At 37.0% G+C, this 127,613-nt stretch overlaps 19 protein-coding genes across 32 annotated transcripts; 10 read left to right on the top strand and 9 right to left on the bottom strand.

Moving 5' to 3' along the window:
- Window positions 1–15,848: 15,848 nt before the first annotated feature.
- On the bottom strand, window positions 15,849–22,225 carry LOC6649331 (serine-rich adhesin for platelets). 2 transcript variants are annotated; one of them, XM_023179162.2, is made up of 9 exons: window positions 22,116–22,225; window positions 20,367–20,837; window positions 17,787–20,292; window positions 17,551–17,714; window positions 17,312–17,480; window positions 17,143–17,233; window positions 16,951–17,058; window positions 16,747–16,879; window positions 15,849–16,674 (listed from the first exon to the last, which is right to left on the bottom strand). In XM_023179162.2, exons 2-9 carry the CDS (start codon window positions 20,730–20,732, stop codon window positions 16,651–16,653), a joined length of 3,561 nt encoding a protein of 1,186 aa, XP_023034930.1. In that variant the 5' UTR covers window positions 20,733–20,837; window positions 22,116–22,225; the 3' UTR covers window positions 15,849–16,650. The 2 variants fall into 2 exon arrangements, with proteins under 2 accessions (XP_023034930.1, XP_023034931.1); XM_023179163.2 differs by having other exon boundaries at window positions 17,551–17,711.
- A 3,642-nt stretch (window positions 22,226–25,867) lies between these two features.
- Window positions 25,868–36,567, top strand: LOC6649330. The gene is made up of 5 exons (XM_002071065.4): window positions 25,868–26,616; window positions 35,022–35,151; window positions 35,217–35,557; window positions 35,621–35,786; window positions 35,858–36,567. Exons 1-5 carry the CDS (start codon window positions 26,491–26,493, stop codon window positions 35,965–35,967), a joined length of 873 nt encoding a protein of 290 aa, XP_002071101.1. The 5' UTR covers window positions 25,868–26,490; the 3' UTR covers window positions 35,968–36,567.
- Window positions 36,568–37,666: 1,099 nt separating this feature from the next.
- Window positions 37,667–38,680, top strand: LOC6649329 (transcription initiation factor TFIID subunit 9). Its single transcript, XM_002071064.4, has 2 exons — window positions 37,667–37,867; window positions 37,927–38,680. The coding sequence occupies exons 1-2, from the start codon at window positions 37,726–37,728 to the stop codon at window positions 38,595–38,597; spliced, it is 813 nt and encodes a 270-aa protein (XP_002071100.1). The 5' UTR covers window positions 37,667–37,725; the 3' UTR covers window positions 38,598–38,680.
- Window positions 38,594–39,917, bottom strand: LOC6649328 (replication factor C subunit 4). The gene is made up of 2 exons (XM_002071063.4): window positions 39,721–39,917; window positions 38,594–39,652 (listed from the first exon to the last, which is right to left on the bottom strand). Exons 1-2 carry the CDS (start codon window positions 39,828–39,830, stop codon window positions 38,695–38,697), a joined length of 1,068 nt encoding a protein of 355 aa, XP_002071099.1. The 5' UTR covers window positions 39,831–39,917; the 3' UTR covers window positions 38,594–38,694.
- Window positions 39,918–40,021: 104 nt separating this feature from the next.
- On the top strand, window positions 40,022–41,244 carry LOC6648649 (3-hydroxyacyl-CoA dehydrogenase type-2). Its single transcript, XM_002071062.4, has 2 exons — window positions 40,022–40,119; window positions 40,351–41,244. Exons 1-2 carry the CDS (start codon window positions 40,111–40,113, stop codon window positions 41,107–41,109), a joined length of 768 nt encoding a protein of 255 aa, XP_002071098.1. The 5' UTR covers window positions 40,022–40,110; the 3' UTR covers window positions 41,110–41,244.
- A 160-nt stretch (window positions 41,245–41,404) lies between these two features.
- On the bottom strand, window positions 41,405–44,185 carry LOC6648648 (septin-1). Of its 2 annotated transcripts, none has more exons than XM_002071061.4 (4): window positions 44,096–44,185; window positions 43,319–43,511; window positions 42,631–43,255; window positions 41,405–42,562 (listed from the first exon to the last, which is right to left on the bottom strand). In XM_002071061.4, exons 1-4 carry the CDS (start codon window positions 44,111–44,113, stop codon window positions 42,304–42,306), a joined length of 1,095 nt encoding a protein of 364 aa, XP_002071097.1. In that variant the 5' UTR covers window positions 44,114–44,185; the 3' UTR covers window positions 41,405–42,303. The 2 variants fall into 2 exon arrangements, with proteins under 2 accessions (XP_002071097.1, XP_046867377.1); XM_047011421.1 differs by lacking the exon at window positions 44,096–44,185 and adding an exon at window positions 43,701–43,721.
- Window positions 44,186–44,380: 195 nt separating this feature from the next.
- Window positions 44,381–48,534, bottom strand: LOC6648646 (apyrase). 2 transcript variants are annotated; one of them, XM_015177202.3, is made up of 8 exons: window positions 48,268–48,534; window positions 47,657–47,882; window positions 47,101–47,298; window positions 46,641–47,043; window positions 45,191–45,348; window positions 45,033–45,129; window positions 44,614–44,971; window positions 44,381–44,558 (listed from the first exon to the last, which is right to left on the bottom strand). In XM_015177202.3, exons 1-8 carry the CDS (start codon window positions 48,375–48,377, stop codon window positions 44,465–44,467), a joined length of 1,644 nt encoding a protein of 547 aa, XP_015032688.1. In that variant the 5' UTR covers window positions 48,378–48,534; the 3' UTR covers window positions 44,381–44,464. The 2 variants fall into 2 exon arrangements, with proteins under 2 accessions (XP_015032688.1, XP_002071095.2); XM_002071059.4 differs by lacking the exons at window positions 44,381–44,558; window positions 44,614–44,971; window positions 45,033–45,129; window positions 45,191–45,348 and adding exons at window positions 45,515–45,742; window positions 45,803–46,157; window positions 46,232–46,328; window positions 46,399–46,556 and having other exon boundaries at window positions 48,268–48,494.
- An 864-nt stretch (window positions 48,535–49,398) lies between these two features.
- Window positions 49,399–51,553, bottom strand: LOC6648645 (lanC-like protein 3 homolog). The gene is made up of 2 exons (XM_002071058.4): window positions 51,334–51,553; window positions 49,399–51,231 (listed from the first exon to the last, which is right to left on the bottom strand). The coding sequence occupies exon 2, from the start codon at window positions 51,131–51,133 to the stop codon at window positions 49,874–49,876; it is 1,260 nt and encodes a 419-aa protein (XP_002071094.1). The 5' UTR covers window positions 51,134–51,231; window positions 51,334–51,553; the 3' UTR covers window positions 49,399–49,873.
- Window positions 51,554–51,943: 390 nt separating this feature from the next.
- LOC6648644 (translation machinery-associated protein 7 homolog) lies at window positions 51,944–52,492 on the top strand. Of its 2 annotated transcripts, none has more exons than XM_047011258.1 (2): window positions 51,944–51,974; window positions 52,042–52,492. In XM_047011258.1, the coding sequence occupies exon 2, from the start codon at window positions 52,064–52,066 to the stop codon at window positions 52,256–52,258; it is 195 nt and encodes a 64-aa protein (XP_046867214.1). In that variant the 5' UTR covers window positions 51,944–51,974; window positions 52,042–52,063; the 3' UTR covers window positions 52,259–52,492. The 2 variants fall into 2 exon arrangements, with proteins under 2 accessions (XP_046867214.1, XP_023034818.1); XM_023179050.2 differs by having other exon boundaries at window positions 51,958–51,974; window positions 52,039–52,492.
- Window positions 52,493–52,677: 185 nt separating this feature from the next.
- Window positions 52,678–54,316, bottom strand: LOC6648643 (ribokinase). Its single transcript, XM_002071056.4, has 3 exons — window positions 53,781–54,316; window positions 53,169–53,720; window positions 52,678–53,114 (listed from the first exon to the last, which is right to left on the bottom strand). Exons 1-3 carry the CDS (start codon window positions 53,837–53,839, stop codon window positions 52,793–52,795), a joined length of 933 nt encoding a protein of 310 aa, XP_002071092.1. The 5' UTR covers window positions 53,840–54,316; the 3' UTR covers window positions 52,678–52,792.
- A 1,633-nt stretch (window positions 54,317–55,949) lies between these two features.
- Window positions 55,950–66,099, bottom strand: LOC6648642 (WW domain-containing adapter protein with coiled-coil homolog). 3 transcript variants are annotated; one of them, XM_023179112.2, is made up of 15 exons: window positions 65,874–66,099; window positions 64,988–65,535; window positions 64,005–64,041; window positions 60,595–61,015; window positions 60,243–60,518; window positions 60,104–60,178; window positions 59,950–60,025; window positions 59,617–59,702; window positions 59,449–59,544; window positions 58,907–59,382; window positions 58,463–58,833; window positions 57,819–58,396; window positions 57,568–57,749; window positions 57,172–57,299; window positions 55,950–57,102 (listed from the first exon to the last, which is right to left on the bottom strand). In XM_023179112.2, the coding sequence occupies exons 2-15, from the start codon at window positions 65,026–65,028 to the stop codon at window positions 57,024–57,026; spliced, it is 2,922 nt and encodes a 973-aa protein (XP_023034880.1). In that variant the 5' UTR covers window positions 65,029–65,535; window positions 65,874–66,099; the 3' UTR covers window positions 55,950–57,023. The 3 variants fall into 3 exon arrangements, with proteins under 3 accessions (XP_023034880.1, XP_023034881.1, XP_023034882.1); XM_023179113.2 differs by having other exon boundaries at window positions 64,988–65,532; XM_023179114.2 differs by having other exon boundaries at window positions 57,580–57,749; window positions 65,874–66,097.
- A 3,589-nt stretch (window positions 66,100–69,688) lies between these two features.
- Window positions 69,689–73,979, top strand: LOC6648641. The gene is made up of 8 exons (XM_047011138.1): window positions 69,689–70,188; window positions 70,796–70,971; window positions 71,064–71,159; window positions 71,460–71,600; window positions 71,656–71,873; window positions 71,987–72,378; window positions 72,431–72,984; window positions 73,064–73,979. The coding sequence occupies exons 1-8, from the start codon at window positions 69,689–69,691 to the stop codon at window positions 73,786–73,788; spliced, it is 2,802 nt and encodes a 933-aa protein (XP_046867094.1). The 3' UTR covers window positions 73,789–73,979.
- A 5,772-nt stretch (window positions 73,980–79,751) lies between these two features.
- LOC6648639 (blood vessel epicardial substance) lies at window positions 79,752–114,627 on the bottom strand. Of its 4 annotated transcripts, XM_023178952.2 has the most exons (8): window positions 114,199–114,627; window positions 109,409–110,306; window positions 89,228–89,385; window positions 89,056–89,158; window positions 88,834–88,983; window positions 88,400–88,541; window positions 81,356–81,388; window positions 79,752–79,835 (listed from the first exon to the last, which is right to left on the bottom strand). In XM_023178952.2, the coding sequence occupies exons 2-8, from the start codon at window positions 109,982–109,984 to the stop codon at window positions 79,771–79,773; spliced, it is 1,227 nt and encodes a 408-aa protein (XP_023034720.1). In that variant the 5' UTR covers window positions 109,985–110,306; window positions 114,199–114,627; the 3' UTR covers window positions 79,752–79,770. The 4 variants fall into 4 exon arrangements, with proteins under 4 accessions (XP_023034720.1, XP_002071088.2, XP_023034721.1 ...); XM_002071052.4 differs by lacking the exon at window positions 81,356–81,388 and having other exon boundaries at window positions 114,199–114,626; XM_023178953.2 differs by lacking the exons at window positions 79,752–79,835; window positions 81,356–81,388 and adding an exon at window positions 83,229–83,333.
- On the top strand, window positions 101,894–106,334 carry LOC6648640 (uncharacterized protein DDB_G0289357). Its single transcript, XM_002071053.4, has 3 exons — window positions 101,894–102,981; window positions 105,215–105,492; window positions 105,571–106,334. The coding sequence occupies exons 1-3, from the start codon at window positions 102,194–102,196 to the stop codon at window positions 106,017–106,019; spliced, it is 1,515 nt and encodes a 504-aa protein (XP_002071089.3). The 5' UTR covers window positions 101,894–102,193; the 3' UTR covers window positions 106,020–106,334.
- Window positions 114,628–115,479: 852 nt separating the features above from the next.
- Window positions 115,480–116,164, top strand: LOC6648638 (uncharacterized protein C1orf131). Its single transcript, XM_002071051.3, has one exon. It carries the CDS (start codon window positions 115,579–115,581, stop codon window positions 116,143–116,145), a length of 567 nt encoding a protein of 188 aa, XP_002071087.1. The 5' UTR covers window positions 115,480–115,578; the 3' UTR covers window positions 116,146–116,164.
- Window positions 116,165–116,239: 75 nt separating this feature from the next.
- LOC6648637 lies at window positions 116,240–116,684 on the top strand. Its single transcript, XM_002071050.4, has one exon. The coding sequence runs from the start codon at window positions 116,319–116,321 to the stop codon at window positions 116,619–116,621; it is 303 nt and encodes a 100-aa protein (XP_002071086.1). The 5' UTR covers window positions 116,240–116,318; the 3' UTR covers window positions 116,622–116,684.
- Window positions 116,685–116,839: 155 nt separating this feature from the next.
- Window positions 116,840–121,680, top strand: LOC6648636. 4 transcript variants are annotated; one of them, XM_023178974.2, is made up of 3 exons: window positions 116,840–116,917; window positions 118,225–120,616; window positions 120,705–121,680. In XM_023178974.2, the coding sequence occupies exons 2-3, from the start codon at window positions 118,238–118,240 to the stop codon at window positions 121,395–121,397; spliced, it is 3,072 nt and encodes a 1,023-aa protein (XP_023034742.1). In that variant the 5' UTR covers window positions 116,840–116,917; window positions 118,225–118,237; the 3' UTR covers window positions 121,398–121,680. The 4 variants fall into 4 exon arrangements, with proteins under 4 accessions (XP_023034742.1, XP_023034744.1, XP_023034743.1 ...); XM_023178976.2 differs by lacking the exon at window positions 116,840–116,917 and adding an exon at window positions 116,936–116,993; XM_023178975.2 differs by lacking the exon at window positions 116,840–116,917 and adding an exon at window positions 117,508–117,572.
- Window positions 121,681–122,986: 1,306 nt separating this feature from the next.
- LOC6648635 (segment polarity protein dishevelled) lies at window positions 122,987–125,604 on the bottom strand. Its single transcript, XM_002071048.4, has one exon. It carries the CDS (start codon window positions 125,097–125,099, stop codon window positions 123,219–123,221), a length of 1,881 nt encoding a protein of 626 aa, XP_002071084.2. The 5' UTR covers window positions 125,100–125,604; the 3' UTR covers window positions 122,987–123,218.
- Window positions 125,605–125,700: 96 nt separating this feature from the next.
- On the top strand, window positions 125,701–127,238 carry LOC6648634 (PAXIP1-associated glutamate-rich protein 1). 2 transcript variants are annotated; one of them, XR_002724305.2, is made up of 3 exons: window positions 125,959–126,208; window positions 126,289–126,501; window positions 126,763–127,238. XR_002724305.2 is itself a non-coding variant. In XM_002071047.4 (2 exons), the coding sequence occupies exons 1-2, from the start codon at window positions 126,000–126,002 to the stop codon at window positions 126,446–126,448; spliced, it is 369 nt and encodes a 122-aa protein (XP_002071083.1). In that variant the 5' UTR covers window positions 125,701–125,999; the 3' UTR covers window positions 126,449–126,731. The 2 variants fall into 2 exon arrangements, 1 of the variants encoding a protein (XP_002071083.1); XM_002071047.4 differs by lacking the exon at window positions 126,763–127,238 and having other exon boundaries at window positions 125,701–126,208; window positions 126,289–126,731.
- The last annotated feature ends 375 nt before the right edge of the window (window positions 127,239–127,613 follow it).

Genomic DNA, 127,613 nt, shown 5'->3' with positions numbered 1-127,613 from the left:
TTTTGGCTTGTGGCTTCTGGCTTTTTGGCACCCCTCTTAACAATGGGTGGTGTCCTTGTTGTTATTTGGTTTGGCGGCAAATAAATTACATTGTAATTTGTGTGAGTGTGGGTTGGCGTCGATATCCCCACCCGCCTCTCATCATCATCATCACCGCTTCAGTTTTTGCTTTTGGTTCAATCTCTGGCTAGACCGGCTGAGGGCCAACCCTCAGCTGGCAGCTTTTGTTATGGGCTCGTAATTTGATTTCGAGTGGCTTTTCTTTTTGTTGGCCCACCGCTCTACGCCCACCGTTTTGGTCGGTCCTTACCCTCTACCTCTACCTCTGCCCCCCAACCCCTTGCCAACCAACCACCCACCCACCCAGTCTGTCTGTCTGTCTGTCTGTCTCTAGGCCAGGCAGCTAGCTAGCTCATTTAAAGTTGATGGTGTGTGAAAAAATGTGAACAGATTGTTATGTAATTGAGTTTTTAGGCAGCCGTTTTGAGGTCGCCTTTTGTGGCCGCCAAACATCTCACATCCACGCCTCCCCTCCCCTCCCCTCCCCTGCCCATTTCCTCACGACTCTGTGGCAATTCCAGTGGGCATGTCCTTGCCAAAATTTCAGTTGTTGTCGCATTTTGTTACATTTATTTGTCGCTTGATTTGATTTCCTTCCTTCTTTTTTTTTGCCCTCGTCTCTTTTGTGGTTTCTATTTGCCATATGAATTCCATTGCCAAGAAGGGGGAGGTTGGGCCAGTGGGAGTGGCAATAAGTTGGCCGATTTGTGTGGTTCACCATGTTAGCAAGGTTATGAGGTTGAGGCTGCTCAATGGTGGTGAGTTTGCCAAGGATCATTGATTTAATATGTTGTAATTAAGGTAATCAAAACCGAAAGTCAAATGTTGACCAGGATAAATCCTACAGCTAGAGAGAGAGAGAGAGAAAGAGAGGGAGATGTAATGGGATGGGATGGGTTGGAGATATGTAGATCATCTAAAGATAAAGTCAAAGTCATATTGGAATATCATTTCACTACCTCGAAAATTCTTTGGAGGAGAACAACATGAGTACACAAAAAATTTGAGTACATTTTTTTTTGACCTTAAATTCTGATTTCATTCGATTGTTACTTAATGTTGGTGAAAAGTTTTGATATGTTAATTTATAACGTTCAATTGGTTATTCTATTGAGATGATGTTCTGTAAATTTCGTGGGCATATCTCTAATGGGTTTTTTTTTAAATGGGTTTTGATAAAAAGCCCCCAAATTCGGACCCGGCAAAAAAAAGACACATATTCAAAATTCGTAAAATTGATCGTACACCTTTGGACTCAAAAAAAAAAGTTTTAGATCTAGTAAAACTAAGATAAACTGCATACTACAAATTTTCAATTTGGCCCCAGGGTCCATTTTGGAGCCAATTGAAAAATTAAATTTTGTATGGAATTTTTTGGTCTCTCTGCTTGACGTCACTTTACGCCACTAACACACACTAAAGTATAACTACACTTGAACTATGAAAGATAGTGAATTAAATTTCCCGTCGAATGAGATATTGTTCATCAAAATCGGATTAAAAGTAGATAGACTTCGTTGCCCTGCAAAAAAGGTGTTTTTTTCTTAAAGAGGTGTTTTTAACAGCCTAACTATTTCCCTCTCTTTCTTTTGGTAAAAGAGGGAAATAGTTAGGCTCTTAAAAACACCTCTTTGTATATCTGTATATCTTATTATCTTATGATCTAGTTACTTTGATGTTTTTAGAATGTTTTTTTAAAAGGGAGTTCCCCTTCTTTAGCCCTGCGTTTTGGTATATGCTTAACTATTGTCCGGCTAATATCATTTGTTCAGAGAGCTGTCCTTGTTAAGCCCTGGAATTTGAGTATGAAATTTCTTCTTTTTTAATACCCTTGCAAAAAGGGTATATTAATTATGGTCAGAAGTGTGCAACGCATAGAAGGAAGCGTCTCCGACCATATAAACTATATATATTCTTGAACAGAATGACGAGACGAGTTCAAATAGCCATGTCCGTCCGTCCGTCCGTCCGTCCGTCCGTCTGTCCGTCCGTCTGGATCAGCGCAAACTCCTCCTAGACCGTAAGAGCTACAGAGCTGAAATTTAGTGCACAGGTTGTATATCTCGGATTCAGCCAGATCGGACCACTATATCATATAGCTTCCATTTAAACGACAAAGTCACGAACAGTGACTTTTCTCAATAACTTCGTTATTTTTTGAGCTATTGTCGTGAAATTTAATATGGGTGAGTTTATTACACATAAAAACGACTATACTTAATTTGATCAAGATTGGGTGACTATATCATATAGCTCCCATAGGAACGATCGGTCGATTACAGTGACTTTTGTCATTAACTTCGTTACTTTTGACGCGATTGCTTTCAGATTAAACATTTGTTAGTTAAATATATTTATTAATGACCGCGCCGAAATTGACCAAGATCGGGTGACTATATCATATAGCTCCCATAGGAACGGTCGGTGGAAAACAGTGACTTTGATCAATATCTTCGTTCTTTCCTATGCTAAGATTGTAGGCCGTTCTTTCGCAAACATTAGACTTTTTAGATAAAACGTTTTTCCAATCGAAGTTAGCCCCGGCCCTCTGGTTATCTTAGAAGTTATAAATTTCAATAAGTCCATGAAGTGTATTAAAAATTTGCGTCATTTTTATTAAATCTAAACGTTATTTCTTTTCGGTTTTAACTAGATCTCTCTTTAGTTTGCGCTCATGCAGTTGTAATTCTCAACTAGTTTTTGCCTTTGAGTTAGGTAGTGATTCTGCTCACTCTTCTTCTTCTTCTTCTTTGGAAACCCACATTGATATTAAAGATTTTATTAAGGATATATTCTGCTTAAGAACCTTTCAGATTATAAGCATTGTTTCTTCTATTTGTTTTCTTTGTGTTACTTTTTGTTTAAGAAAATTAATTGTAGACACATTTGATTGTGATTTAAGTTGATGATGAGATGCAGTTTTGATTTTTTGATTTTTTATTTGGCCAAATCATTGAGATCATCGATGTGTGAACCAAGCCGACTGGTTGTGCCACATTGGCTACGCCTTTTCGTTGAACTGAGAGTTGATGTACGGTTCTGTTTTTTTTTGTTGGTTACAAACTCTGAGTTTGGTAATCCTCCATCCACGTTCTTGACTTGTACTGCTTCTTATTAGGCTTGCATTAAAACCCAGCAGGGTTTTCACACCTTTTGCGCCCCACTGGGCTGCGTCTACCTCTGTGGAAATGCCGACAGAATGGAGAGATGCACGCAGAAGGAGGTAAAGTAGAGTCACTGTCAGAAACAGAAACAGAGTCAGAGTCGGATTCAGAGTCATGGTCGGAGTTGGAGTCGGAGTTGAAGTCAGCGCACGCGCGGCGCAATCAAATTCAAATCACTTTGCATCTTTGAGATCTCAATAAAAATATCTCTTACCTACACAATTCCCTTACCGTTTCTTTACTTCCATTCCATGGGCCTGAATGGTTGGTTGCCGTTGACTTTAATTGTTGCCGCAGGAGCATTGCTCAAATATTAATTGGTTTTTGTCTGGAGAATTGAGGAGCAGAAAGAGAGAGAGGGAGAGAGAGCATTCAGGATAACACGGAACGAACGTTGTTGAGTGTTTTGTTGTTGTTGTTGGTGCTGCAAAAATTAATTACGATATCATGATTTACAAAATTAGCCGCAAATGGCGCGCGGCCTTTTTTTACCTTCTCGTTTGGGTCCGTTTTTTGTTTTTGGTTTTTTTTTTGCGTAGGGGCTTAGGCGTGGCAACAGCCCACATATTATTTTCCTTTCCTTTGTTTGTTTCCAAATTCTCTTCTTATTCGTTTACTGATTAAGTCGACAAATGGGCGTGACTTAGGCACAGACACAGGAAGGACACAAAATCAAACAACAAAACAAAAAAAAGTGAACCAGACCCAATTTCGTCTCTGGTTGCAATTAGGATCACAGTAGCTAGAACAGAAAGGGAGGTTCAGTTCAGCTCTCTGACCTCATTAGGATGCAACAGGGCAATCGACTGACTCTGACCCCAACAATTCTCATAAAAATCTCATCTGGAGCTGGCAATTAATGCCACCTGATCGGCCTTGGGGCATCATGCGTTTCCGTACTCACAATCAGATGCTCCACATGCAACAACAGTAGTTGAATTCCACATTGTCCACTGCCACGCCCACAGTGGAGGCTGCAGGCATTATTGCCACTGTTATAATTTTTGTCGCTTTTGTCGGTTTCGGTTTGTTTCTGTTTCTGTTTCTGTCGGGGGGTAATTAACTTGGTTTGGTTTGGTTTGGCTCTTATTTTTTTCTTCTCTTTCTGTTTTTGCATATGTATGTTTGTTGGGTCTTTGTATTACGTTTATTAATGTCATCAACGCCCTAACCCCCCCAGCCAGAGTACCAGGCACGCCCCCTGACTCCCTTAAGCTTGGCCACATGGAGGTTGACAACTCAATTCGTCGTCGTCGTCGTCTTCTTCTTCTTCGTTGCTCGTCATCAGCGACATCAATTAAAACGATTTTGTTTTTCTGTCCCCACCTAACAGTAAGCAAGCAAAAGAAGAAGCAAATTCCATTTAATAAATCGAGGTGACGACATTGTGATATCCTGGATCCTGTATATTACCAGCTCCTCTGTATCCTGTAACTCCAAGCTTAAGATTGATCTCAAAGGAATATAACCATTAAATGAGTTTCAAAATATAGGAAAATGGTTTGAATATTTTAAATAATTTTGTTTCTTACAATCTCTGCAAGTTTCACATGGATTTTCGGGATCTAAATAGGAAATTTTCATTTTATGAAATTTGATTCGGTTTTTTAAGTACTTTGAGTTAGTCGAGATCTTTGAAAAGGTTAAGCGATATTTATGAAATGTATCGAAATGTCTCTATATAATGAGTTCTAAAGAAAGGAATTGGCTTTCTGTTTCTAAATTTTTTTTTAAGAAAAGAAGATGGGAAAATGAATCAACTTTTACACATTTCCTCCTTAAGTTTAGACTCGAGATTTGGAATCGGTAATAAGATATCCTTCCTATGGCAAAGGGGATCTATATTTTCGAAAGGTCTAATGATATTAGCCATCTATCTCTCCATCTATCTCTTTCAATTATTATTCTTCATAAACTTTTGACAATGAATACAAAAATACTGTTTAGCCCTTGACCAACCCCCCCGTTTGAGTATAGATACTTACAGGGTATACAAATTGGAGCTAATTTGATTAATAAGCTTAAGCAAAGATAGTATTAGCGTAAAGCGAGGAAGTTAATGGAGTTGGGAGGAGGGAGGAAGGGATGCAGATGAAGATGCTACCTAATGATGGGAAATGCAAAACGCATTTTGGCTCTCAAGATGGCCAACGGAATTTCGCACGAACAATACACAAGTGTAATTGCAAAAGTAATTAGTGCAAAATGACAAAAAGTGCCAGAAAGAAAATGTAACAAACAACAACAACAACAACAAAAAAACAATGTAAGTACATATATAACAATAAATACATATATTTTTATAAATGTAGATAATAATATAATCTGCTACCTATTGAAGCCTCTGGGTAACCTCTGATGATCTTCAGAAAACTAAGCATAAGGGGATAAAAGTGAACGAAATTTACGAATGTTTTTGATTCATAAACGATCAAAATCATACTTTTTTGAGGTTATGTGCACTTGAATTGAATGAAATAACTCAGTTAAAGTTAAACTTTATAAAGCAAAGTGAGGAACTAAAGTCCTAGTGAAGTCTAAAGTTATCCTTTTGATCTTCTTGTTTGAAGTGGATAGACAGATTAGTCGTTTTCCAGGCTGGCCCCTTGAAGTATGCAAAAGTATGCATTTGAATAACTTGCTGCTTAAAACAACAAAAATTATAATATCAATGATGTATGTATTGCTAACGGAATAGTTTGTAACTATTAAACTATTTGACAACACTTCTTGCCTACTTTAAGGGGCCAAATTACCCCCATTTCACATACATACTTAGATCTCATCTTTACTACTCATTGGCCTTGCATCTCTTTGGCATCATCAATTTTGCTTTGCATCTGATCTGATTAGCGGGTATCTAGGATGTACTCCTGCTCCAGTAATCCGTCTTCCCACGCTCTTACCAAACAAGGACCAACTATTAGCCGGCCACTTTACAAGCAACAGAAATTGTAGCCGCTGCTCGTGCCCTAATCCTTGACGATTGCTCACTTTAATGCCCTCTCTCTCTCTCTCTCTCTCTCTCTTAGTATTTATGTCATGTTGTACAATGTTAAGCCGACAAATCGGTTGCGATTGATTAAAGTGCGTCCACGTTCCAGGCTTGCGTTTGCCTTTCTCTGTGTCATCCCTTCATCCCTGCTGATGGCTATCAAGAAGTTCATTTCCGAATTTGGTATTTGTTTTCGTTTTTTCTCTTGAAATTTTGAAATCTGCCAAAAGGTAAGCCGCTGACGGCGTTCACCTTGACTACAAACGACTCCAGAAGCTTCTGCTGCTGCTGCTCCTCCTCCTGCCAATAATTTTGGTTGGTTGCTTGTCCTTACAAGCTAAGCGCGTGAAATTTGTCATATCCTTATCTGGCTGGCGTTGCCTTCTCATTGTGGTGGTTAGTTTTACCAAAAACCAAAAAAAGGAGGCGTGAAATATGCTTCAGCATACGGCATACGCTCGCGCCTGGCGAGGATTTACACTCCCAGCGGACTCGTTCTCTCTGGTGTGGTTAAGTTTTGCCAGCCTGGCCATGAAATCGATGCAGACGCCCAGGGATTAAAGTCCTGTGGCACAGCGAATTGGCCACACAGGATTGACTAAGCTTTGGTTTCTTTTTACCAGATAGAACCAAATATAACGAACTCATAAATTATATATAATAAAAATTCTTGATCAGCATCTAGAGAGGAAAGGAAATTTCATAAAAGTTGGATAGGAATTTCTAGGATAGAATTGGATTTCTATAAATGTTTGGTTTCTGACCGCCAGGTGCGCTAGTGCGCTATAAATCTCTCAATTCAATCCAATTTTTGACTGTCTTCCCATATATTATTGTTCTGTTGTTCTGTGACAAATAGGATGATAGTATAACAATTTATAAAGCGCTAATCGGATAATGGTTATAAAAGGAAGCATAGAGAACGAGAGAGAGAGGGAGAGCTCTCTCTCTCTCTCTCTCTGTCAAGTCACCCTTGTCTGTCTGTCGTTTGTTTTGAGACCCTTGACAATGGCTCTATTTTTGATGAGATTTACTTGTTTTGATAAACCATTCGACATTCTGACAGTCAAATGACACCCAGACAAAAAATTCCCCTCAGGCCGCAAAAGCAAAAGCTATACTAGCTGCTGGAAATAATTTGAAAATTACTTTCAAGTAAGGGCGGAGGGGAGTTGCAAGGGTCAGCCAAATATTTTTATGAAGGTCGCGTGCGGTTTGATCGCTGCGATAGAGCCAACAAAATATAAATCATAGACAAAGGGAGAGAAAGAGTCGAAAATCTACATAAGGCTTGGGATTTCCCCAGTTTCTAGTTGTTATTTTATTGTTTGATAAGTATTTCGATAATATTTACAAGAGACACACACAAAGGGGATGATGCTTCTTGGTCTTGATTTTTGGGTTTAGAGTGAGGGCTGCTGTTCATCATTAAATTGAGATTTATGCAAAAGTTAACAACATTCTCGGTTTCTTCTTGCTTCTTTAGGCATTGTAAAATGTTTTACTTCCTGGCAACAGAATCAGGAATCAGAAACCAGAGAGAGAGCAAGAAAGAGAGAGAGAGAAAGAGACAGGGAACCTACCTGCCTACCTTTTGGAATGTCAAATGCAAATGACAACTTGCTGCCCCTCCCTCCCAAGAAAAAAAAACCTCTGAGCAAATTGGATTACTTCATTTTTAGTCGGCTGGCGGTTAACATCTAAAAGCCAGAAAGACCAAAGCTTTAGCCGACTTTGATATACCCTTTGAATTGGCTCATATTTCTGACCTAAACTTTGGCCAAATTTTCTAACCTAAAGTCTAAAAAGTTGTAGTTAATGCAAATAAAATGGTTTTAATGAGAAAATTAAGTTATGAATTTTGAAAATTCACTTAAAAGTGAGATTGATTGTTAGAAGTTTTTTGAGATTTTTGTTTAGATGTTTTAGCAGAAATAACAAATAAAAACAAAGTTTTGCGATTTCAATGCAAACATAAGAAATTTATTGAGTAGACTGAAAAACAGTTTAAAAAGTGTCAAAGTTAAAGATTGTTGAGAATTTTTGGAGAATTTATTAAATAAATGTTTTGTTAATCTGCCTATTTTCCCTATTAATTTTTAACCGATTTTGAATTTTAAAACGGTATTCAAAACTTTTAAAATTCGAAATTTGTGGTTGAAAAATTAATCGTGATGGCGAAAATTGGACAAAAATTAATTTCTTAAGATTTGAATGCAGATTGAAAGACATAATTCTAGTGTCAAAATAAAGCCATGAATTTTGAAAAATATCTCAAAAATTGAAATTAGATTTATTTGCAAAATTTTGCAGTTCTTTTGCATTTCTTATCCTCGCTTGAAGAGACAACTTGATAAATAGTAAGACTAATAATTAGTAATTTAAAATTCAAAAGAGACATTACTTTCGAAAATCGTTTGAAATTTGACAAAGTTACAGAGATTCGCAAAGTTGAAAGTTTTTGAGAATTCGTCATAAAGCAGAGAACTAAATGAAACCAATAAGCAAAGTCTTCTGAAATTTGCTAAAGCTGCTAATACTTATTGCCATATATATGTACATATAGTATAAATATTTTATATATACTTATTTATGTTTCCGCTTTAATGATTTATTTTGTGCAACAGACCAAAAAATGTTATAAACTTGGTCAACTTTGTCAAGGTTAAAATGATTAACTAAAACTGGATCACATGGCTTTATTATCTGAAAACTTCCTAAAAAGTCAATGCTTTGGAATTAATCCTGAGTGTAGAAGAAGAAAATTAGAATCCTGTTTCTGAGAGATCAATGTGGGAAGCAAACAATCAATTAGACATATCCTTATCAAGGTTGAAATAAAACTAAAAAGGATATATGAAACACTAATTTACAAGAGTTTTGAATTTAAAAGAGAAAATCGTTTAGGATACGAAAGATAAGATGATTTTCAACTCAAAAAACGTTTTTAAAATCAGCTTCAAATTATGAGCTCCCAAAATTGAAGATTCGAGAAAGTTTGAATTCATTTGAAATTCCTCTTTCCTTTCTGTCTGTTACATGGATATCAAAGTATTGCGTATACCCGATATTTTGTCGAGATTTTGTAATTTGATTGAGGCATTTTGGTCGATTGATTTCTCTCTGGATCTGGATCTGAATCTGTAAATAGAGTGCTTTCTGTGGTCTCCGGGCCAACCAAATTGCTGCATATTTGTTGAGTAATTACGCCTTTAACTTGTAATAAAGAAGACAAACAATAAAATGAGTTGGCCAGCCAGTCAGCCAGAATAACAACAACAACAACAAGCAAACCATTGAATCCTTTTATCCACACCTAACCGTCCTCACACCCCCCTTCCCTCCCCTCCCCGCCCCTCCACACAATCTCTGACTGATGCTGAATGCTGCCCGCAGGAGGAATCTCCTTCACATGGTCAAAAGTGTGGGACCATCTGGCGGCGCGTTCTCAATTGAAAAGCGTGAATAACAACAAACGTGAAAACCGGGAACGGAACCACAAACGCGCAAATTGGCTAAAGAAACGAGTCAAACTTAAAAAATACAAAAAACGAAAAAAAAATGAAGTAAGTAAGTCGTCTCGCCGACTTGGGTATACCATACACCAGGTGAAACAAATATTTAAAATTTCGAAAACCAAATGTATGTCTACTAAATTGTTTTAATATGCCTCATACCATTTGCTATCTCGCTCACTCTACAAACACACAAGCACTCTAGCGCCGCCACTAGCCAACGGCCAATTCTGCCCTTATGGATCACGTAGCAAAATACGTTCATACGTATATTTTGTATGTTTCTAGTCCGATTTCAATCAAATTTGGTAGTTTGATAGAAATAGATAAGATTTATTAGTCTGCCAAATTTGATCGCGATGGTCAAAAAATTGCAAGAGCTAATCGGTTTTTTCTAAATTATGGAGGGGGAAGTGGGCGTGGCAACATATTAAAATATATGTATTCTGCGCGCATACTAAGCCAATATACATACTAAATTTGGTGAGTTTAGCTTTGTTAGTTTTCGAGAAAATCAGTTTTGTTTAATTTTCGGGGGCGGAAATGGGCGTGGCAAAATTTTTAAACAGTCAATATCTGCGCGTCTATTAAGCTAACTTACATACCAAATTTAATGTCGGTAGCTTTCATAGTTTTTAAGAAAATCAGAGTTATGTAAATTCCGGGGGCGGCAGGGGGCGTGGCAAAAAGTTGGAACAATTATTTTCTGCCCGCTAACTAAAAGAGTATATAAACCAAATTTGATGTTTCTATCTGCTATACTTTTTAAGAAAAACAGTTTTATGTAAATTCTGGGGGCGGAAGGGGGCGTGGCAAAAATTTGAAACAAACTCGATAAGCGTACATACTACACGAGACTGCATACCAAATTTGGTGGCTCTAGCTCTTATAGTCTCCGAGATCTAGGTGTTCATACGGACGGACGGACGGACGGACGGACGGACGGACGGACGGACGGACGGACGGACGGACGGACGGACGGACAGACGGACATGGCTAGATCGACTCGGTTTTTGATCCTGATCAAGAATATATATACTTTGTGGGGTCGGAGATGCTTCCTTCTGCCTGTTACATACATTTTGGCGACTTTAATATACCATTTCACCCTATGGGTGTATGGTATAAAAATACTCTAATATGAATTTGAAGTTTATGCGAATTGTAAATTGGTCTTTAAACAACTGCCTTCTCGATTACTCTTAACATTCGATGTTCTAGCACTTTAGCGCACCTAGCGGACAATTCTGCAAAGCATTTCTCGACCATTCTGAGGGTTATAGCGACTTAGTACTAGTTACTTGATTAACTTTTCTTGTAGAAGTTGAAGAGAATCTTTTCTAAAAGTCACTTGGGATCTAATTTTAGCCCAATTCGAGAATAGTTTTATCGTATAAACGTTAAACCTGTACGAAAAGCGATTTACTCTTAGTGCCAGGTTTCCGATTCGTTGACTTATTTGTCTCTCTCTCTCTCTGTTTCTTTGTCTTTTTGTCTCTCGAAGTTAACCATAAAACAAATCTTTGCACTAAGCAGCCCCAGTCAAGCCGCAGAGTTTAATTTACGCGAAAAGCGCAAACAAAAAAGTCGAGAGAGAGAGAGATAGAGACAACTTTGAGGATATATAAGAGGTATAGTAGCGATGATGCTCGAATGGTCGAATCCGAGTTGAAGTTGGAGTCAGAGTCGCAGTCAAAGTCACTCGACTCTGGCTAAAACCATAAAATGCATTATTATGCTAAATGACTATAAAAATCACGTTTACAATCCATTTATGCCTGGGATAATAACCCATCTCTTTTGAACTGCGGCTTTTGGCAGGCGGCGCAACCAAGAAGCTGCAAACGGCCTCAAGCGGGTAGCGGGTTAAAGGAGGAAACACGAATGAACATAGAGAGAGAGAGAGAGAGAAAGGATGGGGAGTGGGAATAGGAGGTTTGCGCTGCCTGAAAGGCAGCATTTGTTTACGCCGCGAATAATTGAGTTATCTGATCCTCAAGCTAGCCACAAGACAAGAGCCAATGCCACGACGACTTCTTAGAGCTCCGATTCCGAATCGAGTTGCAAGCCATTGTGGTATGGCGTGTGTAAACGAGGCTGAGCAGAGCAGCAGCCTAGGGGAGGCAGCAGTCGCAGCAGCACCGGCACAGGTAGGTGTGGTCACTACAGCCTACATAGTAAATTGTTTGACGGGGCTGGAACCTCTCCTCAGTGGAGCACACTGAACGAAAATTCTCGATTGACAGCAAACCATTTGCAAGGCATCTCATATTATCTTTTGCAGTGTAAGAGACATGAACATGACCACATCCAAGTCCATGTCCATGTCCATGTCTATTGGTAATGACTTTATTTGGTTGCCACGTTAATGGGGTGTAGTCTTCATTTTCTCTTCCCCCCGCACAGGCAATTCAGCTGCTTTTCGTTCTCGTTCTCGTTCTCATTCGCCCCTCACTTATACCAACTCCTTTGGCACTTCATCTTCTTAGGCAGCGCAAATTGAAAGCGCATTTCAAAATTTTTCACACCTGAAAATTGTTTCGTTGTTATTCAAGAAGGTTGACTGACTGACTGACTGACGCACTCACGACGGGGGGTGGGCCAAGGGAGTGGGAGAAGGAGAGGGGGAATGATGTGTCGGCGGCAAGTGCAGCAAATTCCAATTCCACTTTTCACGTAGCGCCGCCGCCGCAGCCGCCGCTTCTGCTGCTGCTGCTGCTGTCCTCGTCTCTCTATATCCTCACATCATTTGAGGCAAACAACAAAAAAAAAAAAAAAGAAGGTGCCGACCGGCGGCTGCAATTAATCAAAATTTAATTTCAAAAAACGACGTTGACGTCGGCTGCATTACCATTACCAGCCAACATGGCCAGCAAAAGCCACAGAAATTGAAAACGAAAGAAAGAAAAAAATAAAAATAAAATATAAAGGCTAAAGAGAAAACTGGCAAAAGAAAATGTAATTAATCACAAGACGGTTTTCGGTTTTTGGTTTTCGGGAAACAAACACACACACACACACAGCCAATAAAAAAATGAAAAGCCACTAAACCAATAGCAACAAACAAAGGAAAATATGAAACACACACACACACACAAACACACAAAAGCGGCGTCAAAACTCGTCCAAAGACATCTCAATCTTGCCTAGCGCCCCTTCTCCAACCCCTCCCCTCCCACCAACCAACCATTATGTCGTTTAACACCAACTTAACCGTTACAATTTCGAATAAATCGCATCTTAAAATAATGCCACAAACTATGTGATCAAATTTCCATTAAAAAGGAAAATGATATTATATCCAATTATACAATCCCCAATCCCCAATCCCAACCCAATCAAAAATCCCCAACCCAACCAAAATGAGAATAATGTTCATTTTAAATTTAGAAATTGGCGAGAGAGCGAAGCGAGAATTTGGTAGTGCTAAAATTTTGAAATTCACATCTGCAAGTGGAAATTTTGTTCAACAGGTTCTCCAAAACACACAAGTTAATATTCAATTTCCATCTTCAGGAGTAAATGCTAACACTTTTCGGAGATTTTAAGAATTTTTTTCAAAAAAATAATAAATTTTTTTTTGCAAGGTTTAACTTTGAACTGGTCGTTATCTAACCAAATTGTTATTGTAAAACCTGGAAAATATAAAAACATATTACTAAATTTTTCATAAAAAAAGAAATATTGAAAAAATTTGCTGCCTACATATAAAGAAAAATCAATTCCTCTACTTCTGTCAAAAATAACTGAAGTTTTTCCAAATTGGAATCTTTCAAACATGTCGAAAATTAGCAAAGGCTTTCGAAAATCAATTTTTTGCCTGAACAAAAAAAATTTGAAAAGACGAAAAGAAAACAAATCTCTTCACTTCTATAAGAACAACAATTGCTCAAACCTTAAAAAAAATTTGGTTTTTTTTGAATATTGAAGTTTACCAAAAATAAGTTTAAAATAATAATATTGGATGCTAATAAAAATGATTTTCATAAAGAAAATTTTAAATAAAAACTAATTTTGAGGCAAACAAACGGACAGTTTCCAAACCATTTAAAGAATGATTTCGAATTGTGAATAGTGGGAAAAAACAGGTAAAAGTATCCCTAAGTATAACTTTGACTTATTCTGCACTTTAGTTCGCTACAACAAACTATTCGTATGAGCATATATACCCACATATATAATATGCGTACAGGGAACAGCGTGGCATAATGATAATGATTAACTTACTAAATCTTGTTGTTCATTCAGTTGACAAAGCCCTCTGAGCAGCTAATGAATGGGTTCGTCTCCCATGGCTACGTCTACATACATACATGCATACACACATACATATATAATTTACCTATTTTAATATGTGCTTTTAAAGTTCAACTTTAATCACTACTCTAAATAATAGACAGGGAAACAATGTATGTATTGTTGTTTTTTTCTACAAGATGTTCAAAAAAAAAAAGAAGAAAAAGGAGGAGGAGAAGATTTCTCCCCGTTTGATGAATCGAAACAATAGTTTCGTAACAAACTTTTGTATCAATTGTATTTTTAATTTGTTGTAAAGGATTTTTCCCCAAAATTTTGAAACTGATCTTTGTCCATCGGTTGTCAATTTGTTTTCAAGCATAGAGGACAGCAACAAAATTGTCCAGTGGCTCCATCAATTGTTCAAATAACACAACGAAGGAGCCGATAAGTAAAAATGTCCTTTTACACCGGTGGCCATTTCAAAAAGGAACTTGACTGAAATCAGGGTATTTTAGATTGGGAAATAATATGCTTTCTATGCTTGACTTTAACTTTCCATATATCCATATGGAATACCCCATATGGGATAAGTTTCATTCCACGCATCAAGTTTATATCTGCATATTCAATAGGTAAATAGTATAAGTATTTCCATCCTATACATATTCCTGATCAATCAATCTTCACAGAAACCGTAGATCTGTAGATGTTTCAAAGCTAAGCCCACCTTTAGCTCCCGTTAATAAAAGATTCAAAAATAGTAAAGGAATTAAATAAGCTAACCTAATACTTCCTATTAATATCTATCGAACAACCAACAATTTCCTAAAGAAAAGAATGGAAAATAACCAAGTTATGTCTATAAAGGTGAGCCAAAAGCATGTGTTTTTAAAAGTAAGCGAGATGGCCTAAATGGCATATGAAAAGAATCTAAAATAGTTATGAACTTAAGTTAGTCGGGTGCAAGGCAACTTATTTCATTTTGCTGAAAGTAAAACATTAAATTTGAATGAAAACATCAAGGAGACATTCTTTAATTTCTGTTTTATTATTAAAAATGTACTGTATATTGCCATTTTGAGTGTTTTTCATTTGCGCTTTTTGACCAGTTTCGTCGTTTTGTTTTTGTTTTTGCATTCGCATCTGCTCTCTCTCTCTCTCTCTGTTTTATATGTTTTTCTTTTGTTATTAGGTTTGTTTTATTGCTAATAATTTTATAGACAAATATTGTTTGTTTCTTTTGCTTTGTTATTGATGGTTTTCTGTTCTTATTCTTTCCGGTTAATTGGCTGAGAAAGAAACATTTGGCCAGGTTGGCCAAATTGGTTAAGGGATTTCTTTTGTTTGTTGAGATATAGTATAATATCGTATACATATAACACATTTTCATTCATATATATATGAAAAACTAATCAAAAAAATAAATACATTTAATAATAGTACAAATTAAAAAACAAACTGGAATATACAGATATACCTATATATATATATATATATATAAAAAAAAAAGATTACACAAAATAAAAGGTAAACTAATTTCGGGACACCGAAATTTTAAATATCCTTGCAGTGACTTTTGTTATTCGCATTTCCAAAAGAGAAGCCAAGTTCTATGGTTAACAAATATTCAACTTTTAATAGGATTATAAAATAATTATCGTAGATACTGCAAAGATATGGAAAAATCTATATATATACACATACATATATATATGTAGCTTAAAACATAGAAACAAATATGACAAAGAAAAAAAATATATGAAAACAAAAAAATTGGTCAACAATTCAAATGGATTTAGAGATATCTTTCGGATAACTCTAGACTTCAACTCATTTCTCCTAAGTTGCTTTAGGTGCATAAGTACAATTAAATGATACATTAATCATAATACTCTAATCTCTAATTATATAATAAATTACACATTTTTTTCATCATTTATAATTGCTGCCAAAAAAATTGGGTTGCTGGATGGGTAATTGTCATCGTTTGTTTAAATATCCTCCGGGAGTCCTTTTGGGCACGTCGTTGAAACATCGGGAAATGTCGGGATCTCTAAATTGATGTTCGTTTCTTTTCTTTCTTCCACTCTCTCTCTCTTCCCTTGGCTTTCACAATATCAATCACAGTTAAAAAGGCAAGCATGAAAAATGTCTTACAGAACTTCGTGCCCAAAATATGTTTGATCATGTGTTCGGAATTGTGGTTTTGGTTTTACTCTCTTTTCTCGTGGAACTGGCTCAAACAGGCGGCATGCGGCATGCGTTATGTACAATGTTATGTTTGTTATTTACTTGACTACGCATAATTAATTTACGGTTTATATAATAATAATCATAATAATATTTATTTGTTTGCTTTGCTTTGCTTTGCTCTCTCCTTTCCCTGCCTTGCCACTCCACTGCTAGCTTCTTCTCGTCCACCTCGTTCTCCTCTTATTTTCTATCTTCTTTTTCATTAAGTAGTCAATATTTATAGTATAGCACCGAGTACAAAAATCAATCAATAAACAGAGTTTTTTTTCGAATTTTCGCTTTTTGTTTTTCGTTTAGGCGTTTACGCGTTTACGTTTTGCTTATTTTCTTATCGTTTTGTTTTTTGTTTTTTTTTTCGTTAAATTCTACTACTTATTTAAGGTAATAATTTCTGTTGCTTTCGTTTTCCGTTGCTGCATGTTTTTTACATCGAGCCATCGCCCGAAATCTATAAAATGATGAGAAATGATTAGTAATTAGTTTGAAACACTTTTCAAGGATGAGATCCTCCGTCACAAACCTGCGAGTGGGAACTATCGCTCTCAACCTGCTCGGAATAGCAATGCTTATAGTTAAGATAGTCTAAAAGTCTTCTTGGTAATGGCAATGTCTGTATTAGATCCTTTCGTATAACCGCCTTTAGTATAACAAATCTAGAAAAAACAAAACGTGTTGATAGTTGTAGAAACTAAAATGAAACTTGAGTTTAAATTGTGTGACTAACCTGCACATATGCTGCAGACTTTGTACATGCTTAAATCTAGATACTGGATTGGTTAATTGCACACGCATTGGTCCATGTTCCGGCCGACGATGCAGAAAGAATAAATATCTATAGAATCAAAGAGTACAATGGATAATAGATATATCTGGTAAGTCCTATAAGTGACACGGATAAGTTTCATCCGTTGCATACCTGCCGCTACGTGAATGTTCAACAGCCTTCTCAATGAACTCGGTTATAGTTTGGGATTTGAATTTGGCATATGAACCAAACGAGAATGTGCCTGAAAAAACAGCATCAGATTTTTATTGTAATTCTCTCACTTTCTTTATCTATGTATTTGCAGTTCAACTGAACTCACCCTGATCTTGTTCAATGCGCACATGACGCACACAATTGTTTAGCTTGAAGCTCAACGAGAATATATAATGATCATCGGAGCTATCGCGTACTATAAATGAGCCATCTGGTTCATTCGAGAGCACTTTCTCGGCTGCCTCACTGGACAAGGGTCCCCAGTACCAGCCATACTAGAGATATATGTATATAGTGTTAAATGATGAAAGGGGGATTTCTAGGACGGGGGCAAGTAGAACTTACGTCTTTGACCTTCTCAATGCTTGAGGTAAATTGCAATGCCCTTGGCTCTTGTAGACTACTACTAGCAGGCATATTCCCACTGGTATTAGCACTGGAATTTGTGTTTTTCTTTAGCTGATCCTGCTCTGACTCGGTTGAGATAGCATCTATAGCATAGGCTGCTGCTGTTAAATGAAATGAAATTAAATGAAATGTCTAAGGTGAGTTGATCAAATGAAATAAAATTTTTTCTTTACCTTTCTTTGGTAGGGGCGGCAAGGCACGCGACTGAAACTTTTTACGCAAATCTGCATTCAGTTCTCCGCCGTTGACGCCGCGATTTAGGCAATTGTGGGTGGCCTCCTCTGTGGCGTCCAAGATGCTATTGGAGGAGTTTATGCCGCCGCCGTTGCCGCCATTGATGGCTATATTTGTTGCTGCTGCTGCTGCTGATGATGATGATGATGTTTGCTGCAATTGTCCGGCGACTCCAACATTGCCGCCATTATTACTGGCAGTAGAAGAAGCCTGGAGAATTGTGCCTGTGGTGGCTGCAGATGATGATGTTGTTGTTGTTGTTGATCCGGCTGAAGCTGCTGCTGCTGCTGCCGCCGATGCTGCTGCTGTTGTTGCTGCTGCTGCTGCCGCTGTTGCTGCCGCTGCAGCTGCTGCGGCACGATAACGATGATTGTTGCGACGAAAACGAAAAATGCTACAAAATTTCTGTTTTAAATTTAAAGTAAATTGTGATTTCTTTTCCGTATGCAGGACATGTTTATTATTTGGCAGATGCTGTAAGTGATGCTCTTGTTGTTGCTGTTGTTGTTGCTGCTGCTGCGGCGTTAAGCTTGTTGCTGTTGTTGTTGTCATTTGTTGCTGCTGCTGCTGCTGGGGTGTTGCATTATTAATGCTATTATTGTTATTATTGAGCTTATCATTATCCAAATTATGTTTGCTCTGTTTGCTTAAATATTTGCCCTCTGACCCACCAGCAGAACCAGATCCAGATCCTGGAGTACCAGCTAGCCGATTATTGCTATTACGCATACGAGTTGTTGTCACACTGGTAGCATTGGTGGATACACTCCAAATGGTCTCATTACTCGATTTGGTTACCTTTCCAGATGCAGCTCCAGCTCCCCCACCTCCACCACCGCCATGCATTGAGGGTGCCGAGGATGAGCCAGACTTATGACCCGCATCCGAATAGAGTGTATGATATAATTGTTTCACCTCATCCAGGGTCATGTGAAGAGGTTCTGTTTCGACAATGGGCAAACGATATTTACCATGCTTCCCCTCATCGCTGGTACTTGTCATCGTTGTGGTGTTGGTGGTTGTCGTATCTGTGGCATTATATCGTTGCTGTTTGCGTTTATTTCGTTTATTTCTACGCCCACTTTTATGATATGTGGGATTGCTGCTGCTTGTGGTGGTGTTGGTGGTTGTGTTGTTGGCGGTTGTGTTTGTGGTTGTGCTTGCGGTGCTGGTGGCGGTGGCCACCGGCTGCTCAATCATATCAACCGGAAATGCATATATATCCGAATCGATTGGCACATTATAGAAATCCGAAATTTCACGTGTGAATAGTGCATCATGGGACATGGCCTGCGTTATGAATATGGAATCATCTGGCTTATTCGACGATGATACATTGAGGGAATTGTGTGAGCTGCTTAGACGGCTATTTAGCGAATTTCTGGAATTGGGTCGCTGATACGCATGATGATTGCCATGATGATGATGGTGATGATGATGAGGATGATGATAATGATGATGCGGATGATGGTGATGATTGTGGTGGGGTGGAGGAGGATGATGATAATGACAATGACTGGTATGACCCAATGGACTGTACAACATCTGTCTACGCTGAAGGCTGCTGCTGTTATTATCCGTTGTGGTGGTGGTCGTGGTCGTCATTTGTCTTCTGGCTCCATAATATAGATCATAGTCATGAATCTCCGAGAGGCCGGCCACATTGAAACGTTGTTGAGCCACAGCTGCTGCTGCCTTAGCACTGGCTATGGTATCCTGCTCTGTGGGTATGGCCTTAAAATAACGCGTATGATCCTGATAATAGGGGCATAGGGTTTGTTTTATCTTAATTAGCGAAACTGGCGGCGGCGGTGACGGCAAGGGTGAGCAACTGCTTTGACTCTGATCGGAGGAGGCTGCCCGGCACTGTTCCTCATCATCTTCATCCAGCTCATCCATTAGGTCAACGCTATTGCCCAGGGAGCTGCTTATTATATTATTTGGCTCATCATAGATATTATCCGTATGGCTATTCAATATGGAATCACTTGAATATAGATGCTTATTGGTGGCATATGACTCCTTGAGGGTTAATCCACCCAATCCCGTCAGACCGGACAGTGTTTGCATGTCCAATGCATTCGAATCAATTGATACAGCAGCTGCCACGCCCATGCCCATGCCCACGCCCACAGGAGCTCCCGTTGCTGTTGTTGTTGTCGTTGTCGCTGGCAATGCCGTCGTTGTTGTAAGTGTGATGGTGTTATCATCTTTAAGATGCTCAAACGATGACTGCGATGAGGTCCAACGTCGCAGACTATTGACAATATTCTTCGATATGGAACGCACTAAAGTTGTCTGAGGGGAATCTTGAAATTCCGGTGGCGGATCTATCGGAGCCAATGGACCCTTTTTCAATGTATTGAAATTCTCGGCACTCATCCCACCCTCCGAGCAGTTGTCAAGTGAATCGAATTGTGATACCTCGCCATCGCTTTCAACCATCTGAAATGTAAAATGATTAATTATGGGTCTCAGTTGGATTGGGGACGGACAGCGGCGGGAAGGGGGGGACTCACCTCAATTTCGAATTTACACATGCCAATGCGATAGGAATCTCCGCTAGATATGGAGCTATTCGTGGTCAATGGCACTCCACTGTCATCGCTAAGGGATGCAGCCGCATTTAGTTCAATGCTATTCGCACTGACCAATTCGTGACCACCATGTGGAGGTGGCATAATACTGAAACTATCGCTGCTACAGATGCTACTCGATATGCCACCACCACCACCTCCTCCTCCTCCAATGCCAACTCCAATTCCTCCCACTCCTCCTCCTACAACACCAACAGATGCAGCATTATTATTGTTGGAATTTGTATTGTTATTGGGTATGATGATGGTGGTATCCTTTAGCTTAATGCCACCAGAGGATGAGTCCATGTTGCGTGCCAGAAAGGATTAGTAGGTGCCCGGTTGCCGTTGCCGGCGCCGATGCAGGAAGATTAAGAGTAGCAATTGGCGGCGGCAATGCACCAAAAAAAAGCTCTGTGAAATAGAAGACAAGTGAAAAAAATGGTTTATGTATTTAATTCTTTATCGTCACACTTGAATTGAAATTTCTTCTGTGATCGGGATTAGGGATAACTAATGGATTAGATATACATATGACACACATCTGCAATCTGCCGCGCGCGAAATTTGCAATCAGATCCAACCTATGACCTTTGGGTGCGGCGGCGTCGTCATCGTCGTTGGCTTGCAGCTTGCAACCGAATGCAATTGAAGGTCAATGACAGTTGCGTGCGCCGTTTGCCACCCAAAAGCACCACCCACTCCCTGTCTCCTATCGTCACCCTCACCCACACCACCCACCCACACCCATTTCATCATCCCACCTTCTCTTTGCTTACTGTTAACACCTTTTTCTCGATTTTTTTTAATTTTTTTTTTTTGCTTCTTCTCATCGGATTCTACTTGTGCGCAGAAATCGAAGAATTTTCATTTGTTTTTGAAATGTGCAGATTTATGTTGTTGTTTTTTTGTCGAGTGTGTGTTGTGTGTAACTGTTTCCACAAATTTAATTATAGTTTTATAGTTGTTGTTGTCTCTGTTTTCTTTTTATTTTTGTAAAGTGCGTAAAAACAAAAAACGTTGATGCGCCGTATAGTACGCATACACACACGCCCACCACCGCCCTAGCCGGAAAAATCCACTCAGTGAGCCATCATCATCATTCGCCCCCCAACCCACCCGCACCTTCACACCCCCTCATCCTACCTCAACGCCTCTGCACCACTTGGTTTAGAGTCTCTTCTCTCTCTCTCTCTCTATCTTGCTCACTCTCTCCTATACATCTAGTGCTTCTTGTGTCCTGGTCGTCGTTTTTGTCGTCGTTTCTCGTAGTACGTCGTGAGCGTTCTCTAGTATTTTTTTTTTTTTGTGAACTTTTTCATGGTTATTTCGTTCCTGGAGTTTTCTTCTTTTAAGGATACTGGTCAAAATGTCACTATGTGTCGCCTATGGTAAAGGGGGAGAGGTAATGCATATGACCAGGCAGCGATAACAAAAAATTCTTATAAGAATTTTTGTCACTTTGTATACACACAACTCGCATACAAAAATACACACACACACATACGCACGCACACTCACTCACTCACATGCATGCAATCACTCACTCACTCATACACACACAAACGTAAATGCATTTAGCATTCATTTACAATACAATTCCCTTGGCCAAGGTGTGGGAGTGAAGGGATATAGAAGAAATCATCTTTTGCTTTAACATTTTTAACACATCATTCCTTGTTAGTTACGCACTTTTAATTTCTGCACATTGCGGCGGCTTGATTTATTTTAACAATTTTTTAAAATGATTTCAGTTTTTTTCCCATTTACAAACGGCGAAATCAACATTTACTTAACATTTTCCGCTTTTTTGAGTCCGCTATTAACATTTACTCGTCTGTTAATTAACAGTGGTACAAGAGCGAGTCTGTTAAACAGCACATACTCGATTAACAGTGGGGATCACAATTTTACTATCGATAACAACACGAGTAATTGGCGCTTTAATTTAAATGGACCTTAAAAGTGAATAATATATGTGGTTTGCTATTTAATGCTACTGAAAGATTTGCATGTAGTTTTTGCTTTTTTACATGTGTACTAATTCTTGTGTCATTAGCGTTTTTCTTTTTTTCTTGAGCATCATTAATTGATAAAATCATTGGTAAATGCTGAAAGCAGATTAACTTTAACATCATTCACACGCTCTCTGCAGGTCTTTCATATTTCTCCAACTACTGTGTAGGTCAATACCGAAAAGCAATGCGACACGACGTTTTCGGCTTTTGACCGTCGCAGTCATCACCTGGTACTTTCACTTGAAACACGTTTTCTTTTGCCATCCAAAGAGAGACAAACAAACAAGACAATGCAAAGTTTTTATTAAGAGGGCTCACAAGCTCGGGGTCCGGGGCTTGGGGTTTGGGTATGGGTTTTGGGCTTGGGCTTGGGCCCCGTCGCTTACCAATAATCGCATAAATTAGCAATTCCGTGTGCTGCAGTCGTCGTCGTCGTCGTTGTTGTTGTTGTTGTTGTTGTCAGTATTTCTATATGTAGTAGTCCAACGGAAGTCTTTCTTTTCCTTTCCTTTAAACATTTCACTTGACGTGCCACAGCTCTCACTTTCATTTAACGGCTGTCAAATATTTAATAATTTGTGCTAAAATGTTGAATTAAATGCTATATGTATGTAATACATACATATGTGTATGGCATACATGATGAAAAATACATTGTTGTAGATTGGAATGTCGATTTGGTATGCGAAAATCTGGAAATATGTACCTACCTACCAAACCAAAGCAAACCAAACCGAACCACACCATATGTTTATTTGTATGCATAAATGTTCAAGTTGTTTTTTTTTTTTTTTTTTTTTTTTTTTTTTGACAATTTCGCCTTGATCTGACCCAATCGGATACGATACAGCAATCCGATCATATTACATAGGAGGCCAATTCTACTTATTTCCACATAAGCCTAGCCACTTAGAAGGAAAATGAAAATATATATGTATGTATGTATGTATGTATGTTTGTAGGTACGCCTGTGCATATAATGCAATTGAGAAAAACCCACGCCTGGCCAGGCCTGGCCATAAACCAAACAAAACAAACAGATAAACAAGAAAACCCAAAAATAGACAAAAACTCAAAACGGATGGAATGGAAAATCAACTGCAGCCAACAATCCACAACAAAGTCGACACAAAACAAGATGCCAATGCCGCGCGCACACACACACACACAGAAATATGTTTGTGTGTATGCCACTTGCTGATTTACCTGCAACCACCGCGCAGCATCTCCCTAACACGCATCGAGTTGCAGTCCATACACTCAAAAAAATCTTCCATGGAGTTTGAGTTGATATACAGAATCAATTGGAATCAATTTTAAATATACGTATGTATATATCTTGTTCTTAAGAGATTTCTTATCATTTGCTGCTCCTTCAATTTTCATTCAATCAGAAATTTAAGCCAATTTCCAATTCATTTGAATCAATTTGCTTATCAACTTACTTCTACCTCAATAAACAAATTTCAATAAACTATCATATAACAATTAACTTCTGTTTCAACAGACATTTAAGTGGAACTTTGTTGATTCACAATAAATAAAGTAACTAATCCAGAGAGTAAATGGCAAATTACATAAGAAACATTTTAATAATAGTCTTCAGTCTGAAAATCAGTCAGATAATACAAGTTTTTAAGGCGCATCTAGAAAACATAGCTTCAGAAGATATAAAATTACGACTAAATCCTAAGAAAGACAAGTTAATGTTGTATTTTATATTTGCTTGTCTTTTAATCTTTAAATTTCGCCCGAGGATTTGACAAATTTTGAAAACGCTTTCTAATTTTATTCATATTTATGCATAGAATCATGGTACAAAGTTTAAAAATTATCGGTTTGGAAGATATTGAACTAGAGTGTACACCAAAAAGTTGACTTTTGGCTTAAACAATTGAACTTTTAAAGGTTAGTCGATTTGTTAGTTTAACTTTGATTTAGTTGAAATTTTTAAGCAACATACTCCAAGCTTATTTTTAATAGATCTAGAAAATTAAGTCTCGCAAAACACCAAATTTTACCTGATTTTACCTGATGATTTATTCAAATCATTCATTTTTTTTTGTGTATATAAATACATACAAATCTATGTAGAGCATGAATTTGAACTGTTGAGTTGAATCTAGGCCTACAAGACGACGGAAGAAGGATCCTAAAGGAATTGTAAAAGGCATAGAACAAACTTTAAAACAGTCATTATCTTTGAAACCTGGGCTTTATCTATGATTCTACCCCAAGATGGCAAAACTTCCTTCCTCCCTCCCCCCCATCAATTGCCAGCCTGCCTTCCTTGTTTGTTCCATTACCATCATCATACTGCGCATTCCAAACAACCAGCCCAGCGCAAAACAAGAAAAATATTAACTGGCTTTGAGAAAACAACAACAAAAAGCGACACCGACTACACAATGCCCTCGATCAAATAGTAGAGAGAAACCATCAGCACTTTCAATCTAAACACACAATTAAATAAATATGTTGTTTCGCTCACATTTCATTTCTTTATACTGATCTTCGAACGATAAAAGGACATCAATTGTCGGGCATTTGCCTTGAGTGATTTTTGTTTACTTGGCCAGCGAACCAAACTCTCCAGCCCAGTTTCAGTCTCAGTCGGAGACAAAGTCACACTGGTACAAAGCGATTTGTTTACTCTGTAATTCCATAATCTGTTGGCAGCAGGCTCTCTTCTATACCTTTTAAGCGAAAAGTTTTGCTTCAAGAGTAATTCTTTAAAAAAATTTGGTAAAATTGAAAACATTTCAAAAACTACACACGTTTTTCTTGAAATTCTTAAAGTTGTATTTGTTCCAAATATTTTTTATACATTTATTTAACTTTAAATTTGAATCCTTTGACTATTTTTTAAGAAATATTGTGCTGGATTAGCTAGACAGTAGATTCTTAATGACGGAACCTCGGAACCTCGACATCAATGATTGATCTTTCCCCCAAAATATAACCGTTTTACCCCGCAAATTCTAAATATATGAATTTTGAATACTTGAAGTAGAAACCATCTATATAGAATTTAGATATATTTACTGTGATTTTACTAACTTTTTTTAAGTTTGGAAAACAACCATCGAATGGGCCATTCATTTATTTAGACGAAGAACACATAAACTGGTTGGGAATTACTACTAAGTGAAGTGAAAAATAGATAAATATTGAAATATAAGCGAGAGGTTTTAAACAATTAAATTTATTGGATCAGTTTACTGAGGTCCAGTGTGCATTAAGCCGCAGACTTGACTCTGATGTTTAGTTGCATTTTGTTTTTGTTGTTTTGTTATTTTCGTTAACTGAGAGCCAAAGCCGAAACCGAAAGACAGGCAGTCCCAAGATTTTGACTTCGATTTCGAGCTCGACTCGGGCCAGGCCGGGCCGGGCCGGGCCGTGCTAGACCGGGTCCGATTCGGGGCTCAATGTGGATTTGGTTTTCAGTCCGCAAACGAACGTTGTCTTGAGCACAACAACGTCTTGAACGTCTCTCGAGTTAGCGTCTCTGTTTCTGCCTCTGTAACCGATCGCGTCGTGCTGTTCTCTCTCACTCACTCGCTCTCTGTCTGTCTCGTTCTCTGTCTACCGCACATGAGTGTGTGTGTGTGTGTTAGTGTGTTACCTGTGCTGCTGCTGCTGCTGCTGTTGGCCCGTTGCTAAATTATTATTCTTCTTGATTTTTTTTTTCTGTGCCGTTGCCACTGCAAACTGGTTGGCTCTAACTGTGTGTGTGTGCGTGTATTTTTCTGTTTGTGTGCGTGTGTGTATCTGTGTGCAGCAGCAACAGAAGCTAGCTGAAAAAGCAGACGAAGAAAAAGAAGAAGAAGAAGAAGAGGAAAAGGAAGAAGAAGCAGTCAATACAGAACAAGAAACTACGAAACGGAACAACAGTTTCTAACTTCCCCCCCTTAACCCAAAACTGAACACTTTTTACCCCCTCTCTCTCTCTCTCTCTCTTACACTCATCATCATCATCAATCTCTCGTTCATTTCGTGAGATTTTCAACCTTAATTCAAGTCCAATATAAAATCTTATTCTTAACAAAATGCCCTGTTCGGCCGTTACATTGTCAATAGCCACAATTTGTGCAATTATAGCCACAGCCTTACTGGCAATTGCCTTCTCCACAGACAATTGGCTTCACTATGATGTCAGACGCAATCAGATTCAGGTGAGTACTCTCTAAACTATCTATTGGAATAACAACAACAACATACATACATAACATAATAAAGAGCATTCATTATACAATCATCAAGAATTGTTACAACCTTTAATACCCACATAACTACAATGCAATACAATACAGAATAAAAGGAAGGTGTAGAAATTCATTATTTTGAAATTTAAGGTTTTGTTTAATAACTTTCAGCCATTTCATTACACTAGTAAAATTCTTTTCCATTGACAGATTAAAGGGTTTATTAGTAATCATATAATTATATTGGTTAGATGTATTAGAACCTCTTAACTGGACAAACGAAACTTTTGGTCACCAACTGAACGTCTTGTGGTAAAACCAATAACGATCTTCCTCAAAAGATCTGCCCCTGTAGTTCTAACTATAAGATAATGGTCAGATTTCTTAGCTTAATGACAAAATATAGTCTATATTCAAACCAAAAGCCAAGGTAGCTAATTTGTTTTTATTTATTGAGCTTCTTCTTTTTAATAATAACAATATTAGAAACCATATTCATAACATAATATAACAAGGAATTTCCGTTTAATGTTTTCGTCAACAAGTTTCTAAAAAATGTCAACAGACTTTTTAAAAGATTCAATTTAAGATCCATTAGCCGGATCCAATATCCATTAAGTGCCATTATCTCCCACTTTGAATTAAAAATTTCTTTCGCATTAGCTAAATTTTCTTATCAATGTCACTTACCTTACATTACTACCTTACACCTTAAAAACTGAAGATCTGGCAAAACAATTTCAAATATATTTTTGCACGTCGTTTCCCTAATTTGAATTAGACTTTTTCCCGAATCCTTTCTAAGTTTTGAATTACATATTATAAGAATTTCCCAATATTTTCCTAATGTTTTTCAATCCCAAGTGTTTTGAATTACATTTCATATTCTCTTTCCTAGCAATTTATGGGGGATCTACAGTGATATAGAGAGTGAGAGAGACAGAGACTAGTAAGAGAGACAGGTACTACAGGGTACCGTCAGTTTGGTACCCAGAGTCCAGTGTACTAACGAAAAATAAAATAATAAGGGCATGCCTTCTCTCAATGTGTGTGTGTGAGGCGACGGCGACGGCGGCGGCGGCGGAGAAGAAAGGTCGAAAGCAAACGAACAACAACAACAAAAGCAACAGGTAGATAGGCAAGCAGAATGATGAAGGAGGCGTGGAGGGAGGTGGGAGGGGCCTCTGAAGAGGCCATGGCAAGGTAGCGGGAGAGATGGGTATGGGCAAATGGCCGTTAACGTTAAAACTTTCTACACCAGCGAGCAGCTCACAGCTTAACCAAGCCAAACGCATAGACAGCAGCAACAACAACAACAACAGCAACATCGCAGCGAAGAAGCAACTGTAGATTGAGTAGAAAAGGTAGAAAAAGAAGAAGAAGAAACGACAGCTACATACATATGTATGTATGTATATATACCGACTTTGCTGCTGCCTGGCATTATCACCGACAACAAATTTGAAATTTTCCTATTTTTGCATGTAATACATATATGTACATACTTCTGTGTGTGTGTGTGTGTGTGCGTGTGAGGTATGTGGCTGTAATTGTTGCTGTAGTAGGTGCAACAACTCAACTGGAATGCCAATTGAGCGAAAAGACACATTCCACGCGCCCAGTTGGCTCTCTCTCTCTCTCTCTGTCTCAGGTGCGACCCCAAAAATAAAAGATTTGCTTTTTGGCACGTTTTGGCTTTAATCTAGAAAATCTTTGGCAACGACTTGGCACATATCCTGTATTAACTGTTTGTTACAAAGTTACATGACATGCATATGGACTTTAATCTAAGGCTAAAGGGTAACAAACACAAAGTTTAGATGAGGCCAAAAGTTGCTGATGATGAGCATTTATAAAGCCATTAGAACCGATTAAATTACCTTGGCCTATCATTTTGTATCTGTGTGTGTGTGTTTGGGTCAGATAAAAAGTCGAAGGAAAGACAACTTATCGAATCGATTATTTCCACTTGAAAATTACTTTCTATATGAGTTGAGGGTAATTAGTGTTCTAGGGTCCATAGCTGATGCAAGTGCCTACCTGGCATCTCCTGTCGGTCCTTTAAGGAGTTCATCTACCTGTTGGCAGGAAGTGTTAGCAGCAGAAGTAAAATGATTGAAGAGAAGATCTAACTAGGCCCTTTTAAGGCCGAAATGTGTGGAAAATAACTTTATTTCAGATTAATGAGTTTTGAATTTTCACTAAATTAAACTAAATAACAATCAAGAGTAATACAGGGTGACAAAAAGGATAACCATATCAATTACAGAATCGAAATGGATATCTGTTCTGGCGTCTGAACGTACCTTTCGAATCGTTTGTCCTTTCAGACAAATCTGTTTAAAATTCAAACGATTTTTGATTGAAAACATAGAAAACTGAGAAGTAGAAAAGTTAATCTGAAAATATTTTAAATTTTGCCTAAAATTCGTTTGAATGAAAATTAATAATAATTTGGAAATTATTTTGAGTTGAAACCTTTGATAGAATGTAATCTCCTTTTTGGTCTTCTCCGTTTCTTTCTCGCTCTCTTTGTCTTATGCAGTTCTTGATTCTCTGGTAAGCTCTGGCTTAAACGCAAAAGTTCAAGCGATTTTCCAACTAAAGCCAAAGCCAACTAAACACGCCTATGTACACACACACACACACACACACACACACATACACTTCCACATTGCCTGGCTTAAAACAGGTTTTTGAGTTTTCACTCGTTTCACGTTTTCATTTTTGTCGTTGTTGTTGTTGTTCGAGGAGCTCGAAAAAAAAAACACAAAATTGGTATGCGGCTTGGGGCAACAACTGGCAACTGGTGTCGGGCCCTAAGTTTTCGTCGTCGTTGCCATATGTATTGAGATTCAGTGACAGCTAAGATATGTGCAGGGGAGGTGGATAGGGGATCCTAAGGGGCTGCAGCAACTCTATGACGAAAATATCCTTAAAGAACCTTCACTAATAGAATAAAACTAACCATAAGAACAAATTTGCCATGGCTTAAAAATAGAAACCTTATCAAAAAATTATTTATTTTGGTTTAAAGAAGAAATAATTGTCACTTAATCTCTCGAATTGCATCCTCTTGACTGGGCCTCTGGCTAAATTTTCTGTGTCTTGGCTATAAAGCCAGTAATGCTAAAAGCCAAGCCGGGCCAAGTCCAAGCCACGACAAGTCAAGTCAAGTCGAGACTGCAAGTCCGAGATGTGATCCAAAGCCAAAAACCGATCACCCAAGTGCCAATTGAAGTCAAGTTGAAACAAAATAACAAAAACAAAAAAAAAGAAAACCCTTCCTGGCATTTATTTATTTATTTTCTGTAGTTTTTCCTTTTTCTTATATTTTCTTTTCATACCCCTAGCCCCTCTTCATCCTACACTTTTTTTTTTTTTTTGGGCAATGAAATGCCATAGCCGCTTTTTCTCATTTCTCTTGATACGAAAAATGTTGGCTTTACCTTTTCCATTTTTTGTTGTTTTTTTCTTTTTTTTTTTGGTTTGTTTTCAATGAATGAATTTCGTGTTGTAGTTTTACGCTTAGTAAGCGCTTTGATTTGTCAAGGGGGGGTGGGGTCTTTGAAGGAAGGGGAGAGGAGGAGGCCATGTAAGCTGAAACACATGTTAATTTGCAATGTGAAAATTAATTAAGCTTTAGCTTTAAATTACTTGACTCCAGCGGGCTAAGCAAAAAGAAAATAAATAAAAAAAAATATAAATAAAAGTTTTCTTTTTATTTTATTTTTTTTAATGAAATTTTCTTCATATTTTTGTATATTGAAAACATTTTGTTTACCCCACCCCCGTCTCAAGACCAAGTTACCATGACTTTTCTGTGATTTGCTGTTTTGTATTTTTGTTGTCGCCTCATGTTTCTTTCATTGTGTCTGATTATTGTTTTGTGTGTTTTTTTTTTGTTTTCATCATTTTGCAATTATAGATATTGACGCTTCAGTCAACTCACATCACGATTAGGTAGCTTATTTTCATATTTATTCGTTTTTTGTCGTTAGCTGACATCATGTGAAATTCCAAATCTGTAAATCACTTGCTATATAAGCAAGTATTCTCTATAGAGAAAAGAAGAGGGAGGCAGACAGACAGCGAGAGAGTGAGAGAGAGGTGACATTCCCCCACTGAAAAACACTTAAAAAACAAGCAAGACGAGAACCCTTTGTGAAATTAGATATTTTAGTGAAACTGAAACTTAAATTCCTTCACTTATAAAAGTCCTTAAATGGCATTTCACCCAGACCAGATTTTGAATGAAATCCAGACCCGATTGTAAGAATTCAACTATCTATATGCGATATATGTATATATATAAATATTTGTATGTCTGTTCATTTCCAAGTTTGCACAAAGACTTAACGTATTTATCAATAGAATGTCTAAAAATTTGCATAAAGTGAATTGCATTGACTAATGGCAAAAATGTGCCAAGAATTAAGGTTGGTCCAAAGAATAGATAGAATGTTAACTGACTTGATTTCAATAGATTATATAATTAGATAAAGCATTCAAAACACTTTGAGGACTTTTTTTGAACAGTGAAGTCGTCTATTTGGCCATGGATTTTTAGGGCTGAAATGGCATTGTACTTGAGGAAGAACACTTGTCCTAATACTGCCTTCCTAGAGTCATTCCTTCGTCTTGAAGTGACTTTTGTGCTCGATGAAGGACAACAAAAATCAAATTCCCACACTTATATCTTTCTGTTGGAACCTGTTATGATTCAAATGCTTCGATTGAATGATGACGAATGAATTCTAAAGAAATTGTTGTCGCATTCTTGCTTATACTCTATATAAAAAGGGGGAATATCCAATAAGAGGTTAAATGGGGAACTATTTTACTCAACTTGATGTCCCCTTTGCTTAGATTTAACTAGCTCTAAGTTGTTTCCTAATTATGACATTAAAATAGAAAGAGAGATATATGAGGGCATTGGTAATTCGTTAACTTAAAATTCATTTGATTGTTCCGCATGTGGGCATAGGCATCTCCGAATTTGATATAAGTAATTTCCGTAACTACTTATCCCTCCATTTTAAACACACTCACACACACATTCACAACCATTGAGGCTTAACGATCTGATCATCATCATCAGATATATCAGACGCACCGCTCACCTTACAACATACGCAATTAGTAATATTTAAGGTAGAAACAGAAATAAATAATAATGAAAAAAAAAAATAAAATTTAAAGTTGGCATATGAACACGTTTCATGGTTTTGTTTTGATGAGTCTTAACTTGGCTAGCTGAGTTGAGCTTATTTACAAACTCAAGGTTCTTTGCTTGGGAAATACTTACAATTGACATCTTTTTGGCGAGCTAGAGAGAGAGAGAGAGAGAGAGAGAGATAGACATAGATATTAAATTGCCTTGAACTTACGCCCATATCATATGGTAAATAAATTAATTCTGCGAATCTATTTTTAGAGTTTAACCAATTGAAGGTGACTTAGCTGACTTACTTAAGATTACTTAAATATTTACTTACTTACATTTGATATTTGTCATCGAATTAATCAAAAATAATCTCTTAATGAAATGGAAAGCCACGTAAAGTTGCCCATTTTTTGATGTTTTTCTTTTGGGAAATTTCACACTTCCAAATGATATCACGTTCCACACGTTCTTTCTTTCTTTCTGCTTTTCTTCTTCTTGTGGGAAGAGAGAGAGAGAGACAGAGAGAGAGAGAGAGAGAGAGGGGAAATGTTAATCACCTTTTTGCAATAAAGTGAAGAGTTTTTCTTTCAATTCTTATGATTTTCGTTTCGAGTTTTTCCTCACAAGGTGTCATTTCTGAAACGTGTTCCATTTGATCCGTCCCAGTGCGTTAAAAGTGTGTGTGAGGGTAGAGGGAGGGGTTGTGGGCAGGGAAGGGGTAAATGCATACCATTTTTAATGGCTAGTATTGTTTTTTCTTTTTTTTGTCGATATCGGAACCTTTCAGTTCAGTTGGCTTGGTTTTTGGCTTATGTAAATTTGACTACTTCCCCATTCCCCATTTTATTACATAACGCCCAACAAATTGGGAAGGAGTGGGGAGTCGAGGGGGCTACTCCACCGATTAAGGGATTGGGAGAGAAGCAGACAGTGGCACTGTGTTCCCAACTAGTTGTCTTATGAAATGGTTTCAGCTTCGCTGGGTTCAACTTGTTTCGTTTGGGTCTTTGTCTTTGTTTTGTTTTTTTTTTTTTTAGGGCTTAATTTTGTAACTTTCTTATGAAAGTTTGTCGGTAGTTAAGGGCCTCTTCGCCCCACTCCATACGATCCCCTTCCCATCTCACTCTCTCTCTCTCTCTCTCTCCCTTTCTTTTCCATTCATTTGTTTGATTCATATAATCAATGAATTGCATTGAACTATGAAATTTCATCAAATTAGCTTAAACTCTGCTCTCTAGTGCATCGTTTAATAAGTAGCTATGATTAATATAGTAAGTTAGTGGAGAATTACGCATGATTAACTAGTAATCATGGCTTGAGGCATTGAGTTTGCCCTCAGACATTAGCTAAGCCAAAGATTGATTTATTCCATCCATCCATTGGGTGGATTTTCCTGTTTGCTGCTATCAAAACTTGGTTTCCAAGGAGGTTGAGGTGGGGAAAGCTGCAACGGAATCAAAGAAATATAGATACCTATATATATATATGTTTATACACATTTTTTGTATTAAGTAAACCACAAATATTTTTATGACAAAGCGCAAAACAAACGAGTTTATCAAGCATGTTGCTAGTTTTCTACCCTCCCCTCTTTCGAATCCAATCCCAAAGCCCCCTTTTCCCTCTACTGTCTAGACTCTTGAGTATGTTTATGATTAGCCAATCGAACAAACTGGATCTCAGGTTCTGCTATATGTATGTATATGTATGTGTGTGTCTCTGTCTTTCTATCTTTGATCTCTCTGTGCGTGTGAGGAGGATGTCAAGCAAGCTCCAAGCCAAGCTCCAAGGCCGTATCAAAGGTCCGCACCCAAAATTATAATTAAATTAGGCTATAAAATACCCTTTTCTATGCAGTTGGCTTATTTTTGAAGCGAAGCAAAGGGAAGATATTGAAAAAACTTCAACTTTCCTGAACTTCAAACCTTGTGCTCCTCTTAACTTGAAATATCCCCATATTATATATCCAGTGGCGCAGGAACGTTTTTCTGACCCCCCAAAACTAAGACCTAGATCCGGTTCTGATTCCTTTCCCATCAAGTGGTTGATTAAAACAAATATCCGTTGTGTCTTCCTCTTCAGGAATTTTTCTACTTAACTACAGTTAATGAATAATTCATTTCATTTCAAATGCACATAAAAAACCAAAAAAACAAAAAACAAAAACAAAAATAAGAACTGATGTCAATTTAATTCATAGTTTCTCGTCGTGGGAGCGCGACATTGAAATTGTCAATGTCTTGATGACTTCGAGTTCGATTTTGATATGGAAAATGTGTTTGTTTTGTTTGGATTTGAAATACTCGCAATGTTGGTTATTATTATTGTTATTATTATAGGCAAAAACTATTTTGACATACACGGAAGTCGCATTGATATGTGAATGAAAAAATGAAATAAACGTACAAACTTTAATCTTGAGAGCAATGAAGAGAATCGACTTGGAATTTAATAACGAAAACAACAATTGGCCATACAATTTGTTGTATGTATATGTATTTATTTTTCGATTTGTGTAGGAAGCGAAAGCGTTTCAATTGAACGCTCAAATGGTCAAGAGAAGCGTCTAAGCGAAATTCCACTAAGATCCATCACAAGATTCATCATCATCCATCCATCCATCCAACCATATGTACTTATATGTATAGACTTACTATACTAAGGTAGATAGTTGGGTCTATGGCGTGCAGTTAATTAGTTAAATAAATGGGAAACAGGGCATTAAGTAGAACTTCAATTAAATGAAAATGAAGTAAGAAGATTGTAGAGCATCGCATGAAAAAATATAGATACTAAATTAAAACAAATGTATATCAATTTCTCATCGTATAACCTTTAATTGAAAGTTTCTTCTTGTAACTCGCTTAAAGTGTTTACGATTTTCAAGAAGTTTCAGAAACTGATAGATTGATTATATTAGACTAGGAAAAGTTTCAGGAAACATATCTTTAGAATTTAGAATCGAAGTAAAGTTTAACACAGTTTGGCAACTTAATTTTGGAGAGAGTTAGATCTTGATTCCAGTTACACGTTTAGACATAATTGTTTTGGGAATCTATATAATTTATAGACTCTTAAGTAGGTAATTCTTTTCACTTTAAAAAAAATTGTATTGTATGAAATGTATGTAAAATAAACTAAACCATCAGAAATTTTCAAAAATAATTACAAATTTGAATTGTTTGTTTATTCTGTTCTGTTTTTCTAGGCCTTTGCTGCCAAGCATTCGGATGCCGAATCTCTACTCCATAATATGAATGTAAAGTATTATTATTATACAAGGACTCGTGGTCTATTCCGCATCTGTTATCCAAAAGAGAGACCGCCAGCAACAGCAGGTAAAGTTAATGAATTGAAATGGAATTTTTGGGAAATTAATTGTGTTTACTTGTATTTATTACAGTGCCCACATATTTGTCGCCAATTGAGACACACTGTTCGAATATTGATTATTTCCCTCAAGTGGAGGATGACAAGATTTCTAATGAGGATGCCACTTCCCGTTTGCATTTGGCCCGCTCATGCATTGCCCTGTTCATTATCAGTTTTGTGACCATATTCTGTGCATTCTGGACAGGTTTATCGGGTTGCTGGAAACGTTCATCGGGCGCCATAACGGCCACATCGATATTATTGCTGGTCACCTGTCTATTGGCAGCTGGAGCCATGGGTCTTTGGCATACAGTGGAGTTCTTTGAAAAGGAGAAAGTTGTGGGCGAAGACTATTTCCAGCAATGGAATACGGTATGAGGAAATTTGAAATTTCTATACGTTTTCTACATACTAAATGTGGCATTTAATTTGTAGGTTCTACGAGATAACACGAAAATCGTCTACGATTGGTCCTATATTGTTGCATGGGCTGGCATCGGAACATGTCTTTTGTCTGCCATTTTACTATCAGGAGCTGCTGTCTGCTTGCGTAATGAGCGCGAAAAGGAGGAACAATTGAATCTGCAATATTTGATGCCTGGTAAGAAATTCGAAGGGAATTCTTTCAACCATTGAGACTAATTTTCGGTTTGTCTATGTGTTCTCTTTTAGTGTACTCACAAAAGCAGCCACCTTATCCTCCCTATGCCAATTATGCTCAACCTCAAATCTATCCAGGACCCTATTATCATGGCTCTCAATATGGACCCTACAACTACTAACAAAGGAGCTCCCAAAAGACCCAGAAGAAGCAAATGGAGGTGTTCCCCCAGTTAAAGAAACAAGAGAAAAGAAAAAGAGAAACAAATTAAAAACAAAAAAGACATTTAGAAACATATTTTCCTCTTTTTTTTGCGTCGTATCAGAGTTTAGTTAATAGGCATAAATAGATATATAGTATCTATTATATATCGATTTTCGAAAGGGACTTGAGTCAAATATAAAAATATTTAAAAAGAGGAAATAAAATTGAAAGTTGCGTCAATTTGGGTGCAACTTGCTTCTCTACGTATCACTATATTATATATATATATATATATATATTTATATACATATAGCATGTGTATGTGAACAAAAGAAAAGACAATAAAGATTTAATTTATTGTAGCATATTACGTACATATAGCCTTATTTTTATTACAATATATAATTAATAATTACGTATGTAGTCATTAAGCTCTGTCAATTCGTTCTTTTTTTTTTTTGTATAATATAAAATGATGAGAATTTTTGTCTTCCACGTTTTGTATGTAGTCGATTTGCATATATGATTGTATGTTTAAATAAATAACAAATAAAACAGTTTTCACATTAAAGAAAAATACATTAAAAATATTTGGAATATTAATCTAATTTAAAAGGTAATTAATAATAAAGGTAGTAAATGGGATTTACCTAAATATTTCTTTCAGCCCTTAAAAGAAATGAATATAAAACACAAAACTTCTTAAGCAATAGATTTTAGCCCATGGAATGGAATCTTTTCTTTAAGATGATGTTTTCCCACAGATCTTAAACTATAACCAGTAGGGAATATTTCTCTACATTGAAGAGATTTGATGCTTAAATATTTTACTCTAATAATGTTTATAAATTTTACATGAAACATTCTACATACATGTATATACATAACAACTTTGAAATATGAAGAAAAGAAAACCCAAAGACAATACGAATAAAATTCTATTACTACCAATTGGGACATAATTTATTTACAAAGATTTAAACAAATTTACGTACCGATTAATATATATAAATCTCAAAATGTATTAGACGATTTTGTTGATATAAAAAGTGAAAAATTCGAGTCCAAACTACATTACTATACATTATAGAGAAGTTCTACTGTATTATTACTGTGCACATTTTGTGGAAATTTAGATGAAGGAGAACAATATTTGCAACTGTCATTAAGAGTTAGTTAGTTACTTTATTAATAGGGTCAATTATTTTTGATGGAAGCTTTTAACATGGGCTTTGGGTGCAACCATAGATCTCGCCCTTCGGGGGCATTAGAGGTCACGTATTTTGACCAAGCCGTTGATGTTGAACTATGTATGTGTTGGCATTTCAATAACCATTGACCGCATAGTTAAAGCTCAGCCTTAGTTCAAGCCCTTGTGGAACTAAAATTTAAAGCGCTAAATTTTCAAACGACATTGTCATAATTTATTGAATATTAGTGTTTTGCTTATTACAAAAGCATTAAATGCAATATAATGCAATTTTTTATACACATTGCTGGAAAATCTAGGTTTCCAATGATCCACGGATTATTAGTTAAAATATGTTTCGTTAAAATTCAAATTTAAAAATATAGAGAGCAAACTAAAATACTGGGGACTGCCAAGAAACAGAGTGTTGGCAAATTTTCTTCTTGCCAATAAAAATCGACCTTATGCAACACTGAGATGTCTATGAAATTCTGGCAACCCTAATGCAGTAAGCAACAAAATAATTAAATGTTTTTTTTATGAAAAATGAATAGTGAAAAATCTAAAATTAATGCACAAGTGAAACATGTGCCCAAGGATGCCCAGGTGATAATGTCCATACTGAAGGAGCTGAATATACAAGAGTATGAGCCGCGCGTGGTCAATCAAATGCTGGAATTCACTTTTCGTAAGATGCAAACCAAACAATGAGAAAGAGAAAAAACATCCAAACGTATTTTATTTTAGGGTACGTTACTTGCATACTGGACGATGCCAAAGTCTATGCAAATCATGCACGGAAAAAGACCATTGATCTGGAAGATGTACGCCTGGCCACTGAAATGACATTGGATAAGAGTTTTACCGGGCCGCCATCGCGTCACATTCTGGCCAAAGTGGCTGAGATACGCAATGCCATGCCCTTGCCGCCTATTAAGCCCCAATGCGGTCTACGTTTGCCGCCAGATCGTTATTGCCTGACCGGTGTCAACTATAAGCTGAGGGCCACAAATCAGCCAAAGAAAATGACCAAATCCGCTCTAGAGGGAGGACGCACACTGAAAACTGTGGTCAAGCCGGTCTCCAGTGCCAATGGGCCGAAACGTCCACATTCGGTTGTGTCCAAGCAACAGGTGGTGACCATACCCAAGCCCGTGATCAAGTTTACCACCACAACCAGCAGTAAATCCAATGCGGCATCCTCCTCAGTATCCTCTGCATCCGCATCAGCAGCCGCCGCCGCTGCTGTAGAAGTGAAACATGAAATCTCCTCGGTGGGCGACATGAAAATGGAGGTGGATACCGATGCAGTGGCTGTGGGGAGTATCGCAAGCTCAGTTGGTGGTGCTAATTCTGGAGGTGGTACGGCAGTTAAACGGGAACGCGAAGAGGAAGAATTTGATTTTGCAGCGAATTGAGATGAGACATTTTTTGTTTATTATAAATGGAAAAAAAAACAGCAGAAATTTAAATAAATATCTCCAACTTTTTAACGCAAGAAGGAATGATAGTGTTCTATTTAAGAGCCAATATGGCCTCACAGCCTAGATCCATTATTTGCAGATATTCTGAGCCTCCATCCTGGAGACGATAACAACATTCGCCAAGCTTGTCACAAATCCTGGCCTTTTGCGGATCTGTCAGGTTCTCATTCAGCACAATAAACTCAACAAATTGCTCCAACATTTGTCCGACACTGTAGGCCGAATAACCGATTTCCCTTACGAAATCCTCGAGACGTTTATAATTCCCTGAACGGCAAACTTCCAAATAGTCATCCAGATAGTAATCGGGTATTATGCCAGACATTTCAAACAAATCTTGCGTATTGATGATATGCTCCGGACCCTTGAGGCGATAGCAAGACTGGAGAGTGGTTATGGCACGTCGCATATCACCGCCAGAGATGCGCACAATCGATTTATATGATTCCTCACCGTCCATCTGGACACCTTCGGCTTGGCAGATGAGTTTCAGTCGTTCAATAATCTGATCCTCACCCAAACTTTTGAAGCGGAATTTGGTGCAACGCGAAGTAATTGGCACTATAATGCGCGAAACGTAATTACAAATCAAACAGAATCTTGTACTTCGGCTCTCCTTCTCCATGGTGCGACGCAAAGCAGCTTGGGCTGCATGTGTCATCGAGTCGGCTTCGTCCAGAATGATAATCTTGAATGGTGGACATGGCCGCCCATCGGGACGGACATTGCTGGCGGAAAGTTGGGCAAAATTCTTGATTTTAGTTCGCACCACATTAATACCACGCTCATCGGATGCATTGAGTTCCAGTATCCGATCCCGATACATGTCGCCAAAAATCTGTCGGCCAGCGGCAAGAATTGTGCTCGTTTTGCCGGTACCGGGTGGGCCATAGAGCAGCATATTTGGTAGATCGGCGCCTTCTACGCATTTCTTAAGCACGGCCACCACCTCGGATTGCTCCACGACATCTTCGACACTTCGTGGTCGACTGGAAATCAGGAGAAACAATAACAAATTAGTGGCGTGGGGGTGATGTGCGTCCAGTTGTTTGCTTACTATTTCTCAACCCAGGGCGCAGGTGGCTTTCGGCGCTCTACTGGTGCAGCTGTTGCCTTATCCTGATTTGTGGAGGCTGACGATTTGCCGGTTTTGAGAAATGCCTGCATTATTTCCTTCTAATTAGGATCAAATTAATTTCCTAAATTTTTGGCGGCAATATTTACGCTGCCGAAGCGATAACAACCTGCGATAACGATAACTTTGTTCCGATAATGTCGATAGCGATAGGGTTTGCTCCGATAATGTCGATAACATTATATCGTTGTAACTATCAATGTATCGTATCGATATTTCTACCATCACCACAAGCAACCGGTGTTTTTTTTTTGTTGCACTCTTGAGTTCATCTGATCAGTCCGCTATTACACTTTCTCAAACTAAATCGAAATGATTAAGGTAGGTGGAAGTGATTAAGAAAAAGAGTAATAAACCGAGATTTGGACTTTTGCTGGGTTGTGACGTTGATGGCAAAGCTGGGGGCAAAGTCCAATTGGAGACCAGACTCCCAATCGTACAGTCTAAGAATAACTGTATTCCTGCCCTTTGTACCCATTGTCTTTCTCTGTCTCTCTGCTTACGAAGTGAATCTTATCTAACATAAATTAATTTTTGTTTTACTTAATATAGAACGTTGTTTCTCTTGTTACTGGTGGAGCCTCTGGCCTGGGTCGTGCAACAGTTGAGCGCTTGGCTAAACAAGGAGCCAGCGTTGTCCTTGCCGATTTGCCTTCCTCCCAGGGCAACGAAGTGGCCAAAGAGCTGGGCGACAAAGTTGTCTTTGTTCCCGTCGATGTTAGCTCTGAGAAGGATGTGACTGCAGCTGTTCAGACGGCCAAGGATAAGTTTGGTCGCCTGGACTTGACTGTGAACTGTGCAGGTACTGCGACCGCTGTAAAGACCTACAATTTCAACAAGAATGTGGCTCACAGGCTGGAGGATTTCCAGCGTGTCATTAATGTGAACACTGTGGGCACCTTCAATGTGATTCGCCTGTCGGCTGGCCTGATGGGCGCCAACGAGCCCAACCAGGATGGTCAACGTGGCGTCATTGTGAACACCGCCTCGGTGGCTGCCTTCGATGGCCAAATCGGTCAGGCCGCCTACTCCGCCTCAAAGGCCGCGGTTGTGGGCATGACTCTGCCGATTGCCCGCGACTTGAGCACTCAGGGTATTCGCATTTGCACCATTGCGCCCGGTCTCTTCAATACCCCCATGTTGGCTGCTTTGCCCGAAAAGGTGCGCACCTTCCTGGCCAAATCCATACCGTTCCCCCAGCGTCTGGGTGAGCCCAGCGAATATGCTCAACTGGTGCAGGCAATTTATGAGAACCCATTGCTCAATGGAGAAGTTATTCGTCTGGATGGTGCTCTCCGCATGATGCCCTAAGCAAGGAAGGGAATCAAATTCCACCCAATCAGTTCAGTGCATTTACACAAGTTGTTTCCAATCTTCCAGGCAAATAGTAATTAAGTTAAAAAGTGTTGAAATTATGTTATTCAAAAAAAAAAAAAAAACAATATTTTTGCTAAATAAATTATCATAAACTTTTAAAGTAATTTTTTGTTGCATAACATCATAAAAAGCATCTAATCGTTCATTCTGGTGATCCTTAAAAGACCTTACTTAAATTGTCCCAATTTTTCTCCTTTATGTGATGAAAAAAATATAATTGAAACTAGAATTTTGCAAAAATGTATCAAAAGCATATATATAATATGATGTTATTATTTATAGGAGGATAAAAAAATACATTCATTTTTCACATTTTGTTTTTTTTTGTCTTCTGTTTTTTCGCTGAATTCTCTGTTTCTGGTTGTCTATAATTATTATTCTTCTTTTGCTTTCTTTTTGTGGAGGAAGAGATGCTTGAGCAATAGGCAGCAGCATGTAGAGGGCTCGGCTGGGCGGCAGTAGCTCAACTAGTCAACATTATTAAACAAGAAAAAAAACAAGCCATAAAATACAAAAATCTTACGAATTAATCAGCGGTGAATACGAGCGACAAGATAATCAGAGTTAAAAATGGAATTATAACATACAATACATAATGATTGGGCTGTGGATATTAGATAAACATATATCTATATACGTTCATAGATATAGATAGATAATAGCTTTAGTTTTTACTTAAATAACTAGATACAAAAGTGTACTTAATATCGATTTTGAGTTGAATTGAGTTACATATATATGTATGTGTGTATATATAATAGGAATACAGTTGTTCTTATTTGTTGGTTTTTCTTCGAGGAGTGAGTAAAGAATTTATGATATGAATTGAGTTTGTATGTGTGTGTGTGTGGGGGGGTGTGTGGGAGCAATTGAATTGCCTGATACATAATATATATATATGTGTGTGTATATATAAGTGTATATAAGTTTATGCATATGGAGAACAAAATCAAGTAGTTTATCAGTTTTAGCGCCCTTCGATTTCTAAATGAGAGATTAAAGTGTGCCAATTTGAATGAAAATACAAATCGGCATATAAAGTATAATATATATATATATATGTGTGTGTGTGTGTGTGAATATATCTATTGCACAAATAAGTGCTGGTTTTTTTCGAGTGCTTCTCTTTTATTTCTGTGCCTGCATGCGTGCCTGCATTTGGGCCAACATTTCCTGCATGCGTCTTAATTCGGCTTCCTTTTCCTGCAGTATGCGATCCTTTTCAGTTAGCACACTATTGACACCCACTTGACTGGGCACATGGCTATCACGTTCGGGTTTCACGCCATTCTCTTTGCCACCCTTGATGCCCTTGCCCAAGTGTTCGCTGCGATAGTTTTCATAGTGCACTTCATGGGTGACCTCCTGCAAATCTTGCATGTGGGTTCTGTAATAGAAGAGACGCAATATGTTTAGCCCAATGTTTAGGGTTTTTTCGTCATTTTGGAAACTTACATCAACATGGTACGCAGCTTAATGAAATCACAATGATCTGGATTCTCTACTTCGACCACACCCCATGGATATAAACGGCCGCGGACTTTCTTGCCCTTGACCTCGAGCAGGGTATTGGCGCCGCAAACGGCAAAAGGCACAGCTTCCTTCAATTGTTTCACTTGCTCTTTATATTCCTCATCCTCATCGGAATCACAGTCGGGCAATGGATATATTTTAATACCATGGAATTCAATCTCCTGCATTATCCGGCATTTCAAACGTAAGATTTCCTTCTTTGTCAGACAATCGGCCTTGGCTATCACAGGCACAATATTGATTTTTGAATGCAATTTCTTCATAAATTCCAAATCTAATGGTTTGAGTCCATGGCCAAATGGTGATATGAAGTAGAAACAACAGTGTATACGATTATCAACAATATTGCGGCGATTCAAACCACTTTCGTCATGAAGAAATCGTTCATATTGCTGATCGATGTACTCTAGAATAGCACCAAAACTATTGGAATTATCAATGGCATCCCCGAATCCGGGTGTATCGACAACAGTTAAACGCAACTTTACGCCACGTTCTTCAATTTCCACTGTGGATGCATCCAGTTTAACTGTTTGCTTTTGTTTCTCTAAAAATAGAATAATTCTCAAATATTACTGGGCATATATAATGTGATACCATTTATGCATACCAATGGCATCGGGTATAATGCGTTCAGGGTATAGATCGGTTAAAAAGAGACTATTAACTAATGTTGATTTGCCCAATCCGGATTCGCCGACAACCATTAGAGTGAATTCGAAACCCTTTTTCACCGATTTTCGATGAACTTGATTTGGTAAATTTGCAAATCCCACATATCCGGGGGTCTCAACGCTGGAAAACTGCAAAAAAGAAAGAAATAAAGAAAATGATCATTGTGGAAATGAAAGTGTTGTTGTTGTTTTTGCAATTGTTTTGATTATCTTTTGGGGTTAATTAAATATCTAGTGTGTACATGATGATGATGGCTTTTGCATGCGAGTCACGTTCGTTTGAAGAAAAAATTTCACTGGCTTAAAGAAAAGACTTACATACATATTTTCTGCATTCCGACTTAACATACACACCCATATAAATACTATACATGTTCATGTATAAATGTGTGTGTCTGTGTGGGGGTATGGGTATGGATTAATGTAGGTCAAAGGAAACAGACAAAAGAGAGAGCGATAGGAGCATAATGATAGCAAAGACCCAGCCCAACAAAAGAAACAAGAACATCCTAAACAAAGGAGAATGGCCGCCGCTGCCGCCACTGCAGACTGCAACAGCGACGCCGCGCCGGCATGTGTTGTACAATTCATGATGATTCACTTGCCCACGCCCCGACACTCCCGCACTCCTTTACATTTTCTAATTGGTGCAGGTGCAGCGCGTTTGTTTAATTAGTTCATCTTATTAGTAATTGTTTAGTTTAGCTACTTACGCCCCGAGTATCAGCCATAGTTGTTTTCAGTTAAAATAAACGACAACGAACACAAACACAAATGCAAAAATGATTGCTTTTGCTAGGGATGGGGGTTAAAGTGGAAATGGTAACTCGTAATCGACACATTTTAGCATCGGGCTAGAGGGCGCCACATAGCAATCAAAGGCAAAAAGAAGCGCAAGGGGGCGCCTAGACCATTAGAATGGAAAATTTGAAATTTAAGAAAGAAAGAGGCAAAAGAAACTTTCTTCAACATAGGCTTGAGTTTATTAATGCGATTATTTAGAGATCAAAACTGATATTATATTAACTAGCTGATTATCGAAGATTTTGTAGAAACTAGACTTGAAGAAATCAAGAACGGTGTTAAATAAACTGAAATCTTTGCTCCAGTCCAGTAGTTATTGGTCCCATTATGTTCATATAGTCCATAAGTGCATCCAAATCGAGAGGACCCAATCTGCGTTTGGAAAATAAAGTAATATAAAGATTGAAGTCAAAAATAGAATACAAACTCAAGATCCTCGGCATTGTCGCTTATCAAACTGTGACTATTCTTGCCATTGGCCAAATAATCCATAACAACCAGACGATAATTCTTGTTGAGATCCAAAGAAAAATACCGCGGCACTTGACAATCGGAACATCTAGCTTCAACACTAACCACTCGTTGGCCAATATTTAAATTTATATCGTACTTAATGCGTAATCCCGATACTTGCAATAAACGTGAAGATCTAGGCGCCAAGGCACTTGCATTCATGGGAGCCACACAATCCTCCAAAAGATCCCATAAATACTGACCCCGCAATGTTAAGGCAATCAAACGATTCTCCCAAGGACACATGGCCACCAGTTGATTGTATGTAATATCTAATAATTGAAGAATTATTAATATTAAACTGAATGGAAAGCAATTAAAAGAAAAACTTACTACCAACTGGTATGGGTACACGGAAATTACCCTGAGTGGTCAAGGCAATGGTGACATTACTCCAATTGTTTGCCCCACTCGATGCATACTTTATAAACTATGAGCAGAATTAAATATGGAAATAAAATTATTTTCGATTATTTGTATCCTTAACTTACTGCATATAGCATGGCATCCGTGTAAAAGTTACCCAAATTGCATTCACCTCGTGAGCATTCAGCTTGCTGCAAATACACACGACTCTCACCCACAGGACGATTGGCAATGTCCTTAAGTTCATCTTGCCAGGGCTTAAGTGCATTGAGTATCTCCTCATCTTGAATAACAAAAAGAAATTGTGGCAATTAGTAAATATTTCAACTGGTTTCCTGTTTAATCACAAGACAAACCCCTTGAACTAGCGACTAATCGTTATCATTAACTTGTCGACTAAATACACTAATATTTATTAAATTTTTCCTTATAGAAAGAAAACAATTATGTTATGTGGTTGAATACAAATTTTATTTTAAAAACTGGATTCTCGACAAACTAAGTAAAAATCTGTGTTTTTACTAAATTTGATTTGTCTTCCCTTTTAGAATTACATAAATTTTAAAAATCTCTCTCAATCTCAATTCAATACAGTGATACGTCCATCCAGACCCGTGTAGATGGGATTAATGTTGGCCGTATACGAGATTAGAGCATCAATATCGGTAACAGAAGATCTAAAAAAAATTGATTATCGTATTTTTCTAGATAAAAAACTAATTGATTCTATCACTTACTCGACGTCGGTGCCCTCGGCCAGCATGGTGAAACCATCGCCACCTTGTTGCAGGAAATTTGGTGAGGCAATGCGATATAATTTATCATTCTCCAGAGCCTCATAGATGGGGACCTCGCAGTCGGCGCAACGGACACGAACCGAAATAACGCGCGAATTGACCGGCTTGGTGAAGTCATAGTTAACCCTTATGCCAGCTACTTGTAGGTTGTAGTAGGAACTGCTCACTCCGTTTTCCAGATCCACTTTGCTAACACCATATTCCAGAGCCTCCACAATTTTGCTACCCGGCAAATTGTAGGCCACCAATGTGTTCTCAAACGGTGACATGCTGATCATGTGGGCATAGGTAAGTTCTGCAAGTTAGCCAAGAAAGAAGTCACAGATTGGAAGCGACAGAGAGAGAGAGGAGGAGGAGGGTGAAACTTACCTCCTCGATTGAGGGGCACACGCAGAGCTCCGACATTGATGAGACCAATGGAGACATTTGTCCAAGGCTTCTCATCAAATGGCGCTAGGCCAGTAAACTTCGAAGGAAAAGCAAGAGAAGAGAGTAAAGGACATGTGTGTGTGTGTGTGTGTAAGAGATTCACTTACAGAATGGACCATGGCATCGCAAAAGAAATTACCCAAATTACATTCACCGGCACTGCAATCATCCTTGGTCAGATCAACCTTGGTGTTACCAATAACAACCTTGCCCTGTTCATCGATCACTTCCTTCCAGGGCTGCAAAGCTGCCACCACTTCCTCATCTAGGATGAGAGCACACAAAACGCACGTAAGCATAGATAAACGATCACGATTCGACGAATCCAACTACAAAAATGGCAACTTACCCTCTGGCACATCCACGCCCATATAGAGTGGGGCTCCCTCAAAGTCCAACACATCGCCGTTATCATCGAAATAGACCGTTATATTGCCCACATATCTGGCATAGGCTGAGGCCTGAACAATGAGCACACGATGTCCGGAACTGTGTATAACCTCGGTGGGATAATCACCGGCTGGTGTTTCTGGTCCTGGTGCTTCTCCCGTATAAAGGAAGGTATGCGAATGTGAGCCAACTATCACATCAATCCATTCCCCAGCATTGGCAGCAATCACTTTATCGACATCGTAGCCACAATGCGAGATAACGATTATGATATTGGCTCCTTGAGCTTTTAGCAATTGTGCCTCCTCCTTAATCGCATCGCTTTCGTTGCGGAATATCAGTTTGCCCGTATTGGCCAAATCCTGTTAACGCAACTTAAAGTTAGTTTCTTTAATTGGTTTCGGGTTCCTTCAACTTACATATGTTGTCTCCAGGATAACACCGATTAATCCAATTTTGCGACCATCTCGCTCAATGATTGTTGACTTCTCGTATAGACCATCCATGGTGGGCTCCAAACTACAATCCATATTGGCCACCAACATGGTGGTATTGATATGTTCCAAAAACGGAACAACACCAGCCACACCATGATCGAACTCATGATTGCCCAAAGTCTGTAGAAAATTGAAAATATATGTAAGTAAGTCGGCTGAGTTCTCAAATTTCTATATAATAATGTTTTATTCTGTTCCGTCGAGAAGTTCATAAATCGCACACTTTAAAGCTTACAAAGATTTGTAAGAAAACACTTTTCCACTATTACTTGGACATTTTTAATCCCATTCTCTTGAAATTTGTCCTGTCAATAGATATTGATAGCAAATATTGATAAGGGGTCTCTCTAGTTTTGCAAACTTAAACTGCGTACATATCAAACGAATTTCATGGATCTGACTGCGATCTCGATAGATCAACAGATGGATCGCCTAGGCGATGAGAACCGGATGTTATGATGAGTGGAATACTACTTGCCATAGCGTCCGCTGGGAGCAGATTAAGAAACTCCTGAGTAACATTCCATCGTCCAATATTGTACCAGAGTGTGCCCTGAAAGCTATCGCCGGCATTTATGAAAATCGGATTGTAGTCCTTTTGTTCATTTAGCAAACGCTTCACCGTATAAACAGTTCGGGCATATCCGCCAATGCATTGATCTTCAGTGCCACAGGTACCGCCGCTGGTGTCCGTGGCCTCGAATCTGAATCGAAATGAAAGATGGCAATCTAATCAGAAGTCAAATCAAATGGTAGTCATCGACGACGTGGTCTGCAAAGCCCTCCCAGCCTTTCCCTCCCACCCACCTGCTCCCACTCTCGGCGAGAAGTACATGTGTTTTTCAGCGCACGGGTATAAACAAGTGTGTAGAATATGTATGTACAGGTAAGTTGAATGAATAGGTAGGTAGGCAGGTGGTGGGCGGTGGGTAGTTAGGCCAGATAAGAACCATGATTTTGATTGCGTTTATGACCATGGTTTGGCCCATCATAAACATAAGCTTGATAACTGAACAATGTTTTAATAATAACGATCACTACCGAATCATTGATCATTGATCATCTAATCCCCCTCCCCAGCCCACCTACCTGGCATGGAAATCATTGATATGTATTATGCTCAAAGGAAATCCATTATCGGCAGCTGTCGTTATACCGATCAGTATTCCTAATGCTATCAGACACTTAATGACCATCATGACTTTCAATGAATCTTATAGACAAGCACCGCCACTTGAGGGCCAATGAAAACGCAACACAACACAACCCACAACAACAAAAAATAAAACAATATAAAATTCGAATTATTTTTTGTTCTTTGTTTCCTGCGCCTAATCCGCGCACCGACGATAAAGCAACTGAACTAAATGGTTTTTGGGGCCCCAGCAAGTTTTGGCCAGCCTAAAAGCTATCGAATATATAGTATCAAAAAAAAAATATATATATACATATATACGTATATATAGGTAGGAGAGTATAAAGAGAGTGTGCACATATAAACCGCTCTGATAACTAAATGCAAACAAAAAAGGTACTTACAGATACAATTGCCGATACAGTTACAGATACAGATACAGTTGCAATAATTCATACAAAAATACACGAAACGTTCTCTAACGCTCCCCATCCCCCTCTGCCATAACTAACTGAACGGGTTTAGTTATTTATGGTCCCAATAGTATTCATTTTAAGCTATATATTAGATATGCATCTAAGTTTTACATGGTCTAGTCATACATATCCGTATCCGTAGCGTGTTATCTGATAGGCTGACTTTAGCTTTTTTCATTATTATTATAAACTATTTCCACTTGCAGATAGTTTCTACATGCAATTATCATAGGATCATATCATAATCTCTCCAGATAGGGGATAATTCTCAGCTAGATTTTGACTTATAACAAATTTTGTTTTAAAAATAGTGAACAACATGTCGTATGCGTGATATTAGCAAACTCAAGATGTGATCCTTGCTTTGAAAAATAAAGAAATTTAACCCACCCACTAACCATTGGAAATTAGGATTTGTTTTTGAGCATTTGGTTTGAGCAATTCTTTTTATTTGATTGCAGTTTTATTGACAATAGAATTTAGAGCTCGGATTTTATCGGATTACCGTAGGTATAAAGCACACTATGTATGTATGTGTATATTGTATATATATGTATGTGAATGTCTCGCAAGTATATATTGTATATAAATATAATGTATATATATATGTATATTATGTATATATATATGTATAAGATGTATGCAAGTATGTTAATTGCTTAGCTTAAAGCACATAGAATTTTGATATGAGAATGGTATCAAGAACGAATTCTACATTCAATCTGAGATCTGAGATCGTAATATGGGTATGGGCGATGTCCTAATTGTGGTGGTGGACCAAGGAGGTGGCAAGGATAGAGGGGGTTAGGTTTGGTTTTTGGGATTTCAACATAATATGTGAGGCAACAATGTGATGCAAATGCAAACGATAAAAACGAGGCAAAAATCACACACACAAATGACTAGAAAATATATATATGTTATGTATATATATGTGTATGTATGTATGTATGTATGTATGTATATGATGACATTGAGCCGGAACTCCCTGATCGTTGAGCTTGTTGAGTAGTGGAGGTCACACAGTAACATAATCAAATATGTATAATGTAGAATGGTCTTAGATTGTTCACGATGGATTCTGTTAATGGAACACATCCATAAATGGGAAATACGCCTGCTCAGGTTCGAGAAGATCCACCAGATAGCAAACTGTGCCGGCCACACCCTCGTACAGGCTGTGTGGACGATCTGGGACACGTGCCCGTTGCTTGAACTCCGAATTGGTTAAAAGCTCCATGAATTTATGTGCCCTATACAGGTACTTCATTTCGTTGGTCAGTCGGAATAGAAGGAGAAACACATAACCATTGCCAGCCACACCATGACAGATGCCCGGCCCCTTTCGTAGGAATCCACGCTTCCATACCAAGTCAGCGCAACGACGCAAGGACAATAGATATTTATCCTCTTTGAAAATTAAATACGCTTTGGCCAGCATGTAGACAGCGCCGGGTGCTCCATGGCACCAGTGTACCAATCGTTTGTCCCGTCCCGAACGTAAATCCTCTAGAGCGACAGGAAAATTACCCTCACTATCCTGCAGTTCGAGAAAATAATCAATAGATCGCTTTATGTCACGTAATTCGGCAGCTGGCGCTGATATGGGTACTGTACGGAACCAGGGACTATCCAGCAGCATGTGGAGAATGGCGCATAGCCCATGGGCAGCACCTAGATACTCAGTTCCATGGTATTGATACATCAGCGGCAACGGTGAGTTATTCATTTTGCTATATTCTCGTCCACTGGTCACAATTAGCTGGCAAATGGATACCAGATCGTCGTCAGTAATTTTTTTCTCCGGCAGGATATCGTTTAGCCAATAGCAACCCGATAGATAACCAGCACGGCCAACTAGAATCTCATCGCATCCGTATTTGGTGTGCATGAACTCTTTGCTGGATGGTATGCCCGATTTGAAGTTGGCCAAATCATTGGACAGCTCTTCGGTATCTTTGACAGCTTGAGAGATGGCAGCGGAGACGGCATAGATGCCAGCATTGCCGCAGAGAAACGAATATCTTTCGGCAGAGCGTTTCTTATAGCGCTTGGCATTGGCCTTGGCATTGCGTATGAAGGCCGAACCGTGCTCCAATGCCGGATAAAGATCACGTGTCTGTTCGCAGCTGGCCAGTTTCCAAAACATGAAGGCAATACCTGCATTGCCCACGTACAAATCACCTCGACTGTCCTCCTCATCGTTGTTGGAATGACAGTGCTCCAATATGGCATCAACATAGGTGCAAATTAGATTCTTGATGTGTTCTTCATCGCTGGCAAATGGAGTGTTCTCGCCCCCAGTGAAATCCGGAAACGGATTCTTTAAGTACCGCCGCTCCATGTCGTCGTCTCTGTTGTTGTTGCTGTCTTCGTCTGTCTGGGGCGACAACGAACCCTTTTGTGCCACGCTTCTTGTGGCAAGATTGTGCGCAATGGTGCCTGGCCAATAATAAAGCAGATAAGGAAGTCGATTATATTATTAAGTCCAGCCGGCTTTTGGAAATATTTTTTTTTTTTGGGTGCGGCCTCTTATTTGCTTACCTGTTTCAGGTGTAAGCGACGGCGGCGGCGAATTGGCCCCTGTTGAATATGTCCTTTCGATTGTCCTGCGAGTTTGCAATGCGTTTACCAGTTTCAAATTTATTCTTAATCAATTCCAAATATTATTACTGCATCGGCTATCAGTGTATATTAAATATACAATTTCCTACCGCCCGACAAAAATTCAATTCAAATAAAACAACAAAATAATTGACAACTAAGGTAAAGGGATAGCTGTAGTGCTGCGACACGGCAGTGATGCCAGAACCAGAAAACGCTAGAATGGGGAGAAAAAATGCTAAAAGTATGTAAATTAAATACCAACTCCTATATAATTTAATGAATTCAAAACTAAACTCTTTTTATATATTAGCCGCTCCTCACAAAAAATATTTGAAAAAAATTAAAAACAGATTTGTGGCTAAAGCATTATGAAAAACGTTCCAGATTCTTGAAAAGTAGCTAGATCTAGCAATTTCATTGCTAAGCTGACACAACTGTCTTTCACGACTGCATGAAAAATCGAGCAAAAGGGCGCAAAATCGAGCAAAGATCAAAATATCGAGCAAAAGTTGAAAAAAAATTCAGAAAGAGAGAGAGACGGAAAGAAAGGTATAAAAAAAAACGTGATAAAACGAAAGGTACGTCACGGGCATGCTGTATATTTTCTTCTATTTCAACTAAATAATGATTTTTCCGCTTCAGCAGTAGAAGGACAACACTTGCAATCATGTCTGGTCGTGAGGGAGGCAAAAAGAAGCCACTAAAGGCGCCCAAAAAGGACGCCAAGGATTTGGACGACGATGATATGGCATTTAAGCAAAAACAAAAGGAACAGCAGAAAGCACTCGAAGCTGCCAAGGCGAATGCCTCCAAAAAGGGTCCACTTGTCGGTGGCGGCATCAAGAAATCGGGCAAGAAATGATCAGGCACACCCAATCATTATACCACACTCACATCCATGGACTGCGTACAATTGATCAGAGTTTTGGAGATTTTGTAATTTTCACAAAAACAGACAAAACACACTCAAACCCACACACATACATACAAATTCGTACGGAAGTGAGCCACATACATTTATAGTTTTTCTGTTTTTTACTTACGATTTATAAATAAATATAAAAAGAATTATCAACAGGTAATTCCCTTAAAGGTATTAAGCTTGTTAGTTGGCTAGATGAAATATACATATGTATGTATGTACTTGACATACTTTATTCTTAAGCTGAAACTAAGTAGGATAAATACTTAGTTGAACCCTTCGAGGGAAGTCCAAGAAAGGGGCGTAGTCGCACGTTTTTACAACATTTTGCACGTATGTAACGAAAAATACAAAAATTGTTTACTTTAAGTAGATATGGTTTAATAATCGCCATTGATAATGCCGCGTTGTCGTATGCGTATGTGCTTAACGGAGGTAAGATACGTGGGCGTATGAGTGGTTGCTGGATGCTGTTTACGACGTCGTGGCATATGGAAAACTAGCTTGGGTTCCAGGCAATTGAACCGATTGGGAGGCCACGGCACTGGCAGCGGCAATATGCTCGCCCAGCGAGCGTTCCGAATATCTTGCTAAGTTATGGGCCAGAGCACCGATGAAGGCATCACCAGCGCCCGTAGTGTCTACTACTTTACAGGGAGGTACATGTGGGGCAGGAACATGTTCAAATTTCGTTGGCGTTTCTTTGTGCCCAAAGACGGCACCCAATTTACCCAAGGTAATGATTACCGTATTGGCACCCATCTCAAAGAGACGAGCTATAGCTGCTTCTGCTTGCCTGTAAGAACGAATCGATAGAAAAGTTGTTCCATCTACTAGGCGAGATACCTACTTAATACCAACGATACTGTCAACTTGCGTCATAAGGGCCGCTTCGGTTTCGTTGACGCAAAATATAGTGGCCAATTCTAAAAGCTCTTTGGGCGTCTGATCCATGGCAGGAGCTGCATTCACTATAGACACACCATGCCGGAAGGCCTTAAGGGCTGTGACTGTAGCTTCCAGCGGTGTCTCCAACTGACAGACCAGCACCTTGGCCTCCTTGAACACATTCTTTGCAAGCGACACATCATCAGAGCCAAGCTTATTGTTGGCACCCACAACAATGATGATATTATTTTCACCTCCATCAGAGACGGCGATCTGGGCAACGCCCGTGGTATGGTTTGCAAGCAGATTCACATGGTTCACATTGATGCCTTCCTTCCGTAATTGCTGAAGGTAATCAGTGCCGAAGGTGTCATCGCCCAGTTTGGCTATCAATGCAGTACGAGAGCCTTGGCGGGCGGCGGCAACACATTGGTTGGCTCCTTTGCCACCGTAGCCTTTTTGGAATTTATGGCCATGTAGCGTCTCACCAGGTCGCGGAAGTCGCGGAGTGTAGCTGAGGGAAACAGAAAATACAATAGAAGATTTGCTTCATCCAAATCTGTGAGAAACTTACCATATGAAATCAATTATGGCAGAACCAAATACCAGAACTTCTATTGTGGAATCACTCATTGTTTATTGATTTCTTATGCTTTTTTTTTTGTTCCTTGTTCTTGGTAGATTTACTGGTTTTGCATTTGCTTTGCACTCGGTCGTACTTTGTTATTGAATGACATTTATGTACGTACATATGTATGTATTTTCTTATCGTTTTATGGCAAATAAATGAAATGAGTTTGAAATTTTGCCATAGTGTGGGCGTCAGAGAGAAAGAGAGAGGGGAAGTGCTTGCCTTATCAGTTTTGATTTTCAGCTGTTTCGGAGATCTATTCGCATTTGGGGTACTCGTTGGCAATTTAATTCAAAAATACCCTAACGCGTTTCAAAGTTTTTTTGCACAACCGCAACGGTTCATTAACGATAATCAGCATGGAAACGCGCCTCTTGCGGCCAATTTCTCAATTATGAAAAATGTTTTAACGCATAACTTGTCTATTTCGAATCCGATTTTAAATAAGGCTATTGAACAATAATATATGTATACTGTATGGGGGGTTCGGAAAATATTTCAAAAAACTATACGAATTTCTACTTACATTACAAAGAATTTTTATTTAAAACAGAATTTGACATGGACGAAACGAGAAGATATTTTCGGAGAGGGTTTGATCAAAAAATCCAGATTTTCGCCTCAGTAATTTTGGAAATTTTCTATAGACATTTTGTGAAGGATTCTCAAAATCGCACGACCACTTGAAAGACATACTCGTTGAGGGTATAAGCTGGTGGGTACTCAGATCAGGGGATCAGATTCTAGGGGAATGTTTGACGAAATCATATATGTAGGTACATATATTCCAACGAAACTGTTAACCCCTTAAAAAGACATCTAGAACAACCATGAAATCCGTTGCTCCACATTTTGTTTAAATCACACCGTTACAATTAAAAATCAAAGTTGGTTGATGTTTGTTTGTAATTAATTCATAATAAAAGTTTCTATTTTTCGGTTCTGACGCTTAGCTAATATATATTTATTATTCATATATATAAATATATATATACGTATATATATCTACAGTAGTTATTAGCATTATCATTATTAAACTGTTTTGTTTTAGCATTTGCTGTTTTTTTTTTTTCTCTTAACTTTTTTGTTTTCTGTTTTTTGTTTTTTTTTTGTTTAGACATATTAAAATTAAAAACTCAAAATTACACTTAAATATGCGTGTTAGGTTTTTCCTTCGTCCTCAATTTTTCTTTATCGTTTCTTTCATTCATTGCAATTGGCATTTGCAAATTTGTTTTAGTTTTATTTCTTTGTTTTATACTTCGCTGCTTAAATAACAGAAAAAAATTAATTCATATACATTATTTTGTATATTTATGTAAGATGTAAATTATGCGTAAAAAAAAACAAGTGTATGCAATTTGAAATTTTCGAAAAAATAAATACAAAATTTTGTTGTATAGACTAACAAAAAAAAAAAAAAAATTATAATAATATATAATAATAAAAACAAAAGTAAGGACAATTAACTAAAGCGGCCAAATAAATAGAACAATTTAATGAATAAATGAGACAATTTCTTTTGTTTGATTTGTTTGGCTGACACTTGATACAATAAAAGAGAGAAGGAGCGGATCGTAAGAAAATAAAATCAATGTAACAATCAATTAATTTCCTTCATTAATTGCCAACCCGTTTAAATATGCCTCGTAAACTCTCTTTGGAGGCTTGAAGCGTGTTCAAATTAGTTAGAAATTGTTAATATTTTCTTAACATCTGCTACAGAGAGAGGGAGAGAGCTATTTAACTATATCGATTTATGCCATTTCTGAATGACTGAACAATTAGAGGTGCACTGTGTCTAAACTTCGGCTAGGCCGTAGTTTTTGTTTATTTCATTGCGAATTTGTATGTTGTTCCCTATATGATATGATCTGCATTAGATAGACCAAATTTACTGTAGTCGGATGAAGTTTGTTAACCAATAAAACGTCTCCACAGGCAATAGATTCGGATAGACCTCAAAATTCTATTAATTTAGCCAAGGTTGTTTAAAATAAACCAAGTTAATTCTTGAAATATCTTCAATTAGCTTAACAGTCGTTGATGATTGATATTATTCTAATAATTTGTTCAAAAAATTAAGAACTCATAAAATCGACAGAAGAAAAATGAAGTATTTCATTGTATAACATCGAAATTGATTCGAAATCAACAACATTCTAGTATTGTAAAAAATAAATGAGGACAATATATTCGCTGCTATTACATTATCCACTTGGATCGATTAACCAATTCAATGGTTAATCTCTCCTTCTCAATTTGTAAATATACAATTTGTCTTCACATATACACTATATGTCTATATAGCATTTACTTTCCCATTTTGAGTATACTATGTTGACTTGACTTTGTGTGTGTGTTAGTTTTTATTTTTGTTTTTTTTGTTTTTGTTTTTGTCGATTCGTTATGATGAGGCATTATCCATATTGCTTCTGTGTTTTGTATTGGTTTCTCTCTTGTTTGCGATTTATCTATATATTCAATTGGGATATTAGCTTGTTCTTTTATTGATTTGTTTTTGGTGTTTTTCTCATTTTTCTTCTCATTTTGCTGTATTTGTATTTGCCGCTTTTGCTTCTTGCTTATGTTTTAGTTGTTATTTTGTAGTGTTTTTGTTTTTCTGTGATTTCTTTTTTTGTTTTTGTTTTGTTTTTATGTTGAATTATGCTTTGCTAATTATTATAAATTATGTTTTTAGTTTCTCCCTTTTGTTTTTTCGTTTTCCTTTCACTCCGATTTTGTTGAACATCCGAGTATGTATTTGTATACATATATATGTATGTGTATTGGTGTATGTGTGTGTGTATTTGTATTGTATTTTTAGTCGTTGCATCCTGTTGTCTAATCATTGGCCTCATTTTTAAGGATTGAACAGTGCCAAATATATATCCAAAAAGGGGCCAAGCAGGGACAAGAACATGAACATTGAATGCAACCCGATGAAGCTGGAGGAGCAGGCGCAGAGTTGTGTCGGAACGAGTGCAAGTTGAATGAGCAGCAGGTCACATGCCGCACATTTATGTTGCTGCTTGATCGATCGATCGATTGATTTCATTTGCTAGCTGATCAATCAACCAATCAATCAATCACTCAACATTATCATCATCAGCTGCGCCAGAATATGCTCTTTTTGAGCCTAACTGACAGCTTACGATGAATGCGCAGCCTAACCTGCTCCTGATCCTAAGTATCGTCCGACATGAAAGCGTTCTGAGTCTTCGACTCCTCAATACGGCGTATTTGTTGGCGCAGATACATAATTCTATAACAAAAATAAAGTACATGACATTAATATTAATTCCATGTATGTATATCATATAATTATGCATACTTCTGTTCCTGTAGTGTGGCATTGATCTCTGTGCTGCGCACCAAGCTGCGTGCGCACTTTAATTCAGCACAGATCCTGGTGCAATTGAGGTCCCCAAATATGTGCGTGTCCTCGCAGCACTTTTGCGCCTATCAAAGGTGGAGGAATGTGTGTAATTAATAGTTCAGCTTAGTTTCAAAGCGATAAGCTTATTTAAGGCAATCTAACCAACCAACAAACCAGTAGCGCGGTATGGGTCATGATTGTAATGTTTAGTATGTCATTAAATGGTTAGTCAATATGGATTAATGGATGGTTAGTCTTATAGTATGTCTTAATCTTTCTTCGTATTGGGCTAACGGATTAGTTTGCGTAACGGTTAGATTCCCTGATGGGGATTACAAATTCAAATCCTACCTCAAAGCCTACCTGACGCTCTAATATCTCTGCCTGCCAGTTGGTTACATGTGCAATCAGATCAGCACGAAAGTATTTTGCCAGTTTTGGTGATATTTCGGGTCCACGGAGATTGGCAGCCTGCACGGAAGACGCCACGCAACTTTGCAGTGAACTGATTGTACCAGAAGCGACGCCATCCACTGAAATGAGATACAAAATGGGGTGTGAGGAGCATGTGACTGAAAGAGTGTCCAGCAAAATGAACTTACGTTTCCTTTGCTGTTGAGCCTGTTGCGCCGCTGCCACCTGCTGTTGCTGTTGGACTGAAACTTGGGCAGCTGCTAGAGCTGCTGCTGCAGCGGCTGCTGCCGCAACCACTTGTTGCTGTTGCTGCTGCTGTTGTTCTAAAGCTGAGCCACTTATATCTAGTTCTTGGGTGGGTGTAGGTGGACCCTCGACCGCACTGTTACTTCCACTCATGCAATTGCTACCCATCGAGGTGATCACACTGATACCGCTAACAGTGCCCAGGCCAGGGACAACCGTATTTATGCCACCGGCACCGGCTGCTGCTGTTGCCGCTGCTGCTGCCGCAGCTGCAGCCGCTGCAGCATTAGTCCCGCCAGCCGATGAGGTGGCCACACCCACACCCACCGCACCGACATCAACAACAGTCTTGAGGCCAAAATTTGAATTGCAGGTATATGCGGAGCTGGGATTCACATTGTTCGCATGTCCAACACTCACGCCCACAATGGTGGGTATAGGACTCTTGGTGTAGTTCAGCGATGGCGACAGACTATGATGCGAATGTGGCATATATAGCGGTGAGTTGACATTGTTTTCTCTGCATGAAGATATAAACATTATTATATATAATTGATAGGATAGGAGAACTGGACATCGAACTTACCGTAGGCTAGTTAAACTGCTGGCATTCACATTATTGACCGAGTTATAGGCATGATTCAGTACACCATCCGTTGATGCAACATTGCTACCGCTACTACCGCCTCCGCTGCCAGAACTACCGCCTGGTCCACCACCGACTACAACCGAGACTCCACTGGTGGTCACTAGATGATGATGATGATGATGCGCCGCCGTCACATCCAGCACACTCATATGCATCATCTGTCGCTTGAGTAGAGATTGATCTTTGCCACTGCCGCCGCTACCAGCACCAGCTACACCACTACCACCAGACAGTAGTTTACCACCTGGCTGACCAGACGCATTCGAGTTTATATGATGCTCCTGAGATGCTAACGTTGGCACAGTTGTCTGTTGTGATAAAAGGAGAAACCGAAATTGTAGTTTATATACACAAGAAGATAGAAAGAGAATTGCAACTTACGCTGGATGTGGAGCCAATGTGGCCGACAACTGAGTTTCTAAGGCTACTGTTGCTATTGGCAATGCTGGGCGGCACTGAGGCCAATCCGCTGGTGGGCAACATTGTGGCGCCGCTGCTCACTGGTCCAACCACTCCACCGGCGCCCACAGTTGCTGCATAATGGAGGGCAGCAGCTGCTGCTGCCGCATTCGCATTGGGATGTGAAGCCAAACGTGGCAGGGCATTACCCAAATTGTTGGGCATCGATCCTTGGGGCACAATCACAGATGACTGTTGGTCATTTAATGCTGAATTAGCAGATCCACCACCAGCACCACCTCCGTTGCCACCGCCGCCACCTACACTGCCACCTCCTCCTCCTCCTCCTCCATTACCACCACCATGTGTGGTCGGCGTTCCGCTCAGGGAGTAACTGGCTTCGGAGGTGGGCGTGGAATCGCCACTGATATCCATATCTGCATTATCGTTATGTCGACCTAACAGGAAACAGAACGGGAATACAATTAGCATAAATGTAGCCCAAATGTAATCATCTTAGTTACCATCTACACGCCTTCGATGACTAGGCGGACCACCATCATCATTATAATTCCATCTCAGTCGTGAATTGTCCCGCGAAGAATTGGAATGTTTGTAAGCTAAAAACAAATTAAATATCAATATATAGTAGAATCTTAAAATAGTATTCAATTCATATTATAGTCACTTACTCGATCTTGAAAAGCGATCATCGCGATCCCGATCACGTTCCTTATCGCGATAGTCCTTCTCACGATGCTGATCACGCGGCAAATTTCTAAAATGTAGACAAAGAAAACAGGATGCTATAGAAATTGTTTAAACCATGTGAAGAAATCCATCGATTATTGTCTATTCCAAATGATTTGTATATCCTCTGGCTAGAATCGGAACTTCATACAAATTTTCAACAAAAAGTTCGGCGACCTATTAAGTTTAGACAAACTTAAGTCAAGACAATACAAGGTCGATGCCAATAAGAATCAATAGGCGTTATATTTCTGAAAATTTCCGTATGTATATACCTTTCTCTATCCACCCATTCCTTAGGTTTTTCCCACTGGGAAATTTCCGTTTTGCAGTTGTAGTAATACATTTTCCCTGTTTAAGGAGAAGATTATTAGATTTTAATAAAAAAAAAAAAAAATGAATATATATAGCATATATCAGTAAACTTACCCGACGAGCTAACATGCTCACTCCAGTCGCCATAACGTGCCGTACGTTCGCCACGATCGCTGCGCTCTCGTTTATCTAAAAGTGTACGGCGGAATTGGAATGAAATCCGATTAGACGGATTACTTTGAGCGCTACTTACCTGCATATTTGTCCTTCTTGTACATATCTCTGTCACGATCGGCGCCACGATCTCGCTTATCGCGCATATCACGTAAATCGCGATCACGCTCACGATCCCGGTCATCCGAGCCGGAGCGTTTGTCGTTCTCACGGGATGAAGAGCACAATTTACCGCTGCTGGCACCGCTACTGCCGCCGCCGCCTCCTCCACCACCGCCGCCGCCACGACGGTCTCTGTCATGATTGGTGCGATAGGATTCAGAGTCACGATCATTACCGCGACGATCACGTTTGTCTGTAAAGTAACGTGAAGTACAAGAGGCGTTAGGGATTGGATGGCTGGATGGTTGAATGGGTTTTCAGTTACTCACCGGAATATTTGTCCTTTTTGTAGACATCACCACGATCACGATCACGCATTTTCTGTATGAAACTATAACGCTCTCCACTGCCACCGCGTCCGCCGCCACCACTACCGCCGCCGCCGCTGCCACCACCACCACCGCTGCCACCGCCGCCACCACCACGATGATCGTTGCGTTCTCTTAAATCATGTGAACGCGATGATGGTGAATCGATGTCGGGTGATTGTGAACGATAGCTGTTGCCATTATTCAATGGTCCGCCGCCTCCGTTACCGCTATTTCCGCCTCCGCCACTGCCGCCGCTGCCTCCTCCGCTGCCACTGCCGCCGTTGTTTCCACCTCCACCGCCTGGCGAAATGTCACGATCGCGGTAATTGGAAGAACGATCGCGTTCATAGTCGCGCTTTGAACTGCTGTACTTTGAGCTCTGATTCAAAAATATGAAGAGTTTGGATTTTGGTTTCTTTGTTAATTCTTTAAAGATTTAATAATTTTTTTTTTTTTAATTCAAACTTTTCTTTCGTGTGTCTCTCATCTGTTTCTTTTTTCTTTGATTTTGTTTTATTAATTTTTGGGTTAGTAATTTAACTAAATCTACTTAAAAAAACAAAATAAATAAAAACAAAACAAAACTGCTTAAAAAAAAGGTGATAAACTCTCAACTACTTTTTGCCAATTTTTGTGGTGGTGTTGTTGTTGCTGTTGTTTTGGGTTGTATGTGTGGGACAAGGGCAAGGGCCAAGGGAGTCTCAAAAATGCCAATGCAATTAAAAATATAAAGTGATATTCAATAAAAAAATTTTATAATTGTTTGTGGGAGCGCAAAAGGGGTAGAAGTTTTGCGGATAATTTTGTCATAATTTTTGTGATAAAACGCTATTAGCAAGAAACAAACCAAATATAATGGGAAGTGAGTTTGTTTTTAAGACAAAATTTAATAACTTAAAAAAACCAAAATAATAACAAAAATTGTAAATGTAATTTTTTCAAATTTTCAAAAAAATTAACAAAAAAATTCTTGTATTTTTCATATGATATGTATACTTAGATGACCACTAAGCCTATCCACACAATTAATATGGTAAATTGCTTAAAGATAACATTCAGTTCAGAGAGATAGAGGGAGGAGGGAGAGAGAGTAGAGTATATCAGATTCTGAATACTTTCATGGTTCAAACTCTATTCAATAGTCTGCTGCTCCTTTTTCAGTCTAAAGAACATAAATAAATCGGTGTGAAGTTCCTCCTCACAATTAATTGACAATCAATAAAGATCGAGTTTCGTTTCAAGTTTTCTAAATAATCGTTTGAAAAACTTGAGCCTTTTGAAGGCTTTAATTACAGACTGATTCGAGAAGACAGACTTAATAAACAAGGTTTTCAGGCTAATAATGATCACTTAAATTCATATTATCTCTCACATTTCAGATGATAAATTCTTTAATATTTAATTGTGTGGATAGGCTAACTATAAGATGAATTTGTTTTGATTTGAGTCTCATATATGTAGCCTTTATATTTTTAAATTTATTTGATTTATATATGTTTTTTTTTTTCAATATTATTTGTTTCGTAGTTTGTTTTATAGTTTTAATTGTGTCATCATCTTCATATTGTTGATTACTTACATCAACACGACAGTGGCCCATGGCTGAGGATGAATTGGATGTGGATAATGATGATGATGATGATGATAGTGTTGCTTTAATGCTATTAATATTGTGATGATTATGATGGTTTAAATTGGAATTGGAGGAGTTCAAGTTAAGGTTGTGGCTAATGTGGTTGCTGTTGGAATTGGAAGAAGATGTTGTTGTTGTTGATGCTGCCGGTGTTCCCACCAGAGACAAATCGACGGCCATGGTATTGATGATCCTGCTGCTGGTGCTGCTGCTGCTGCCGCCGCTGCTGTTGCTCGTCATAGATGTCCTGGTGGAGTGCGTCCTGATCAATAGGATATCAATCTTGATGGCTGTTGTTGTGTTGCTTTCTTGTGTAGTATTAAATTCTTCGTTCTCTCTCTCCCTTTGTGGGTTTCTCTATCCCTTGTTATTATTCTTTAACTTTGCTTTTGGTTTACCGTTAGATGAGTTTACTTTTGGCTTAGGCACATTTGTGTTAATATTTTGCGGAAGATATATTCGTTTCGTTTATATATATATATATATATATTTTGTTGATTTTTTTTTTTTATTTTTTGATAAGTTTAAGGCTCTAATGTTTGATTATATTTTGCTTCGCTTAGGCAACTTTTTTTTTTTTTAATGTTATTAATTTGTGCGTTTTTATATTAATTAGGTTTCTCTTGTTTGTTAATTATTGCTTTAACTTGGTCATCAATTTATTTAGTGATATAGTAAGTGTTGACTTTTCGTTTTGTTGTCTTTTCGTTTATGTTGTTGCTGTTATCCCTTGTTTGTGTATGTGTAATTCGTTATTAATATTTATTTAATTGAATTTGGCGATTAAATTGTTTAACGTTATATTCATATATATATATATATATATATGTATATAATATCCATATGTTTGTGAGTTGATTTTTGTTTTTATGATTGCGTTTAGAGTATCAGTTTGGTTTTTTCTATTCTCGGTTTGCTAAAAGGCCGCGTTTCCAAAAACAAAACAAAAAATGAATGAGGAAGGAAAGGTCGGTGGATTCGGATAATGAAATTTGTATGCTTTCTTTTGATCAGTTTTATAAAATGAATGGGCATTTGGCATGGTTGATAAAGAGAGATACAGAGAGAGGGGGGTAGGGTATACAAGAGTCATGGCATGGTGGAAGACACACACACACACACACACACACACACACACACACACACACACACACACACACACACACACATACATGCACATACATTCTGCATACACTCACACCACAGATAGTCAAATTAAATTTGAAAACTTAAAAAACAAAATATATATATACAGTTTTTGCCAACTAACATCGAAAATGGAAAACAAACAAAAAATTAATTGGGTGCACTTCATTAATTATTAACAAAGGGACAACAGAATTACTACAAAAACAATATGCAAGAAATGATTTTCATTGGCTATTTGATTCTTTTTTTCCAGAAATTAACTACAACACACAATCATAGAAGCTAAATAACAAATAATAATATCAATAACTACACAAAAACTCGCTAACTTGGAAATCAAATTGGATTAGTACTAAACAAATTATGTATGTATATATATATAAAGATAGATTGCTCTCAATTCCGCACGCAATATAGAATATAATTTTAGATGCCTTTTCAATGTTGGCAAAAATATAGATTGATGTTTGGAATTTAGAACAATCTAGTTATAGATATATATGTATACAGTTGTAAGATAACTGGGATTGACATTGGTTTCAAAAAATTTCGATTTTAGTTGAGTTTTGGCATTATCTCTGCTCACCTGATAGGATGTGTGACTGGTATGCTTCTCAAAGTACCTGTAAAAGATAAATAGAAGAAATTAATTAGAATTTGCTAAGTTTAAGCATAAAATTATAAGCTGTTTTTAAGGTATACTAAAGTTGCTTCCTTATTATAAAGGGTTTAAACTGTTCTGTGTTGTAAACTCATTACTAGGAATTAAGTTTCTTATTTTCCTCATGATATATTAACATATATGTTGACTCTTAGATTACTCAAAGGTATTATTATACAAATTTTAGTCATGTAATCGAATAAGTAACATATTTTTATAAAGATAACATCATTTGATTCTGCAGATACAATCAATCAAAGTAACACAAGCCTCATATGAAGGAGAAGAATGAATGAGAGTCATTAAAGGATCTGGCAAAAACTCTTTCATTAACCCATCAAATCTTTAAATCTCTAATTCTTTTAATCTATGAGAACTATAAATAGTTTTAAAAGGGATCAACTATCTTAGATGGATTCCGTAAGTAAGATATGGAATATTTTTATTATAATTCGAAAAGTTATTAGGATTTATGGTAAAGGTCGAACATTATCTATGCTAAATATGTATGTAAATAGTTGACCAGTCTAGTCTTTTGATAACTGGAATTGGACTCGCATCAAATTATAGTAGAGGGAATACCGTTGCCTAGTGAATGAACGGTAAACGTTGCTGTCAGCTGAGAGTGTGCAAGTGACATGCAAATATGGTGGAGAATTGAAGAATTGAGAAAAGAACAAAAAAAAAAAAAAAAAACAAGAATCAAGACTGGGCGATGCTGCCTGCCTGCCTGCATGGCTGGTGCTTCTGCTGCAAGTGCAGACAGATATACAAATTGAGTCGTTAATTCTACTCTGGGGCGTGGCAACTAGGGGGAAATACACCAAAGGGGGGTCGAGAGAGATTTGATATGAACAACTGGTTCAGATTGTCACCAAGGAATAATAAAGTCAAAAATCTTTTCGTACCCATCGTTCATACGCTGCGGTTTTCTAGCATGCATTACCATCAATGCAAAATGTTCGCCAAATACGCTGCTTCTGCCCCTTTGATAGTGCTTCTTATTGTTGTTGTTGCTGCGGTTACTCCCTGCCGCTTCACTTTGTGGTGTTGTTGTTGTTGTTGTTGCTGTTGTTGTGTTGATAATGCTGTTTCTGCCGCTGGTTGCACTTCTCCACCAGGTCCAGCTGTAGAACCAGATGCGAACTACAACAACTAGTTGAACTGGATGATGATGAAGTCGTTGCCGTTGCTGCTTTTGATTTCCTCTTATCCTCCAGTTTAGTTTTAAACAGATCCTCAACAAATCCTGCAGCAGCCGGCAGGTATTTGATTTATAGGGGCGTTGGGGGCCTTTGGCGCCTCCAGCACCAGCTTCACCACCTCCTCCACCGCCTTCCTGCCTTCCTCTCACTTGCTCTTCACCTGCCAAGGCACGCGCGCTTGTGTGTGTGTGTGCGAGTGTGTGGTGCGTGAATGTGGCTGTGTGTGTGTCGGCTTTGGCTGATTTCGCCTGCTAAAGAAAACGGAAAAACGAGAAACAAAAACACGCCACAAAGAAATTGTGTTTAACAACAAATTCAATAAGCCAAAATCAACAACAAGCAATGTTTATCAACAATTTGCAAAGATTTTGTAATAATTTCTGACTTTTTTATTGGTTTGTGTTCTTCTTTTTGAAGAACGCTTCGCGGCTTGCACTTTTTCACTGGAGTATGTGTGTGTGTGTGCGTGCCAGTGTGTGTGTGTGTGTGTGTCGTTGTCGCTTCGTCGTATTTTTCTTTTCGCCTCTTTTTTGGGGTCTCGTCTCCGTAGTCTCTCACTCTTGCTCTTCTTTTGTATTTTAAGGCTTACCGCAATTTCTGTTTCTTGTTATTGCCTTTAACTTGCTGTTTTCCTTTGCCTGCACTTTTATCTAGCACCCCGTGCCTTTATTACATTGAAAATGTTAAAAATTTTGTGAATAACTTTGCCCTCGACTGCTGCGTTTTGGCCTCTATACTTGATGATTTTTTTTCTTCTTTTTTCCTTCAATTCTTCCACATTACGCTTTGTGCACTCTTTTCGTCGGCACGGCTGTGTTGAGTTTTTGATTTTTCACAGGCATCATGGTGAACTGCAGATGGCGCCAGCATATTGCCTATCGCCTGCGTTATCGATATATTTTGTGATGAAGTGCGACTGTGGTGACATATGGTTGTGGTGAAATACAGACGTGGCGAAATGTGACTATGGTGGAATGCTGTTGTGGTGAAATGCGTCTGTGCGGTAAATTCAAATTGTATATTTTTTTAAATAATTTTTTTTTTGAAGTTAATTTCATACTGAAAATGCAAGAAAATCTTGTACTGTTCGCATTTGAAATTTATTTTATTTTGAATTAGTTCCTTTTCAATCAACTTTTTTTAACCAATCTTATATATTAATTTGAATTTAAATTTAATAAAGTAATAAAACAATTTTACTTAGCCTAAATAAACAGTTAGTTATTTACAAAGCTAGCCGCTCTACATTCAAATTCAGCGATATTTGTTGCATTTTTTAACAGTGTTGAAAATTGCTTAAATATTGCGTTGCCAAATGTTAGAAAGAGCGCAATATTCAAATAATTATGGTTAAGTAATTGACGTTCAATACAGTCGCCAAGTTGTAATAATATAGAAATTATGTGATAACACATAATTTCCCACGGAAGACAACAATCAGTACTTTAATTCTTTTTATCATTATCCAGTTTGTTTTAAACTTATGGGACTGTTTTTGTTTGTACTAAATATGACATACCAATAAGTATATTTTGCCAGAGTCGGTTAATTTCCAAATATGATTTGAATTGGCAAAAATTTAATTGATCGTCCAAAAAAAAAAATGATTTCCAAATCTGTGAAGATGAATTAAAATTCATGTCTTAACTTTCACAATATTTTGGGTTTTTGATTGTTACAGGCTTCGCTCTGGCTTAATCCGGCACAGCCATTAACTGCTGCTGCTTAAATTGGTTTCATTACTTGGATTTACGACAGGATGTAGGCTCCCTCAATTAACTTTAATTTGAAATGGAAATTGACTTGGTTGCTGATAAAATCAGCAAAGCAAATGAATGATTTCAGCGCAAATACTATGTAGGCAATCTTTCTGTCCAACTATAAGGCCACCAGGCCACTAAATTTATATTCTATTAATAACAAAAATTTCCGAATATTGTTTTAAAGTATTTTCTACAGCCTCAAAATTTGCATGTCTAAAATTCTTTTTGTAAATTAAATCGCTCCACCATTTGGGGGAGTTACACATAGAACCAACATATACATAGGTAAATAATGTTCAATGAACATATATGTACACAGAGACATACATACATTCATATGTGCCTATTCATAATCCTTCTACTACCATTAATCCTTGTTTAGCTTCACATATTATAAATAAATACGTTATATAAGGTCTATTGGTATACAAAGATTTCTATAAATCAATATGGATTGACCGTTTCAATGAGTAGGTCAGCTATGCCAGAGGCATTGAAGCGAATTTTCATTCATGTGACCCAATACGGGGACAACCACACACAACACACAACACACCTCTAAACCGGCCAACACCACCCCGCCCACCCTCACGTCTTTAACACACTTTTGGTCAAGAACCTTAATTGCTCATCAATTAGCACCTGTAGCAGCGGCTAAAGGGGTATAATCAGTTAACACTAAACACAAATTGGGGGTGTTAGTTAGCAACAGTCTGCTCGTTCAGCACATTCAGCACTCGACGTTCATTGGCTTAAGCATTAAATCAATATTGAAGATAGATAGATATGACAAAAATTAATGCAATTTAAAGGGCATGCTTTACAGAATTTGTAAAAGGCCACAAAATGTATCTAACGAGTAGAATGAAGCAGTTGGATATATTATATATTCGTGATCAGCATAAAGTAGACATGTCTGTCTGTCCGTATCAAGTTTTGTCTTCTTTTCATTGAAATCGCCTTTAATATCAAATCAAAATCAAAAATATTGTTAAGCATTCGTTCATGAAAGCTTCAACTCTATTTTTATTTATTATGGCAGCATTTTTAAATCCGTTAAAGATTGCTTTCTAAGTAAAATATATTGTAATAATATATTTATTAGATTGCTGGACTGGGTTATAAGATTATTGCAGCTTGAGACGTCTCTGAAGACGTATGGGAATTCTATTCATTGATTTCCATGCTCCCAAAATGAAAATCACTAAGGATACTATGAAAAAGGCAGAAAAAGAATGACAATTGGAGAGAGAGAGAGAGAGAAAGAGAAAAACAGAGAAAGGACAGATAGAGAGAGAGAAAGAGAAAAACAGAGAAAGGTAAATTAATTTTCTAGTGTGTTTCTTGAAAGCACAGACATTAAGCGACCGGAAGTCACTGTTGGCACAAAACGGAAGTTGCAAACGTCGACTTTTCTTTGCTGCCACAGCACAGTGGATTAATCCACTTAATTTTGCAAATTAAATATATGTACATAGATAAGCCATATGCAGATATATGTTTATTAATTTTGCTCAATTGTATTTTCTATGAATATTTAAATGAATTAAACATTACATATTTTTAAACTAAAGACATCAAAACTATATATGAACTATACATATAGTAAGTAAAAACTACAAGAATTGATCTTTATTTGGTATACTTTTAATAGCTTTTATATCTACAATTTATTACTTAGAAGTTTACGATATTTTTCCACTATGCAAATGAGCAAATCAGTTTAACTTTTGGGAACCCAACAAAATTGATGTCTGGACCACACAGTGCAGTGGTTTAACCTATTTCCTTGACTTCTTTTGCACTAGATACTGAAAATTTAATGCAAAATTAATTAGTTTTAGTAAGAAAGGCCATGTGTGCAGGGTATATGCAAGTCGGTGTAACGATTTACCAACATTATTTAACTAAAACTAACGAAATATTTAGATAACGAATAAGAGATATTAGAGATAAAGAAATATTCCCCAGTTGTTGCAACCGCATTAAGTTCTTTAACTATAAATTGTAAAATTCAAATAAAGTTATATTACCTATTTTATAACACTAAATTATACGGTCACACTTTTATTAAATTATTAGTATACATTAGTTAACAAATTAGTTTATTTAAATATCAAATGAAAACTGCCTAAGCTATGTAGAAGATTAAGATTTTCCTATGCCCAAAATTTGGAAAATTTATTGTTTCCTATGCCATTTGTCGGCTTCATTTGGATGTAATTCTCAACTGGTTCAAGCATTAAAACAGGCAGATAAAATATGATAAAGTTTTCCAATCTGCTTCAATAAGGTCATTGTCCATCTCTGCACTGCCAACGGTTAACTGAATATTAATCTACCCCGTTTTGGGCAAGGATATGACAAAGGACGAGAACATCCGAGCAATGTGATTAACCCGAAGCAATTCCGAGCTCAGTTGCTGTTTCCTCTTTCGTTATAATTTGTGAATTGTTAGTTAGTCTAGCTGTGACACTTTGACGTACTAGACGTTGAATGGGTAGACATTGAAGCGAATATAATTTTGAATTTTAACATCATTAGCTGTTCGCTTTAGTTTCGGGTTTGCATTTTTTAAGCGCTTTTTGTGTGTGTGCCTGTGTTTTTTGTTGTTGTTGTTGTTTCTTTTTTTTTTGGTAATATGAGAGATTATCCTTCAATGCCAAATGTGTTTCGGGTGGCTTCCACCCAAAACATTAATCAATTGGCCTTAAATGGCAGTAAAGATAATCCCTATAACAATAATAATACTGTTCGATCAGTTAATCATTTTAACAACGAGAATCAGCGAGATATGCAACAACAATTGGGAATGCATCAATTAATGAATATCGGAACAATTGAACGAAATCAATCATCCCAGCCAGTTCAAGCCCAGCAGCAGCCAGGAGTTATCAATACAATTACTGGAAGTATTCCAGCAACTGGACTCTCACCTTCAATGGCGGGCAATTTCAATCATCTGCGACTGAATAATCTTGAATATCAGAAAAAAAGTAAAAGCAACACAAATGACCATCAAAAGCGGCTCGATATCACACCTGAGCAGAGCGGTGGATCACCAAATGCTAATGGCGGCTGGACTGGCTTGACATACACTAGTCGAGGTTATCTATGGCTTCTTACACCTGTTGCAGCCAGGTGAGTGTAGTAATGGACTATCTAGCACAATCTGGACCCTAGCACAAATAGCAATCGAAAGTTGAAGAGAAGCTTCAATGCGGCTGATTTAGGTTTAGGTTAGTTAGGAATTCGGTGGAAAATTTAGTCCCTTAATGTGCGTTAAGAGGAAGACCAAAAATTAACTTGTTGAATTGACAAAAAGGAGACAGAATGATCTCCTAACCCTTTAATGCTCGTGAGCTTTTAATAGATTGTCATAAAATGTAACAAACAATGAGAACTAATACCATTTTGAAAATTTGGAAAATTTGTTTATGTTGGGAATAAACAAATGAAACTTTTTAACGTAAATTAATTTGTGCCTTGAGGCAGTCTTAGTCGTTAGAAGGAAAGTAACTACTTGTACATGAAATTAATTTAGCCAAATCAGAACCAGCAATTACATTCTGTAAGAAATCATAATCATAATGTCTGAATAATTTAAAGAATCTCCATCAAATCGTGATGGTAACAACGATTGTTTATTCCTTATGTATGTATGTATGAATCGGTTTCTTAAACTTAAACCTATTCCCTTTGAAATGTATTTTCTTGTTTGTCTCTTGGCCAATTGATCTTTTTGTAGCATTTCCATGGCCATTGTTATCGCTGCCTTGGCTGGTCCGCAGTGGCTTTTTACCGAAGAGAAATTAACCAATTTCAACTACAATGGTACAGCCAATTTGCATGCATTGGATGATGGTGTCTATATTACGAAATATACAAAATCCAGTCTCTGGATTATATGCACAACATTGCCAGGTGAGTTGGACACCCAGAAAAGTTTTAATTGTGATTTGTTCAAAGGAGATTGGAGATTTGATGACTGTTTTTTCACTTCTATTCACTGGCAGGCCTCGACATCGATACGTATAATTGTATAAAAATCGATTATTTCCCCAAGGAAGGTTATCAGGCGGATACTCAGGACTCTACGCCTGCAATAACTTGTAAGTTTTCTTTTCTCACCATTCATTTTATCGAAAGTATCAGTCAAAATATAATAACAATCAACCAAATAACATATTTGCACAATTTTTTGCCCTAAAAAGTATGCTATATTTTCTGAAATTTACAAAATATCATGAAATATTGGCTTAAATTGGCCAAGATATCAAATCCATTACATTTCAATAAGAAAGTGAATGTATTCCTAATAAACTTTTATATATTACATAATCAAAACCTTTGAAAAATTGAGTCATAGAGAAATATGTATTTCTTTTTTCTTTGTTGTTCCTTTTTTTTAGACGCTGTAACCAAGTCTTGTCCAATATTTCTGGCTGCTGGTATATTATTGCTCATCAGTTTTATTGTTTTTCTAATACCAACATGTTCGCATCAGAATAATCTATATTATTTTGCGGCTGGTATACTATTTATTATAAGCGGTAAGTAACAACGAAAAACATTTACACACAAAAATTTAGTTTATATATTTTTCAGGACTCATTATGCTTATTGGACTAGTTGCCTACATATCTGTTCTTAAATCTGAAATAGGTTCTAAATTACGACCACGTTCCAGCTTACAGCCGGCTCTATTTAAAGTCACTTATGGCCAGAGTTTTTTTCTATTTGTCTTTGGTTTCATAGCCACAGAATTCGTTGGTGTTCTAAATATATTTCTGTATATTAATTTGCAAGAGATTAGCTATTACAGTGTAAGTAGACAGCATTTTTTCCCTATTTCTGTCTCAAAGTCTTTTGAATTTGCCAACAAGAAGATCTCTTGGGAGATGTTTAGAAAAGTCTAAACTATCGAATCAAATTGCAGAGTCTACCTTGCTTTAGTGCCACGACTAATGTACAGGCGAAAATCAATGAGGGACGACATCCTTTGACTGAATCATATAGACGATTTAAGCAACCAGCAGCAGCGACTACAGCAAATGCATCTAATCATAATGGACTGAGAACTGCTGTGACTCGTAATTGTCGGATAACAGATCAAAGGGTATCCGTCCATCCACCAATCGTGGCACAACGTCCATCTGCAATGCGTAATGGAAGTAATGCCCGAATGCATCAGATTCATGACATTAACGAAGGACGTTTCAATCAGACCCTTCCGGGTGCCTATTCATGTCGCAAACATCTCAATGGCAAGACTGGCAATTATGGTGATGGAAATTTCGATATCTATTTGCACAATGATTTCGATCGACAGTGAGTAAAGATCTACGCCATAAAAAATAAAAACAAAACCATAAATGTAATTGATCTGTGATGACATTTTACTGCTTAGTTTCTATTTCGAAAAGCCAGCTGTGTCCAAGTGTAATTTGCATTCTCGCAGCTTTGCCAAATCACTGAATGAACTCTGCACCGATCATCTGTCATCTCAAGATGTATTTGCTGTTCCTCCACCACCGCCAACATTTGCTGACTTGCCGCAGGAGTTTCCATTGACACGATCAGTGTCCACTACTACAGACATTTTTACATCTACTCATCCATCGAATAACGCTAAGGAAAATAATCTAATGCACGAGCAGGAGCAATCGCGTTTTAGTAGTCTAAAACGTGGTTTGATCAAGACCAAAGATGAGCTATTCCAGGAGATATGTCGGCAAACAGGTGTACGTAGTAAGCGCAAGGATATTGCAGGACATCTCGTCGAGAAACCGAATCAGAAAAATACTCAAGCCAAGGATCAGGTGAATCAAGTCTATGATGTCGACCAGGATCATGATGATGAGCATGGCTTTAAAAACTTTCGCATAGCTAACAGTGTCAATACTCTGGATGAGGATCAGCTTTATGTTGTGGGTGGTAGGTTATGGCCCACTCACACACACACACACACACACACACGCACACACATACATACTTATTAATGACTTTATTTCAGATCACGTTGAATTGATTATGCCACGACGCTCCTCCATGAATGTCGATGCCCAGTTCGCTCCTGTTGCAGTCCAATCGATGCGAAGACTTCATTCGAATTTATCCTTGCATTCGTCGCAAGCCACACAAGCCGAGGCAGCCTGGCCACAAGTTCGTTTTACACCCACCACGGAAATGCGCAACAGTTGCACATTGCCTCGCTGCTTCTTACGCCGATCGGCCATTGGAAGCCAGGATAGTCTCGGATCGCTCCAAAGTAATGGTCAGCAGACCAACAGACTCTCACAATTGAAGCTGGCGGCAAATCAACAAAATCAATACCTTTCCACATTGACCCTACCACAGACGGGAGAGTCATCAGTCCAATGGCCAGCCACCATATCATCATCGTCACCGGCCAAACCCTTCCAGGCGAATCGCCAATATCCACAGCATCCACAGCATCCACAGCATCCACAGCCCATGTATACGGCAAGTGCAAATGTAGCCAGTTCCAGTTCCAGTTCCAATGGCAACCATCAACATAACATTAATAATAGTAGTAATCAAAAATTTAAAAGAGCCTACGCTTTCGATGATAATCAACGGCAATGTGGCTCAAGTGCTGAGGCCTTCGACCTGGATGAAATTGAACGGGAACGTCGCCGATCACATGCCAGTCTCTTTGGTTTGACTCAGAACTTGGCTCGCGGGGAATACGATCTCTTCAATGGTACAGCCGTTTAATTTAGCCAAAATGAATTCAATATCACTGCCAAAATATAGTTCAAATAAATCAATCAATCTTCATGCTAACATATTCGTAAATTAAGATACAATTCATAATAAATACATATACTTACTAGCATATACATATCTAGCAACTACAACTACAGTCGATTCTCGTTAATTCAAACCTGCGATAATTCGAACCTCTCTGTAATTCGAAGTTATCACGAGTCCCCTACAAAATCTCTTGATATTTCGAATTTTGTCCATACATTTTTATACACTCGGTAATTCAACCAAAAAAATTATTGCTACGTCGCGGTAATTCGAAATCATATGGTCAAACCCTCGATAATTCGGAGAGCTGTAACACCCCAAACGATTCTCAACTGCTTTAAAAAATCGGGGTTTGAAAAAGAAGATCAGGACAATTCTCAAATAATTATGGATATTGAAGAACCAACTATTGTACCAGTAGTTGACTTCAGCGGTGTGAGTTTTTCTGAGTATGTTGAAGTGGATGAAGATGTTGCTGTCTCAGGATCACTAACCGATGGCGAAATTTTATCTCTGACCGATACAAATGAAACGAGCAACGATGAAGGCGAAGACGACATATCAGAACCTTTGGAAGAAGTATCAGTTAAGGTAGCAAGAGCCTCATTTGAGAATTTACAAAGCTTTTGCCTACAAAACGAAACTGATGAAACAGCATATCAGGCACTTTTTGTACTTAAACAAAATTATTGATAAGTCTGAGCACCAGCAATGTACTCCAAAACACTCCAAAACACTTATTAATAAGTTCTTTTCAAAGATTAATTAATTGACATTATATATATGTACAACATTAGCAGTTAAATAAAAACTTGATAATTCGAAGTTTTATTTATTTTCACTCAAAAATTCGAACCATTTAATATTTCGAACTCTCGTCAATTGGAAATATTTTAAAAGTCCCTTGAATTTCGAATTAACGAGAGTCGACTGTATAATGTTTCTAGTACGGGCAACAACAATCTCTCAATGTCTGAAATTATCTGAATAACAAGCATACACTTTAGTTGTATCCAAATTGCATTAAACGATTATTAATTATATATTTCTGCAACCAAATTATCGTGATTTTTGTCTAAGAGTCAAGCAAAAATTTTTCCCCAAATACTAAGTATTTAATATAGGGGAGAGGGCCCAGTTATGATTCGGGTTTTGAAAAACCTCAACATTTTTTCCTCAGTTCAGGGAAATGAAAAATTAAGAAGTTTTTACATTTAAATATTAACCTAACGCAACTTTTTTTTCCAAGAAAGTATGTTTATTTGAGTTACTCAAAATATTTTAAAACAGATTTAATCTGGATATCTTTTTTTACGCTGAAGTGAAAGTTTTTCACGTGAAATAACTTGCTTGCATCTTAGCGCACTTCGAATGAACATTCACGATCGAGATCTTGCAGAATATTCTCGGACAAACTGGTCTCAATATGTAAATTTCCTTTGTAATGTAAATGTTTCCACAAATACTAAGTGTTTAAATAGACCTAGACCTCGCTTTGCGTTGGGGATACGTTCCAAAAAAATACAACGCAAATCGAAACAACGCAAAGTGAATTAAGATTTTCTATAGACAACCATGGAAATATCAAAGAAAATACTAATTTCTGAAAAATGGACCAAGTAAACATTTAAAAACAAAAATTTTTGCATTCATTATTTGAAAAAAACTGTTTCCATTAAATCAAAATAACCTATTCAATTATTTTATCTTTATGAGTTTTAAGTGGCTTCGTTCACCAAAAATTTGTCCAAAGTTTGGTGAATAGCTTTTTTTTGTAAATTTAAATAAATTTCTTGGTAGCAGTTGACGTTTGCAACTGACCGTCTGGGATACCTTAAAACTTCTGTCATTGTCAGGATCATTTTTTATAAAAATCTTCATTGCTTTGTCAATCAAGCCCATCGCTGTTCTTCGAACATTTCTACTACACCTTCCCCGAGTTTTGATAGCAAGACGCAATTATAAACAGAAGTAGGTAAGCTAGATGTCAATGTTGAAAAACGTAAAACTGCCAAAAATTCAAAGGCAATGTTGGTAAAAGTTGATATTGGCGTTGCCACAATGGCTGATTTAGAAAAAAAAAAAGTTAAACACTCGAACTCACAACAACGCAACAACGAGAATATAACGACGCACAGTGAAAATTAGTACTAATAAAGCAGCGACGCAACTTCGAAAAAACGCAAAACGAAACGACGCAAAGCGAGGTCTAGGTGTATACCTATTAAAATATATTAAATTACAATTTAGTTGAGATATTACCTTTTGAAATCAGCTGGAAAAAATATACTAATCTCACACATTTATCATCGCAAAAAATGATCACAAGATCACTCAACAAAACAAAAAATTTAAGGTAAAAAAAAATTTAAAAAAATTCAATATTTATTTCAATTTTAAGTTTCACATTGGAAAGTGATCTTCTAGTTAGCATTATAACCCCGAATACCTTTTTTTTGGTTTGTTATGATTGTGCGATCCTTTCGATACTTACTTAATTGCCAATTTTAACAAATTGTGCACAAGTTTCCATTTAAGTCACTATATATGTATGTATATATTTTGTTTGGTTTTATTTTTAATGTTATTCAAAGGTACGAAATACATTAAACTTGAACTGTCTTTGTTAGTTTGCTATGTCGTTATATACATAGTTTAGTTTAGTTTAGTTTACTTTTGTTTGGTTTTTTTGTTTATTACCTCTTTGAATTTTTGTCTTATTTCTAAAACGTTGACTGTGAGCTTTAGATTAAATTAGATTTGTTTTTATTTTTGTTGTGTGTTTGTGTTCATTTTTGTTTTTACGTTGGGATCGATAGAAATATAAATACACTGAAAACTGAAAAGGGAGAGGGAAAAATCTATGAAATCGGCATCTGAGTTTTGATTTAGTTTGTTGTTGTGAAGAGAAAGAGAGAGACAGAGACAGAGAGAGAGAGAGAGGAGAAATAATTAATGCCCGTTCATGATACCAGATTTGAAACCTCTTTGAAGTTCAAGGCCAAAGGGCATTTCAATTTTCCATCCTATTTTTGCTTAAGATTTAAGTTTTATGGGTTTTTCTTTTTTTGCGTATAATTATTATAATTTTATTTATTTGCCTAGCTAAGGGTTTGAATAAACAACAACAATTGTTCATAGTTTTTAATCTGCACTTTTCTCTTATTTTTTAGTTTTTAGTTGTTGTGTGTTTGTTAACGTGTTGATTAAATCATTAAGGTCTGTCAAATGTAATGGGGCGGGGGGTGGTGGGTTTGAATTTGTCAATGCTAAGGGGTTGAGGAGAACGAGCATACATACTGACATACATATACACTTTAATATTTTACTATGCAGCACTAATTGTAAAACTTATTTAACATTAAACACTTTTTTAATGTGTATAAAAACAAAAAAAATGCATGTGGCCTGGCACTGAAATTGCTAAGGGCCGGGCTGAATTAGCATGCCCAAAAGTATGCTATACTTATTACATAGTCGGCAGGTGAGCTCAGGCCTTTAGCTATTTGTGTGGATAGGCCGGATAAAGGAAAATAATCTAGCCTAATCGAAACCAAATAAACATGAAAATTATGAATTAGTAATTCAATTCGATTCGAAATTAATCATGAAATAACATTATAAATTTGGTCAGTTTATATATATATATATATATATGTATGTATATGTGAAAGTTTGATTTATAGCTCCATTCTAATTTGGAGATTAACCACAATTCTTAATTCTCATAATCTATAAATATATGGACAATACATGCGCATATCGCACGAATATATTTATATATATATATATATAATATTTTTACACTCAACAATTTGTATGTCAATTTGAATAAAAAAATACTTATGCACTTAAATATTTTTGTTTTTTGTTTTTTGTATTTTCATTTCTGTTCATTTATTCTACAGCGTAATACATTTTCTTTTTTAGTGGGTCATCATTTTTTTTTTTTTCTTTGGGAAACAACCTTAATAGCTAATTTTCATTTCGAATTTGCAATTATTATTTGAATTCTTCTGTAAATAATTATTGAAATTAAACGTAAATGATATGAAACGACTTGGTAAAGCAATTAAAAGTTCAAGTTATTCAATTAATTTCTTAATCAACAACAATAATGAAAACAAGATAATCATGGATAACTTGTAAATAGAAACCCAATTTGCCCATTTAAGTATGCAAAAGACTATCGAACAATTTCATTTTTGAAGGCTACAAACAATGTTTGCAATGAGAAACAGTTTTTTGAGTTATTGCAAATTCAAGTCTATTGCACTTGAGAAATTTCCCTTTCAAATTCGAAACCCTAAGGTTTCAATTAAATGGGTCATTTTAATGGATTCACTTGGAAGAATTCAATAAACATGTATAGGTATTGGAAAGGGGTCGTTCTTCTTAATTTGTTACGAACTAAAACCAAAAAATTAATATACCTATTTACAAATAGAAGCCTTTTAAAGTTTTAAAGTCTGTCAATTTAAATTTGAAATAAATCTTTGAAATCTCATATATGTATATACCATAAGACTATTGATATAAGAAAGTCGCTTTAATCTTATAAAAACCAAATGGAATTTATTCATATTTTTAGAACAATTTTGAAGAACTCAGAGGGAAGAAAGTGTTTTTGCGCTATATTTTCAGAAGGCAGAAAATGAATCATCAGTTTCTAATACAAGGTGGCGCAAAAGAAATCACCCTATTGGAAGATGCCCTCATTTTTGCAAATGGCCGCCAATGTCAATTCTGTTTTGATATTTGTGGACTAGACAGATACAGAATACAAGTGATTAAGCCATGGAGCGATACACTCCCCAAGAACGCGGAATAACGCGGAAAACATTCTGAAGGACGCTTACTGTCACTGGCCCGCCAGATCGCCCGATTTAACGGTCCCGGACTTCTTTTTATGGGGTTTTTTAAAGTCCCGTGAGACTTTGGAAGCCCTCAAGAAAAATATCCGACACGAATGAGAGAAACGCTCGCCAAAGTGATGGAAAATGCCATAACACGAGCCCGTATGGCAATCAATTGGGACGGCGCCCATTTGTCCGATATCATCATCTCGACTCAACACAATTAATTCTAAAGGTATAAATAAACATCAAAGCGAAGTTTTTCAGAGCTAAACAACATCGGATAACTTCTTTTGCGCCACCCAATTTCGACCAAAAAAAATGTATATACATATAAACTTTAGATTAGCAGCAATATTGGCGAAAGTTTAGGTGGTCTGATGATTTGTAAGCCAACAAGTCTCTCAGTTTTTTAAGCAAGTCAACAAATAACTTCAGTATTTTGTCATTTTTGAATGAACTATTTCGAATACTTTTTAAAACTGTAGGTCATATCTTTTCTCAACTCTGGATATGCCTCGATCACTCCAGGGGTATATATGTACATATATGAGAACTTTCAAAATTTGTATGAGAGAACGTAGCGAATCCATTAAACATTTCAAGCAATAGGAAAAATGTTAACGTAAGTTCTTTAAATGTAATTCTAGAACAGATTTAATTTATATCCACAAGAGAAAAGTCGCAACTGAATTCAAATTTCAAAAAGGTATAAACAATTTCCAACAAAAAATGTTGATACGTTTATACAAATACATTTTATACACAATCATTTTATTTGGTGTATTTATTAATTAAATAATAAAATAAAAACAAACAATTACGACATTTTAACTTGTATTCGAATAGAATTAAAATAAAACCTCAAAACGGGGGGTTGGGGGGTACAAAAACACAGTGAATTTCTTATTTATGTATAAATGTAGGTATAACGACGCTTTGCAGGTTTTTCAGTCCCTTTTTGTTTTTTTTTTGTTTTTGTATTGCCTAAAAATACATCTAATAATACTCGATAACGCAAGTCTAAACATTTATCCACATTCTGGCGGATATCAAGTTGAATACTAAATTACCACCTCTCACACCTTCACACGGCCGTCTCATGATCAGTCTCATCGATCCGTCCCAAACGCCAAGAGTTCGGATCGCCGGCTGCAAAAACAAAAAAACAAAACAGAAATAGCCAAAAAATTAACAGTAATAATTAAATATAGGTAAATATACATATATGTATATATATGAGCAAGTAAGGCAAGTCGAGCAAATAAATTTATGATTGAATGACAGGACATTTTGAATAGAATAGAATAGAATAGAGAATACAATTAATTAACAGGAATATTTTGGAATACACAGAGAGAAACGAACTTTAAACACACAAGTGAGAATTAACTTTGACATTGAATAGTTTAATTTGAATGATCTGTTTGTCAGAGCGAGATATTGAAATTGAATGAAAGCATGCAAAGTATATTAGAAAACACACACAGACACATACACACACACACACATACACATACACAATGATCACAAACACATCATGGGTTGAAGCTCTGCCCCCCCCTTAAAGATAATTTTGGCGTCAGTTCTAAAAAAAATCTGGTTAATTTTCGAAAACAAGAAACACTTCAATTCAAATTCATTTCCAGTTTAAAGGCGTTAATGGGCGTGGCGAAATTTGAAAAAAACCTGATCGATCTGTGTACATGTTACATGGAGCCTTCATTTGAAATTTTATGGCTCTAGCATTTATAGTTTTCGATTTCTAGATGTTTAAACAGACGGACAAGACAGATGGATAAGACGTTTATTCCACTTTAACGATTCAAATTAGACAAAAATCAAGAGTTAAGTGTCAATAAGAGCGAACCGAAAATAAATAAGAGCACACTCAAAAATTTCTTTATAGAACAATTGATTGATTGTTTGATTGTCATATTGAATTATGATATAGCAATCCATTTTGGCTGATTGCCTTTAACTATCTTCTGTAACTAAACCTTGAATTCTAACTAGACAGAATGGAATAAAACATAGGGATCGATCACATTGGTTGATAACAGTGTTTGCATTTTAATAAAAATATTGCTCTGATTTCGAAGGGCTACGTAGCATAGCAGAGAGCACAAACGGACAAACGGTTGCTCTTCTGCTCTGCTCCGTAGCATACATCGTCGGAGCACAGAGCAATAGCAAGCACAAAAAACTTTCGATACGCTCTTTGTAGTTGTAGCAACAGCACAAGCATTAAGAGCGAGATGAGAGCAGAGCAAACAAAATAAATTTTTGTGCTACTGCTACGGAGCATTTCCTTTTCTGTTGCTCTCGTAGCAATTTCGTAGTCGCTCTCGTTACAACTTCGTAGTCGCTCTCATAGTAGATCTGTACTAGAGGTGGGCATGGGATGGGTGGGCTGGATTTTTGAAGGGGGAACCGCAGGTATGGGCTGAATAACCAAATTTCGAGTTGGGTGCGGGCGGGTATGGGGGGGCAGAGACCGGAAAGGAAAGAAAGGCAATTGACAGCTCACCAGGGTTTTTAATAAAGGATCTAGATTCTATATATTGAAAAATGCAAAAACACACACACACACACACATACAGACACATAAATAAACTACAATTTAAAGAGGGGGGGAGATATATGTATGTATAAATTATGCAAATACTTACCACAATCATAATACTTGGAAATCCTGGGTAAAGCTGAATTTTTCATATATTATTTTGTTGGTCGATTTTGTTGTAGGTTTTTGTTTTATTGTTGTTGTTGTTTTTATGTACGATCAGTTTATTTTGAGACAACAAAATAAAACAAACGTCACCAAAAAAAAAAAAAAGAGAAATTAAAATTCAATAAATTTTTGTAACAAAAATGAAATATGTATGTATGACTTTTCTTTTCAAGTCAAAAGATTCTGAGTGCAAAGTGAAGGGACGGAGAGTGAGATCTGTATTATTTATTTATTTATTTATATTAAAGTTTAACAATTGTATACAACTATTTAGTTGTATATTTATAGAATTTGTTATTTTTGGGTCTAGTTTTCCAGTTCAGTCTGACTGCTGATAACACATGGCATGCGAATTATTTATGCACATATCGCAGATACTTAAACTTATTAATAGAAATTTGTTTCAATTCGCACATTTGCAATATTAATTGTCTAATGATCGTTAACTTCACTAAGCGCTTGTTATACCCTTGCAGAGGGTATTATAAAATTGGTCAGATGTTTGTAACACACAGAAGGAGACGTTTCCGACCCTATAAGTATATATATTCTTGATCAGCATGAGAAGCTGAGTCGATATAGCCATGTCTGTCTGTCCGTCTGTGCGTATGCGTTTTACTCAGCCGTCTTAAGAGCTATCGGGCTGAAATTTTCTTTTCAGTGCTTTTTATTATCTGGAGCAGATCAAGTATGAAACTCATCAGGATCGGACCATTATATAATATAGCTCTAGAAGAAACATTTTCATAAAAATTGGGGTATCGCTAAGAAATTTACATATATGATAATATTGGAAATAAAACCCCAGATCCCAAAATTTGAATGTGATCGGATAAATATAACACAAGTTACAGTCAATATAATAATCGGCTCTGCTCCCAGCTCTGCCGGCAGCGCTGCTTGCTAGCTTCTTCTATATTTTTTTTTTTTTGAACTCTTGACTGATTTTTATTTATAAAGCAAAATGTTTTGAAGTTTCTACTGTAGGAAGAAATGTTTTGCTGACTATATTAACCTGCATTACTTTTTTGTATGGATAACATTTGAAAAGATCTAAATAGATTTCAATCTATTTATCTTTCGTGTCACTATTGCCTACTTAAAGGCGCAATTTTTTGCCATTTCATATTCTCAGACTTAACGATTTTAAAAAAACTTCAGAATAGATTAAGAGTAAAGTTGTAAATCTTTAAGAATATTATACATATAATTATTATAAAATATCCTTGTGCATTTGATTCATTGTCTTGCTAGTGCCTGCTGCATTTTTGAGGACATGTGATAAGCAAATAGTGCAAATAGTATTAAGGGAAATGTACATTATAAGCAAAAATATAGACTGCCAGTGCCCAACTTTATACGCTGTCTCGATTTCGAGTTTGGAATCAGAAAAATAAGTAACTTAAAATTTGTAAAAATCAAAATCAAATGTAATGAATGTGAAATTTTATCTATATATGTATGTATTTATAAAGAAATGAAGGAATAACTTGGCATTAATTGATCGTATTGAGACAGTAGCGGATCTACGGGGGGGTGAAAAAGGGTAAATTCAGAGTTTGGAGCAATCAGAGTAAGAAATTTTACTTGGTCAATCATATTTTTGACTTCGATTTCCCCCTCCAAAATCGAGCGCACGATCCGCCACTGTATTGAGATGATGTGCCGGGAATTTGTTTCAAACATTTAAGTGCCAAAACCCAATTTGAAATCAGTTATTCGAAGTTGTTCCAAAAGACACAACATCTCCCATTTCCAGTTTAAATGGGCATTCCTGGTTTGATCATATCTTCTATAAATTCAATTGACAGAGTTATATAGGGGAAAGTGGGGCAAACCGGCGCAGTCGAATTATCTTGAAATATAATAGCACGATCCAAAAAGTGATAAGTGTCCTAAGATCGCATTTTGGTAGCCTATATTTGGAAAATATACTTAGAAGTATCCAATTCGTAGTATCCGAAATTTTTGTAATTATGTAATTTTTAACCTCAATGAAGTAAGTAAGTCGTCTCGCCGACTTGGGTATACCATACACCAGGTGAAACAAATATTTAAAATTTCGAAAACCAAATGTATGTCTATTAAATGGTTTTAACAAGCCTCATACCATATGCTGTCTCGCTCACTCTACAAACACACGAGCACTCTAGCGCCGCCACTAGCCAACGGCCAATTCTACCCTTATGGATCGCGCAGCAAAATACGTTCATACGCATATTTTGTATGTTTCTTGACCGATTTCAATAAAATTTGGTAGTTTGGTTGAAATAGATAAGATTTATTAGTCTGCCAAATTTGATCACGATGGTCAAAAAATTGCAAGAGCCAATCGGTTTTTTCTAAATTATGGAGGCGGAAGTGGGCGTGGCAACATATTAAAATATATATATTCTGCGCGCATACTAAGCCAATATACATACTAAATTTGGTGACTTTAGCTTTGTTAGTTTTCAAAAAAATCAGTTTTGTTTAATTTTCGGGGGCGGAAATGGGCGTGGCAAAATTTTTAAATAGTCAATATCTGCGCGTCTATTAAGCTAACTTACATACCAAATTTAATGTCGGTAGCTTTCATAGTTTTTAAGAAAATCAGAGTTATGTAAATTCCGGGGGCGGAAGGAGGCGTGGCAAAAATTTGAAACAAACTCGATAAGCGTACATACTACACGAGACTGCATACCAAATTTGGTGGCTCTAGCTCTTATAGTCTCCGAGATCTAGGTGTTCATACGGACGGACGGACATGGCTAGATCGACTCGGTTTTTGATCCTGATCAAGAATATATATACTTTGTGGGGTCGGAGATGCTTCCTTCTGCCTGTTACATACATTTTGGCGACTTTAATATACCATTTCACCCTATGGGTGTATGGTATAAAAATCAATTTTTTTTCCCCGAGAAATGGTTTTAAAAACATTGAAAAACATTGAATAAATTTTTAATTTTCATAAGGGCAAAGTGGCGCACTAGTAGAAATTTAAAAATGGCGTTTCAAAATCATAACTATATTTGAATAAAAGTCCGATATATAAACTAATTATTGATAAAAACCGTACATTTGCCAGAATCAGACGGATCAGAATACTATATCATATAGCTGCCATACAAACGATGAAATTAACAATCATAATTGAAAGTCTAAACCAATCAACATTATTGGTGGTAAAAAAAGTTGATTCTATTAAAAAAAACGTGTAAAACGCCAATGCGCCACATTGCCCCGCGATTTTTGACACCAATTTCGGGTATGTTCGAAAAAACCGCTATAGCTTTGTAAAGGTAAAGTATATCAGGATATATGAAGGATTAAAAAAAATGCGCCGATTAGCCCCACTCTCCCCTATCAATAATGAAAGGCACGTTGAGATTTTAGAGACGCTTCAGTTGTTTTAAGCAAAGTCACGAGCATACTTTATCCTTTTTTTTCTGTAACTGAGCTAAAAGAAAAGCTAATTTGATTTTGTGTGTAAGCAAAAATCGGGCAAATTTAAAAAATATGCATTTATCGTGTGAAAATATTGGCATTAAAAATTCGAAACTATCGTTAGGTTGTCGGAGTCTCCACTTTGTGTCTTCTTGTCAATGGAAAGTCTAGTATTAGAAATTATTCACTACCGAACCCATCGAAAGAGGGTGATGGGGAAGGGCTAACTTCTAGAGAGATCTCACCTCACCTCTTTACGTTTTGGTTACCTAGATTCCATTCCCTTTTCTCTACTATGATCTGAAATGTGGCCCACATTCTCTACTTATTTTATACGGCCTCAATCAAATCCTGATTATGTATCTATATAGATTTGGTTTTGTTTAGATTTCATTATTATCATTGCTCGCTCTCTCTCTCTTTTCATACAAACCTATTTGTATAGTTTCTCTCTTTTAGCTGTTGTTGTTGTTGTCGTTTTAAACAGATAGCAATCGCCAACAACAGCTAAATTATTAAATTAAATAGAAAACACACACAACAAAAACAAAACAGCAACAACAAAAATATAAATAATATTTTTGCTAAGCGACCAAATATGTTTATCATATTAATTGTAAATTAAAATAAAAAACAAATCAATGCCATTTGTGCAAAAATAATGTTAATGATGCCAAAACGGGATTGGAGCTCTACGCGTCTGCGTGCCTAGCATAAAGAAAGAGCCATGGGAGAGCTTTAGCCGTGACACGAACCCACCCACAAACCGTGCCTAAATATTAGCATTAGGCGATTTGCTGTGAAGCTATTGTTGTTTGTTTGTTTGTTTATTTCGTTTGTTATTAATATTATTATTTAATTTCCTTTTTTTTTTTTGTTTTTCTTTTTGGCTTGTTTACATTCACATTAAATCCGCGGATTCATCTGGTATATATATATATATGTATGTAGGTATGTATATGGTATATATGTATGTATGTACATTTTACACATATGGGCAATCTTATGGGCTATGTATTATGTATTAAGTATCTCGACTATGAACGAATATCAGTGAGTTAGTTAGTGGGTATTGCTTAAGTTTTAAGTTGATCTCCGTTGCTTTCAAAATCATTTTGCAGTTAGCGTATTAATGAATTATTAAAAACAAAAAAAAACAAAAAAAAAAAATAATAATAATACATGTTCTTGTATCAAATAAATGCAATAAAGATACATCAAGAATGAAAAAAACAACGAGCAACTAAAACTAAAATTAAATATTAAGGTCCAATGTCTCAAGACTTGAAATTAGTATACAACTAACTGCTCAAAGTTTTTCACAATAGACTGAGCTGAGTTAGTTATAACTAAGTCCAGAGAGATTAGCCTTTACAAGAATTGTGATTTTTGTGGAATCGAAGAAGGAGAAGGGAAGCATGTGGGGGGAGGGGGAGGCACATTAAATTAATTTGGACAAAATTATAAATTTATTGTCATTAAAAAGCAGTGCACAGTTGTGTGTTTGAACTTAGACTTAAAACTATATTATTACGCTGGACTTTATCCATTATATATATACACAGCTATAGAAATTGGTCCACAAATCACTTGATAAACCAATTCTTATCTCAATTATCTGTTCAAGAAACAAGAAACAAAAAAGAAATGAAAGAACAAATGCTTTTTGCCTATATATGTATGTGTGATATATAAATATATATGTATATATGAACACTTAAATCTTGGTTACTGTTTATTTTGATATTATTGCCGGGACCCCTGACAAGAAATTGAAATTGCATGAACTATCTATAATATACATATACATATATATATTATAGATGGCTGAAGGTTGTAGCTTTTAATAAGGCCGATCCACTAAAGCTTTTCCTAACTTTACATGCTTTGAGCGATATTGAAAATCTAAGAATAATGTTAGAGAATAACTTGCAAGGATATGAAACTAGTATATAGTCCAGTCTTCAATTTATGTATCTACATACACTGACTTCTAAGAACTTTTCATTCAAATTTGGAAAGTATTTGAACGATTGGATACAATAATAGACTTTCGACAAATTACATTTTGTAATTAAACTAGACTAATTAATATTGATCCAAACTATATATAAATGAAAAGTCAATCCATAAACTTCTGGAATCGGTTTTGGTAAATTCTCAATAAACTCGCAAAGGGAAATACATAATTTTCTAAATATTTAAATATATTTTAAGCTTAATGACAATCAATCCAATCAGTTTTAATTTGCTGATACAGTAGAATTCGGTTATAACGACGCACAAGGACCTTGAGGACCTTTCATATAAGTGTTGTATTGGGACCAACCAATCACTCATCGAACTTCGGACGGACGTTATAAGCGGAGTCGTTATAATCGGATTCTACTGCATATTATTTTTAGATAGATTTATATGCCCTTCTTGATGAAACTGGGATCTTTATTGCCAAATTGACTTTGAAATTCATAAATTGAACCAATAAATTGATCTCCCAAAACTATAATTTCAGCTCCACAAAAGTGAAATCGGTTTCCTTTCGATAATATTCAAAAAATAATAATAAAAAAAAGTTTTCGTACACACATATTCTTAAAAAGGATAATGTCTAAAGAAAGTGTATGTTTCTGGTGGTAAAACAAACAAAAATATATATGTATATCTTTATATATGAATACTAGATGATGATATTATTGATTTGCGATGAAGCTGTTTGACGATGAGTTTACACATATGTATATGTATATATGAATGAATCTTGGGGCCTCAATTCGCCGACATTTATTTTTTTATTGTTGTTGATGTTGTTGTTGGTTGTTGTTGTTGTTGGTTGTTGATTGTTGGTAGTGTTGGTGTTGGGTGTTGTCAGTAATGGCAAGTTGAGCATACGGTCGGGTCGAATCGGATTGGATTGGATTGGTTTGTTTTGTTTTGGATTGAATTGATGATTCAATTAAAAGTGCTCTTCATTCTGGCTGCAATGTTGTTGTTGTTGTTGATCTTGTTGTTGTTCTTGTTGATGTTGTTGGAGTTGTTTATACGTGCGACCAAGTAAAGGAACATGCTCTTCTAAAATTGGATTGTAAGTAGGTGTAAATAAAACAAAGAAATGGAAACAACAAAACAAAAATAAAACAAAAAAAAACGAAAACAGAAATAAGTAAATAAATAAGACAAAATGCAAACAATTCAATCTATTACATAAATTGTTGTTGTTAATTCTACTTAGTTTAGCCATGCAAAAAGCACCTTAAAAGCATTTAGCATATGCAAGAAGAATACAAGACACAAAAGAAAGGTGAGAAATGATAGAGAGAACTAAAGAAGAAGAAGGCAGCTCTGTCATTTGGTATTATGGACATTAACCAGGCTACACAAACAAAGATGTTTTACTCTTGATAGACAAAGAACATATATGTATGTACACAGATAGATAGATAGATAGATAGATAGATAGATAGATACGTATATATGTAAGTACAAATGAGATAGGACAAGGTAAAAAAGGAGGGTGAATGAATTGAATGGAAATGTTACGAATAGAGTCACTCACCCTGCAATTGGCGATTAATCAATGCCGTCAGACCATGGCCCACATCAACGTTTTTTTTCAATATCAGCATTGGCTTATCCTCGGCATCTTCGGCATAACCACCAGACGGTAGGAATCCATTGCTAGCTATCGATTCGCTCACCTATAAAACAAAGAATGAGAGAAAAATAGGAAATAAATGACAAATTTGTTAGAAATAGAAGAGGTTTTTCTCATCTGATTTTATGAAAACTAGATATGATAAATCATTTGTGATAATTTTGGTCTCAAAAGCATGCGAAACAAATCAAATTTTCTCATTAATTCAACTAACGCTTCATTTCCACTGATCGTTTCAAAGTGTCTATATGTTATAGAATGATCCACTGATTCAGAAGGATCAAAGGGTGGAAAGCAAATATAAGAAACAAATATGTCTAAATATGTATGCTCACCTGTGTCACCTGCATTAGTTTCTTGACCACATCCCTGCCTAAGATGTGATCAAAAACAGTTTGCAGAAAGGGTTCAGTCATAATTGACAGCTTCAGTTTATCACGATGCCAGATAAGTACACGAGAATCCTCCATGGCCATAATAGAGACCTTTTCATCATCAATGAACAATCAACAAATTTTAGTTATACTATCAAAAAAGGGTAATGTTAATTGTATTACCTGAAAGTAATCATCGGTTGAGACGCCAAACCATTCCGGCGAGTCTAGGAACTGATGGGGAAATACAATGTGTAAGGCTCGTTGATGTTGTGAGACAACCAATCTGTTTAACAGACATCAATTTCAGTCATTAATCACAAGCACTTACACCTATGCCAAGATGTTCACTTACTTGCCACTCAATACCAACGAAAGGCTATCCACCTTGGTGACCTTCTCCTGGGCATAGACTTCCTGATATTTAAGAGCACGTATAACCTTCATGCAGTTTAGCACCTTTTTGAACTGATGGCGCGTCACATGTAGAGGCTGAAACAGGGCTATATAAACCTAAAGATGAAAAGGAACACACAAAAAATACAAAATTCAATCAATTTGCCAACCAATTTGCAATCAAAAGTTATCCCCAAAGGGTATACAAAAGTTTTCAAAGCTTTTTATAAGTCCTACATATCTGTGGGAAAGTGCGATACCCGCAGGAAAACTTAATATGCTGATACCTTACATATATAAGTCCCATTAAAAAATTAACTAAATACCTACAAATTCGTATGTAATATTCAAACTCATTCATTCCTTCAACACGCCATCAAATTGAATGAATAGAGCAGCGCGAATAAAATGAGTTCTTTAAGTTTTTGAATAATTCATTTGGTGTCGGTGTCGTATAAGTAATCAAAATGTGAATATTTCAATAACTCCTCTGAGCTTTGTGAATGTATTCGTATAGACTCCTAATCCCTTGATTAAATATCGAATTTTAATATCATTCATTCATTCACTCAAATTCACACTTATTTAGATGTATTTGGTAAGTCAAAACAAATTTTTATATTTCTATTTGGTTATCTTTGTTTTGTCAAAAAAACTTTCAGTACCAAGACCATGAATCGTTAATGAAAAACCAGAGGGCCGGGGCTAACTTCGACCGCGTCAAAGTTTGTATACCCTTGCAATTTTTTTGGTAACTCTTTCCTTGCCTATAGCCATTAAAGTGGAAAAACGTTTTATCTAAAAAAGCTGTTTCCGAAAGAACGGCCTACAATCTTAGCATAGCAAATAACGACGATATTGATCAAAGTCACTGTTTTCCACCGATCGTTCCTATGGGAGCTATATGATATAGTTACCTGATCTTTATCAAATTCGGCACAGACATTAATAGATATATAAAACTAACAAATATTTAATTTGAAAGCAATCACTTTAAAAATAACGAAGTTATTGACTGAAAAAGTCACTGTTTTCGACCGATCGTTCCTATGGGAGCTATATGATATAGTCACCCGATCTTGATCAAATTTGGCATAGTCGTTTATATGTGTAATTAACTCACCAATTTCATGACAATAGCTCAGAAAATAACAAAGTTATTAAGAAAAGTCACTGTTCGTGACTTTGCCATTTGTATGGGAGCTATATTATATAGTGATCCGATCCGGGTGAATCCGAGATATACAATGCCTGAATTATATACAAGCCTACATGCAAAATTTCAACTCTGTAGCTCTAACGGTCTAGGAGGAGTTTGCGTTGATCCAGACGGACGGACAGACGGACAGACGGACGGACGGACGGACGGACATGGCTATATGAACTCCCTTTTTGCAAGGGTATAATGAAGTAAGTAAGTCGTCTCGCCGACTTAGGTATGTATACCATACACCAGTAAAGCAAATATTTCGAATTTATTAAACAAATGCATTTTCACATGCTTTTTACAAGCATATCTTAGTATCTCGCTCACTCAATCATACGAGCACCCTAGCGCCCCCACCAGCCAACGGCCAACTCCGGCCTTATGGAAAAACGTTTATATGCATAAGTCGACTGTTTTTTGTCCGATTTTGATAAAATTTGGTATTTTGCTTGATATTAGTATCAAATTTAAGTGTGCCAAATTTGATTGAAGAAGGTAGAAAATTACGGGAGATAATCGAGTTTTTTCAAATTACGGGGCGAAAAGGGGCGTGGCAAAATCTTTACACATACATAATGTGCGTATTTACTAAGCAAATATATATACCAAATATGGTATTTATAGCTAGTATAGTTTTTGAGCTAAACGCTTTTTTTAAATTGCGGGGGCTGAAAGAGGCGTGGCAAAAATTTGAAATAAACTTGATCACTTTACATACTACACGAGTCTACATACCAAATTTGGTGGCTCTAGCTTTTACAGTCTCCGAGATCTAGGTGTTCATACGGACAGACGGACAGACGGACGGACGGACGGACAGACGGACAAGGCTAGATCGACTCGGCTGTTGATCCTGATCAAGAATATATATACTTTATGGGATCGGAGAAGCTTTTTTCTGCCTGTTACATACATTTTGGCGACTTTAATATACCATTTCACCCTATGGGTGTATGGTATAATAACAAAACAAATTTAATGTTAATTCAATATTTGATGCCTAAACAAATTCATTCAAAAGATGCATACAAATATGAAATAGTTTACTATTAGTTGATTGGTTTTTTTTTTTTTTTTTTTTTTTGGCTAATCTATACACTTAACTAACCTTCATAACTTCATAACCGTCATTAATTTGTAACTTTTGTGAAAGTTATTGACTAATTTGTTGTATTTTGATTTGATCAACAACTTACTCACAACAAATAGCAACAACAACTCAACAACAAGACGATGGGAAATTAAGAATAAACAAATAGAAAACTCAACGGAAAAAACCCCGACTTATGCGCAATTTTTTAATAATAATCAATCATACAGCAAAAACAACAAATTTGTTGTCCAATTTTGGAAGATTTGCCTTCACGTATTGAATTTTAAATGTGTTGACATCCTGTAATGGGAACTCCTCACGGGGCGAGAGCTTTCGCTATTCACTGTAGTTGACACAAAGGTTTTTTTTTAATCTAATTTCGTTTTTAGATTAAATCCCAAAAAGAAGTTGGTTCAAGTTGTAATTTGATTGTAAAAATATTGTTAGTAAAAGCATTTCCTAAAGGTAATTAAAAGCAGCATAAGTCTTTAATTGATTAAAACATAAAAGTATCTCTTAGATTGGAAATTTTCATTCAAGTTTATTTCATTCATTAGTTTATTGATTATTTTATTTAGTTTAAGCGTAAACTTTAGACTTAATATACGTCTATTCAGCTGAGATACTAGATATCATAAGAAATCTTTTTGAAAACCAGAGGGCCGGGGCTAACTTCGACCGCATCAAAGTTTGTATACCCTTGCAAGCTGTTTGTTACTCTTTCCTTACCCATGGCCTTTAAAGTGGAAAACCGTTTAATCTAAAAAGTCTAGTGTTTGAGAAAGAACGGCTTACAATCATAGCATAGGAAATAACGAAGTTATTAATCAAAGTCACTGTTTTCCACCAATCGCTCTTATAGGAGCTATATGATATAGTCACGCGATCTTTATCAAATTCGGCACAGTCATTGATAGATATACTAAACTCACAAATGTTTAATTTGAAAGCAATCGCGTCAAAAGTAACGAAGTTATTGACAAAAGTCACTGGTTTCGAGCGATTGTTCCTATGGGAGCTATATGATATAGTCACCCGATCTTGATCAAATTTGGCACAGTTGCTTATAAGTCTAATAAACTCACTAATATTTAATAATACCACATAAAATAACGAAGTTATTAAAAAAAGTCACTGTTCGTGACTTTGTCGTTTATTTGGGAGCTATATGATATAGTGGTCCGATCCGGCTGAATCCGAGATATACAACCCCTGCAGTATATACAAGCCTACATGCAAAATTTCAGCCCTGTAGCTCTTACGGACGGACGGACGGACGGACGGACGGACATGGCTATATGAACACGTGTCGTCTTGCTGATCAAGAATATATATAGTTTATATGGTCGGAAATGCTTCCTTTTATGCGTTGCACACTTCTGACCAAAATTAATATACCCTTTTTGCAAGGGTTTAAAAATTCTACAATCTACTAGTAAACCTCAAAAAGTTTTCTAGGATTAAATAATGTTATAATGTTTAGACATAATCAAATAAAAATTTCGCTAGCTTTGTGTTTCTTCTTTTATTGAAGTCAATAATACTACACGTAAGTCAATATTTTTTGTAACTGTGGCAACAAGTAAACGTTAAGTCAATATAAAATATTTTGAACCCTTAGCGATCGATTTATATAGGTATATATATGTATATATATATTTTTTTTTTTGTTGATCATGAGATGTTCTTGATGTTGTTGCCAACAGCAGAACTCTATGCAAATATTTTCTCAAAACGACTGTGACAATGTTGTTTTTGTTATTGTTTTGTATGCCATTTTGCGTCACGTTAAATCGTTCAGCAAACACACAAACAGAGCAAACACTTTTTAAAAATGTGGGCGTTGAGAGCGATCAACTAGAATATGTATGAGGTTAATGCAGTAACTGATTCTGACGTGAACAAGATGACCTAAAAAGGGGGGAAAAAAAAGAGTAAATAACAATCATTGCACTGACTTGTCATATACCCTGTGACATCAAATTTGTAAGCTCTGAATCTTATTGTGCGAATTGGGGAGGTAGGGAAAAACCTTAGCTCAGCTTTCGGCCAAATTGGTTTCTTAACTTATATTGATGCTAACTTCATTTCATGGGCTCTCAGTTCTCTATACCAACAAGGCTAGTTCGACTTGTCTGATCAAGAATATATATATACCTAATGAAGTCTCAAATGGTTTCAATATAACCTTCTCGCCCTTTGCTTGGCCAACAAAACCATTGCCCATATTGTCACATGTAAGCCAAGTTGAATCGTTTTTTGGCTTCAAATCGTTTGTTGCTATGCAAAAAAAAAATTAATTACTTTGCTGACACAGCAAGGGGGGCAAAAATGCGGCAGTAGCAGATAGCTCTTGCTCTCTCTCTCTCTCTTTCTATCTCTCTTTTGGGGGCAGTGCGATCACATTGCATCTAGCAACAGTTCTATGTATATACACCCTGACGTCAGTTCGGGTATATGGACAGAGTAAACAACTTTGACAATAAGGGCCTGTACATACATTTTATACTGAAATTTGATTAACTTACTCAATAAAGTTTTCCCCTCTAAAAACCACTTAATAAATTCTTATTTAAAATTGATTGATTCAACTCTGAGTGATTGGTCAATTTTATAGAATCAATCCCTTCTCAGGATTGATTTAAGGGTCTGTGTTCTTCGTTCAACGAAACTTAGTCAATTCTCAACTTTCATTTTACGTTTATTTGTTTTTTATGTTTCGGTTATCGTTTTCAAAAGAATACTCAGATGATTGTTCATATGTATGTATTTACGAGGTGTGATTAAAAAGTAAGGGATTAACACGTTTATGTTGCAAAGTAATACATTTTCGTAGTCAAAAACTTAGCTACATGTTCCAAATATAATAATTTTGAACAACATTTTAGATTTTTTATCTTTAGCTGTAATAAAAGTCGAAAATTCGTCACCAGTGGCAGCTTAGAATAAGATTTTCATTGTCGAATTTTCACAAGGATTTTCATAGATGATGGCAAAACTTAGAAATATTTTCTGACTGTCTTTCCCTCCCTGCCTCTTAATTTAAGTTACGTAATTCCTGATAGACCTCATAACTCCCTTAGAAAAAGTCGCAGTCCTTTCCAGATAATTCGATAATTCAAATTATCGCGAATCGTATCGAACGAATTTTTTCAAGAATTTTTTCGATTTAGCGAGTGACAAATTATCGATACTCGACTGTAATAGGACAAAATAAAAAAACTATTCTAACTGTTTCAGTTTAGTTGGTTTAATTTAGAAAGTAACTTGTAAAATGCACCTCGACTTACATAAATACATATACATATACATGCATAAATTAAATAATGAAAAAAAAAAAAAGTTTAGCAGACAAATTGTAATCCGCGCAGGTTTTGCTAGAGCTGCCTGACTGGCTTGTTAGTTGCCGCATGCGGCTCACGATTCGATTTGCCACAGTCGTCAAATGCCGCCAAGGCAACATATCGTATTTATGTACACATGTATACACAGCATACATATGTATATGTGTGTGTGTGTGTGTGTGTGTGTGGCGCTGTGTCGTTGGCGGACATCGCCATAGACGCCAAAGTCACGTACGCCACGACGCAGCAGCACAAAAAAAAAAAGCAACCAACACAAGAAAGAATTCCAAAGGGGAGAGAGCCCGGCTCAATCACCAACTGACTACTCTCCATAAGAGAGAAAGAGAGAGAGAAAGAGGTGAAGATGAGCGATCATTATGGTTCAATCTCAAAAACGGAACAGAACAAAACGCAATGACAAAGAAGATGCGTTCCAACCAACCATTCATCCATTTGCCCATTGCAAATGCATCTATAATCTCTGTCTCTGTATGGGTAGAGATTAGCAGTTACTGATGCTCGGATGATGATGATGATGATGATGATGATGATGATGAAGATGACCTGTTGCTGTGCTATCGTTCATTCCTCCTCTTTGTTTTGTGGGAAACATTTTTCGTAGTCGTCGCCGTCGCCGTAGCAATTTGCAAATTTAAATCAATGAAAGCGAGAATAAAATAAATTTTTTTTTTTTGTTTAATTTTAAAACCACCGACACAAAAGCGGCCACGGACTAATTTGTTCGGATGAATTGTGAGAAAACCAGCAGATATTCCAATAGGAATTTGACTAATCCAAAGTATTTCTTATACCCTTCAGGGGTCATGGGGACATACAGAAAGATGTCTCTTGTTATTATGTAAAAACAGCTGGAAACCAATTAAAAATAGTATCAGCTGTGGCATTTATCGTAAAAATAAAAAAAAAAACTTAAGCTAAATGAGAATTTCCCATGATCAGTTCATTCTTTTTTTGGGGTTTTGAGCTGGGTTCTAGGATCATTATGGAGAGAATTCCGAGCCACCACCAATTTTGATGTCAAAAAAGGACTTTCTGGCCTTTTTCCTTGTATTTTTGCGGCCAACATCTCACTTAATTATCTAAATTTGTGTCCTATACTCTCATCTACATTAGGTAACCAAATATTTTACTGCCTTATCATTTCCTGCCATATATTGGACCTAATTATAATTAAAAAAATAGGTAGTTACCCAACAGGATTAAGATTTCCCTTTCTCTTAAAACTATGTTTTAGTTCTACTAATAAACAAATGTGATCTAAGCTGTTCCTGCTGATATTTTTAATGAATATTCAAATATTTAATATAATCCCAATCATAATCAATAGAAATCATAAGTATTTCTACAATGTTACAGACAATAATCAATCTAAATAGGTGTAAATTGGTTTTAGAAATTGGAAATTTACCAGTTTATTATTCACAAAATACTTAAATAAGCAATGTAGGTTTTTTTTTCCATAGGCCTTATGCTTACAATTTGGAATCGATCAGAGAAGAAGCATTAAAGAACGATAATTGATCGACGGCAAATGGATCTGGCAAAATGTATTTGCACTTAAACTTAACAATTGCTAAATGATTCTATTTAATATGGAAATCTACCATCAATTTATTGCAGTAACATTCCAATCTGGAATTAAATTTCATCTTTCGTCTTTCATCACATTAGAATTGGTAATTGGCAAAAACTGACCTGCATTTAAAAGAAATAAAGAAACAAAATATGTACATTTATGTATGTACATATGTATGTAATTATCTATAGCAATAATTATTCAACTGCGCCAAGCAAAAGCCATTGAACCTGCTGTTTGCCCTTTCCTTTCCTTCCGACTCTTTCACTCGCAATGGCCAATCCCTCGTACATCACTCTCAGGCTGATAAGTCAAAGAGAATATGTGGTGTCTATGGACATCCCATAGAAAGACAGAGAGAGAGAGAGAGAGAGGCAGCGAAGGAGAGACCCAGTTTTGTATTAACGGAACAACAGCAACTAGAGGCACTTGACTTTATTGTTGTTATTGTTTTTCGTAGTTGTTTTCGTCTTGCATATATTTACATGCACATACACATGCACATACATGCATATATTGCACACGTCCCGTTTCTAGTTAACACCCGCAATAATGGAAGCAGGCATTTTTAATTTACTTTGGTAATAAACAATTATTTTTACTCTGCTAAATGATTGATAACCGTAACAGAGAGCTTTCTGCCCGTGTTTCTTTATCGACTAAATTTGCAACTAGTTTTTTCTCTTCTTCCTTTATCAATTTCTCACTTCATCCTTTATTCTCTCTCTCGCTTACTCGCTTTCTGTTTAGGCCCGTTTGTGCATTTGCAATATCATGATGAAAATTATTAACAAGGCGCCATTGATAATTAATCAGCCCTTTGCCGAAAGATTAAAAACAAAAAAAAGAATAATTTAAAAACAAGTTATGACAAACACAAACGGCTGAAAGCTTTAAATTGATTATTAGCTAATTTCTGGACTCTAAATGAAATTAGTATAAGTAATACCAAGGCCAAATCGAGTCTAGAAAAACGTTTTCTATGCGTGACTTGTTTATTCTTAGGCCAAGATAGTTACGTTCCTTTTTCCTGTTGTTGACGTAAATATATCAAAAATTTTATTATCTTACAATAGATGCACAAACAAAAAAAAAAACCTAAAAACAAACTTATTCTTGTCAAATGACGACAACTTAACAAACAAAACAAAATATCAAAAAATTTTCTAAAAAAAAAAATTAATAATTTTAAATAAAAATTAAAATTTTAAGATGATTATGGAGTGTGTAATGTAATGAATATTAATACCAAATATTTACAGTCAATCGGCCAAATTACAACTTGTGATTTTATGGCTATTGACGTCTTAAGAAACGAAATCCCCCCGAGAAAGTCGCTTTCCGTTCTGCTGAAACCGGATGCCGGATGAACACAAACACAACAACGCCAAAATGCTTATAATTTTGGGAACTCCTTTTGGTGGAGATTTACCCCAAAGAATTGCATTGCCATTTGGCTATCAAAATTATCTAGAAATTCAAACTCATTTTGTTCATAACGTTTGTGTCTCAACACTAATCAAAATTCAAAGTAAATCAGTAAAGCACATTTTGTTCATGTGATTCATACCCAAAGACCTGCAAAATGTACGGGAGTATTGGCGACCACGGCTGATTGCTTGACCACACTCACGTGGGCCCAAAAGAGCTTACGTAGCCAAAAGCCGAGAAAAAACAGAAAAATCAATTTCGTTTTTTGAACGATGATTGGCGAAAGCATGCTGGCAAAATTTGAATGAATGAAAGAAGGTGTCGGCCGTTCGGTCAGGTCTGACGTGACGTGACGTGAGGTGAGGTGAGGTGACGTGACGAGTCGGCTTAACCCACAGCAGCCGCGTGCCTTTTTTTTTCTCACAAAACAAATTCTGTTTTTGTGTGAATCTATTTATATTTTGGGTTGTCACAAGATGAATATGAAATTGGATCAATGCCATTCCTCGTCCGTATAAGATAAACTGATGTTGACGCAAAAAGAATAAAGAAATATTGTTCATTAATTACACCACTAACACGGAGGATTTCGTGCGTCAGGTGAAGAAAGACGGCACAAAATATTAATATTTGGATAAACAGAACAAAGGAATTCAACATCCTTAGACAAACGGAACGATTGGATTAAGGCATCCGAGAAGAAAACGATTAGAAAATTTAAGTAAAGTCAAAGTATTAAACATTAAGATTTAATATCATGATTTAGAAGGCTGTCCCGACGCATACATTACTTCAGTTTAGGACGAAGCTTAATAGTATGGACATATGATATTATATATTATTCTTTTTAGTTTTCCTAATGAAGTAAACGAATATTTCTTACTCAAAGTATTCAAAAGATGAAAAATGAACAATGAAATCTTGACCAAAAAAAGCTAAGTTAGTTTATGCCGAAATCTATGTATCTTTGCAGTCTTTGAAGGTTTCTAAGGTTTCATTCTGTATCTTAATATTAAAGAACAGGTATAAAATATGTCCCTATTATTAGTATTATATAAAGTTTTTTTTATTCTCTCCAGTTTGGATGATCGCAAAAACTTAGAGACTAGTAAACAAGCAGATATAAAATAAACGACTTAACGACTATAAAAGACAATCCAAATCTATAATAATAAAGATTAATAGTTATAGATAACAGATTCATAATTAAAGTGTTTTGAAGAAGTTAAATGTTTAAAATTAGAAACCAGAAAAATGATTGAACTTTATATAAACGTAAAACTGTTTTGTTTGACGTGCTCCTTGATGGTGTACAGTTCAAATGAAAGTATACGTTCCGTCACATTAGATCTTTGGACCTTTGAACTGATTCCGCCACCACGGACCACTGACACACACACACACACACACACACACACACACACACACACACACACACACACAGACATTTGACAAAAAAAAGCTCGCAAAAATTAAAGAAAGAACAGAACAACAAACTGATTAGTCGATTAAAGGTCGGAATAACACACATATCCACGGCACTCTCTGACCATTTCATATAAATTGATTAAATTTAGCAATCATGACCAATTTTTTTGTTGATTTCTCCTTCTATTACCCTCGTATATGCCCAGGTACTTACTACGTCGCAACCATTTTAGAAAGAAAGAAAAAGAAAAGTTCGTTCAGTTCTAGAAAAGAGTGTCTAGAAAATAAAGCAAAATTATTGTAAACCCACGATGAGTGGGCAAAAAACACAAAAATTCATTCAATTCAAAAAGATCAACGTGATCATCGTTGGCGCCTTAAACAAAAACAAACAGTCATCAGTTGTCCAGTTGTCCAGCAACCAAAAATAATCAAAACGTTTGTATGCATAGATAATAACCAGATCCCCAAAAATGACCGACTGTCGGTCGTCATTACGATGCGAAAGAAGAAAGAGTGAGTGAGAGACAGAGAGAGAGCTAGAAAGGGATATATATTATATGTCTATGTCTATTGAACGGAACTCATCGCAATTAGATAATTAGCAATTTGGCACAGGTAGCCCAGCAGGCAGCAGGCAATCGATCAAAGATCCAGATAACTTTTCGTTTTTTCTTTCCCGGTCGGTATGTAAATCACGTTCATCAATTTGCCAGACGTCGGCACCAAAAAATTTAATGAAAATATTACTGAATGGGCATATGGCAACAAATTATTGATTGCATTGAACCTGTTGCAAATGTAGATACGAATGATGGTTATAGTAACGAAACAGAAAGAAAAACACACACACACACACAAACCACAATTACTGTCGAGAGCAAAGGTTGCTCTTTGATTAATTCACAAATCTCGTACATTAAATTGAAAAAGACAGTTAAGGCTTGGCAGGATATTTGAGTTTACATTAATTTTAAGTTACGCATTGCCCTACGACATCTTCGACATGGATTAACACAGATTTGAAAGAGTTTAACTTGCGCACGAATCACAAATTTACCTAACGCAAAAAGGATAAACATACATATGTAGGTACATATCACGCGATAGAGACAAATTAGTGGCTGTTTTTTAGGAAAAGGGACATCATAATTAAAAATTTAATCAATGTTTATGAAACGTTTTTTTGGCGAACAAAAATTAATTTTCGAGGTTAAAAATTACATAATTCCAAATATTTTGGATACTAGGAAATGGATACGTCTAAGTTTTTTATCCAAATATAGCCTAACAAAATGTCAATCTTAGAACACTTACAAATTTTCGGATCGTGCTATTATATTTCAAGATAACTCAGCTGCGCGGGGTTGCCCCACGCCCCACTCTCCCCTATTTCTGATCACCATAGACACCAAAACACTATGAAATTATGGAAAGAAAAAAGTCAAAAGTTTCAAAAAATATTATCAGAAAGAAATGGGTCGATGCGGTTCATTAATACAAAATCTGCTGTACAGTGTTCTTAGTCACTCCGGGTTGAGTGCTAAGATAATACCCCAAAGCGATCAGCAAGATAGCAGTCAATGACACGTGATTCTAGGGACTAAGAATGGATAGAAATATATGTAAATGAATGTTTTAGATAGACCAAATCTCAGACAGCTAACTCAAATATCGGATCAAAGTTAGTAAAGCTTTCAAAACCATTGTAACAAAATGTCACATAGATATGAATTGTAACTAGATCCTTTATATAGTATATATTCCCAGGGGTTTTCACAGAAACAATCGTAATTCTTTCACTTTGTTTACTAACAGTTCTATTAAATAATAATGGGCTAGAGTTAAAGGCTTGTTAAATGCTGATTGGATCATTCGGGAATTTGAGAATATAATATACAAGTGGGTATAATATTTTTTGGAAGCATACAAATTAGAGATTCGCAGATTTGAGAATTATGTAAATAAAAAAAAAAAACAAGAAAAAAACAAAAACAACTATCTACATGTGTTGCTCATTAAGTCCCACCAAAGATATCTTTATATGGCAAGTAAGGAGCCCGTAAAAATTGTCATCATTATTGACAATCCTAAACGTGTTGGCAGGCAACTACTAATTGAAATGAATAAAAAATAAAAAAAAAAAAGAGAGAGGCAGCAATCCAAAACTTAAGAGCAAATAGTGCAAGGCACGCATGAGCATTCCCTTTTTTCTCTCCTAGGGCACAGGTGGAAACGGTGAAAGCTCTCTTAATCAGCATGGCGGCATACGCCAAGCTGCAATAAACTTACATCAGAATGCAAAAAAAAAAAGATCTGTAGCAGAAAAGTGAAAGACGAAACGTGAGAGGGAGAGAGAGAGAGAGAGAGTAAGCATGAGAGAAAATGGGTGAGTGAATTAGAGAGCTAAAGAACTCACACACACCAACACACACAGTCACCCACAGAGACGCATTGGCAAGTGCCTCGACGTATGTGTACCTATATAAAAACCTTGTTGCTTTGCTTGGCCATTCAATCGCACACAATAACTCAACGCGTGGACGTCGTCGTCGTCGGCCGGCATACACCACCACCACCACCAACTACCACTTCCCCCCCTAAAAAATAGAGAACCTGCAAACCAACTAACCCAATAACGAACCCTAAAATTCTTTTTTTTTTTTGTGCGAAATTTTGAAATTTAACCAAAAATCAACTCCAATACAAAAAAGTTAATAATTATCCCCGCCAAAAAAGTGCATTCAAAAATTAAACCAAAAAAAAATAAAAAACACAAAAAGTTTATTGAAATAAAACAAAAGTTGATATAAACCAATGCAAATATGTGCCATAATTCGGGCATTGAAAGTGGCGAACAGCAAATTGAACGGTACATGGCTTATGGGATGCCATCGAAGGCTATCAAGAGTGTAAAATACACAATGCGCAAGCGAGAGAGACAACAACAAAAGCAGCAGCAACAACAGCAACAGGAGAATTCAGAAGAGCAGCAAGGAATAAATGAAATGGAGGAATTTGATGGAAACATAAGCTGGAATGAAACAACAAGTTGCGATAGTGATGATAGTAGTATGGATGAAATAATTTCCAAGGAACAAGTGCAAGAAGAAGCCAAATTCGAAACACCAGCAACAACATTAACAGAAACACCAACAACAACAGCAACAAACACACCACCAATGGATCATAATTTAAGTTTATCCTTAACAACAACAACAACCAGCACAGCTGTAGAAAATAAAGTCATCAGCAACAACAACAACAACAATAATAATAACAGTTATGGCGACATAATTAAAATTCCTAAACTCTGTGGACGTTTTCGTAAAATGCAACAGCAACAGGAACAGGAACAGAAACAGCTGGAAATGGAATCAAGTTCAAAGACTGTTACATCAGCAACAACAACAATACAAGCCTCCTCCAACAGCAACAGCAACGGCAACGGCAACGACATGGAATTGGATCTAAAGATCCAACAGCAACGTAAATTAAGCTCCATGGAACCCTCAATGGACGATGCATTGGCCGTCGGCACACAAATGACACGAAAATTTGCCGAACGCGTACAATATTTAATTTTCCAACTACAAAACAGTCGACTATACGCGTAAGTATTTCATAATTACATATGTTCATAATTAATTGTTTCACAAACATACATACATATTATCAATCATTTTGTCTAACCTTTTTTTTTTTTTGTTCAATAAACAATTTGATCATGTGACAGAAGAGCCAGCCGCCTCACCATAGAGAGGCTTATCACGTTTGTCAATATATAATTGATTAACACGTATCATGATCATGTCTAATTCAAAAATCATTGGACAAACAGCTGATCTAGTTGAGAGGGCAAAAATAGAACAAATAATGATAAGGCGACTCATTAAAGCGCCCAAAAGGGGGCTTGCCCCTATGTCTATTAATAACCTTCTTATGATTCACAATAATGACCAAAAAAAATTAAAATATTTTTTATGACTAGTAGTAGGCGCCAATTAGCTGAGAGAGATTAAAATCGAAAGTCAAAGTCAATATCAAACGCAATGACGATAACGCCAATGCCAATAATACGCAATGTCAATAGGGTTTCCCATAGTCCCCCCGTAAAGTCTTTTCTACGTCATAAGCGAGAGAGCTTTTATATACCGTTTTTTGTCTTGTTCCAAAAGTCCACTCACTGTACTTTACTGTTGCTGAGTCAGAAAAATTCGATTCGTATTTTTTTGTGTTTTTTTTTTATCGTTCGGTCGCATCTCATTGTCAGCTGTTGGGTGCCGTTGCCGCACAGCTGATTTTTGTCTGCTGTCTGCTGTTGAATTCGCTGTAAACCGAAAACCTGCAAAATACATACATACATACATAGATTGGCAATTTTGAAAATAGCAAAAGGTGTATACAAAAACAAAACACAAAAAATACAATATATAAATTGGGTGCATGCGTTTTCGCACGTACGCCAATTTTTTTTTTTTTTTTTTTTGTTTTTGCTCTATTCACATGGGGCAGACGACAAAATGTTGAAAAGAAATCAAATCTACCAAGCGAAACAAGAAACTTTGCTTGGACTACACGGACTTGATCTGATCTATGCAAAAGCAAACAAAGTCATATGTGGCAAGTGTCAGTAGCAGCAGAAAAACAATAAGAAGAAGACATGCAACAAGTGCGTAAAGCACAAAAATTCAAAACGTTTCAGAATTGACTTGCTTAGAGGCTAGAGTTTCCATAGGATTCCATTTCACTTATCTCGCACACCTACATACCTAGTAAATCGAAACGATCGCAACAGTGTGGGCAAAAGTTCGTTTCGGCATACAAATCTAATCAGCATTTAGAGACGGCAACGACGACGACGCCGACGTCAGCCACGTGCTAGGGCTGTTTGTTATAGCCTTTCATAAATATTTGAAGTAATATACACTGAGTGTCACGAAATGCGATTTCCTAAAAATTTCCTTGGGAAAGGTTTTGCATAAAACAGCAAAAACAGAGACAAAGACATTTCCATTCATTTAACAACTCATAAATCATTTATACATCTAGTTTATCTGTCTGTCTAGCAACTAAAACTACATACTAGTCCCTCAGTCTAACAGCTTTTGTAAAACTTGTTTCTGCTGCCCACTAATATAATGTGTAATATGTTGCAATTGAACAAACATAGTTTTTTAGTTTATTGCAATTCTCTTAATATTTCAAAAGTAATTAACAACATTTGATATTTGACTTTGGAATAGACAAGACAACAAATGATTAGTTTTTTGTTAATTTGTTACACTACATACATACACATACATATGTACATATATAACATATATTTACAGTTAATACTTTCTAACTGATTGAGAATTTGTTACGGCTTAAGCGGTTCTAAGCGTCATTTGTCTGGTTTTTTTAATTTGATCTTTGACTTGAATTGTATTTTGTTTTCTTTCTTTCTGTGATTTATTGTGTAATATATTCTCTTGCACTTTGTTTTTGGAAGTCGCTTCTAAACTTTACTTACGTATTTCAAAATTATATGAAAACGTATTTGCTTTAAATTTTCTTTGTTGTCTGCTTATTTGAATTGGTTTAAGACCCCGAGACAAGAGACTCTATGACAAACGTCACGCAGCCCTCTTACTTATGTCATATCTCTTTGAATTTTGTTTTTCGTTTTCGATAGCTAATCATTGTGATGATAATAATTTCCATTTAACCCTGAAAATTGGCAATCAGTTTGTAGTTTTTATTACGATTAAGATTTTCCCCTCCCACACACACACACACACACACGCACACACACACGGACATATTGTATTGATTGTATTTTTTATTTCTTATTTATTTTACAGTATACTGACACGTACGACACAACCAGCACATTTAATAGCCATTTGTATATTAAGTTTTGTGCTATGTACTGTTGGACCCGATCTCATCGACCAGGCGCCCATTAATTATGATGATGGCCAAAACGAGATGTCACCAACAATGGTTCACACAACATCATCATCATCATCATCAACATCACCACCAACACAGACAGGCGGCAGCGTATTGGCCACATTGATCTTTTTGGGGGCATTTGCCACCCATTTTGGGGCACAAATCTGGATGACCTTTGTATCGGGTATGTTTTGAGGCAGACTGTTTCTTCTCATTCTTCTCCTGCATATTGACTAACAAACAATTGTCTTATTTTCTGCAGGCCTGTCACTGTACTTCTCACTACCGCGTCACACATTTGGCCAATGCCAGCAGATTTTGTTTCCAAAATATTTTGCACTTAATGCCGTATTAAGCATTACGATGCTTATCATTTATGCAAAATATTTTCTAACCAGTTGGACCACCTCGGCTGGCTTTCAGGTGTGCACACTGGCGCTGACGGCATTTATTGAGGTGGTTGTACGTTTGTATTTGGTGCCACCGATGTTGCTGCTAATGCATGAGAAGTACAAAATCGAGGATGCAATTGGCAGTGGCCAGGAGGTGGGTGTATTGGTCCAAGGAGATTTGGTGCATTGTCCGCACTATCAACGCATACACAAAGGATTCAGGCGTATACATATGATCATTGCGATTGGCAATATGACTGTGATGCTGGCTACATGTCTGCAATTGTATTTTCTGGCATCGAAAATACATCTTAGCTAAGACACAAACCATGCACAACAAGCAAAAAACAAAAAAAAACCAACCACCCACCCACCACCCTCTACCCACCCAGAATGTTAGAGCCGTAGCGGCTAAAAAGTCTTTCTCTTTTGTTTTTTTTTTTTCTCTCTCTCTCTCTCTCTCTCTCCCTCATGAATGTAATCTGATTTTTCACATATTATACAACAAAAATGATGAATTTATATGGCAAAACTAAGTTACATCACGCACACACATACACACATACGCAAATGTATTTTTAAATAACAATCAATCAATGATTTGTCGCAAATTAAATTATTTATTAATTATTAATCATCACCATATCCATTTCAACAAAACAAAAACATATTTTCACCAACAACAAGCGCAACAACAAGAAAAATAATATCCAAAACCTGTGATAGACTCACCGCTTCCTTTATCTAACATTTCTCCACAAAACACACACACACACACACACTTCACCAGCCCAGGTACAACACTCCAATCCAAAAAAAATATTTAGTTTATCATTTCATCATGTAGCCAATAATACAATTAGCCCTAGTTTAATTAATTGTGCTTTGTTTGTTTGTTTATTTTTTTTCGTTCTCTCTGGTTGCAATCCACAATCCACACAAACAATTAAATTCATTGAATTAATTTATGTATCATCAAACACAGGCAAATGTTAAAAGTTGCCTGCTCATTAATTTTTCTCCACTATTATACCAATTATATGTAATTTTAGTAAATCAAAAAATAAAAAAAAAAACAAAAAAAGAACAAAAAAATTATTACAAAAAAATTAAAAATAAAACAAAAAAATTCCTTAAACACTGAGAAAATAAAAACAAAATCAATGTGTACAAATTAAATTATTGGATTGTTTTATTTTTATTTCAATTAGCATTCCAATTAGCAAATGAAACATGGCACATAGGGGCGCCGAGCCGTTTTTTAAACACTTTATTCAAAAATGTATGTTTAACAATAATTTTCAGCCTCATTGCATTGAGTGAGGTAATAAATATATTTTGCAATTATTTTTAGAGAATATGGGCGTGGCATATCGCCTCCACGGTCAAAAAACCGTATTTCAACATAATACTTTTCATACAACCGTTGTGATTTTAATATGTTCTTCAAATTTAGGACCAAGATTCATAGAAACATCTAGAAAATGTTATTAAAGTTGATCAATATCATTATCAGCATAAGTAATATAGACACTTTAAGCAAGCAACTGCTTCTGTCGGTCGTGGAATTAGAGAAATGCTTTTTTTAGGCTTAAAGCGAAAATCAAGGGATCTGAACATCCACTTTTATACGGAAAGTGTTTTTAAAATATGCGATTCTGTTGTTCTTCTTGGCGTGACGATTCGCCTCATATGTATAGCAACTAGGAACTGTGTAGTACTTCTTACCACTTTCGGTAGCTAACCTTATTTTCTGATTCGTTCTCCTCTTTGTGTATGCATAAATGAGACATTCAAGTTGCGCAAACGATTTTCGTGTTGTTTTTGGAGCTATTCCCTGTTATTCAAAAGGTCGTTTGCATCTGCCATCTAAAAAACTGAACTTAAAAACATTCGAATTGGTGCTAAATGTTTTGGTGCAAAAAAAAACCAGAGGGCCGGGGCTAACTTTGACCGCGTCAAAGTTTGTATACCCTTGCAAGTTTTTTGTGTAAAAGGTCTAATGTTTGCGAAAGAACGGCTTAGGTAATAACGAAGATATTGATCAAAGTCACTATTCACCACCGATTGTTCCTATGGGAGCTATATGATATAGTCGCCGGATCTTAATCAAATTTGGCACAGTCATTAATAGTTATGCTAAACTGAGAAATATAAATTTTTATGACAATTGCTTCAAAAGTAACGAAGTAATTGACAAAAGTCACTGTTTTCGAAAGATCGTTCCTATGGGAGTTATATGATATAGTCACCCGATCTTGATCAAATTTGACATAGTCGTTTATATGTGTAATTAACTCACCAATATTTAATTTCACGACAATAGCTCAAAAAATAACGAAGTTATTAAGAAAAGTCACTGTTCGTGACTTTGGCGTTTGTATGGGAGCTATATGATATAGTGATCCGATCCGGCTGAATCCGAGATATACAACGCCTGCAGTATATACAAGCCTACATGCAAAATTTCAGCTCTGTAGCTCTTACGGTCTAGGAGGAGTTTGCGTTGATCCAGACGGACGGACGGACGGACGGACGGACGGACGGACGGACATGGCTATTTGAACTCGTCTCGTCATGCTGATCAAGAATATATATACTTTATATGGTCGGAGATGCTTCCTTCTATGCGTTGCACACTTCTGACCAAAATTAATATACCCTTTTTGCAAGGGTATAAAAAAACGCCCACTATTCACTTATAATTTTGCATCCAATACACCTGGAGCACTGTACACTACATGCGCCTGCAACCTATAAACATTAACTCCAAATACTTAATTCCTAATTCGCTGTTTTCTGCTATATTAAAATCTCGTCCATATGCAGGAATATGAGGTTATGCGCTAAAAAGTTAAATTGCAAAAAAGTGGTTGCTTGTGGATATTGAGACTTTTATATTTTACAAAGAATTTATTATTCTATTCAATAGTAAAAGTTTTAGACTGGACACTGGTAAACATTTTTTTAAAACTCTTCCTAAAGTCGCTCAGAATTAGCCAGATTTTAAGAAACACACCTAAATTTATAACAAAACAAATCCACTAACACGTAGTACAAATCCGACTTTTTCAATTGCATCTTCAGTGTTATCCATAATATCTTTCTTTTAAAAGTTATATACACTCAAAGTCAAGCAACAATTTGCACCAAATGAAAGCAGTTTTCTTTTGTTCCCAACACTTGTTTTCGACAGCGTTATTCTCACCAGTGTTGAACAATTTTGAAAAACCTAGTATGCAGAAATGTGATTTGATATTTTATCTATAAATTGGCATCAAAATATTTGGGTTTCAAAAACTTTTAAAAATTGCCTTAAGTGTTTAAAAAACGGCTCAGTGCCCCTTAGTGCATGGGTTGGAATGGATGATCCTTGGATCTCCCCCCCTTCACTAACAATAAGCCATTTGAATGAAATTATGAGTTAAAGTGAAGCATACTTTTAGGATGGCCGAAAATGTTAAATTTGGCTCGTTTCTTTAAAGTTTTAATTTGCTTTCAATTTGTTTAAATATTAACTGCTTGGAATGCAATGATCTATATGAAACCAGTTCTTTGACCTTTAAATCTCTTTTAAACGACATAATTTTAATAGTATAGAAATTTGCGTCCGTTTTGATTAACGAATTCTAGTTACATATATTGATATAAGGACATTTTGAAAGTAAATTGCAATGTTGTTAAGGATAACATGCTGGTACCACTTACCGCCTCAATTTCCTGCTCAAAACGCACAGGTCGTAGACGACATAGGACCACAATTAGATAGATGAAATTGATGACAATGCCCAGACCAGACCACACGACCACATCTGGTGTACATTCAACCAGATAACCATAGAGACCCATCATGATGCAACCAATTAGTAGCATGGCTCGCATCCAAAGCGATCCAAATGGACCATGTGGGGCGAGGAAGGCGATAAAAAGGAATGCCCATCCGAGTTGAAAGTATAGATGATGTGATGGCTGCCAATTAAGGCACTGTTCGATAGCTGACCAATCGCCAGGATGGATAGAGCGTAGAGTGCCATTGTTATCCCATGGTATTGTGCCGCCTCCTCCACCACCACCACCAGCGCTGCTGGCAGCGGCGGCGGCGGCAGCATTTGTATCCGCCGTACTGTGGGCTACTACTGAAGTGCCAGCAGCAGTGGCTACTGAGGCGCCTGTGGCACCGCCGGCTCCACCCATACCAATGCCCATGGCATTGACACTGCTGCTGCTCCCAGCACTATTGATCAACTTCTCAAGGCTACCGGCGCTGTCGGCTGTGCTGGGCATGGCCACCACCTCCGTATCCTGCGACCACTCCACCTCTCAGTCTCGTCTCTCTCTCTCTCTCGCTCGCTCGCGTTCTCTCAAATGTCTCTATGGGTCCGTTTGTATGGTTTTTTTGTTTTTTTTTTTGTTTTTTGCTATACTGACTGTTGGGCGGGGGAGGCAGACAGGCAGGCTCTGTTAACCAACAGAAAATGTTATTCGGTTGGTTCTTGTCTTGACTAGTGCCGTTCTTGGCTATTTGTGGCTTTCATTGTACGCTTTTCGTCTTCAGGGACTGCTCTCTTCTGGCCGGCTCTTACATTGTTTCATGCATGTTTTACAGCTGCAATTAAAAACAAACCAAAATAACATAATTTTTATTAATCCATAAAGACAACAATAACATATGCCACAAAGATCGTTGTCAGACACACTAGTCAGCACAAGTATTACACGAAAATCTAACAACAGAAGAAATATACATCTAAAGACATGCATCTGCAGACAAAGTAATTAAAACATTCCATCATACTTTTTTTCAAAGAAAGTATAAATTGTCAAATCATGGAGAGCAAGAAGAGACAGAAAATCGAGTAGTTCCTTTACATATCTTTGTTTACGATTGTTTCAATCAATTTTTTTGAATAAATGAAATGATTTTATGGTTAGGGTTAGGGTGTGGCATAGACCTCGAGATCCCCGATATAATCAATACCCGTATAGCAGCAGATGATCAATTCTATTTCTTATTTCGTTCTGCAGACCCGTTTGGTGTATTAGCAGCTTCAGTTTTAAATTAAGCATTGTAAATGTATTCCAATATCACCAATCAATAACAAATTCAATCTTCGATCATGTCAAATTGTCTGATTTTGGATGAAACATGGATCTTAATGAAGGTCAGATAATAGCCATTATAATATAGTAAGACTTAATACAATTAGTACTTTAGCAAAAAACTCTAGAATCTAGATACTAAATTGTGCCTTTAAACCTGTTGCTAACACTTTTCGATCAGCCTTTTGTGTGAATCAATAAAAATTAAAGTGAAAACAAATATTTTTCAATGGGCTGCTAATAAACTGTATTGAATTAATCTATAAATTGAATAAAAAGACAAGTTCACCAACAAAAATAAAAACAATTCATTCGTTTGTATTACTTAAAATGTTTCAAAATGTTTCTAATCAACAAAGAATATACTGGCAACGGATCCGGGATAAAGGTAAATGTGTTCCGATTGAGAAAACTTTTAAAAGTATAAATTCTATTTTAGATATTATTGATTTAAATTGTAATTTATGCCACAAAATAAACCCTGTAACTGGCTAGTTCTAAATTAATAGAAGGAAATGTGTGAAACATTAACAAGTTACACATAAAACAAATAAAATGATAGATTAAGATCTCTAAAATGTATTAAACAAGCAGAAGGAAGCTTATTCGGTGACATTTGGGAAATTTAATGTATATATTTATAATCAATCAACAAGAGTCAAAGACACATTACACTGTGTGACAAAATAAACTACAGTAGAATCCGGTTATAACGACGCTCAAGGGACCGACGATGTTCGTCGTTATATCCGGAAGACTTACTAACCGGAGGCCCTTTCATATATGTAAGTTTGTATTGGACTGAAGGACAAACGTTATAAACGAATTCTACTGTAGATTTTTAAAACATTCTCAAATCTCATTTTAGAAGCAAATCTCTTTTCTTGAGAGTTTCATTTAAGATTTAGATATATTCTTGGCAAAAATTTCTTTTAAATTTCAAAAAAATTTATTTAAAAATTGAAATATTTCTTTCGTTAGTATTGAATTTCCTGCCTCTCTCTCTATCTCTCTCGCTCTCTCTCTACTTCAGTACTTACTTTTCTGCTGAAGTATTTTTTTTGTTTCAATTTTTTTATTCGTTGTGAACCATATTGAATTAATACTATTGAGTATCTAATACATTTTGTGTGTAACGTCTGCAATTGGCTATTGATTGGTACGCCAACGCTTCAGTCCATTGATCATTATCATCATCATCATCGTCTCGCATTCAACCAGCAACACCATCATCATCATCATTGGGGGTGTCTGTCTGACTAACACAAAAAAAAAACAGACTCAAACTAAAAGTAAAGTATGTATGTATAAGCAACGACCACGGTTTTTCAAAAGCGATGAAGTCCGTTCGTCGTCGTCGACGTCGACGTCGACCAAAATGTGAATGTGAATTGTGAGGAGAATGAGTAGATGAAGTCATCGACATTGCCCATAAACACCAAGACAATACCACACATATACAAATCATTATGCTTACACACACACACACACACACACACACACACACACACACACACACATACACACATACATATGTATAATAGGTAAAATTAGAAACAACTAGGAGACTTTTAATAACATTACAAGGAAAGAAACATAAACTTTGTTGCAATTCAATGTGGCAGCCATAAAAAACAAAAAAGTATTAACTAAAGTCGTTTATGTCGTGTCTATAAGAAACATATTTTTAATCAAAATCAACATTCGACTGGACAATTTTACCATTATTTTGACCGACTTTCTAAGTACCCTGCACCAAATGGGTACCAAACATTAAGATTCATAAATTAAGACACGCAATGGCATCTGGCATTTTGCTGACCGCAAAAACTCCAACAACACACACGAACATGAATGACTTCCATAGTAACAATCAGTATTTTAAATATTACTACTAAAAATTAAGTCAGAGCTAAATGCGTGGGCAAGATGTTGGTATGAGTGCCGCGACACAAAAACGATGGCGGTGCAACCAGAAATCCAAATTGGCAAAGTTAAATATTTAAATTGCAATACCCTAAACTGCTGTGGTGCTTATTCACTTTGATGGTAAACGTGAAATTATTAGCAATATGGACTCTTCTTGAGGAACTTTCGATTTCTCTATATCTTTTAACAACAAGCAAAATTTTAATAATTAAAAATTTAATAATTAAAAGTTATTTGAGCACGATTTGTGAACTTAAACGGTAAGATAGAATACTTTTGAGCAATCGGAATTCGGAACACGAAACATTAAATTATAGAATGCATTATTTTAAATTAATTTCTGTACCGTGTAATACTCTGTAATTGCCAATTGACAATACGGATCAGTCTTAAAGATATTATCCAGAGAAGATTAGAGTCGTCGTCAACATCCCTTCTCTATACGCCCTCTGATTGGAACTAAATAAAAGTAAGAGTCCTAAGTGAAAGTGAATTTTTGAATCATTAGCTATTACTCATTGTCAGACCCTAGTAAACAGTAAGTGATAAAAAGTCATTCATTAATGCAATTTTGTTGTAAATTGAAATCAATTAATAGTAGAACTACAATCGCCTTTGAATACAAGTAAATAAACAAAATATGATAAGCATTATAAACAAATGTTCAATGTGTGTGTGTGTATTTACTTTGTAAATAAGCGATCAGCTGTATGGGGTCCTACAAGAAGAACATTTTCGAACACAATCTTTAGTAGACTTACGACTTACGTTTAAAGTCCAACCAATATGTATTTTTTAATGGAAATACATAACATAATTTATCTTTAATAACGATTATCTAGGGTGTGGCAAGTCCGACTATACATACATACATATTTACATATGTATGTATGATATTTAAATTTTCCATTAACCATAAGCGCCTCTAAACTCGGCTTCTCTATACAATACATACATATGTATATACATATGTATGTACGTATGTGGGGGTATGTAAGAAATATACATTAATACCATACATATGCACACACACATGCATGTACATACAAATGTACATATATGAATTAAATATTTTATGCAATATATATACACACAGCCTGCCATCAAAATCGCTCTTATTGTTAGACTAACCAAGTTTTCCTCTTTTTCTCTCCTTCTCTCCTACTCCCACTCTCTATAGCTTGCTCTCTGTTTTCTAACACTATGCCCACACCGTGTGCGTGCACTGCACTTTGCCGCTGCTGGGCTGAGCTGAGCTGCGCTGCCCACCACCCGCTTTGTTCGTTTGATGTTCGATTTTTCACCATTTTTGGAATTTTTTTTTTAAATTTATATGCATGTACGTATGTACATACATATATTGGGCATTATGCACGCATTAAGGTGGCGGGAATCAGTTTAATTATGAAATACGTAAATAGAAAACATAGAAGCCTTCTTTTCATTACACAAAAGACACTCTGACTCACCTTCAGCTTCCTTACTCAACGATTCTTTACATTTTAAACAAGTTAAACAATAAACACGCACACACACACACTCATAAATACACATTCATGTAACTTTTAATAGTTGCTACGCACAGCAAGTCGTATGTGTAGAAGCGAGAGAGAGACCTCTAGTATGCGAACTACACGTGAGAAATTTATTGTTGAACTTTCTCTTTCATTAAACTAAATGATCATTCACAATTTATGTTAACACATTACCAGCAAATAAGAATAATCTATTCATTCTTTGTGGTTTCAGCCGTCTCCGGCGCCTTCAAGTAAATAAAAAAAAACAATAGCATTAATTCGATTTCCGCAAGCAACCACAATATTTTTCCGCTGAACCGAACGAACGAAGCGACAAAAACAAGCGTTATCGCAATACGAATGAATTACGGGGCGGGGGGAGAGAGTAAGAGCAACAGAGACGCGAACAGCTGGCTGAGACACCACCGCCGCCGCTAAGATGAAAAAAACGACAACAGAAAGGACAGGGCCACACTGTCAGCATATCAGCACATAAATTAAAAGAGAAAAAAAAAAAATTATAAATAAGTTCCAGATAATTTAATACTGACTGCAGTATAAAAGCGAGGAGAATAAATAAATTCTAATTCCCGATAAATCAAGTAATGTTGAATTTCGGGCAGTTAAACATTTAAATACCCAAAGTTTTATCGAGATTTGATAGGCGAAACAATTTCGGCAACATCAACAGCGTTCAGCTACATACATAGATTTCCTCAAATAACAAAAAAAAAATTGAATTTCAAATAAAAAAAAAAAAACATAAACAACTCCGACTTTCGATAAATTATCGATTTTAAAGTGGTACACAATCGGTACAACCTATCGTAGTCGACATTATCGGAGCAAGCCTATCGGTAATCGACATTATCGGAGCAAGTCTATCGGTTAATCGACATTATCGGAGCAAGCTTATCGGTAATCGACATTTAAATATAAATTAGCCCATTTCCACAGGAAATTTAAAAATCTCAAAAACAATGGAATCAATATATATAGGTACAATTGAACAATTGATCGTGCCTCTTAAGGAAATAAAATTTTGGAAACTAGAAGCATTTATTACCCAATTGTTCAAAAATGCCATACAAATTTTAATTTGTCCGAACTTAAATATATATTTAAAAAGCAAATTATTCATGAATCACTTATATTATTTGTTCGTGATTCAGTGACTATAAAATTTTGTGGCACTTGTGCCAACACTGAATAATATTTTTGGGTTGCCAGACATTTGTTTTATAACCTGAAAACAACAAACAGGGAATAAATAACCAAACCCGCAATTTTATTAGTTTAAATTTGTGCTGTTTACAAGTGTTTAGCCAAGTAATGAATATTAGCACAGAATTTAAGCCCGTGCTGACAAAGGCAGCCCTGGCGCTCCAACAAAAGCAAAACAGTCCTGCCTTTCAGGCTTTGGTTTTTCAAGAGCCCCAAACTCATGGGAAGTCAAACTCAGCTACAGACGGTGACAACACAGCAGCACAAGGAGCACCCAAATCCAAAGATGCAAAAACAGACACTAATTCTAATCCCGAGTTTGACATCAAGAAGGCCCGCCATGAGGTGCTCAACTTTGCCATGAACAATCAACGTGTAATCAAAAACAAACGCAAAATGGAAATCTTTCAACTGGTGAAACTTGGAATGAAACCACCAAAGAAGGCTTGCAAGAACTACAAGGAGCTACAGGGGGAGCGACAACGTTTAAAGACGATACGTGAGGAAAGGAAACAGTTTCATCAGCTGGGCAAGAATCAAACAGGCGCTGCCAGTGTACGGTGTCGCACTCAAAGCAAAACGCAGCAGGCTCATAGGCAAAAGAAGCGTGCCCCAGTGGCTAATATTGACCAGCATTACGGCAATGCAAAGCCCAAGTTTAAAAATCGGAAATAAATATTAGTATAAATTATTATTGTCAAAGACTTGATTTTCTTGAAATGAAGATTGGCAACTCTCACTGCGCTAAGAAAAAGTGTGGCAACTCAACAGCTTTTAGTGTTGGACAGAGTGCAATTTCAGCACTAGAGTTACGTGAATCTTTTATTTATAAAAAAAAATTCGGCAAAATGTCTCGCGCTCTCAGTCCCTTGATTAGGAGATGCTACAGTCAAATACAAGGTGGGTCTGTTGGCAAGAAACCAAAAGTAAGCAGCGGACCAGGAGCCAGTGAATCCTCCTCCATTCCTTCAGTGACTGGATTAAGCAGCAATTGCGTTAAATCTGCAACGTCTCCTGTGGGTCCTGGAGCCTCTGCCACCAGCGGGTACAAGGTGCCTGAATATTTCAGCTTTAATCGATTCAGCTACGCCGAAGCGGAGGTGGAAATGGCCAAATACCGTTGCCCACAGCCATCAGCATTGAAAAAGTGAAAATTTCTCTAAGCAAATTGTTATAAAAATGTATAAATAAAGTCAAATATGTATAGCAATTAATTCGTCTGTTGTTGTTATTGTTGCGATACGCTATCAAAATAGTGTGACCCTGCGTGGGTACACTGCAAGACTTTCAAACACTACCAGGTGACAGGTGACGTTTTGCAACACTATGGCAGCAGTAGAAGATTTAAGTAGAATTAATCGGCTCACGCATTCATCTCTAACACAATCGACAATCATTTCGCGGGAATAAGTGTTGCCTCAATTGATACGACAAAAACCAAGACCAAGTAAAAGCAAAATAAATATTTTTTTTTTGTTGAAACAAAACGTTTCCATATATGGATATAAATGTGTGGTGTGTCTGTGCGTGTAAATTTGTTTAATTGTTATTAAGTAAACTCAATTTGTTTTAACTGGGGACGCAACAAGCCTCAGACTGGTGCCAAACTGTGCGGTGTTTGTGTGCGTGTGCGTTATGTGTGTGTGTGTCTGTGTTTGTGTGCAGTACAGTTGGGTAGAAAAACATCGACATTGTTGGCGGTTGTCATTACCTAGTATTCGTTTGGAGTAAAAGTTGTGGTTGTACAAAACGTAGGCAGCAATAAAAATTTAGAGAGCAAGAACAAGCAATAAATAATTATAAAAAAAAACCAAAACACAAATCTGCATTTTCGTCAAAAATTTAGAGCGGGAAGTTTATTGAATGAAAAGGTGGTTAGCTCGGGGTGGGTTAATGGAGCTGAGGGGCAGGAAAATGAAACAGGGACGCATTTCTCTCACGCAATCGAATTAGGAAGACCTCAGAGTGAAAGTGTTGGAAAAAAACGCAAAGAGCGAACAGAAAAGAAAAATAAAATACAGAGAATAAATTAACATTTCAACAGTAAACAAGAGCAAAGAAAATGTAATTAGTTTACGCATATAAGACGAGCAAGAGAAAATGTAAGTACAATACAATGCAGGCGGCGAATATACTCAATATTAAAAAAGTGACATAAAAATATTTTGGTGAACCCGAGAGAAGTGACGAAAATAGGCGCCAGTGTTGTCGAGTTTCACAATTTGATATATAAGTGGCTTGCCCACAAACACACACACATATGCACGAATAGCCAGCCATCATTGCCACAGACATCTCCACATAGAGAATACCCAGTCGGAAATTAATGCACATATCTATGCATCTTACAGCACTGCCTCCACCGCCGTCCTTCTGTTTAAATTTTGTTTTATTTTCTACGCCTCTTCGACTATTTAAAATAAAGCAAAAGATTATTATTTTCAAAATGAAGGTATCTAGAATATTGAAACAATTTTTAAGACTCCAATGGAAAGAATTTTTTTTTTGGAAAAATTTTTTTTTTTTTAAATTTGAACTATTATGGAAGTTGGAGTAAAACGTAGCATTAGTTCGCCCTAACCGGCAAGTCCTTATATTTAAGATGAGATTCCGCGTGCTTTAAATCAGGCAAAAATATAGATTTCCACTGGGTATATAGAAGATATATACCAACAACACACAACACTACATACAGTGTATAAATATGTCAATACATTGCGTCTAATAGAATTTGTTTTGATTGCACTTTTCTAGTGACCTATGAAAGATGCGAGCGGGAAGAAAAACGGAAGCTGAGACAGGAAAGACTCGTTCGTGTATAGTATACCTTAAAAATTTGGGAACAGGAACACAAGCGGGACCAGCTGAAAACAGCGGCGGAGAAACTAAAATTTTACGGAGTTGTAAAAAATTAACAAACGTCAAAAGAGGAGAAGGAGGAGCGGCATCAGCACCAGCATCATCAACACGAGGAGCAAAAACATTACAAAGTGTCCCAACAAAGTTGTCAAACGTGAGCCAAGTGAATTTAGAGTTAGCTACTCCTGTTGAAAGGAGGCAATCTACTCGTCGAGAGGTGGCGATACGTGAACGTGGTGGTCAGCCTGTACGCGGAGGAGGAGCTACAACACCGGCTGGAACGACGGCTTCAATTTTAGCTCAAAGATCCCGATCTGCTGGAAAAGGGGCATCGCCAACACGAGCCAAACCATTACCAACAACACCAGCAGCAGCCAAAACTCCCAAAAGAGATCGCGAAAAGGAAAAGGAAAAACCCGTATCAATTAGACGTAGAAATACAATTGTAACTCCACCGCAGCCAGCAGCCAAGCTTAGTCAACGCCGGATCACACAGAACGACGGAGGAGCAGCAGCAGCAGCGGGTGGTGGAGGTCAGAGTGCGGCCAAATCAAAAATGTTTAAGCAAGCTAGTAAAATTATGGCGTCATCGTCATCACAATCATCGCTGTCATCTCCGCCTACAATAGCAGCCAGTCGATCTCGGCGTTCCATTAAGCCAAATCCAAAATATGCCAGCGATGATGTGGTGACACCCAAATATATGGTATCATTGGCCCATGAATCTGGCCACAGTCGGAGCGGTGGAGGTGCTAAACAATTGTTTGCGACCCAAGATGATGATGACATGATTGAGATTGATGAAGATCGAAACGATGTTGAAGACGATGATGACGACGACGAAGAGGAAGAGGAGGAGGAGGACAATGATGATGAGGTAACCGATGCGGCCTTCAATCCACATTTACACAAATCCGATGAAGATGATGACGATGAGGACGATTTAAGTGATCCGGAATTTGAGCGCGAAATCCGACCAGCTCCAATTAAACGTGGTCGTGGACGTCCACCCAAAGCGGGTAACACCTCAGCCACCGGTGCCACTAAAACGACAACCACCATCTCTGCCAGTGTTAACAGTCCGAGTACGGTACGAACTGCTGGTGGTTCTACTCAGCGCAACAATTTGCATCAATTGCGTCGTTCCATAGCCACAAATATGAACAAAACCAAAGTGGCTGCTGGAGCATCTTTGACAACGGCGACAACACCGGGCAATAAGCGAAAACTCGAGGATTCCGGGGAATCAGCTGTTGTCCGTAAACGTGTTGCTCTAAATGGAGCCGCCAATACGAAAGCAGGAACACCGGCAGCAGCGTCCCAGCCTACGCCGAAAACTAACAACAAGGCGACAAGTGGAGGCACAGGAGCTGTGCGCATTGTCCAGGCTCCCCAATCAGTTGGGGCCAAGCAACGCTTGAGTCAAGGGGGGCAGTCATTTAAGATTAATCAAGCTGCCAGAGCAGGTTCTGGAGCAGCCGCCGCCACACCGCGTTCCTCCTCCAGTCAACAGATGCGTGTGCCGCCAGCACCGCCAGCCGGTCCAGCGGAAAGTGACGATGTGCCCACATTTACCATAGTCAATATCGATGACATTATCAATCAGGATGATGTCCTCATCTCACGATCCTCTCAATCAGCGGCGACCTCAACAGCATCGACGACGGCGGCGACGACGATGAATTCAAATAAAGCAGCAAAGCAAATATCACCGTTGAGTCGGGGAGCTAAAATGCAAACCAGACGCGGTGGCGCCGCAAGCATCACCACACCACAAACCCCGGCCACACCAAATAGCAATCCAACAACCAAACGAATGATTACACTGGGTCAAGTTGGTGGTGCAAAGTCACGTCCACGTATACTCAATGCAGAAATGGGCAAAAAGGCACCGGCAATGAAACCTCTAATGAGCATGGGCAAGGAACTGTGCAACATTGATACCGAAGAGGAGGAGGAAGAACGTGATCACGAAGATGACGATGACACGGACAATGTGGTGCAGGAGAAGCAGCCGGCGAAAGCGGCAGCAGCAGTTAAGAAAATATCAATACGCGGTGCCACCGGCGTCGGCGGCGCTGCCAATCGTTTGACGTCGTCACAGAAGCCTCAACAAAAATGGTTATCATCAACGCAACAGTCGACACCCACAAGGAATGTCCTGTCCACAACGGCCAATAATCGTGCTGCTGGCGCAGGAGCAGGAGGAATATCCTCAGGGCAAGGGGATCGCAAGTTGGCCAAATTTCTGGGTGAAGGCAATGATGAGTTGCTTTTTAAGAAACCGGTAAGCATTTACCACCTTACCTACTTCCTTCTGCTATATCTAGAAGAATGAATCTATCTTCTATCTTTTTGCTCATCCCCCCCCGCAGCAACAGCAACAGCGCCTTAAGGAGAATGCAGCAGATAATACACCATCCAAAAAGGAGGAAACCACAACAAATATGACCAAATATTTACCCGCAGAGACGACAACATTCTGTGAGGAGGACGGACGGATGATTAAGAAAATCACCTGCTATGAGACATGGCATGTGATTGGCTCACCGGTAAGCGGAAGCGGAGGTGATAATTCTGCTAGCGGGGGTGGCGGCGCCAATTCTGATATTTTGAGCCGTAAACCGCGTGTACAACGCACTAGCCTTGAATTTCCACTAGTTAAATTGGCCAATGTTGCCGGACGCATCAAAGTGCCGTCCAATAAATGGTCGAGCAAGGTAACCCTATATAAGGTGTCGCCAACTCTAATGGCCCGCCAGACAATGACCATTTTCACCGGTGACCTCAAGTCGTTCAATATACCCGAAGAGGAGCGTCATAAATATCAACCGTCATGCGTCCTATTCCGGCGTTCGGTACTCGATCGTACTAAATGCCGGGTGCCCTATGATCGGGCCATTATATTTAAGAATAAATGCTTCTATGCCAATATAGATGGCAAGCATATCAATTTGATGGGGGCACCCGAGGCAGTGTCATCTGTTAAGGATGTGGAAATATTGCTCGACATTGTCGATCGTCTATCCCTTTCCAGCTCTTTGGTCGAAACGGTTAACGGAAAATAGAAAGCAGATTTAGAGAGCGCCCGAGAGAGAGAGAGAGAGCGAGAGACAACAACAACACCAACACCAATACCACAATACGCGGGGTAAGAGCAAAAAAAAAAAAAAAAACAACACAAAAAACAAAAAATAACAAATTGTATAGAAAAAATCATGCTCGATTCGATATGATTGTTACACGATGGATCGGTCAATCTATATCGAATTGGATTTATAAATTGTTTTTCGTAAAATAAGTACTATATACATACATAGGGCATAACTTTATGTAAATCTGATTAACACATTTTTTTTTGCGCTCCTTGTAATTTTGATTAAATTAGTTGTAATAGTTATTTTAGCGTAATTTTAGCTGTTCCGTTACATCGATATATCGACATACATAAATAGATATATATATATATATCTATCCTTGCTGAGTAAATAGTATAAACAAACAACACACCTTCCCTTATCCCTCCCAGATCAACCCATTTATCCCAGCCCACACGTCTGGTAATAATCCCTCCCACAACCCAAAATCATACAAAAAATATGACTTCCTTCACTTTTTAAACCGTGTCGTCGACTAAACACTAACAAACAAAGCAAAAAAAAAAAAAAAGAAAACCCAAAAAAAAAAAAAAAATAACACAAACTGTTCACAATTTGAATCTGATGCATAAAAAAAATTGTTTGAGTAATTCAAAACAGTAAGGAAAATTTTGGGTTGCTTTCCCATATTTTAAAAATTTTCGCGTTAATGCATATGTAAATCTTGCATATATATATATATATAATTTATATGTAATAGTTATTAACTATGTACACTAAATTGAAACAGTGTAATTTAATTGTAATAAAACCGACAAGAAACCCAATAATAATGTTTGTATAGTTTACATTTTCGTCGAACCATTAAATAATTAAAAAAAAAAAAAAACAAAATTAATAAAAAAAAAAATCGAATCGAATCGCACTGAATGTATTTTATTTTTGGTCCATGATCCGAATATTAAGTTGGCGAGTGGTAAGTCTATAATTGTTTAAATTGTTTGACATTTTCAGGAAATGTTATTCAAACATTCTTAAATACAAAAAGAAGAGAGAGATAGATTATTATTTATTTGTTTTTATTTATTATTTTATTTACTTTTGCGATTACTAAATTCTTAGAACTTTATTCAAAATCATCATCCTTATCATCGTTATGATCATTATCATTATATCTCATGCTCAAGCTGATTTAAATTCATCTTCAGGACCAAATCTCGAATCGTCAATCCACAACCGATTTGTATGTTCTGTGTGTGTGTGTGTGTATCTTTGTTCATTATTATTATTATTTTTTTTTTTTGTGATTTTCTCATTTTGCCATTATTTGCAATTGTTTACGTTCATATTTCAGTGGGCTTGCCATTCAAAATTTGTTGTCCATGCATTTTTTTTTTTGTTTCGTTTTGTTTTTGTTTTCTTACACATTATAAATACAAATACATACAATAAGTATTATTAATTGGGTGTATGACCCGTTATAAACTGCAGATTTTTTTGTTGTATACTTTAGATTATTAATTAATTAATTAAAAACACAATTTCATTGCCGATGAACGAAAAAAAAAATTGGAGTAGACATAGAGAGAAAGAGATGAAAAGGAAAAATTGGAGAGTGTGATAACTGGCGAATTTCAATTCAAAAAGAAAGTTCGAAAAGGGGATAGCGAGAGGTGAGAAAAAAAATGAAGGAGGAGGAGTAGAGGATGTTGGAGATGGGAATGGGAATAGGAATGAATTTGGGATTGGGAGTGGCTTTGTGGATGGGATTGGGAGTGGGAGGAATCATTTCTACAATACATAATTAAATACGGATATATCCTGATCCTGATTGGCTGTATTATTGCCACCACCCCCACCGCCGCCACCACCACGATTTGAGGAGCCGGATGATTTATTTGAACCATGGGCAGCAATGGTCAATTGATTGGCCTGATGTATGACCGAGGTGATGTCGCTCTGCGATGCGGATATATCCTTGCTGGTTAATACATCCGAACTGCTCGAACCGGATGAGATATGGCGCTCGGTAATGCCATACTGTATGGGCTGATATCCGTGACTGGGATTATATGTGGCCGAGTATGGCATATATATGGGAGGATTCGGTAATGGTCCAATGTCGCTAGTAATGCTCTCGGTATCCGCGTGGCTCAGGGCATGCCCATGGGCATGCGGATGGGCATGGGGCGGTAGACGCATTGCATTCGGATTGCGCTCTTCGTTGACCACATAATAGCACTGCTCCGAGAATGTTAGCTTATTGACCGTATGCTTAATGTAATTGCTCCTCAGCATGGCGGAGACAATGCGTCGCGCTTCGCGTCTATCCTGCACGTCCTCAACATTCTCTAGCACCCAATTAACGGCATCGGCTCCAATGAAGGCATTCGGTATGGTTATCTTTAGCCACATGCGATCCCGTATCTCTAGTCCGCTATCTGGTTTGGTCATGGCCTTAACGATCTCCTCAAGATTATTTTGATCGAGCCGCTCTTTGATGGGCTCCGGCAATATATCGGCTATAATACTGTCGTGAGAGGTAAGCGCTTGCGTATGGGCAACCCAGGCACCAGGATCGATGGGTCGCACTGGCTCTGTCCTTGGTATGGTGAAATAGCCCTTGGGATTGGGATCCCAGCATTTGGCCACCACCAGTTTGATGGGTCCCGGCTTTTGAACGACTTCTCGCAACACTCGGACTGCCTCGTCATTGGTCATGTTCTCGAAATTAACATCGTTCACCTGGAGTATCATGTCGCCAGGCTCGATCCGTCCGTCAAGAGCAACGGCACCGCCCTTCATAATGCTGCCCACATAGATGCCACCGTCGCCACCACGATTTGATTGCCCCACGATCGAAATGCCTAGAAAATTCACTGCTTCCATATTTATGGACACAGTTATAATGTTTAGCGACATTGTAGAATCTGTTATGGAGCTGTATGATGATGTACGCGACATGCTGGGTGCCCGCTTCTTTCGCCTTTGGGGCTTCTTCCGTTGCACCTGTAAGCGCTGCACACTGCTATAGTCAGTCATGTCGCGATCGAGTGTTAATTCTGATTCGGTGCCAAAGAGACTGGTTGAATCCAGATCGCTGGACAGCACTGATGCGGATTGATATGTGAGAGGAGGTGGAGGTTGCAACAAGGGGTTAACTAGCATTTTTTGTTGCAAGGTGGAGCATTGCTGAGACGATTGCTGCTGCTGGTGTTGGTGTTGCTGGTGCTGTTGTTGTTGTTGCTGCTGTTGTTGTTGCATCATGGGATTTCGCGCTAGGGGATTATTGCCACGTCCGCCGGGAATGCCTCCACCGCCACCGCCGCCCACACCAATGACACCCAACTCACACTCACTGCCGGGCAGCTCGGAGCAATTATCGGATTGATTGGTACCATCAGCCGATACCAACCAGGACACCACCCGGCCATTGAAACAAGGCAATATGGTGGCATCATCGGCAATCTCCTCCTTGACCACCCCAAAATCGGCATCCATTGACTTGAAGAAATATTTATAATTGTTGTTCTGCTTGTTGAGGACCATTTTGAAATCCTTGAGTGTCACCTGGGCCGAGGGTATGGGAATTTTCACCAAATACGGCGTAGTCTCATCGTCAATGTGATAAATGACTTTCGTCTCTTGGCCATTGGCTCGCTCCGTATCCATTATTGTTATTTGATTTTCCACTTTCTGTTTTTTTTTTTCTTCTCTCTAATTCTTAACACAAAAAAAAAAGTTCGGAAAAAACGGAAAATTGTTGTATTTTCCCGTCCTCTCGTTGCTTGTGCCTTCTTTTGTTTTGTTTTCCTTCCTCCCCTCTCTCACACTCACTCTTCCTTCCGACCTACCGATTCTTTCGATTCGTTTTTTTTTTCTTTTTTTATTTATAGTCTATACTTTTCTTTCGCCCATAGATTTTTCTGCTACCTCTCGCTCTCGCTGCTGCTGCTACCGCCGCCGCCGCGCCTCTCGCTCTACGTACTCCTGTGTTTTTTCTATTTTTTCCTATGGCTTTGATTATTTGTTTGGCTATGCAGCTTATTATGTTTATAACGACTTAGTTTATCGTCGAATTTTAACTTTCTTCTTCTGCTTTTAATTTATTTATTTTTTATCAAAGCCAATGCAGTTGCATCCAGCGTTGCCAGAAGTCAAAACAACTTTGGCTATTCTTGACTATTCAATGCACTGAAGTGCCGGTAGATGGCGTTTTTCAAGTCAATATCCGCTAGGTTACGCAGAAAAGCGAGTAAAAGAAAACGAGTCTCAACCCGCTGAAAGAAAAGCGAGTAAATAAAACGAGAATACGTAAAATTTACAATAAAAGCGAATTAATGCAAATAATATAAACACAAAAAGAGAATCTAAAAACTAAATTCAGAACGTCTATATAATTAAAATCATGGTGGGCATTAGCTTTGGTTTTGAAAAATACTGGCTTCTACAAATATAATACCGGGGAGTGGCTAAAATAAAAAGAAAAAGTGTCCAAAGAAAACAAATTAAGGGTCACACTGGTACTATATAAACATAAACAAAACAAAAAAAAAAACAATATTTATAAAAATGACAGCTGAAGTGGAATCGGCTGCAGCGGCTGATAAGTTTTCGGCCAATGCTGAAGAATTGGAGAGCTACTATTTGCAGCTGGAAGCGGGAAATATACCAGAATTGCAGTGGCAATTCCCTGGACGACGAGCACCATCGCCGGATGCCACTTCCAATGCAAATAGCAAGGATCTGGATGTGGGAGCCACCGATGCCATTGAACAAGAGTAAGCAACTGCCTCTGACACGCAACAGTTAATTTGTATTGCTCCAATTGTTTCAATTGTCTTTTCCTTCAACTCCACAGACCACAAAAGTCAAATGACTTTGATTTCAGCGATGATGTGGCCCCCACCCAGATGCGAGTACGTAGCCAGACATCCACACCAAAGTCAGCCAAGAAGAAGACGGCCAACTTTGCCGGCGTTATGGAGACATTAAAGAAAAAGAATGCAGAGAGCTCCTAGCAGTTTGTCAAGCGTGGCATCGGCTCACAACTCTTCTAAAACAAAAACCGATTGTACATACACTACTTATATTAATTTGTTTTTAAACTCTTGAATTATTGTATAGTTCCATTGTATAGTGTCGTTTCCAATTGTACGTAATATGTGTAAGCGTGTTCGTCATGGTAATGTATAAGAAAGTGTCTCTATTGTATCTGTATAGTATCTGTCCCCCTTTGTTTTGCATAGTCTAAATGCATGTGTAGATGATAAATATATTACCTGGTAACATTTTATAACTGTCCTTTCATGTTTTTTGTCTTTCTGCCCAACAGTTTCGTTAAGATGAGCAAATTACGAGATATTTAAGTAACTGTCGGTTTGATTATTTTACGAGTTTTCCAAATTTAAAGATGACTGAATTTTGTTATTGTTAGAAACAAGAACATTTCTGTCATTGGAATGTTAATTTCATGCATTTCCATAGCCTGTCGAGAAATTCTTTTTACCGTTACCGAATTTAATTTGGAATTATTTCAAAGTTGGGCAGTAACGAAATACGATGATGGATTCAATTAACCCTGCCTTAGCCCATACTTGAATTACCTCCATAAAATTGTTCTACACATTTATTCAAAATTAACTTAACTTTTAGCCTGCTATAGAGACATAAGTCGAGACATTTGTCGTTCAAACTAAATTCAACGACACAATTTATATTAAATTTTATGGTTTTTATTAAAATATTTAAATGCACGAAATATTTTTGATTTGATTAATAAAAAAAAAAATATTTTGAGAATCATTAAAATTTATAAATCTATATATATAAAAATGAATTGCTGTTCGTTAGTCTCGCTAAAACTCGAGAACGGCTGACCAAATTTATCTTAGCTTGGTCTTGAATTATTCGTGGAGGTGTAGGGAAGGTTTGAATATTGTGTTTTGTGTAGCAACATAATAGAAATTCGAATATCGTGTTTTGTGCAGTGTTTAGTAACCCATATTATCAAACCAAACCAATTAGCAATCTAATCATTATGCCACGTCCTAGAAGATCTAATCTTTCCCAGCGGAGCCGTAATGCAATTAGGCTACGGAACATCGCGAGTCAATTATCCGATGAACAAGGAGAAATTATACGAGAAGAGCGCCGCGTTTGATAGTTAAGCTATTTATTTTCTAT

The sequence above is a fragment of the Drosophila willistoni genome, assembly GCF_018902025.1.
Source record: "Drosophila willistoni isolate 14030-0811.24 chromosome XL unlocalized genomic scaffold, UCI_dwil_1.1 Seg141, whole genome shotgun sequence".
Taxonomy (NCBI): domain Eukaryota; kingdom Metazoa; phylum Arthropoda; class Insecta; order Diptera; family Drosophilidae; genus Drosophila; species Drosophila willistoni.
The sequence above is the reverse complement of the archived record's forward strand: the minus strand, read 5'-3'. Positions and strand labels throughout refer to the sequence as shown.

Excerpts from the sequence above, each read along its gene's own strand:
- LOC6649331 (XM_023179162.2), bottom strand. The coding sequence starts at position 20,732 with ATGGACTCATCCTCTGGTGGCATTAAGCTAAAGGATACCACCATCATC. Across the intron at positions 16,880-16,950 it reads AGTCTGCAGCATATGTGCAG|ATTTGTTATACTAAAGGCGG; the intron begins GTTAGTCACACA and ends TGTTTTTTCTAG. Across the intron at positions 16,675-16,746 it reads GCGATAGTTCCCACTCGCAG|ATTTCGGGCGATGGCTCGAT; the intron begins GTTTGTGACGGA and ends ATCATTTTATAG.
- LOC6649330 (XM_002071065.4), top strand. The coding sequence starts at position 26,491 with ATGCCCTGTTCGGCCGTTACATTGTCAATAGCCACAATTTGTGCAATT. Across the intron at positions 35,152-35,216 it reads GAGACCGCCAGCAACAGCAG|TGCCCACATATTTGTCGCCA; the intron begins GTAAAGTTAATG and ends TATTTATTACAG. Across the intron at positions 35,787-35,857 it reads TCTGCAATATTTGATGCCTG|TGTACTCACAAAAGCAGCCA; the intron begins GTAAGAAATTCG and ends GTTCTCTTTTAG.
- LOC6649329 (XM_002071064.4), top strand. The coding sequence starts at position 37,726 with ATGAATAGTGAAAAATCTAAAATTAATGCACAAGTGAAACATGTGCCC. Across the intron at positions 37,868-37,926 it reads AATGCTGGAATTCACTTTTC|GGTACGTTACTTGCATACTG; the intron begins GTAAGATGCAAA and ends ATTTTATTTTAG.
- LOC6649328 (XM_002071063.4), bottom strand. The coding sequence starts at position 39,830 with ATGCAGGCATTTCTCAAAACCGGCAAATCGTCAGCCTCCACAAATCAG. Across the intron at positions 39,653-39,720 it reads GCGCCCTGGGTTGAGAAATA|TCGACCACGAAGTGTCGAAG; the intron begins GTAAGCAAACAA and ends CCTGATTTCCAG.
- LOC6648648 (XM_002071061.4), bottom strand. Across the intron at positions 43,256-43,318 it reads CATTATACCCGATGCCATTG|AGAAACAAAAGCAAACAGTT; the intron begins GTATGCATAAAT and ends TTCTATTTTTAG. Across the intron at positions 42,563-42,630 it reads AAGCTGCGTACCATGTTGAT|AACCCACATGCAAGATTTGC; the intron begins GTAAGTTTCCAA and ends CTTCTATTACAG.
- LOC6648646 (XM_015177202.3), bottom strand. The coding sequence starts at position 48,377 with ATGATGGTCATTAAGTGTCTGATAGCATTAGGAATACTGATCGGTATA. Across the intron at positions 47,883-48,267 it reads ATCAATGATTTCCATGCCAG|ATTCGAGGCCACGGACACCA; the intron begins GTAGGTGGGCTG and ends ATTTCGATTCAG. Across the intron at positions 44,972-45,032 it reads TGTACCCATACCAGTTGGTA|ATATTACATACAATCAACTG; the intron begins GTAAGTTTTTCT and ends TTCAATTATTAG.
- LOC6648645 (XM_002071058.4), bottom strand. The coding sequence starts at position 51,133 with ATGGAGCGGCGGTACTTAAAGAATCCGTTTCCGGATTTCACTGGGGGC.
- LOC6648644 (XM_047011258.1), top strand. The coding sequence starts at position 52,064 with ATGTCTGGTCGTGAGGGAGGCAAAAAGAAGCCACTAAAGGCGCCCAAA.
- LOC6648643 (XM_002071056.4), bottom strand. The coding sequence starts at position 53,839 with ATGAGTGATTCCACAATAGAAGTTCTGGTATTTGGTTCTGCCATAATT. Across the intron at positions 53,721-53,780 it reads GCCATAATTGATTTCATATG|CTACACTCCGCGACTTCCGC; the intron begins GTAAGTTTCTCA and ends TGTTTCCCTCAG. Across the intron at positions 53,115-53,168 it reads GACAGTATCGTTGGTATTAA|GCAAGCAGAAGCAGCTATAG; the intron begins GTAGGTATCTCG and ends TCGTTCTTACAG.
- LOC6648642 (XM_023179112.2), bottom strand. The coding sequence starts at position 65,028 with ATGGTAATGCATGCTAGAAAACCGCAGCGTATGAACGATGG. Across the intron at positions 60,026-60,103 it reads TGAGCATGTTAGCTCGTCGG|GGAAAATGTATTACTACAAC; the intron begins GTAAGTTTACTG and ends CTCCTTAAACAG. Across the intron at positions 57,300-57,567 it reads AGCGTCAGGTAGGCTTTGAG|GCGCAAAAGTGCTGCGAGGA; the intron begins GTAGGATTTGAA and ends CACCTTTGATAG.
- LOC6648641 (XM_047011138.1), top strand. The coding sequence starts at position 69,689 with ATGAGAGATTATCCTTCAATGCCAAATGTGTTTCGGGTGGCTTCCACC. Across the intron at positions 71,874-71,986 it reads AAGAGATTAGCTATTACAGT|AGTCTACCTTGCTTTAGTGC; the intron begins GTAAGTAGACAG and ends ATCAAATTGCAG. Across the intron at positions 72,985-73,063 it reads TCAGCTTTATGTTGTGGGTG|ATCACGTTGAATTGATTATG; the intron begins GTAGGTTATGGC and ends ACTTTATTTCAG.
- LOC6648640 (XM_002071053.4), top strand. The coding sequence starts at position 102,194 with ATGTGCCATAATTCGGGCATTGAAAGTGGCGAACAGCAAATTGAACGG. Across the intron at positions 102,982-105,214 it reads CAAAACAGTCGACTATACGC|TATACTGACACGTACGACAC; the intron begins GTAAGTATTTCA and ends TTTATTTTACAG. Across the intron at positions 105,493-105,570 it reads CTGGATGACCTTTGTATCGG|GCCTGTCACTGTACTTCTCA; the intron begins GTATGTTTTGAG and ends TATTTTCTGCAG.
- LOC6648639 (XM_023178951.2), bottom strand. The coding sequence starts at position 109,984 with ATGCCCAGCACAGCCGACAGCGCCGGTAGCCTTGAGAAGTTGATCAAT. Across the intron at positions 89,386-109,408 it reads TTGAGCAGGAAATTGAGGCG|GTTTATATAGCCCTGTTTCA; the intron begins GTAAGTGGTACC and ends TTTCATCTTTAG. Across the intron at positions 89,159-89,227 it reads TCGTTGGTATTGAGTGGCAA|ATTGGTTGTCTCACAACATC; the intron begins GTAAGTGAACAT and ends TCTGTTAAACAG.
- LOC6648638 (XM_002071051.3), top strand. The coding sequence starts at position 115,579 with ATGAATATTAGCACAGAATTTAAGCCCGTGCTGACAAAGGCAGCCCTG.
- LOC6648637 (XM_002071050.4), top strand. The coding sequence starts at position 116,319 with ATGTCTCGCGCTCTCAGTCCCTTGATTAGGAGATGCTACAGTCAAATA.
- LOC6648636 (XM_023178974.2), top strand. The coding sequence starts at position 118,238 with ATGCGAGCGGGAAGAAAAACGGAAGCTGAGACAGGAAAGACTCGTTCG. Across the intron at positions 120,617-120,704 it reads AGTTGCTTTTTAAGAAACCG|CAACAGCAACAGCGCCTTAA; the intron begins GTAAGCATTTAC and ends CCCCCCCCGCAG.
- LOC6648635 (XM_002071048.4), bottom strand. The coding sequence starts at position 125,099 with ATGGATACGGAGCGAGCCAATGGCCAAGAGACGAAAGTCATTTATCAC.
- LOC6648634 (XM_002071047.4), top strand. The coding sequence starts at position 126,000 with ATGACAGCTGAAGTGGAATCGGCTGCAGCGGCTGATAAGTTTTCGGCC. Across the intron at positions 126,209-126,288 it reads ACCGATGCCATTGAACAAGA|ACCACAAAAGTCAAATGACT; the intron begins GTAAGCAACTGC and ends TCAACTCCACAG.